The sequence below is a fragment of the Sapajus apella genome, unplaced genomic scaffold, assembly GCF_009761245.1.
Source record: "Sapajus apella isolate SASKATOON/1434 unplaced genomic scaffold, GSC_monkey_1.0 scaffold24, whole genome shotgun sequence".
Taxonomy (NCBI): domain Eukaryota; kingdom Metazoa; phylum Chordata; class Mammalia; order Primates; family Cebidae; genus Sapajus; species Sapajus apella.
Genome location: NW_022436964.1, coordinates 4,355,717 through 4,499,895, shown reverse-complemented (window position 1 = coordinate 4,499,895; position 144,179 = coordinate 4,355,717).

The window sequence follows — 144,179 nt, the reverse complement described above, 5'->3', positions numbered from 1 at the left end:
CTCTGACTAGTATAAGGCTGTTCAAATTCTTTAAGAGTCTTTTTAACCTTTTTATTGAATCTTAATAATTTTCAATCATTGAAAGAATAATTTCTCAAATTTTGTTCTATGCACTTTGTAATAACTACAAATATGACACATTTTTAATTTAATCAGCATGATTAACACTTTTCTATTGCTTTCTTTAATTTATACCAGTCATAGCGAAACTATGGCCAGTGAGCTGACCTCTTGGTTTTGAAAATTCAGTTTATTGGAACATAGTCACGCCTATTTATTTATGTATTGCCTACGACTGCTTTCACTCAACAGCAATACAGTAGTTGTAATAAAGACCAACTGCATAGTCATCAAGCCTTAAATATTTACAATCTAGTCCTTTACAGAAAAAGTTTGCTAATCCATAATCTAGACAACCAACACAATAAATCATGTCTTTATTTATGATTTCCTATTTCTGTTATGTAAACACATTATGCCAATTTCAAATCACTAATATAATATCACTGAAGGCAGAGTTGGGAAGAAATTCATATCAACACAACATTATATACTATTTTCAACATAAAGATACAAATGGCATAAATAACTTCAAGAACGTAGATGAAAGTAAAATTAATGAAATAAAAATTTGTGAATTTTAAAAATGTATTATTGGTTAGGTGCAGTGGCTCATACCTATAATCTCAGCCCTTTTGGAGGTTAAGACAGGCTTGAGCCCAGAAGTTTGTGACCAGCCTGGGCAACATAGTGAAACTCAGTCTGTACAAAAAATACAAAAATTAGCTGGATATAGTGATGTGTGCCTGTAGTCCCTGCTACCTTGGAGGCTGAGGTGGGAGGTCAAAGCTGCAGTGAACTGTGATTGCTCTACTGCACTTCAGCCTGTGTGACAGAGTGAGACGCTGTCACAAACAAAACAAAACAAACAACAACAACACGAACAACAAAACACCTGGGCATGTGGTGGCTCACGCCTGTAATCTCAGCATTTTGGGAGGCTGAAGTAGGTGGATCACCTCAGGTCAGGAGTTAGAGACCAGCCTGGCCAACATGATGAAACCCCCTCTCTGTTAAAAATACAAAAAATTAGCCAGGTGTGGTGGTAGGCACGTGTAATCCCAGCTACTCAGGAAACTGAGGCAGGAGAAGAGCTTGAACCTGGGAGGTAGAGGTTGCAGTGAGCAGAGATCACGCCATTGCACTCCAGCCTGGGCAACAAAGTAAGACTCTGTTAAAAAAAAAAAAAAAAAAAAAAAAAAAAAAAAAAAAAAAACTAATTAAACAAAAAGAATGTATGATTTTTATTTTTAAGACCGTTACTATTATGAGTTTCTACAGTTGAATGTTTAATAAGGGCTGGATCTAACAATCTGATCACAATACTGCTAATAATTTAACAATCAGTTCTCACAAGCTAATGCAAGCTTGTTCCAACAAGCCACTTCTTACGTTCCCATTCCCACTAGTTGGCGCTCATTAGATTTATTTTATTTTATTTTATTCTTTACAACTGAGTCTCACTCTATCACCTGGGCTGCAGTGCAGTGGTGCACTCTCAGCTCACTGCAATCTTCGCCTCCTGGGTTCAAGTGATTCTCGTTCATCAGCCTCCCGAACAGCTGCTATCACAGGTACACACCACCATGCCCAGCTAATTTTTGTATTTTCAGTAGAGGGGGTTTCACCAAGTTGATCAGGCTGGTCTTGATCTCCTGGCCTTAAGTAACCCACCCGCCTCAGCCTTCCAAATTGCTGGGATTACAGGTGTGAGCCACTGCACCCAGATTCATTAGTTTTGATTCTGATCCCTTAGGAGAGACCCATCCGCTAGTCTACTGGTAATGTTGGCTGGCAAGTTAGCTATGAATTAATAGCCTCAAATATTAAGCCTTACATAGAAAGACTTTAAAACTCAAATACCTCAGTATGATTAAATTTTAAAACTAAAAATAATCATAAAAGTTCCTCTTGTAGGAGAAAATCAATTTAGCTAAATCTAAAGAGTGTTTGGGAATTGAGAACACTATTTGAAAAGGAGACACTGGTAAGTTTAAGACAAAAACAACATGTATTTGACCTTCAAAATGCTGCCTTTAATTGCTGCTTACCATATGTACTTCACCAAGTCCAGTCATAAGTGTCTTCCTAGGGTTAGAGTAGACACTATGGGACATGAGTGTGTTATCCCCACCTTCTGCCAAATTGACAAACATTAATGATTTATCAAAGAATTTCTACCTTTAGAGGTTGGCTACAACCTCACCATCTCTCTCAACATGGAGTTCCAAGCAAATCACTAGTAACTGGTTATGATTAAATATGAGATTAAGCCCCAAAGCCATTTTTGAGTTAATATTTTATAGACATATATATACATGTATATATATATGTGTGTATATATATATGTGTGTGTGTGTGTGTGTGTGTGTGTGTGTGTATATATATATATTCTTGTTTTCAATATGCTTCAGTGTACTTCTAGAATAACTTTTAAAATATCTTAAGCTTTTATTTCTATATGTAGAATAGTACTCAAAGTTCCTGGATTTAAACATCAGGCAGGTATAGACTGTAAAAGTGTGTGGCCTGTGCACCTAATATTTTGGAAATGCAAAGTATAATTGAAGCCTGCAAAAGGGAGTATTACTCAAATTTATCGGAGATTTGATTTATGAGGGGTTACATTGAGTCTACCCAAATATTTTTCTGCTGTTTAAACAGCACTGAAACTAAAGAAGATTTGGGCTGACAGAATTGAGGAGCTTTTCCCTGGCTGTATTGTCAGTAATATTCATCAGACAAAATGTGAGAAACCTTTCTACATTATGGCTCGTGATCCAGGAAAATCAAGGGGCAGCACCTTCATTATGAAGTCCCCATAAATGGTCTTCTTTGATCAAAAAAGTGAGCCAGACACTAAAATATTGTCACGGAAGAACTGAAGGCAGGGAGATGCTCAAATCCTCCCAAGTCTGGCATTCAGTCCACCACCTGAAAAGAAGTTATTCAAATACAAAGAAATTACCATGTGAATGGTGTTTCCGCACAATTTCTGCATATGCTGCCTTGCATTTTTATCAAGATGACAAACATAAACCAGCGTGAGAAAGCAGGTGCCTTGTTCCACCATATCTTTTGAACATCAGTATTTCCCAGCAGTTAACTGCATGTGTTAATGGCCAGAGCACAGAAACGTTTTGATTTGGATCCAAACTCTTCACCCAGAAGCAGCTTTTTGTTGTAAATTTTAAGCTTGGAGCTTTTGATCCAGATTCATTAGATGGCAGATCATTTAAATAAGAAGGCAACGAGGCAGATTGAGGGGGAACTTCGTAAGATGTTGAAGTCTCAAAGAATATTTCAGCTCAGAGGGATTTCTTTCTTGGAGCCAAATTCAGATCCCACCTACAGAGTTAAAGCCATTAATTATTAACCACAGTATTACATATTAAAATTACAAGATATCAGGTTGACAGCATATTACAAGGAGCCTTCAGATTGTGATTTCCCATCCTAATGATGATGATAAGATAGGAGTGAATGGCAAATTGCTATTGCTTTCAGTTGAAAACTTGAAAGAGTTGTGCCCTGATCCCTTGTTACGGAGAACTGCTATTCATTCAGCAGCACTCCTCGCAGAAATAAACCCAGGGCCTAGTGCAGTGGCGGCAGAGATGTTAATTCACAAGACAGCAAGCAGAGAGAAGCTGCTAAGTGGCACAGTGGGTTAATGATACACTACAGTGCTTCACCATGGGAGACATATGGGTTGAATTCTGGCATTGTTCACAAGTGAAAATTGGTTTACCAATCTTAGCTTGGTCCCTGGTGGACAGTTGTCCTTGTCCTAGACCTCCTCAGATGTTGTCCTAATTTTCTGCACAGGAGAGGCTCAAGTCTGCAAGAGGAGGAAAGTTACTTGTAAGAGTGAAATTGGCTTAGCAGAGTTAGAAGAGGAAATGGGCCCCATATCCTCCTTCTTTTAATTCGGGTCACTGTCAGTATCTCATTTTCACAAGTATGAAAATCCACTCAGGGCCACAAAAGAAGGGCCATAAACAAGGGCAATTTTCTTTCTGCTGAAACTACAACCCCAAAGAGCTAAGCAGGCTTATCATTAATTTATTAAAAAGAGGATTCTTATTTGAAACAGGCCTTACCCTCCATAGAGAATCTTAGGACAACCAGCTTAAGAGTGGAATAGCTTAGTCAAAAACTTATGCATTTTTAACAATAGTATAAGATATAAAATGATAAGATTCTATGTAATTCTTCTCATTATAATGCACATGTTCTTAATAGCAAGAGAATGTGCAGAATGCTTTTTATAAGGTATTTGTGTATTTTAAAGTACTTTGTTTTTACATTAAATAAAAGCCTTTTCTTTAACAGAAAAACATTCACATATTTACTCACCTATGTGGAAAAAAAAAGTCACTGGTAATAAGCATTTAAAAACTGCACATGAAATAAAATAATGAGAGAAAATGTTTAATAAAAGCTTTATATATAAAGAATTCAAATGAGAAATAAAAGGAAATTACAGAAGCGGATAACACTATCTTATTTTCTAATTCAGAAAATAACAAAGGCTATGGTGATAGAGACCAAAGCATTGAGACATTAATGAAATGAAAGATTTCAAAAAGTAGGAAGAAATATCTATGGCCTGTAAAAAGGAAAGATTTAATAATTAGTAAAAATTAAAGACAAATATTTATAAAAGACTTTTTTAAATGACAAATAAAAAATAAAAAACAAAACGCTGAAATAATTAGTTATTCTGAATCTCAGGCTATTCAGATATTTTCCATCTCTACAATCATCATTATTTTCTGGGATTATTTGATAGATTCTTGCATTAATTCTGCCTTCAGTCAATCATTCCTTCTCACCTCTTTTTTAACTTTTAATTGGTTTTGAGAATGACTAATATTCATTATTAGCTCTTTTCCCATTTAGAAAAAAAAAAACATACAGCTCCTGCCATGATCATTTAATTTTACATAAACACATTCTGTGAGGCTGAAGCGAATCTGATTTTCAATGTAATTAAAATATAAAAACTATTCTTGGAGTTATTTCTAAACAGAACAAACATCAGAAACATCTGAATCATCTAATTTAGAAAAATAGGATTCATCAAATGAATATTCAGCCAACAATTGTTCAATAATGATGTTAACATCACATGTAGGAATGCTGCGTTTTCTAGGATTTGACATTTTCAGCCATCAAGAATTACTCTATTTTGTAAATGGAAATACGACTACTAAAAACAGAATCCGGTAAATAGAATGATGTATTTTGTTTCAAAAGTCAATATTCCAGAGCGATGTGAAAATAATAGCAAAAGCCAGATATTTTGTGGAAAAGTTCTCGGGGTAAATGCTGCAGCTGTAAGCACCACCCACGGGTATTCTTGGGGCAAATGGGAAAAAGGGTAAAAGTATATACTCAGTAGCCAAACACTTGGGCAGAAGAATCAAACAGAAAATGAGAGATTTTTAAACATCCCATTAAAGTAAAAAAAAATGAGAGAAAAGTTCAAATGGAAACTTATTTGTTTAAACAAATAATTTACTTATTTCACAACTCATGATCCCTTAAGATAGCAGATGCATCCAGTTCACATTTCCATTCTTTTGGGAGTCATTCTTATCCTGTCTAAAAATAGCTTCATGAAGCGAATGTTATCCCTTATTTACTTCCATCAAGACTCATTCATTCATGGTCTGTTTGTCCTTAAATTCACATTCCCATTCTTATATCCACAGCTGATTTTCAAATTAGTTTTCAAAATCCTGTTCTTACCTGTGTCTCATTCTCTCTTTAGGTTGCCTCCAATCTCCTGACCTGCTCAAATCTAATTTGTTCCTATTTTCTTTCTATAAAGCTTTCCTTGGTATCTTTAGTCCATAACAATCTCTTCTTCCCCTAACTGTAAATGACTGTCCTCATTAGGAATTATAAAGCAGCCAAAACACTGACTTGGAATTTCCTATTTGATTTTATGTGACTATGAATCTTTCAGGAGGCTTTCTCTAGTTTTCCCAAACAGATTTTAAGATTAAGAAAAATAACTTGTATGTATAAAGTCATTTTTCAATAAATATATGTAAGTATATATGTGTATGTACACATATTCCTCTTCTGACTTTACATATTTATTTTGATATTTCAAAATACCTAGCACAGTGCTTTACTCAGAGGAGTGGCTTAATAAATACATTTGAATGAATGCTTACCATAAAATAATTAACAACTTTTTCTCTGTTAACAGATTATCCTCCCCAATTCTAATAAGATATTTAAAACCTTCACAAAATTTAAATGGAACACAAAGCAGAATCATTTAATTCTTGGCTACTAAGCTGATAATGACAGATTTTGAAAGTAATGAGATGGCCTATTTTGTTTTAAAATAGTCCATTTAATATTTTAAAAATTATGATATGACTCAAGTGCAATTTTGGATTCTTTTAAAATAAATTGTGACAAATTTGAAATTCTTTAAAACACTTTCAGAACTTTCCTATGTAAAGCATTAGATAAGGGCAGTTTTTATTTAATTTTAGGGAAAGTAGCAAGTTCAATTAAAAATATTTATGTGTATAAGAACTTGGACTGACAATTTGGACTAACTATATCTAAAAATATCTAAAACTTAAATTACTACACTGAAACTTTAAGAACTTGTAGCTGTATGTCAATGCTGCTTTCGTCTACCTGCTTTCTTTCGGTGCAAATGATTTTGAATAGAAGGTACCAAGCATGGTGGCTCACATCTATAATCCCAGCACTTTGGGAGGCTGAAGCAGGAGGATTGCTTGAGCCCAGGAGTTTGAGAGCAATCTGGGCAACACAGTGAGACCTCAACTCTTTAAAAAAAAAAAAAGTAACTAAAATCATCTTCATAGGGTTAACAAGAATTCTAGACAGAAATATAGTTATAATTATGCATTAATCAGGCTGTATTTTGACGCAAATTTTTGTAATCAAAAGTCACATTGCTCTAGATACTGACCATTTGCATCACCATTGTTCTTATAAAAGGATTTCTGATTATAGAAACATAAGGTGTTTAAGAATTGCTCAAGCAGATTCTGAATTTCAGAGAAACAGCTGACACCACCCAGTTTGAAGACCCTCACACAAGAATCGAACCAGTATGAAAATACAGTTTCTTCATCTCCCTTTCCCATGACTTCACCCTGCACTTTTCAACCATTCAACAATCTCCACACTTTGGTCCATTCCAAAACCCTTAAAATCCCTAGCCCTAGACTCCTTGGGGAGATGAATATGAGGTTTCCTCCCATATCCTCGTTGATTAAACCTTTCTCTGCTGCCACCCAGTGTCTCGGCGAATTGACTTGTCCTGCACATAGGGCAATGAACCTATTATGGTTATACAACCATAAATAGAGCAATTACCAATAGAAAGGTAACTTTTCTGTAATAAAAGAATAGCACAAATAGCTGAAGGAAGAAACTCAAGAGGAAAATTTATGACCACTAGCAGCACAACATATTTTGGGAGATGTATCCACAAGGACAGCCCTATAGCTGGAGACAGTGGACAACAGATGAAGCCAAAGAGAACATCTAATTCTGTCTATGGGCCAGCACCAGGCCTGGATGGATTTCTTCATTCAAGAATCTATTGTTATTTTTAAAAAAACGAAAACAAAAACAAAACAGCAACAACAACTATGAGACAAGCTATAAAATGTCTGCAAAATAGAAAAAAACATATATTATCTGAAATGATTTTCTAGAGCCAAGGTTACTAGCCAGTGTACTGTGGTACCCCTGGAGGCTGCAGATAGGCCACAGGTGACTGAAATATAATATTCTCATCTCTCAGGGTAACCAGAGAGATCTGGGGTAGCTGGGGCCATGCAGCAGTCCAGTTAGTTTGCCCTGAGACATCATCAAATGTTATCTTTTTTCTACATGTGTAAAGAATGGGTGCCAAAAAAAAAGTTTTAAAAAATGATTTATCATTCTTATTAGTATCTAAGTTGACATGACTTCTATGAAAAAGAAGCAGGAAGTAGATAAGTTTTGAATATCTGCATTTGCTTATATTATCCGAAATGCAAACATAAGGTTTCTGAATCAAGGCAGATTATAACCATAGTAGAAGCTATATCTATCTGTTCCCTACACTTTAATTTCTTTCCCCCTTCTGGAAAGGGAGCCACATGGATAGGTTGGCATGTATATATGTCATATAACAAGTGAAGAGCCCTGTAACTAGGAATCTGAGAGGGTATATACATGCTGTCCAGCTGACATCCTTACCTCCTGAGGGAAGAGGACATAATCTCTCCAATGTAAACAAATTATTGAGTAGAGAAGGGGAAGATTGTTAGGTTCTTACCATTGGCATGCAAAAAAATGTCTCTAGATGAGGGATAAGACAAGTGCTTTCATGTTTCTATCTCCTGAAAACTACCCAAGGATCCTAGTTTTATGCCCCTTGGAATACAAATACACAGACATGTTAAAACAAACGAAGACATCATCCAGTAAAATTTGAAAGGATGAAATAAGACTTCTGTATACACATGAAAACAAAGTTTTTCTGCATTACAAAACCTAAAATAAAAAAAGAAACTTGATCCTAGGCATCAACTGGCACATGCACAAAATTAAGTTATCAAGGCAAACAAGAAATCTCGTAGGCATAAAGGACAAAACAAAGGCTAGAACAAGCTGGCCATTGCTACAGCCAGTGTTTTCAGAGTGGTTACAATGTTTCAAGACTTTTGATATGAAGTACCTGATGTTCGCCTTCAGGAACTTATTTAGATGTGGGATTCAGACAGAAATGACAAGACAGTGAGTAAGTGCTAGGAAGGGGAAAAGTAAATAGGGCAGGAATCTCAGTAAGGGTTTGGAAAATGGTCTGAGATGGCTAATTCTGGAATGATGATTTGGAGTATAAAGACCAGGAAAGAATGTTTCAGCAGGGGATGGAAACAAGGGCATATGTTTTGATGGGAAGGGTTTGTTACTGTGAATGAAGGCAGAGCCCTACGGATAATACAAATTATGGCATACTGCAGGGTAAAGTAAGTTCACCGTGGTTGAGTTGCAGGGTTTAATCAAGACAGTGTCAGCACATGAAGCTGGAGACATATGTGTGGTTAAGATCCTGCAAATGCTTATATGACAGGTCAGACATTTGTATTTTATCCTTATAGCAAGAATTGTTTTGAAGGATTTTAAGCAGAAGAGGGATCTGTGAGAAATTTTCATTTTAGTCCTGTGATTCAAATCCTATGTCTACCATTTGACCTTGGGCCTGATAGATATTTCTTCTAGCTTCCTTATCTATAGAATAGAGATAATAACAATACTTAAAGTTGTTGTAATGATTAAAGGAGAATTATTTGGCAGGTGCATGACACATAGTAAATTTTCTACAAATAGCTATTATTATTAAGGGATTTTAAACAGAAGAATAACAGGATTGGAATTTAGGGAAGTCTTTCTGGCTGCATTGTGGAGGCTGATTCAAAGGTATAAAACTGGAAGTAGTAAGAACAGTTAAGAAGCTGTTACACAAGAATCCAGAAAAGAGAAGATGATCCTTTGAGTTAGTATTAGCAAGGCACACAGAAATAGACATAAGCTATGTTTAGAAGGAAGAATCCATAGACAGAATAATTAAGTGAATATAAGGATTGAGTTATTACACACTATATTTCTCTATAGCATTGAAAATTATAATTCAATAATTAAACATTTTGTGTTTCTGATTGACTGATTTTGTCCTTCCCTATTAGATCCATTAGGTGTCTTTTTTTTTTTTTTTTTTTTTTTTTTAAGACAGGTTCTCATCTGTCACCCAGACTGGAATATAGTGGCACCATAATAACTCACTGCAGCCTTGAACTCCTGGGCTCAAGTGATCCTCCCGTCTCAGCTTCCCAAGTAACTGGGACTACAGAAACACACTACCACTCTTGGCTAATTTTTTTAAAATTATTTTTATAGGGACAAGGGTCTTGCTATCTTGCTCAGGCTGGTCTCAAATTCCTGGCCTCTACCAATACTTTCACCTCAGCCTCCCAAATCACTGGAATTACTTGTGTGCACCCCTGTGCTCAGCATTTTCATCATTGTATTATAGTTTATAAAAGTAATAGACACTTTTTAATATGTTGGGTATTTTGTTTGTGTGGTAAATGATTAATTTGGCTCTGGAAATATAAATGTGAGTGTGATTTTGTAGTGCAAGATAGCAGTCTTTACAGGAGTTGTATATGAAAATTTTCAGCTGTTGGAGTGAGTGTGGTTATCAAGGAGATAATATACAGTGAGAAGACAGTGGGTTGGGCATAGAACCCTGAATAACATGGGCAGGTCAAGGAAGAAAAGCCTTGAAAAGATTCTAAGAAAGAATGTCTTAGAATTGGAAGAAAGACACAGAATTTGTGCTGTCATCCAAAGTGGAAAATGGTGTTTCAAAAGCAGCAACAACACTAAACAGTCTTTCAAGCAATTAAAAAGTAGTAGCAAATGTTGTTAGGAGGTCAAGTATAATAAATAGTAAGATACAGGCTAGACAAGTTCACATAAATTAGCTTGAGGAATATAGGCTGGGATTCAAGTAGTGAAAATAAAATTTAACATTTTAGAACTTACTAAGCTACTAAAAAAAAAAACAGGCAGAAATAGGTAAGTAATGAGAAAGAGAAATAGTGTTGTGCAGATATGTGTGAAATTCCCTAAATGTTGACAGAATAATTAGTAGAGTAAGAATCCTGAAAAGGTCAGGATTGGAGCTGGCATATGCAGAATTATCACTGGGCAGGAGGAGGAATCCTTCTCCCACTGTATGAAGAAGAGGAAAGGATAGGCCAGGTATACTTTCAGGTTCAGGGGCAGAAATTTGAGACTTATTTTCTCCATCCATTAGAAGGTAGGCCAAGAGGGACATGTGGGAATCCTAAGGAATGTGGATATCTATTAAAAAGATATTACAGATAATTGAGAAGTGAAACAGAGCAGCAAAGAAAGACTGCTAGGCAGTAATGAAATTGGAGATCATTATGTCATTTCCCTAAGCATTGCTCAAAAACTCAGGAATAGGGATAAAGAAGACGGACTGTAGGGCTGTTCGGGATTGGTGTGCCTCCAGGCTATTGTGACAAATGGATAATGCATAAATCAAAAAGAGGACATTATAAGGGAAAAAAAGGGTTAATGTTACAGGTATTCATAAGGATCAATTTTAACTCCCAAACTCCAGGGGATATTTGACAATGTCTGAAAATCTTTTTGGTTGTCACAACTTGGGAGGGAGCTACTCATGGAATCTAAGGCGTAAAGACCAGGGATGCTTCTAAACATCTTATAATAAATAAAACAATTCCTCACAACAAAGGATTTTTCTGGGTTAAAAATATCTAAATTGGTTTGGGAATCGAGTAGAGGTAGAAGAGAGTTTACAGGAAGAAATTAGAAAATCAAAGTACAAAATGCCTTGTGTGGTAAAGAACATAATTATATCAAGTGGAGAGAAGAAGGAAGAGAGGGGAAAGGAGAGAGGGAGAGAGAAAGACAGTGAGAGGGAGATGTGAATGAGAGAGAGAAGGTCATGGTCTGAGAGTGGTTTATCATTGTTAGTGTTTCATTACATAACATTTCAGAGTTGGAGCCACCTGGGGTGACAACAAATGTGTGCCCACAGAAATGAATGGCTGTAGCAGAGTGGAGGTAAAAATCACTAGAGATGAGTAATTCAAGGATAATTTACATCACTCAGAATAATGGCTACACTAGGGAGAGTGAGAAGGATATCAGCATAAGTGATAAAATCTTTAATGAGTAAGGTCTTGGAGGAAAGATTGTGACCCAGTGAAACTATTTTTATGTATAAAGTCAACAAAAGTAACGCACAGTTCATCTATAGAAAAAAAAAAAAAAAAGAATGAAAAGAAAATTGCAAAATAAATTTAAAATATTTTCTAAATGAGAAGAAAAATAGTGATTTTTTTTCACTTGGCATTTTTCTATACTTTCTGAAATAAATATTTGTCTATGATAAAAATAAAAATTAGTAAACATGAGGATAAAATACTTTAAAAAGGAAAGACACAGTGAAACATTGGTATATAGTTTCCTCATAGCCCATCAGCTGAAATCTGAATAGTTGCTGCATTTAAAATTATTTTTGATCATGTGAAAAAGTTGGTGTCAACTAGCTTTATCAGAACTGATATCTTAAATAATTTCAAACCTAAAAAGATGAGAATGTAGAAAACAAAATAATACAGGATTCTGAGAAGAAAAGTGTGCCATGTGTCTGAAAGACCAAACATGTTATAAAATTATATTTAATTACCCATCAAAAACTAAGATTTTAATGAAACATTATTATTAGAGAGAAAGGGGGATTACTCACTAGCATAAAATTTGTTGTTTAGATATGAAATGTTATGAGAAATGTATTGTACTTGCATGGCAGAGTTATCTATTTCTAATTATTTGTATCTATTTTCTTGTGGAATTCTAACGATTAATCCCATAGTCTTGAATAAGTAGTTTACAATAAAGCCCTCCACTAATGTCATTTATTTTAACTATATTTGCCAATCATTGCTTTCTCCAAAACTCATCCAGCATAAGGACAATGACTATATGGCTCAAAAATTAAAGGAAAAACTTTCTAATTATAATTATCCACATAACTTTGGTTCTTATCAATGAGTCAGAAGAATGAAGGCTATATGTTCTCTGCCCTCTCTTCATTTCAGCATAAATTCATTAATTCTTTGCACTAAAGATTAGAAGATGCAGAGTGAAGATTCAAGAGTATGCCAGTTTGAGTCCTTTGAAAAATTACTTATATCATGTTAAGATGATTTAGGGAATGATGCTTCTGCATCCCACAGGATTTAGCTTACGTGGCCTTGGCCTACAGTTTTCTGTATATTAGCAATAATCAACAAAGGTGTGTTCTGTAATACTTTCTTTTTATCTAAACACTTTCCCTAAATTATCAATTCCCCAAGCTGTGGCCACATTCTCATAAACCCTACAATGAGCAAGAAGCATGTTTCCTTCACAGAAGAGTGTTCACTAATTCCTGAAAAGTACATGAAAGATATTTGGTAAGCTATTTTCGATATGATGTCAAAAATACACCTACCGTTAGACTAGCCAGGAAAAAGGAATATGTTGACTAAATCACTGAGATCTTCTCCAAGGAACTGGAGCTTATACATATTCAGCCATTGCCTCATTTTACCCTAAAACAAACAATGTATGTTTTGTTCTAAAATAAAAAAGGAACTATAAAGAGGTTCTGCAACTCTTTATACAAGATTATTTTGAATCAGTTATAAATACTAACAGGGATTAAAGGAATTTGTGAAAATTGTTGCAGAGAATATGACCAATAGGTGAAAAAACACAGTTGCTATTTATCTAAATTATTTAAACTCAGCATCTTCAGTGATTGAAAGATGATTCTTTGAAATTTCTGTTTTTAAATGTAGTCCCTGATCACAAATTCCTTAAACTCACAGGAGGTAAATAAACCCCAACATGACACCAAAATCATATTTAGTGCTTAGAATCTTTCTACTCCTTGCTATTTTCTGTGAGGAAAATGTGTTTGCCAAACTTGATCTGGACCAGGCTTATCAATAGAAGAGTGCTGACAACAACACTAAAGAACCCCAAATAATCATCATTCATCATAAAACATTTGTTTCTTAGAATATTAAAAGTCCTTTCTTTCTACTGTTAAAAGTCTTTACTGGATATAATTTTAGATATATCATTAATGCAACCAAAAGTTAATACATTTCTTAGAATCTATTATACATCCAGAAAAGTAAATCCACTTGTGAACAACCTCTCGAAAAAGCATCACACTGATTTCTAGATATTGTTATTTGTAACAGTAAATATGAATTTCCCTTAACTTTTCTTAAGAAGTTCATAAGATGTACATGTTCTTCTTTATAACCCTCACGAAGGCCAGTTTGAAGAGGTAGTGCTATAGTTTGATAAAGTTCTGAAACTGGTAATTGCAACATCTTAGATTCAACAAATACCTCAGCAGTTAAACACTCTAAAAAATATCAGTCTAGTCCTGCCCTCTAACGTACTATCTAGAGTTAATGGAATAACTTCACATCAAATAAAATATTCCTAATTCCAACTTAATCTGCCTCATTTCCTGTGTGTTTATATATGTCACACACTAAAATATCAATTTTTGTTCTCTCAAGGCAATCATTGAAAACCAAAATCTTTATTTAATTTTGCTAATAACTAAAGTGTTACATATAATGGCTAGAGTGTGGAGAGGCGATACGATATTCTCAGTCTCGTAGATAGTGAAGAGGTCCTTCAGGGTGATGTGACAACCACAGAACATTTAGATGTACCTTTTATGAAGCCAACTGGGTATGAGTATTCAATAATATCTTAGGGGATTTATTTGAATGACAATATGATAAAAACAATAGCTCTTTAATGTCCAACACAGCTGGCAATTTGGGATCACTTGCTATCCTTGCATTTACTAAAATTATATAAACACATACTTTATAAGTGGTATATAATTGCTGATTAAGGCTATATTAGCTAAGAAAGGTAGGGTTTTTAATGCATGTCAAGGCAGTGTAGGTTTACATTTTTTAATTTATGTGTTTACTTTTTTTACCATAAGCAAGTGTATTAGCAAAAATTGTTTTGCTGAAATAAATAATTCATTTAGAAGACTTCCTCATCCCTTTCTTTGTAATACTACATGTATTTATATATTTTTTTTGTTCAAAATTTTAAAAGAATGTGTATATTAATTATATAAGTGAAAGTTATTCTGCACTAATTAATGGGATATTACTTCCTATAAAAAGAAGACTAAAAATTAAATATTAAAAATGTGAGATAACGTTTCATATATCCCAAAGCAACAGTAGTATCTATTATAATTAAATATGACTAGACAGACTCAATGCACTAAATTCTGAACCAGAGTGTGTCTGGTCACCTTTGTATTATTTCCTTTGCACATTGCTAGATATATAGTTAGTGTATAATAAATGCTTATTAGAACACGTTAATTATGAATATTTAAAATCAAGCTATGAGCTAAGTAAATGAAAAAACTTGAGCCAATTGCCTCATTATCACACATTGTATTTTAATAGCAGACATATTTTTGAAGAACTCTTGATTATTGTAGGCAATGATTTATCAGGAACATTCTTTTCTCTAAGAGGTAATTAAATGAAAAGCTAGTGTCACTCTGTATAATAGATGTGATCCTAGAATGAAGGAAAGGTATAGAATGAGGGTGAATAGCTTGCAAAATTGGTGCTTATGAAAGTCCCACAAATATTCTGAGACAATGACACTTTAAATTGTAGGAAATTAAGACCTCTGAAATTTTTTTGATCTCTGCTTCAGAGATGGAATAATACATCAGGACTCTAATACCTCAGGATTTCAAAATTGATCTTTCAATTATAATAGGAAAGACAATAAACTTAAAGTATATATAATTATGATTACCCATAATCCAAGTTTAGAAAAGAATAAACTATTTATGGTGTGAAGAAAATTGAGCATATTACTTGCATTGGCAACATAAAATATCAGAAATAGGGTGTTACTTTAAATTATAGCTCTTCCATTATCTTTAATACAAGAAGTTGGTATAATTGTTGAAAGAACTGCCATGGGGCATAAAGTGTTTTTATCCAATTTCAGGCTTACCCTGATAATAAAAAGGGATTATTTAGATGAAAGACATGTTAGAACTTCAAAAATCAATCTGACTTCCATGTATTTGTGAATTTTCTAAAATTCCTCCTAATACTGATTTCTAACTTCATATCATTGTGCTCGCAAAATATTCTTAACATAATTTCAACCTTCTTAAATTTGCTGAGGCTTGTTTTGTGCCCTAATGTGTGATCTAACCTAGAGTTAAGAAACAATTCCATTTACAATAGCTATGAAACAATAAAATGCTTGGGAATAAATTTAACCAAATAAGTGAAAGGCCTCTATGTTGGAAACTATAAAGTATTGATGATGAAAGAAATTGAAGGAGACTCAAACAAATGTCCTGTGTTCATGATCAGAAGAATTAATATTGTTAAAATGTCCATACTACTGAAAGCAATATACAGATTCAATGTAACTGCTATTAAAATTCCAATTTCATTTTTCACAGAAATAAAATAGGCTATTTTATAATTTACATGGAGCCACACAAGAAAACCCAAATATCAATAGCAATCATAAACAAAAAGAGCAAAGCTAGAGATTATCACACTACCTGATTTCAAACTATACTATAGAGCTATAGTAATTAAAACAGCATAGTACTGGCAAAATAGACACATTGACCAATAAAACAGAATACAGAGTCCAGAAATGAACCCATGAATGTTTAGTCAATTGATTTTCAACAAATGAGTCAAGATACATAGTTTGAAAAGATGAGTCTATTCAATAAATAGCAATGGGAAAGCTGAATAACCCTATGCAGAAGAATGAAATTGGACCCTTATCACACAACATATTAACAAGTTGGCTTAAAATGGATTAAAGACTTAAATGTATGACCAGAAACTGTAGAACTATACCACATTGGTCTAGGCAATGAATTTTGGGATTTGATCCCACAAGTATAGGCAACAAAATCAAAAATAGATGAAACTACATCAAACTAAAAAGATTCTGAACAACAAAGCAAACAACAGTGTGCAGAGACAATCTACAGACTGCGAGAAAATTTTTGCAAGCCATACATTCAATAAGGGGTTAAAACATACAAAAAGTTCAAACAACTCAATAGCAAGAAAACAAAACAAAAAACCTCAATTAAAAATTAGGTAAGGGGCAAGATTAGACATTTCTCAAGAAATACATGCAAATGGACAACAGAAATGAAAAACACTCAATATTGCTAATCATAAATGGAATGCAAATTAGAAACAATTAGATATCATACCTGTCAGAATAGGTATTATCAAAAAGATGAAAAATAATATGTTGACAAGGACCTGGAGAAAAGGGAACTCTGTACACTGCTGCTGGGAATGCAAATTAGTACAGCCATTATGGAAAACTATGAAAGTTTCTCAAAAAACTAAAAATGGAATTACTATATGACCCAGCAGTCCCACCTCTAGCTATTTACCCAAAGGGTTTGAAATCAGTTTGTTAAAGAGATGCAAGGTCTCTATGTTCATTGAAACACTCTTCACAATAGCCAAGTTATATAATCAACCTATGTCCCTGAACAGATAAAGGGAGAAAGAAAATGCGGTATGTATACATAAGGGAATAGTACTCAGCCTTAAAAAGAAAGAAATTCTGTTAGTTGCCACAACATGGATGGAATTGGAGAATATTAAGTGAAATAAGCCAGTTGTAGAAAGACAAATATAGCGTATGTTCTCATTTATATGAGGCATTTAGAACAATCAAACCCATAGGAGCAGAGTGTAGAATGTTGGTTGCTGAGGTTGGTGGGTGGGAGGAATAAAGAGATGATGGTCAAAGTGTACAAAATCTCAGTTAAACAGAAGAAATATGGTTTATTTTTAGTTTAACTTCACTGCATAATGAATATAATTAATAATAGAGTATTATAAATTTCAAAATTGCTGAAATTAAATTTCAAATGTTCTCACCACAAATATGTTAAGTAGGTGAGGTGATGAATGTTTTAACTAGATTGATAGTTATTTCATATTGTATTCATAAATCATAACATCACTTGGTACCCCGTAAATTTATACAATTATGCATTGTCATTTATAATAATGAGAGAAAAAAACAAAAACAAAACTTAGTCTAAAAGTAGTTAAGAATAAAGATGCACTCACATATAGACATGGTTTCCCTACTCTTGTGAACCTCCCTCTTCTGATTATTCTCTTTGTAGAAAGACTTATACTTCCATATGGCAGTGGAATTTCTGATGTGTTTATTCATCACCACAGACCACAATTTTCTATTGCTTTTGCAAGTAAAATGCCACAGATTATTTCTGTTGGATGAACCTCTTTGTTATTCCTTCTGAAAAGTTTTGAAGAACACGTCATTTCATCTAAAGACAGAAAAAGAAACATAACATTGAACCTGATTCAACCGTGATAGCTGTTTCTAAGGCAGAATTAAAATAGCATAATTTCAGCAATATTCTTTTTTACACTAATACCATAGTTCATTATTTTATACATTGAGGCACTTTAGAAACTCTCATATGCTTTTAATCTATCACTTACTAGTTGGCAATTACTACTTCATCTTCGCTCTTTATGCTTTTAAGAATTTTAACTCATAAAATAACATTGTTCTTATAATTGTGTAAAAACCATAGGAAAAGAAAAATTCCCTGTCTTTATTGGGCCCAATTGTGAACATTTTTATGTTCATTATGCTTATTATACTGTAACATGTTTTAAAATTAAGATGGATTTGCATGCTGTCTTTGGAAAAAAGAGAAGAAATCAAGAAATCATTCCCATACGACGAAATGGAAAAAGTACATTTAAAGGGGTTTCAAGAAAACTGAGGTCACTGCCCATATTGCAAAAGAAGTTTAAAAAGTGTGTGAACTAAAAGTTGGTATCACCTGGGATTCATACACAGATGGAGTGGAGTGGTCCTGCATTATGCTTGCTTTTTGCAAAGAATCAAGTGACAAAAAAAAAAAAATTTAAAAATCTTATGAGAAGTCTTTATAAACTAAGCCAATGGGTAGTTCAAAAAAAATTGATGGAAGGGAAAAGAAAGCCCAAAAAACAGTAGACAATACCCAGTAAAATAGGTATCTATGTGTAACAAAAACATGACATTAAAGAATACTGAATGCTGAAAATCTTGAAACAGAACATCAGAAACAGTTCTCTCAAAAGCAAGCTGTTTATATGTAAAAGTGGAGTCTTTATAAGGAACATCTAATGAATACTGATTTTCTGCAAAGGCCTCCTTTTCAATGGATAATTTACATACTTTCCTATAGACCAGGAGCATAGTATTAAAAGGTCAAGGCCCGCTTAAAAAAAAAAAAAATCTCATAAATTGAATACATCTTAATTTCATGTTAAGATTATAGTGTTAGAACTGTTAAGAAGGGAAAATTTAATCCATATTATAAACTCATTTTAATATAGTTTTTTAAAAGACTATATTTATTTTAGTATTCTGGAATTTTGCCTTAAAAGCATTGAACTTTTAACCTTCATCCATGTAACAGTCAGCGTTTGTAGATTTCCTCATTGTTGGACATTGAGTTAAGATCTAGAAAATATAAGAAAAAAATGGACATGATCATGTTTTTAGTAATGGCCAGAGACAAAAAAAAGACATTTAAACAAACAGCAAAGAAGCTCTGGAGTTTAATTAAATTCTGTTTGTCTATTTTGGCTTTTGTTGCCAATGCTTTTGGTGTTTTAGTTCTGAAGATCTTGCTTACGCCTATGTCCTGAGTGGTTTTGCCTAGGTTTTCTTCTGGGGATTTTATGGTGTTAGGTCTTATGTTTAAGTCTTTAATCCATCTGGAGTTAATTTTTGTATAAGGTATAAGGAAGGGATCCAGTTTCAGCTTCTTGCACATGGCTAGCCCGTTTTCCCAACACCATTTATTAAATGGGGAATCCTTTCCCTATTGCTTGTTTTTGTTAGGTTTGTCAAAGATCAGATGGTTTTAGATGTGTGGTGATGCCTCTGAGGCCTCTCCTCTGTTTCATTGGTCTGTATCTCTGTTTTGGTACCAGTACCATGCTGTTTTGGTACCAGTACCATGCTGTTTTGAGTACTATAGCCTTGTAGTATAGTTTGAAGTCAGGTAGCATGATGCCTCTGGCTTTGTTCTTTTTGCTTAGGATTGTCGTGGCTATGGGGGCTCTCTTTTGGTTCCATATGAAGTATAAGGTGGTTTTTTCCAGTTCTGTAAAAGAAACAGTCATTAGAGTGAACATCAACCAACAGAATGGGAAAAAATTTTTGCAATCTACACATCTGGCAAAGGGCTTACATACAGAATCTACAAAGAACTAAAACAGATTTACAAGAAAAAAAACAAACAAATAAACCCATTCAAAAGTGGGTGAAGGACATGAACAGGCACTTTTCAAAAGAAGACATATGTTAGGCCACCAAACATCTGAAAAAATGCTCATCACCACTGGTCATTAGAGAAATGCAAATCAAAACCACCCTGAGATACCATCTCACACCAGTTAGAATGGCGATCATTAAAAAATCTGGAGACAACAGATGCTGGAGAGGATGTGGAGAAATGGGAACACTTTTACACTGTTGGTGGAAGTGTAATTAGTTCAACCATTGTGGAGGACAGTGTGGCACTTCCTCAAGGACCTAGAAATAGAAATTCCATTTGACCCAGCAATCTCATTACTGGGTATATATCCAAAGGATTATAAGTCCTTCTATTAAAAAGACACATGCACACCCATGTTCATTATGGCACTGTTTACAATAGCAAAGACGTGGAACCAACCCAAATGCCCATGGATGATAGGCTGGACAAGGAAAATGTGGCACATATACACCATGGAATACTATGCAGCCATAAAAAAGGATGAGTTCATGTCCTTTGAAGAGACATGGATGAAGCTGGAAACCATCCATTCTCAGCAAACCGACACAAGAACAGAAAATCAAACACCACATGTTCTCACTCATAGGTGGGTGTTGAACGATGAGAATACATTGACACAGGGAGGGGAGTATCACACACTGGGGTATGTTGCAGGGGAGTAGGGGAGGGACAGTGGGGGGTAGGGAAGTTGGGGAGGGATAACATGGGGAGAAATGTCAGATATAGGTGATGGGGGGATGGAGAGAGCAAACCACCTTGCCATGTATGTAGCTATGCAACCATCCTGCATGATATGCACATGTACCCCAGAACCTAAAGTACAATATATATATATATATATATATAAACAGTAAAATAGGTAACTATTATAATCAATGTTATGAGTAAAAAATCACAGTCTACTTCATCTAACTTAAAGTTATCAGTGTGTTGCACATTATTTAGGGCTATAAGCCCATTTCTTGTATTTTGAACTTTTTAACAAAATAATTCCTTTAATAAATCCTGTGATTCCAAATAAGAATACTATTAGATAAGTGCATCACCCTTTATTTCTGAAGATGTTATGCTTCAAAGGTAAATAGTTTGAAGTTTGAGAAACATTAAAAATCAAGGAAAAAATCATAAGAGAGTATCTTTGGCCTTTTGTTTCCCCCAATGAAAAAATAATACTATTAATATATTTCAAGGTAGAATGGCACTGAAAAGTATATGTTGGCAGTTTTTCACTTAGAATCAGTTTATAGAATATAGTCTTTACTTTGAGTTTTTTATCCTTATTTGAAATGAAATATAGAAAGGTCCAACAATAATCAGCCAGCTTGCCATAGAGCCTGTAGCATTTCAAGAACCACAAAGGAAAAATGAATCATTCCCATATACCCTCAAACCACAGTTTCATATCGACCAATAATTTTTATAGCACTTGGGATTTGTTCATAGCTCATTGAAATGATTTCAGCATTCAAACCTTCCATCTTCAATTGTTGATACTTCATTATCCCAAAATTATCAGTTAGTCTAGCCAGATCTTGATTCACATTCTACCCCAAAGGATATCTATTTCCACTCACTTTTGCTGGTTTGCATTATTCTTAGTGACTGACCGTTGCATTAACAGGTCCAATTTTCATCTTTACTTCCCTCAATTTAGCCAATAAAGATACTTAGCTAAGGTTGTGAACTTGGCAAAAGAGCACCTCCCTTGTAGAATCTGGATAACATGGGAAGATTTCAAGGATGTGCTAAATTATATACAAAACCATGAAAAGCCATGACTGTTCATCATCTGAGATTCATACAGATGGGAAAATTAAGACAAAATGCAGTAGGGCTGCATTTCAAACTAAATGATTTCAAGCCATGCCAATGTCTGACATCAACGTGAAAATCCTTAAATATAACCACATGATTTCAGCTTTAAACAAGGTCTATCACTTTAATGATCCAAATGAAACCTTTGATTCAAATTCCACAGGGCAATTTAGTGAAAGTCCTACAGTATTTTTTATTTTGGTCTGAAGCCAAAAATTGGGAAGCAGTTAATGATAATCAAAAGTGGATCCTATTAATCCCCTATATTTCAATTAAATTTCAAAATACAGTGTTCTTTAAAATTAGGTTGTCATAGGGAGTCCTCAGTAAAAATGGAAAGCACTGAAAACCAAATTAGTTTGAGTCTTATCCTTCTAATATAGAAAAAAAGAAAACAAATATATATGTAGATACATGAAATTGGTATTACTATTGTACACGGCATCTGGATCCTACATCATATACATCATCTTTAATAGCAATAGTATCTTGGAGTTATATGGTGATGTGCCTCCAGAGAGATAAAAATTCTTCTTCATATTAAATAATACATTATTACTATTAGTAGCAGTCATGTTTATAGATGAAGATTTTAATGCACAAAAATATATAATTTACTCAAGATCACAAGTTCATCAACATTAAAGTCAGGTAAGAAACTAAGTTTGCCGTTTATAATCAAATGTCCTATTCATTTGGTTAAGAGCTCTTAACCTGGAGGCAAGAGTTTCAGGGACCTTTGAATATCTTGGAATTAAATGCAAAATGACATATATGTATGTTTTTCTCCCCTGGGAAGAGGACCAGATTATCCAAAAGGGTCATGACACAAGATAAATATTACCTTATTTGACCCACTTATGTACTAGATTTCTATAAAAAAGGATTATATTCATTTCCATAATAAATTTTAAGTTCAGCCAGTGTTTTCAAATGGTATGCTAGTAGTTGGATTAAATTAATGTAGCTTGTAAATAACTTTGCTTGAAACAGTTTAGATCATGAGGAACTTGAATTCTTAGTTAACTTCCACATGCCTTGACATTTGGTCTTATTGCATCACAGAATTCGCAGAGCAAATGTTATACTTAAACACTTAAATGTATTTGAATTATCATCCTCAATTTATAACTTTCAGCAAATAATGAAAACTTCATGTTTTGCATGAAAATTACTCAAAATGGGAGGCAATATTTTTCCCCACATATGTGTAATATCAAATCAGCTATTTCTTACTCATGAAAATACAACCCAATTATCTTCCTTTTTTATTTTACCTTTTGGAAATTTTAAACACACCACACACACACACACACACACACACACACACACACACACACACACACTAATTCAGAACATAAAATATTCAATATATTTTATCTAATTTTCAGAGTAGAAATGTCACAGTCTATATTTGCATTTATTTTTAATGCTAAAAAATAAAAGTTAAAAGCAGTTTATTGATTTTTTATGTGTACTTACAGGTAATTTGGATTTGGCTCCAGGTTGAGTAAATGTATCATTGCTCCATTAGAAATAAAATGGTGCAGTCTTTATATGAAATCTTCATATCTCTTCAAATGGGATTTTATCAATAGAAAACATTCAAACTGAGTGTTGGCCTGAGTCATTAAAGCAATTCAATAAAACAACCTGTTTGATAATCTCTACACAGAAAATTTTTGATTCATCATGAATATTATATTAAAGCCATGCCATGACATTCAAGACAAGAAAGTCACCAGCACCAAGCTATGCTTGGTTTAAACTATGACCTGCATTTCAGACCTTGCAATCACTTCTCAGACTTGGTACAATCTCAGCACCTCCTAATTTACAAGTCAATAGGTTTGAATCCATAGGATTTCCACAAAGCTTATGTGTCAGAGATATCTAATATGTTTCTTCCTGAGACATGGAAAGTGTTTGGTGACCATAAACAGGATGTTTGCCCAGGTTCTCAGGAGAAAATGGAATAGATACTACCAGAGATAGTAGATACGCACTAGAGCAGATATTCAGCTTACCCACTAAGACACATCAGGAGGTGTGGGTCAAGAGGTTCTTGTCCAGTGGCGCACAGCATATGCTTCTCAGTAGCTAGCTGAAGGGTGAAGTTTTACTCTTGTCCTCAGTCATGACTAATGCAAAATTTCTCAGAGTATTCAGCACCTGCCTACTGGCTTGCAGTTAACAGAGAAAAGGGTCATTTCCCTCCTCCCATAATTGGGTGGATCAATTTTTTCCCTTTGAAGATTTATGAAAATGAAAAAATTACTTTTCTATTATTGAGTGGTAGGGGTAGAGGGTAGTTATCAGCTTAAACAATAAGTTGAAATTCAACATTAAATCAGTCCTTAAGTGTAAAGATGATCAAGACTGGGCTACTTCCTTGAGTCTTATTACCTATGTTACCTATGTTCGTTATGCTCCAAACTTTCCTCTGCTGTGAAAAGAAGAAAAGAATGCAGCCTGCTGTGCAGTTTTAAGAATGTGCCTTATTTCAATTGCTGAAATCTGTTACTGCCTGAATAACACATGAGCCAATGTTTCTTGACTATGAAATCAGTGGCTGAACCATAGATATCAATAGATAGAATAATGATCGCTAATGTTTATGGTCAATGTCAGGAGTAGAGGAGAAACAAAAACAGCACCTATAAATCATAGAATTACCTATTTTTTGATCAAGGGATGCCTCACACAAAACAAGGAGTAAAGGAAACCAGAATGAAGGCATAAAAACCATTTATTCGTGAATCTGACTACAAAGAGGCTACATAAATGCAAGACAAACTTTATCGGTGCATTTTTGACAGCTAGGCTCTCTGTTACAAATTTAAATCAGAGAAGAAAGAAAAAGGTTTCTCTGGATAAAGGCAGTCTTCCTAGAATGAAAGAAAAAATATGTTTGTTTTTGTGCAGGTTGTTTTAGAAAAGCTACACTCTCCTTCAATGTGGGAGTACTCATTTATAAAGCAAGTAGTCCTCAAAAGACCAAATGATGCCAAACCAATCCAAATGAACAGAGATGTGTCTCTTGCCACAGATGACTTCGCCAGGACATCTAGTCTATCAAGGAGAACATGAATAAATTATGCCAGGTATGTTTGAGTGATAAGTCAGATTATTGCATTTCCAGTCCCTAATTTGCCACATAATCTTTCTATTCTATTAAGCAAATCACATACCATTTCTGTCCTTTACTCTCCTTGTTAATAAAATGAAAAAAAAAAATTTCTTTTTAGGAGAAACATTAGATCTGCAAATTAAGTTAGGAACAAATAGAATTTATTATCATTACCATCAATGTTACATTTTCAGTGCTTTAGCTATTTTCTATCTAGATCATTAGCACCTTTGGAATAATATCCTGGAATAAATAACCCTCCTCTGTGCTTCTGTAATGTCTTCGTTCAAGTCTTTTCTTTCACTTGTGACAATATAAGGTACTTCTTATGTATCTATTTCTCTCACTATACTAAATGCTCCCAAAGCTGAATCTACATCATACTTACCCTAAATATCCAGCACTTACTACCTAGCAAATAATAGACTTCCAAAATGTGATATACTGAAACAAATAACTGTATGTATCTTCCTCACATGGCACAATGCTTTGTATGTAGTAGGTATAAGTCACTTTTCTTACTGACTAAACTGGAAATCATTCATCACCCCCAGTTTATCATAGAATTTCTTTTTGCTTTAGATCAGTTTATTGACATATGCAGTATATAGCAGGACAATTTTTTTTTACAGAAAATCAAGCTCTTTGAAAAAAACGAGAAAATTCTTTGCCTATATAACAATTACAATTACAAACAATTAGAAAATATCCCAAATGTCCTGCTAACATATGAAAGAAAGTCAATACCTAGAAGTAGTTCTAACTCATGGGGAACATTTAGATTATAAGAATATAAAAGTTGTAGTGTGAACTCTTTGCTGAGAGTTTGCATCTTTGAATTATGCAAAGGCAATCAATTACAAAATATAACAAGAATCACATTCTGCAGCTCCTTTCTTATCACTCTGATGACCTCACCAAATCACACCCTCACCTTAGTGGTAGAAAACCTGAGAATAAACATAGTAATGCCTGTACAAAGGCTAAATTTCACTTTGGTTGAAAAAAGTAACAAGGAGCAACTTCTGCATAGGGGAAGATAAATAACTTCAGCCCCCCTCTAGCTTTCCACGTGGGACCGGAAACTCCATCCCCATCTAATCCTCCTTGTCTCACCTAAGGTGAACCACTTGTGAAGATCACAGCCCAGGGCATAGGCTCACTGAATGACTGAGACGAAATCATGCAACTATAGAATGTTTTTCCTCACTCACATCTTATCAACATATTACTTAAGGACCTAAGTAACCCACTTCCTTTTGTGTAGTACATCAGGTCAAGCTTTCAACAACAAAAATTATATGGTATACTAAAAGGCAAAAAACCTCCCACAGAACCACACTCAAATATGGTAGGGATGTTATAATTATCCTGACTGACAAGTTTTTCTCCCTATTCTATTAACAGAGAATTTTTGAGGTCTCTAAGTGTACTTGTGAATTTGTGTTTTCTGTCTTCAGTTGACCAGTTTATATTTTGTTTGTTCTTGTATGGAGAAACTGTCTTAGATAGAAACATATTTAGGATCATCATGTTTTCTGTGTTATTTTGACCACATTTCTGGTATTTGATGTCATTTGAAAAAAAATTTCTGTTAATATTTTATGTTCTATATTTTAATTTATATTTTATTAATAATAAATATATAAAATTTAAAACTTATATAAATATATAAATTTTATAATTTTATATATAATTAATTTTTATAATATAATTATAAATATAATATTTATAATTATAAATATAATAAATATATAAAATTTAAAATATATAAAATATAAAAATATAAAACTATAGCTTTATTTTTAGTAATCATCACATAATATATCTTTCGCCATATATTTACTTTTAACGTGCCTACATCTTTATATTTAAAGTGGTTTTCTTTTAGACATCTCATACATGGGTCTTGCATTTTAAACAGTTTGACACGCTCAGACTCTTAATTGTATAGTTAGATAATTTGCATTTAAAGTAATGATTGATATTGTTACATTTAAATCTATACTTTTAAAATTGTTTTATTGTGCCCAGACACCCTATGTTCCTTTTACTCTTCTTTATCTGCTTGCTTTTTTATTTAGTATTTTTTATTATTCCATTTTATTTTTATCCTTGGTGCATTATTTATACCTCTTTCAAGAAGATTGTTGCTAAATGATTTCCAATATACTTCATTCTACAATCCATAGTCTTTTTTCATGTCTAGTAAAAAAATGAAGAGCTAATAATTCCCAATTTATTGACATGATCTTTTGAATTAATGCTGTCATACTTTCATTTTTTCTTATTTTTGTTACTGCAAGTGGAATAATTTTTCCATTATATTAAGTAGCAACAACAATAATAAACAAATTAGCATTTATTAATATTTATTAAGTGCCAGATGCTTTGCTAATTTATATGAATCATACCATTTAATATATGGAACTCTATAAATTAAATACTATTACTATTTCCATTTAATAGCTCAGGGAAGTGAAGCATAAGTAATATAAGTCACTTATTCAAAGTTACATATCTTGGTGGTATTATGAATCAGCCAGTCTAATTCCAGCATTTGCATTCTCAATCAATATTTTACAGTTACTGGCACATGCTAAACTTATTAAATTGTAAAAATTGCTAGTATTTTTTTGTGTGTATGTGACAGACTCATTCTGTGGCCAGACCAGAGTGCAAGGAGTAACTGGTGGTGAGATCTCGACTCACTGCAACCTCTGACTCCCGGGTTCAAGTGATTCTCCAGTCTCAGCCTCCCTAGTAGCTGGGATTACAAGTGCATGCCACCACACCCAGCTAACTTTTTGTATTTTTAGTAGAGATGAGGTTTCACCATGTTGACCTGGATGGTCTGGATCTCCTGACCTCTTGATCCACCCACCTCAGTGTCCTAAAGTGCTGGGATTACAGGTGTGAGCCACTGTGCCCAGCCAAAAATTGCTAGTATTGTTAGTTTGTTTTCTAAGATTCCCTACAGAAAATATTATTTTGTATGCAAAAGGCAACTTGTTCATCTTTTTATATTCATCTCCAAGCTAATATTTTTGTTTCCTATTTTCAGTACCTCCAGAAAAAATAAGAAGAATGGTGAAAATAAACATGTATTTTATTCTTGATTTGATAGGGAATGTTTCTGTTATCTTCAGTTTATTAGGATTTTTAACAGTAAAAAATGAGTATATTTTAAAATGTTTAATAAATATTTTAAATTACTATTTTCTCTGTTTTTAACCTTTTATAATTACATATGGCATTATTATGGTATCCAACAAAAATTTCTAAAGAGAAGAAAAGTTACTAGAGACAAGTAAAACAAAAATTGTCTAACTCAATGGAAAAAGAATTATATTCACCAATAAATATATAGTAGCTCCCCCTTATCCACAGTTTTGTTTTCCATGATTTCAGTTACCCGTGGTTCACCACGGTCTGAAAGTAAGTTAGTACAGTAAACTAAGATATTGTGTGTGAGAGAGAAAGCACATACAAGAGAGAAAAAGAGACCACATTCACTTAGCCTTTAATACAACATATTTGTTCTATTTTAGCAGTTGTAGTTAATCTCTTACTGTGCCTAATTTATAAATTAAACTTTACCATAGGAATGTCCATGTTAGAACAAATCATATTATATATAGGGTTGGCACTAACCACAGCTTCAGGCATCCACTGAGGGTCTTGAAATATATCTTTTCTGGATAAAGAGGGACTACAGTAGTGACAAATGATTTAAACATTCTTTCTAGTAGACATGATATGATAACATTCAATAATTTTTTACTACATGCCTATTATGAACCATAAGACTTCCACAGCTCATAATGACTATCATTTTCCATGTGTCAAGTGCTACAAAGACAGAAATTTCCCAACATTGAAATGATGGCATTATATTGCTGCAACCTGTTTGGATTTGGTATCCAAATCCAAAAAAACCTTGTGAAATGATTACTACAATCAAGCTAATTAACATCTCCATCACCTCACATAGTTACTTTTTCTGTGGTGAGAACATTTAAAATTTACTCTTAGTGATTTTCAAGTATATAATAGTATATTATTATTATTATTATTATTGTTATTATTATTATTGAGATGGAGTCTTGCTCTGTCACTAGACTGGAGTGCAGTGGTGCAAACTTGGCTCCATGCAACCTCTGCTTATTGGGTTCAAGTGATTCTCCTGCCTCAGCCTCCTGAGTAGCTGGGATTACAGGCACATGCCACCATGCCCAACTAATTTTTGTATTTTTAGTAGAGGTAGGGTTTCACTATGGTGGCCAGGATGGTCTTGATATCTTGACCTCATGATCTACCCACCTCAGTCTCCCAAAGTGCTGGGATTACAGGCATGAGCCACCGCACCCAGTCAATATTATATTACTATTAACCTTAGTCGCCATTCTGTACCATAGCTCTCTAGAAATTACCATATCTAACTGAAACCTGGTACCTTTTAACCAGCATCTCCCATTTTGCTTTCACCTCCAATCCCTGACAACCACCATTCTCTTCTCTGCTTCTATGAGGTCAGCATTTTTTGATTCTCCATATAAGTGAGATCACGCAATATTTGTCCTCCTGTGGCTGGCTTATTTCACTCCACATAATGTCCTCCATTTCTTTGTTTTAAATGCAGCCTGTGTATTACCGTACGTCATCTAATCTATTCAAAAGGTTAAATGCCAGATTCTTAGAATACAATTATTTCTATAGGATACCAGAAGTTTTAAGATTAGGGAAACCCAAATACAAGTTCTTACATGTAACAGAATCTACATGATTTTGTCTTCTAAATATCAACCAGCTGATGAACACATTTTATACACAGAAATTCTCTTCATCTATCAATATAAATGGCTTCTTGAAAGGCAATTAATTATACACACACACACACACAAACAGAAATAAGTGTACATATATATGTATTTTTTCTCTCAGTCATTATCACCATATTATGGTTAAAAATGAATAGTATAAACCCAAATACAAAATAGGGCTACACAGATAGATTTCAAAACAAATTTCTGGACAAATTTTCTGGTTATCCTCTAAGGCTGCACTATTGAATATTGTGGCCCCTAGCCGTAACTGTCTATTTAAATCATACTTAAGTGAATTTAGTTAAATAAAACAAGTGACACTTCAGGTTCTCAATAGCACATGTGGCTGGTGGCTACTATCCTGGACAGCACAAATATAGAACAATTACATCAGCACAGAAAGTTCTGTTGGACAGTTCTGCTCTAAAGATCATGGATGGTCCTTCATCACTCAAAAAGAAGAAATTCTACAAAATTCTATAAACTTTCAAATTCTTATTTATACAGCTCTGACCATGAAGCCTCAAGCATTACTAAACATAAAGGGACTTCAGCCATAGGACAGTGGATGTTTCAAAATAACAGATGGAAAGTGTTAAAGAAATAATGTCCTGAGTCATGTCAGAATTGTGACTGCCAAGGAAATATTTAATAATGCTAAAGTAGGAATACTACAATGTCAAAAAGATGGAGGATCAATTTTTTGTTTGCATCTTAAATAGGCAGCAACTCTTTGCGTGAAAAGGGGTTCAAAACTTTACACAATCACCAGTGCAAAGCCAATAGATGTTGAGCAGAAATAATGCAGTCGCCAAAGAGAGCAAGAGCTGGAACATCTCTCAACTACGGCCAGCATCCTGCAGAGCTTATTGGAAAGGAGCAAAATCATGCATGAACATACATTAATTACAACTCATTACTTAAAAGTATGATGTACTTTCAGCAAGTACATAAGTAATACATACATACATGCATGCATTCATACTTATGATTTAGTAATGGAGTCCTAAAGCAAGAAGTGGTCCCAAAGAAGTAGATGATTGGAACAAATACAACATAGGATACAATTTAAAAGTTCAGCAGTTTAAAAGCCATGTGGTTTACAGTTTGTAATTTTTTTTCTTAAGAAGCAAAGTCAGAAAGTTGATATTAAAAAGAAATATATATATCTATTATACTTTTTTATTTTTGGGTAGACATTTGTAGAATTGGATTCTAGTCATTGCAAAAATTTCTTCCTTTTTGCATCCTTACATACTTCTTAAAGAATATCCAGTTGTTACCATCGGAAAAGACTCAATTAAATGGAATCCACCTGTTTATAGGAGTCAACATGCTTGTTTCTAGAGTAGAAAACCTATCCAAAGTTCTTTCTCTCTTTATAAAAGTCTGCTGAGGCTGAGTTCTGTGATTTGCTGACACATGTGTGTGCTATACATTACAGTCATTTAGATTTTCATGTGATGTGTAATGAGATAACTCACTTTTTTCTAGTTGAAATGGGAAGAAGGTCAAACTTTCAGGAAGAGATCAAACATCTACTAAGATTGTTATTTAGGAACAATGAGAATTACTATTATACATAGTCTCTTTATCAAGATGTAAATTATTTAAAAATATGTAGGAGGATGTAACCCTTATTATGCTAAACAAAATGTTGTGATCCCCTTGCTTATTTCTTGCATGTGACTATAACATGATAAAATACAGTAGATAAAAATAAAACAAAATCAAGGACAGAAAACCAAACTCACCTTCATTAGTTGAAAAAATAATTCAAAGCAGTTATTACTATATAATATTTCAGTACATTATTTAGTATGATATGATAATAGAAACACCAGTTTCAATACAATAGTAACTTTAAAATATTAATAGGTTAAGAAATTAAATGTTATATGCATAAATTCCAAAACATCTTAAGATGTTTTATATTTTGTAATTTGTAAATTATAAATTTGTAAAACATTTCATGCACATTCAACGTCCACATGGCTATCAAATAAATCCAAGAATGAAGTATAATATCATTCAATGCCCTTTCAGGAGGTATGATTTAATATCTGCAAATTTTATTCCTTCTTATTCACTACCCTCTATAGCTGTATTCTTGGCACTAAACTATTTCTCCTTCTGAGGTCAGACGGCATGATTTAGAGCATGACTTCCTCCTCATTCCCTACCATAATTAGTCTGCCTTGCTCCAGAAAGTTGCTTGCCAAGGAATATTTTAATTGGGCACTAGTTTTTATAATGAACTAAAAGTCAAGGTTGGTGACCCTGAAGTTTGGTGCTGAAACACCCAGAACTCAATATCATTGGACCTAGATCTGGTTGGAAATTTTAGTTTCTCCTAATGGCTGTTGAATTAAACTTACTTCTTTATGATAAGAAGCATTATCTATTATCTTAGTGTAATTAAAGTTTACATCCAGTGCCCACACAAACCTCCCAGTCATTGTGAAAACCTACACAGTAACCCCAGACTGTTATTAGATTAGGGTTTTATAGGATGTAGTTACCTGCTCTGCTTAGTTTCTTTAAAAAAGCTAATTCACCAAAAGCTCACAAAACTGAATGTGCCTTTATTGAATGAGCATAATTATTAACAGTAGCAGCAACACTATCAAAGCATCTATTCATGTATATTGTACTAAGTGTTAGACACTTAGGATATTTGATATTCAATAATTATAATTTCAAAATTATAGCAAGTTACAATCTAAGAAAATGCACCTATATACTTGTAGTTAAGAAAATGCAAATTTTTATTTGTGTATAATCAGTTATTATACATGGCACTCAGAATCATACTTCTCTCTTAGAAGTCTTCCTGCATTCTGAGGAGAAAATACATAGACTTTGGAGCTAAACTGAACTAAGTTTTAATTATGACTCTACTGCTTAGTAACTGTGTGACTTTGAGGATTTTTCATAACCTCCCTGAGCCGTTTTCCTTATCTGTAAAATAGGAGTATAAAATCCTACCTCATATAGTTTGTAAAGAGATGGCACACCATATATGTGTCATGAATGAAATACACTGTGGCTTCTACTAAACAGTCAACATATGATTGCCCTTGTTTTTAAAAGGAGCAATAAACACACAGAGATACACATACACTCTCTCTCTCTCTCTCACTCTCTCTCTCTCTCTCTCACAGAAATCTTTTTCCAAAAGGTCTATCTGGAAGCACCTCTGAACTCTTCTAAACACATAGCAATATTCTCCTGGCCTTGCCTCTACTGAATGGTACACCCGAAAAAGTGTTTTTAATACATATCTGCTGAGATCTTGCTTGAATCCATATACATATATGTATTCCCACCCCCCTTTTTTTGGTCAAAGAAGATTCTTCAGGTAAGTAATATGTCTTTTAAAATTTTTTTTGGAAGTGATCTTCAAAAATCCTTACATTTCTATGGTTATTTTTCATGCAAAGTGTACGATGTGTAGTAGGTAATAGTATAGTCTTTTAACATTACCCTATCACAGTTACCGAAATCTAGCAGATCTGTTATTTTGTAAAGGATATGAAATACATGTGCAAGCATGCATGCCCACACATATTCATAGATTGAACTTCCCAATGATTCTATCTTTAATTTATAGTGAAGATATTTGTTCCATTTTTCTCATTTCATATTATATACTAAAGAAGGCTTGCATTACAAGGCCTATTTTATTCTTTTAAATGCATTGAAATTACCATTTATATTTCATATGCATTTTTTTAACGTTAGACAAATCCTCCCACCTCAGAACTTAGAACAGGAGAATCCTCTATAATGCATTTGAAATATTATCACTTCACGGAATGAATTTAACCTAAGCACGAAGCTAATTTTTATCTGAACCAGCTCCTTTGCATGGAAAACTGGGACTATAGAATGAGATAAGGAATGTTAGTTCTTTATCGCTCATGTAACAAATCTCTTAATAATACGGAATGGCACATTAGTTATTTCTAGTGACAATATTAGGACGGTAATGAGAAAAGAATAGTATTACATATTCATTCTCCTGACAGGTATTATAATAAGATTGGGAATGGACCAAAAAAATTAATCAATTATACTTAGCCAAAAGGGAAATAGAAATCCTGGAAACAGGAACAAAACAAAAAAACCTACTGTACTGGAACAAGTTCAATTCCTATCCACTTCTGGAGACTCTTATCCAGTGCTTATCAGAATCTACTTAAATTTCTGTTCCTTGCTTTCAGAGTCTTGTCTTGATTGCCCCTTCATTGAAAAATACCTCTGCTAGTTTTCCTTTCTTAACTGCCCCTGAAATACAACCACAGACCCCAGCTTCCTGCTACCTCCTGGACCAACTCTCATATCAACAATCTCAGAATTAAAGTAAAAGAAATGGCCTGCATTGAAATAAAGGATTCTTAGGTGTGGAACAAAGCCCTAGGAAACTTGACAATTTTCACTTTAGATGTTCTTAATTACAACAGAGAAAAAATATTTTTGTGAATTAATTTTCATGAATTTTGTGTTTCTTTCTTTGTAGTGATAATGCCATTATCAAAGAACGCAAATAGCAGCTATAGGCTTATGTTCATTTTTTTATGTTTAAAATTACTGGACTAGTAGCTTGTTTGTGATGGTTTCAGTAACCCTGAGAATATCATATTACCTAAACTAAATAATTGTTTTCTTGAGAACTTTCTGAATTTTACAACATTTTACATATGTGTCTAATGTTTTTAAATAAATACTTTTTATGTTGTTGTACTTTTTTAGCTAGCCTTTGTAAATTAGGAGATAGTAAAAGAATTAGCTGATGATAAAAAATAATTGTGTGAATATAGCCGAGGGCTCTGAGAAATTAAACTTCTTGTGGAAAAAAAAGAATGCACATCACAAAATATAAGAACAAGTTAAAATGTTTTATGGCAAAGTTCAGCTTGAGTTGGTTAGGTCTCTATTTCAGCCTGCAGAAACACATAGCAATGAGAGGAATTTATTTAAAAAATAATTGTCTAGGTTCTGCTGTTCACTTTTATTTTCCACTAAGAATAAGGGTAGCTTTTGTGGTATTCAATGCCTTCAAGTTTCCCGGTGCACTCTGAGGTCTTGATGTACGTAGTGCTGAGTTCATAAGACACAGAGAACCATACACACCAGTGGTTCTCAAGGTGGTGTTCTCAGACCAGTGGCATCAACTTCACCAGAGGATTTGTTAGAAATGCCACTGAATCAGAAACTCTGGAAGCAGAGCCCAACAGTCAGTTTTAAGAACCCTCCAGGTGATTCTGGTACCTGCCAAAATTTGAAAATTGCTGACAGAAACCACTCCCAGACATTCCAAGCAAGGATCAGAAAAAGACAAAATCATTAACTCATACCCGTGTGTGCTGTACGTACTTTTGAGTTCTTGCCTAAATACAAAATACAGCATTATAAAAATGAACATACCATGAGTACTGACCTTTTATATTCTTGAAAGAAATCTGAATTTATCAAAGGAAAAATGTCTTAAAAGTTTGATAATTCAGTAAGTATAATTCCCATGGTTTGATATAAAAATACATAGTATTACTACTAGAAGGGTGCTGCATATAAAAATACACTTAGCTTAATTTTAAAAAAATGTTTGTGAATTGGGATCCTTTTCCATTGGGGTAAAATATAAAGTGATATAATTGAGTTAGAATTAGTTTAAATATATCCACATGAACTCAGAGAGACGAAACAATTAGCTCACTATAATCTCATAAACTTCTTCTATCTATAATCACTTTGTATACAAGATTTAAGGAATAAATGAAGCAACCATCACAACTATGAATTTTATTCCATTTGAAAGAGCCAGTGCTTTCAATGGTAATTGGAACCATATCTTGAAGCTTAATAAAGCAATATGGACCTTGTGGTCAAAGTAAGGAGACTGAGTAATTCACAAATAACAGAGATTTAATTAACTCACAGTTCTGCAGGCTGTACAGGATGCATGATTGGGGAGGCCCCAGGAAACTTACAATCATGGCAGAAGATGAAGAGGAAGCAGGCATGGTCTTCATATGGCAAGAGCAGAAGAGAGAGAGAGTGGAAGGGGAAGTGTTACACACTTTTATACAACCAGATCTCCTGAGAACTCTATCACAAGAACAACAAAAGGGAAGTCAGCGCTGATGGCTCAGTTACCTCCCACCAGCCCCTTCCTTCAACACCTGGGGATCACAATTTGAGGTAAGATTTGGGTGGTGACACAGAACCAAACCATATCAGAATATCAGGGTGGAATGGGCCATTTCTATTTTAAATGGGGTGATTAGCTGAAAGGCTTCACATGAGGGAGGTAAGTGAGCAACTTTTTTTAGTGTAAATGTTTGTGCCCCTCATATTCATATGTCAGATCCTAAACCCCAGTGTGATGATGCTAAGAGGTAGAGCCTTTGGATGAAATTAAATCAGGAGGGGAGAAAACCTCATGAATGGGATTAGTGCCGTTATAAAAGAGGCCCCAGTGAGAGCTCTTGCCCCTTCTGATGTGAGGATGCAGTGAAAAGATGGCCATCTATGAGGAAGCAGGTCCTCACTAGACACCAAATCTGCCAGAGCCTTCATCTCGGACTTCTCAACCTTCAAAACTGTTCGAGATTTCTGTTGTTTTTAAGACCACTCCATGGTATTTTGTTATAGTAGCCAAAATGGACTAAGACATGACCCAAGTGGAGGTAGGGGAAAGGGGAGAGGTCTGGGCTAAATCAGCTAACGCAAAGGCACTGAGACTAGATTGTGCTGGGTATGTTGGAGGAATGGCAAAGAATTCAAGACGTCTATCTAGATGGAGTGAGCAGGTGGGACAGTAGGAAATAAAGTATGCCTTGACACAACCACCTACCTCAAGGCTCCTAAGATACAACTATAGGAAATGATGTGGTTTTGTGGAATTTTGAGGTTCTTGGGAAAGCAAAAATGGATCTGGTTTCTACTCACAGGCAGTCTACTGGTACCCTTATCACAGGGTTCTCCTGAAGCACATGCAAATTCTTTGGATTGAAAAGTACATTTAAGTGGGTTCGACATAATCAGTGCAATGTTGAGCCAGATAGGTTTTAAATTAGTGTAACCCTCACGAACTCCAGAACTCATCTGGTAGGAACTGCAACAGGGATGTTGGATGGATGTATCATTAGTGTCATTATCAGAGCTTTTAAATAAATCTACCCTGAGCTTGCTTAGATTTCTGGAGACATGGGTGAGAAGAAAGTTAGACTAAAATTAAAGGTGTAGTTTCCCAGAGAAAGTTTCATATAAAAGAGGCAGAAAGAGCAACTGTAATTTGTAAGGGAAGTGGAAGGAAACAAATAAGGAATTTCGAAAGAATTTATATTCATAAAACAAAACCAAGCTAATACATAAAAACCAATTAGAGAATTGAGAAATTAAACACATCATTGTTAAAATATAACATTCATTAAATAGGCTGATCAGCATAAGCTAGTAAATGGTGTGTTTTAAATGCTCATCAGTGGTGAGAAAAAAATAAAGCAGGATAAGTGAAACCAGGAGTGCAGGGTGCAAAAGGGAAAGGGGCAGGAGAGAAGATCTGGGCAAAGGCCCCGAGGCAGGAACAAGGTGGGGCTGCCACACAGTAGTAGCAGCTTTGCTCAAAAGTTAAACACCCTCAGATAACCTCTGGCTCTGTTTCACAATTAAGGCCAAAGGGAAGCAGAAGACCTCTGTGGGGCCCCAGGGTCATCAGGGACCCTCTAATTGTGCATTTGTTTGCATCAAGAGGAGGGAACAATAAGTAAGGAGACATGACACAGAGGGCAAGCTATTTGGAAGGAACAGAAGAATATTTGAAAAAACTGATATGAAAGTAAATCAGGTCTATGCATTCTGTCACACTGCATGTTGGCCTGCTGACTCATTCAGTAAGTGTCCTACTGTCTTGTTCTTGAGGAGATCCCAAGCTAACCTTAAAGAAGGACATAAATGTTGGGTCTGCCACTAGAGAGTGTCAGACTCCATCAATGCAGAGCTGAATTCAGCATTTCCCAGATGTGTTCTGGGGGTTGCTTGTCTCATTCTGTGTTTCATGACAAAATGATTCAAAGATTTGTAATGTTAGGAAACCACTGTACTCCCTATCCCTGTCCTGGTAATTCCTAATAACTGGCACATTAAAGGCTTTGAGAAGCCCTCACATAAGAAGACTGTAGGTCTTTGTTTAATCCATCATTTCCCGAATTTACTTGAGTAAAAAAAAAACATTCACTTATATAACACATGTTCATATGTATCAGAGTTAACGATCCATAGAATCTGCTGTGGGGGAACAGCCTCTAGGTCAGCTTTCTAGCATACTAACCTGGGCGATGTGCAAGCATCCTTCATCGCACCAAATTTAAGATCTTTATAAAGTGCTATCCCTGCCTGGAAGAATCTTGAACTGGACCTCATCAAAACAGAGCATAACAGGGTGACCTGTTATCCTCACCTAGTTCTCATCCTTCTTTTTCTTAACAGAGAGAAGAATTATCAGTGATGTCTCCATCAAACTCTCTCTCTCTTTTTCTTTCTCTCCCTCATCAGCATTAAAAATTATCTATTGTCCTTTTCTCTTCTTACTCTCTAATTCTCCTTTATTAAATATTATAAAAAATAAATAATAATGTAACTAAAATAATGTAGGTTATGACATCACCAAGGGGATAGAATACTACAAAAGAAACACATGAAATAAGTGCTATTGCAGATGAGGTCACTGGTAACTGGGTTTTCACAAAACACTAAGGCTTCACAGAAAATGTGAAGGGCAGGTAAAACTAAAATAAATAGAGGATAGGAATGGGCATTCTGGAAAACAAGGATGCTTATATTCTGAGCAAAGAAGCAGACTATTAATAACCAAATCATTTTTTCCTCCTCTGTTAGCAATGATTTTACCTTATGGCTTTAAGTAACCAATTCAATATTTAAAATGCGTATTTTTCCTAAACATATTTATATCTGTCTGTTCTATTATCTATTCCATTAAAGTTTTCTTCTATATTAAATGTTCAAAGAATAGTAGCACTCTCAAATGGAGACATTTGCTTTAGCTAAGGTGATGACAAAACCTAGAGAGGAAAGTTGTCTCTTTCTTCTTCAGGCTTCTGACAACAGGGGGACTGTTTTTATGTTCAAGACATAAAACTGTGAGCAAAAAGTAACAGAATTTTATGATGGAATTTTGAGATTTTGTGTCCTGCTGCTAACTGGCCCTTGACAGTGGCAGGCTCCTTCAGTCTCTTTGGGTTTTGCTTTCCTCATCTGCAAACGGAAGCAATAGTGTCTAAAGTAGGAGTCAGCAAACTGCAACCATTGAGCCACATCCAGCCACTGACCATTTTGTAAATACAATTTTATTAGCACACAGCCACACCCACTTGTTTATGTGTTGTCTGTGACTGGTTTTGTTCTGTAATGGCAGAACTGAAGAGATTTCAGTAGTTGTGACAGAGACTGTGTGGCCTGTAAAGCTTTAAATATTTACTGTGTGGCCCAGTACACAAAATGTTTGCTCAGTATGGTTTCTGCCAACTCTGACATCCTACGATACAGAGAGTATCACCCCACAAGAGACTTCATTGTTGTCACTGGAGTACAGGTGTTAAGAGTCGAGTAAATGGCTTCAGCAAACCACCGCAATTTAAATATTTCATGCACCCTTAGTTGATTGCTTTTGCCACCCACAGAATTTTGACAATGAACCACACACCAAATTGCTGCAACCAGTGCCAAGGAAACACAGTTTGAAAACAAAACTTGCTTTCTGGTCCATGCCTTATGAAAATGTATGATGTGAATTGCTCTCAAATAAGGTGTGCGTTGTACTGTGTCTCCGGCTTGGAGTCCCAGAAACCACAACGTTCCTCAACTCAACCTCCTTCACAGAAGAGGGAGAGCTTGCCTTGCAAACCAGATGAACCAAGTCTGACATTTTATTTATTTTTCTTTCTGGAAATGCTCACTCAAAGGGAAAAGGGTCCCCAAATTTTCTGCAGCTGCTGTCTGGATCATTTTTTAAAAATATACTCAAGGAAGCTGCCTGGGTGGTCATAGAGAATGATTGAGTCAGCCTGAATTTCACATATTGAATGCTTTGAACAGGTCTCAGTGATCAGATTATCACAGGGTCCTGACCATGTCTAGCAACCCTTCCACAAGTGACTCCCTACTATTGCTCAGCATCTGCTACAATACCAAAGGGAATTTCCTGGATGATGCTCTCCCCTTAACATTTAACCCAAGACATTGAAAATCAAGCAACTATTCCAGGTTTAGCATCAGAGAAGAATTCATTTAGAAAAATGTCAAAAACATAAAAACTCAATCACCAAGTGATTATAGACATTAAACCTCAGAGTCTCAAAGAGATTCTAAATTTCACAAGGGTGCAGTTTCTCTTCTTTTATATGTGTTTGAAGGGGAGGTGTGCATGTTCTGTCAAACAGTGATATGACCAAGATACCAATTTTGAATTAATAATTGCACACAAAATGCACAAAATGATTACAGATAAGAAAAGTCAATCATACCAGAATTTTGTAGCAGTACAATAAAAAATGCTACTGGTAGATATTAGGACATGTTTATGAGTTCATTCTGACCAACAGCTGACCCTGTTTATTCTCTTACATCATAGAAGATATTGGACACTAAGGATAGACTCCTACAAGGTTCTGGATAGGGCCATTTCTTCATATATATGCCACATCTCTATCTACTTTCTATGTTGAAATAAGAAGTCTGCAAAACAAGTAAGCATTTTGGTAAGAAAAGTGTGTAAAGTACTATGGTTTGAATGTGTATGCTCCAAAATTCAGGTTGAAACAATCTTGAATGCGAGAATGCGATAGTAATAAGAAGTGGGGCTTTTATGAGGTGATTACATCACCAAGGCTCCTCCCTCATGAATGAAATAAATGCCCTTATAAAGGAGGCTTCACACAGTGTTCAGCTCTCCCTTTGCCCTTCTGATCCTCCTGCCATGTGAAGACATCTAGATTGCTCCATCTATAGGGAACAAGCTTTCATCAGACACCAAACTTGCAGATGCCTTGATTTTGAGCTTCCCAGCCTGTGGAACTCTGAGAAATGAATTTCTGTTGTCTATAAATGACCCAGTCTCGGGCATTTTATAATAGCAGCACAAGCGAACTAAGACAGAAAGTTTGGGGTATTTAGCTGAACAGACTATGCTTCTTGTTCCCATGAGACTGAGCACTTTGTACACCTGTGACCAGGAAGTGAATCCCTCCAATTCTGTCTCAGAGGAAAAGGAGAAGAGAAGGAGCAGGAATGGGAATTTAAGAAAATAAATCCCAAACCACCTCAAACTTCTGTAAGCTCCACTTCCCATAGGAACATCTCCAGAATATGAGGCTTTTCTTGTGTTGAAAAAGAGACGAGGGAAGGTCCTTGGGTTTCCCTGCAAGCATCCCATCCTTTTCCCACTTCCAGTGTAGGTACAGGGAAACTGACATTGAGTAATGCAAATCAATATGCTTGGTACCATGAATACATTATTTCATATAATGCTTATCAAGCTGAAAAGTTGGCATTATTGTATGATGATTATCCCTATTTCATAGATGAGAAGATTTAGAGTCAGACCAGGGAAACTGTCCACAGTAATATATTTAGCAATAGCAAACAACAAAAAAAATTGATTTGTTTAGTTCCAAAACTCTTGCTGGTCACATTCTGTCTCTCTATGAAGAGAAGTCCTCCTTTTTCAGAGCCAAGCTTTCAAGCTCTCAAGATAAAACCATTACCACTCTCTTTTTTTCCGTAGAGGATGAGAGAGCCCTCTGATGTGGACTGAATAGAACCTGATATTCTTTCCAGAACTATCATTGGCACACACCACAAAGCCCCAAAGCTTTGACATGTAAGTTTCTGTAGTCTTGCTTGTCATGCCCTAGAATGATTCAGCAGGATCAAGACCAATTACACAATTTTACCACTTTTCTTTGTGCCCAGTCTAGAAAGATTTCTGGGAAGGGTTGTGATGCATCCCAATGATATGCAGAAATGTGCATGATACTTCTGTAAAGGTGATTGTGCTGCAGGTGTGTTTGTGCAGTGTACATTTGTGAGGCCCTGGTCAACGTAAAGAATAAAGAGAGGTTGCCTCTTTGTTTTCACCCTTAATTCTTCTTATTATGCTGCGGCTAACTATTTGCTGCTCTCAGGTACATTTGTGAGGCCCTGGTCAACATAAAGAATAAAGAGAGGTTGCCTCTTTGTTTTCACCCTTAATTCTTCTTATTATGCTGCGGCTAACTATTTGCTGCTTTCAGGGACACAGCTGTCTCTCCTCTATCATAACATAAAGATAAAGCCTACATAGATCTCAGCAAGGCAGATAGACCGAAGACAGGAAGAATCTGAACTTGCGAAAAGTTCAAATTTTATATGTAGAATTATATATCTTACAATCTTATATAAAAGTTCATATATATACATAATTGCTTCAAAGTATTGCACACTTGCATACACATATGTATTTGCATATATGTGTAGGCAAAGAAAGCATTGGAAGGTAGGCAGCTGAGATTTTGAGATCATTTGAGAGGCTATTTTGATGAAGAGCTAAGAATGATTTATGAAGTTTAGTTCTCCTAAAGTATTTGAAAGTAATTTCTTCTCAATGGTGGGTAAGGAATCCCTGTTTTTATCTTGTTTCACTCATTTTTTTTTTAGAAAATTTTGAATAGAATATACATATAAATAAGATGATGGAGCATTTGTATTTCTGTATCTGACTTATTTCACTTAGAATAATCTCCTCTATGTCCACCCACTTTGTTGCAAATGACTGAATTTCCATTCTTTTTGAGGTTGAATGGTATTCCATTGTACATACAATGCTCACCAGAGGCTTGGGTAGGAAGCGGAAAGAAACAGAGAGTTATTGGTCAAAGGGTGAAAAATAGACAGGAGGAAAAAATTGAAGATCTATTATCCCTCAGGATAACTATAGTCAAGTAGAAATAATGTACAAAAGGCATTTAGTCAAAAGTGGATTATCAAAATTCAGACTTGTGAGAACTTACAGAAACTAAGACATACCTGAGAAAGTATTTGCAAATAACTGCTACTTCACTATTCCAAAATCAGTGTCCAAAAGGCCTCTCTGATTATCCAAATCCAGAGCAAATAAATTTTGAATACATAATACAAGGATATCCTTGTAAAAAGTGGCAGCAGCTGCCCCTGCACAGAGAAATGGAAGGGCTTAGAGGGAGAATTATATGTTTATATACTTTTGTGTCTGTTAAATTTTGAACCAGGTGTTTTCCTTATTAAAAAATGGAAATTAACATTTTGAAATTACTATTCAGTGTTGCTATTTTTATTTAATCCCTCTTTGACAAACCATTTATCTTACATTTATTCTTCTCATGTATTTGCCATGGCTTCCAAAATCTTCAAGAAATCTCATTGCTTAGTTTTTATCTCTGCACCATGCTCACTTCTCCTCACTCATATGTTGCACCAAAACTATTCTTTAGCGCTTTTCATGCTGTTATGCTCCGTGTCTGCATTTGGATTATGGTTCTCCCAGGGAGATTGCAAAGGGAGGTAATATGAGTGTTAGTTCTGGATGACAGCCTAGGTTAGAATTTTAGTTCCTGCCTCTTACTAATTTCATATCCATGGCCATGTCACTAAAAATCTCTAAGTCAGTTACTTTGTTTTGAAAAAAGGATAATAATAGTAGTAATATTTTGTCATGTTGCCAAAATATTAAATAATACATGTAAAATACTTTGCCTAGTACACTGTACACAGTATTCTCTCAGTAAATATTGTTATGCCTTTCGGTCTAGTACACTCTGTAATTCTCTTTTCAAATTCTTACATTTCAATAAATTATGTTGTTAGTCTAAAAATTGGGTCTGACTGAAGCAAGTCACACATGATGCCAATAAACATAGGGGAAAAAAAGCTCAGTATCACTGATCATTAAAGAAATGCAAATCTAAACCACAGTAAGGTATTATCTCACACTAGTCAGGACATCTATTGTTAAAAAGTCAAAGATAACAGATGGTGGAGAGGTTGTGGAAAAAGAGGAACACTTATACATTGTTGGTGGGAGTGTAAATTACTTCAACCATTGTGGAAAGCATTGTGGCATTCCTCAAACTGCCAAAAACAGAACTACCATTTGACCCAGCAATCCTATTACTGATTTTATACCCCCCCAAAATATAAATCATTCTACCATAAAGACACATGCATATGTTCATTGCAGCACTATTCATAATAAGAAAGATGCAGAATCAAATTAATGCCCATAAATGGCAGATTGAACAAAGTAAATATAGTACACATACACTACAGAATACAATGCAGGCTTTAAAAGAACTAGATTATATCCTTTGCAGGAACACAGATGGAGCTGTAGGCCATTATCTTTAGCAATCTAACACAGAAACAGAACAGCAAATACTGCATGTTCCCACTTGTAAGTGGGAACTAAATGATAAGAACACATGGACCCAAAGAGAGGAACAATAGACACTGGGGTCTACTTGAGGGTGAAGGGTGGGAGGAGGGAGAGGACCAGAGAAAATAACTATTGGGTACTAGGCTTACTATGTGGGTGATTAAATAATCTGTACAACAAACCCCTAAGATATAAATTTACTTATTACTTATATAACCAACCTGCATATGTACTCCTGAACTTAAAAATTTTTAAAAATAAAAATTTAAAAAGCAGCATATAGACAGTGATGGGAATTGGAAAACATGGCCAAATGATAGTTGTCATCTAGAGATAACATTTCTTCTACTAATTCTCCCTCAACAAAACAAAAAGGGAAACATGTAAAAACCAGGTAAGAATAGCTGATTCTGCCTGTTTTTCTTGATATGTTGCCAATCAGATTATGGAATCTAGGTTCTGTCAGTTAGATGCTGTGTTCACCCTGAGTTTTCCTCCATGATCTTTGGTTTTGATCTTTGTTTCTTGTGCTCCCAATTACTTAGAAATAATTCCCAGCCATGGCCCAGTTCCATCATTAGCCACTTGTCTGTCTGGCAAGACCTGCTCCAAAGAGGAAGTGAGTGGAAATGCTTTCATGGTTTGAGTCAGTAAGCTTTTACTGAATGTCCAACACATGCTGAGTGGTATTCTCCAGCAGCATGGGGCGCATGCCTATATCCTAGACATAAAAGAAATAATAGATCTGGCTTTATTCCACTGTAGTCTTACATAAAGTCAAAATGAAATATAGAAAAGCAAACTTCATAATATACATGGATGCACTTTGTCTTGTGCAACATTGGTTTGAAACATATAAACTGAGCCAAACTCTTGCTTCCTCCTCTTTCTCCAGTTTCTCAGCAAATGCTTGACCCATCATTTCTGATTGAAATGTTTTTCTGGCAGGAAGATCATCTGGCACACATATTTTGACAATTCTCAAATAAGAAAATAAATAAATAAATGGGTTTGCATTTGTGGAACAGACCGTGGGTGGTCATTCTGAGGTTGGACTCCAGGGCAGGAAACACCCAGCTTCTGCTTTTCAAAGTGCTAAGCAGTCAACTAACTCACTCAGATATATGCTTTTAATCTCCATGGCAGGACAATTCAGCACTGCCAGTTACAGACTGTATTCCAACCAGATCTGGGAATGTACAAAATGGCCATACATAAGGAACAAGAGAGAATTTTAAAATATGTGGACAATGAAGCATAATTGTGCCTCTTGTACCAGTCACAGATCCTGACCCTTATATCCACATTCACTTCATAGACTTGATAGTAATCTTGAATACAATCAAGAAAACGCAAACATTTTACATCCCCTGATAGAAAGCAAAGGAACATCTTGTTCTGCTTGCTGAAACTTGGCTGTTATACCCAACAGTAAAATGTTCACAGGCGGACTGTGTAGGAACAACACCTGAATTCTGGGGGAAATGCATCATTCATCACTTTTTTGCTTTAAATACTCAAATATTTTTTCTATCATCTTGTGCCTTTTTATAGGCTGTTAATGATGGGAGAACCTGATTAAATGCAGGCAGGCTTTCACATTTAGAATGGATAAGAGAAAGGGAATAAATGCTAAACACATGTCATTCACTACCAGCCAGGGCACAGCTTTTTATTATGTTTTATAAACTTTCAGATTGACATTGAGTTGGAAGAGCATTCACGTTTACATAAAGGTGCCTTATTTTTGCACACGATTGCTACTAATAATAAATAGTGAATGGCTGAAATATTTCCTTCACTCCTTGTGGAAAAGATTAACTTTCTTGCCATTTGTTTAACATTTGCTGGAAATTGGGAATTCCAAAGGTCATCATGTACAATTTCCCAACAATTCAAAGCCCAGATGTCTATTAAAGAATGCAGGAGACTTATAGATGAGGACATGTTCTTCCATGGAAGATGCTTTGGGAGTGCCAGGTTTGACATTGTTTTAGCTAGTCACATGGCTGCACAGTTCCCAAATGAACGCCGAGATGCCTGTGGCAGCCAACTCACAGAGGCACTGAAGGATATTTTCAATTTTAAAGAAAAACTCAGCAACAGCTGTCTAACACCACACAAACTATTACTATTAAGTTGTTTGGATCTCACCGTTAAAAACAAATAATAATAGAATGGTCAGGTATTTCTTATGAGTCATGAGAGAAAAAAATTTCTAAGACATTAGGGTGTCAGGAAACCAGAGAGCTATGGAACCTCTAACCTCTCATTTATATGAAGCCCAAATTCAAAAACATGTGCTTATATCTGGTGTCTAACACATTCTATATGCCAGAAAGCATATTATGGAGAGTAGAGAAATCTTAATTTATATAACACTTATTAAAAAATTCAAGAACAGAATCTCAGCTCTCTCTTGTACTCTATGCTGATTGCTATTTCCAACATCCTAAGGACTGCCCCTTGAAAGAATGACCAAACCATTCTCAGCAGGGAGGAACCATGGAATTTGGGCTTTGTGTTATTTGCTGTTTAGCAGAGGCGGGTGTGTAAATAGAAATGAGGTGACATCTATTGCTCTCATTTCATCTTTCTACTCTAATGCAATCTTGAGGAGCTTGCACAGTGCCTTTGAAACAACTTGCTCTAACAAGAATTGTACAAGGACATTGACGACAATAGTATAACAAGGATAATGCTCAGTGCAGCCCCCAGAAGAGTTGAGGATTCTGGCAAGAACTATTAAGCTCTACAGGGAAATGATCTGTTTAAGAAACAAACAATTTGAAGATTAGGAAATGTGTGGAAGTAAACTGGACCCAGGGTATATTAGGTAGATCTGGAATATCAGGACCCATGGCTAAAATATAAAAGACTTTGGCCACAGTCTTTTAAGGAATAGCTGATTGAATTGGGACACTAGAATGTAAACATTGTCAGTTTGTCAAGGAAGCTTAGGTAGGGGGAAAATGCCTGTGGGCAGAGGCAAGCACAATCTTCATGTGGCCATCTTGGAGTCTGTTGAAGGATTAATCTGCCTCTTTTGCCTTACAAGGGCTACTTAATGAGCCACTCATTTCTTTCTAGTTAATTCTACGACATCTTTGGAAAAGAAAAAATAATGTGACTAATCTCAACCTCAATTGTACTCTTGTAATTCTGTCCCAAAAACAAGAGCTGAATAATAACATTCCAGCATCAAGACTGAAAGGGAGAATCAGACCAAACATTGAGCATGTGACATGAATCTCTTTCTCTGGATCCTTCTCTGCTGAATCTCTAAATGTGCTCCAGGCCCTATGACTCCCTTTGCTCCAGGGCCAACTTCTTTCTAGAAATTTCATTCACCCTTCCCTTATGGCTTTTAAGGATACTCATCTACTACCAAAATACATATTTCTCTAACCCAGATCTCTTTCCTAGACTTCAAATTCATATATCCAATCATCTATTAAACTATCTCTGCCTGGATATCCAATATTTATTGGACATATGAAAACAGACTTCTTGATTCTCATATCCAAAACCTGCTCCTCTCCCAGTCACTGTAAATGGTATTGCCACTACTCAGTTGTTCAAACCAAAAGCTTATGATTTCTCTCATTCTTTCATTCTCTAAGGCCATTCCACCCAAAAATTGTTTTGATTCTACTGCTTAAACCTCTCATAATCTCCACTTCTCTCCATGCCATCTGCCATCAGCCATTATCTCTTTCCTAGATCTATAAGCCTTGAAACTCATATCTCTTCCTCCCTTCTGTCCTCCTTCATCCAATTTTCTACACGTAATCTTTAAAACATAATCAATATCAGTTCACCTCTCTATGCAAACCATGTAATGGTTTCCAAATGCATTAGAATGTAACTAGAACTGTGCACCTACAGCTGAGAGGCCTACATAATTTATCTCCATCAACTATCCAAACCCAAGTGTTACCAATCTCCTCTTCACTCTGCCTCAATCTTTTCAATACCATGCTCATATATAAATATTTTTCCTTTCCTTCAAAGACATCAACATGTTCCCACCTCCAGGACTTTTAGTGCCTGTGTTATCTTCCTGAAATACTTTTGCCTCAGTTCATTACATGCCTGGCTTCTTCTGGCCACTTAGGCCTCTTTTTAAATGTTATCTTTTTGTGAGGTCTTTCCTGTCCAACTAATTTCATAAATCCCTGTGTCACTTCCAGTCATCATCACAAAGCAATAATCACTACTTGAATATTTATTTATTTATTTATATACTTGATATATTTATTATCTGTCTTACCCCTACTGAAATATAATCTTCAGAAGTATAATAAATTATCTTCTTGTTCAATATTCTATGACAGAGTATGCTGCCCAGAAAGGAAATTGGAAATGGTACTGTAATTCCAGCTTAAATTTAAACAGTTAGCTGTATTTTGCCAGGTGTGGTGGCTCACACCAGTAACCCCAGCACTTCAGGAGACTGAGATGGGTGGATCACCTGAGGTCGGGAGTTCAAGACCAGCCTGACAAACATGGTGAAACCTGTCTCTACTAAAAATACAAAAAAATTAGCCAGGCATGGTGGTGGGTGCCTGTAGTTCCAGCTACTTGGGAGGCGGAGGCAGGAGAATTGCTTGAACCCAGGAAGCAGTGGTTGCAGTGAGCTAAGATTGTGCCATTGCACTCCTGCGTGGGCAACAGACTGAGACTCTGTCTCAAAAAAAAGACAGAAAGAAAGAGAAAAAGAAAGAAAGAAAAAGAAAAGAAAGAAAGTGAGCTGTATTTTGATACTTAAACTTCTTTGTATATCTGATAAATGAATAACAAAAACATATTCCATTAAAAATATGTATTTTTTAAGTTACAAAACAGTTCCTATACTACATATTTATTAGAAATTTTTTCTAAACCAATTTCACAGGCCTTAATACAATACACAGAACTGGCTGTTATTTTTATCTATATTTTAAAAGATTAACATAATTAACTTAAACACATTTGAGTGGCTTCTATTACGTTCCCCGCCTTAGGGTGGGGGGTATAAATAGCAGTATAGGATTGTGTTACATCCTATACTACACAAGAAACAATACATTGTGTCTTGTGTTTCTTAGACATTTTAAGAATGTTTATTGGGGCCAGGCATGGTGGCTCCCATCTGTAATTCCAGCACTTTTGGAGGCTGAGGCAGGCAAATCATTTGAGGCCAGGAGTTGAAGATCAATCCGACCAACCTGCTGAAACCCCATCACTAAAAATACAAAAAATTAACCAGGCATGGTTGTGCACTCCTGTAATCCCAGGAACTTTGGAGTCAGAGGCAGGAGAATTATGTGAACCTGTGAGGTGGAAGTTGCAGTGAGCCAAGATCACACCACTGCACTCCAGCCTGGGTGACACATCCAGACTCCATCTCAAAAGAAAAAATAAAAGAATGTTTATTGGCATGTTTATTACTCTGCTTGAATAAAATGTTACTCGATTCTTTTTTAATTAAGTTAGGTTAAAATTTTAACATGTCTTTAAAGCTTTTACAATTAATGTATTTCAAGTGTATAACTAAAAAAACTTATGACATTTTTGGTTTGGGGTATGATTTTTTTAAAACCCTGCTTTTTTTGATTCCTAGAATGGTAATAAATGACTTATATCAATATTTAGCTTCAAAAGTGTCAAATTCCCCCTTGCTTTAATTTTACTAGACATTTGCTGCCTAAGTCAGTGATTTTCCAGCCCACTGAAGCCTATTCATTTAAGCATTTTATTTTATAATTTTACTAATTGGTGTATAAAAAATTATGAAATTTATGATTTCCTTCTTTCTTCCCTCAAAGAAAGAACAGGTATTCCTCATTCTTTGAGCTCTCAAAAGTAAGCATTTCCCTAAATACTTCCAATATTTTGCCCAATCCCTTAACTATTTCCTGTGGATTGGAAATGAGTTATCTGTTTAATAAGTGCCAATGTTTCTCAGTTGAATGAGGCTAATCTTTGAAGAGGACTCAGGAATGAGAGATGCGGGCTTTTCTGCCCTCTTTACCACAGAGAAGTGGAAGACAACCAAGATCTAAATTGAGGAGCAGGTATAAATATCACAGCCACTTACCTGGCCAACTTTACCCATAACCTCCAAAATAGCTCTGTCAGTCATATAGGCATCATTTACATGCCCATCTATGTCCATTTTTGCCAATCTCTTAACAGGTTCTGAATTTGGGTAGAGCAGGTGAGTTTTATGGATTGAATGCTGTCAAAACCTGTCATCCAATTTATAGGCCTGATACTTTGAAAAACAGATAAGGAGTGAAATTGGGGGAGACAAAATATTGTTCAATGTTTGAGGTTTGTCCTTAAATGAAGCTCGTATATGAAGCTTTATACCTTAAGCTTTTGCCAGTATGGACCAAGAAAGTTCTTGATCTTGACATTTGCAGCATCTTATATTGTTCCATGCAGTCAGTTATTAAAACGGTGTGGTTTGCTGTTTAAGTGACATGGTTTAAAAGAATAACTTTAGGACTGGTTCCAGCAAACAGTGCGCATGCAGTTTTGACTTCGGTAGATTATTGCAGGTTGTCACTTGTGGTGTTTGTTACTTATAAGCATATATTCAATTACAAAAGTTCATATGATCTTTACATTATAAAAGTAAATGTAATAATAACAATGTAATCATCTTCATTCATCACAGGATTACCTTATCCTGCTTACCACATGTATCAAACATTAGTCTTACAGGCTGGATTCTTTTGAGATTGTGTTTTATACTCTACATTCCACTTTTTAGAAGTCCCTGATTCAGGAAATATTTATTATTTGCTATAGGAAGCTCAAAGACAGTGAAAAGTTGTGACCATATCACTGGGATTACACTCAAGTAAGCACTCTGAAACTGCAAATACACTACCCTTTAAATTAGCACATACTTGATCAAAGTAATAACAGCCTGGGGGGAAGGCAGAGAGAGGATGGTTGTCTGTGATTTGACAGTGGCTAAATAGCCATACCATTATGCACTTGGAATGCTTGACTATTTTCTCTATCCATATTTTTTAAGGATTACTATATTTCCAGCATTGTAATTATCATTGTTTATATAAAAAAATACAAATTCTCTTCTCCCCTAGAGCTCACAGTCTAGTCTAGTCTAAGACAAGAAAATATAATTTTATAAGCACCATAGTAACACAAGAAGATGATGCTTTTGGAATATGTAGAGGAGATATCGATGTACATTATGTGGGAGTGAGGAAATTTGTGCTGATGGAATATACACCTGAGGTAACATCAATATTGGTTGCAAGTTAATAGGCAAAAAAGAGGGAAGGTTGATGTTGGGGATACTGTAAGAAACCACCTGGATCTTCCCTTTGGCACTTATTCCCCAGCTGCTAGAGCACTGCTGACTGAATGCCTTCAGCTGTCAGGGCTCCCTGGCCATTACCTTTGGCAATTTGCATTTGCCCTATTCCCAGGGGTAACCTATTTTCATTGACTCCTCTCCAGAGGAACATAAAGATTAACGCACTCTGCACAACAAGGGACAGCTCTGAAAAACTTTCCTAGCTTCAGAGTTTCCTATGAATTTAATCGTGGTCTTTGTCAAGACTGCATCCTCACCCAACATTTCTGCCTAGTATCTTCCCTTTCCTCCTTTTCCCTTTCTCTCTCTCTCTTGCCCTAAGAGAACTCCTAATAAATTCTATGTACTCTAATATCAGTCTTTAAAACCTGCTTTCTGGAAAACCCAAACTTTATCAGCTGTTACCAAGAGTGGTATGATAGTATAGATGCTAAGATGAGATGCAGCTGCTGAATCACATATCAACTGGCTAGCAAAGACGACTCCATCACTGACGGTAGCTGGAATAACTCCTAGCACAAAATAAGTCTGTAATAGTTAAATTTTTTTACGAGTAGTGAATAAGGAAGAATATGCCAGTTGTTTTAAGTACTGTTGTTTAACAAACTACCCCAAATTTTATGCCTTAAAACAGGGTTTTGTGGTTACCTGGGCTTAGCTGGAGAGTTATAATTTAGGAGCTCCCATACTGCCACTCTCTGGTGCTGACTGCAGCTGCAAACATTTGACAGCTCAATTGAGCTAGATATTAAGGTGGCCCACTCAACTGACTGGCAGTTGATATGCTCTGTTGGCTGGGAGCTCAGTTGGGGCTGTGAAGTGGTCTCTGAGGGAATGTGGTCTCTGCTTGTGGTTTAGGCTTCTTGTTATATGAAGTCCAGGATCAGGGAATGATCTAAGAGCAAATATTCTGAGAAACCCAGGCAGAAGATAAGAAGCTTATTATCGCCTTACATCTAAAGGTATGTAGCAACACTCCCATTGTATTTTATTGGTCAAAAGCAAGTCATAGGACCAATCCAGATTTCCTGAAAAAGGACTACACAGGGTGAGAATACTGAGATATGTGTTTTATTGGAAGACCACTTTGATATCTAGCTACAACACAAGGGGCAATCTATCAAGTATTTGAGAAATCTGGGTGTGAGGGGAAGGGGAATGGATAATAATAACTATAAGAAGAGTGAAATTGGTGGCTGGTGCTAAGCATGATTAATGTTTTGGAAAAAGCTATAAAAAGCAGGGAGTGTTTAATCAGCAATTAAATACTGAGTATAAAAACCAGAAGCCCTGCTTAGTAGCATGTAAAGAGGCTCTCATCTCAGCCAGAGGAATGGGAAATCATATAATATTTTATCCTAAGGACATAAAGCTATAAAAACAAAAAGATACAGGAGTACTGGGACCCCTCATATTCCCATTTATTTTTCTAGTATAGCTAATTTAAAATCTAGATAAACTCTGAAGGAAAACAGTAGACTACTGTAAATCAATGGACTATTGTAAACTCAATACTAACAAAATATAATACTTTTACTAGAACAGATTAACATGGCTTCAGGAACATGGTATGTGGCCATTGAACAAATAAATGCTTCTTTTCCATCTTATCTATAAAGAGATCAGAAACAGTTCATATTCTCTTAGAAGAGAAGAATATACATTTGTGGTCCTATAGGCCCCAGGGCTATATATATTAACTCTCCCATGTACTGAAGTGATCTCGACTGTTTGGGCATCTCAGACAATATGACACTGGTGCCTCTATTGATGTCACTATGCTAATTGGACAAGATGATCAAGAAGTAGCCAATAGGTTGTAGCCATTGTTGAGACACATATGCCTTAGAAGGTGGGAGATTAATTCTATGAAACTTAAGTGGCTCACCACATTAAATAATAAACTATTTAGGGGTCAATTGGTCTGAGACATTCTATGACATACTCTTGAAAGTAAGACTAAATATTGTATCTCACATTACTTTTCATGAAAAAGGAAGCATAATGCCCCGTGGGTTTCATTGGGTTCTAAAGGCAATATATTCAACCCCTGGGTTTACCACTACCTCTGATACATTAGATGGCATGGAAAGCTGCTGAATTTGAGTAGAGACAAGAGTGGAAAAGGGTTATGAAGCATGTCCAGGTTGCAGTTCAGGAGGCCCTGCTGTTTGGGTCATATACTTAAGAAAATGTAACATTGATGATATTTGTGGAAGGAAAAGATGGCATGTGGAATTAAGACAAACCTCAGTAGGAGAAGCACTAATGTACACTCTTTGGAGTTCAGTGCGAGACTTTGCATTGTCAGTGAAAAATCATACATCAATTGAAAAATAGTTTCTGCAATAATACGGGGGTCTAATGAAGATGAAGGATTTGGCAATGGTTATCAAGTGACCATAAGGCCACGACTGCCCGTTATTAGCTGAATTCTAGCATATTTACAAGTAAGAAGATCTAGCAAGCCCAGCAAAAATCCACACAAAGATGAAAGTGGAGGATTGGGTATGGACGGGACTGGAGAGCACAAATAGGTGTCACAAGTATTTTTTATTGAGTAAAATTTAAAAACAAGAAACTATATAATTGAAAGCATACAATACTTTGATATATGTAAGCAACCATAAAATAATCACCACAATCAAGATAATGAACATCTTTATCTGCTCCTTTACAAATCTTTTCTCCCATCTTGCCATCACACTATAACCCATCCCAAGGCAAACACTGATCTGCTTTCTCTCACTATAGATCAGTTTGCCTTTCAAAAATCTTAAGTACATGAAATTATATAGTGTGTACACTTGTTTTGTATGGGTTATTTTATTCAGCACAATTTTTTGATATTTATGTATGTTATAACATGTATAAATGATTTATTTTTATTGCTAAATAGAATTCCTTAGAATGAACATATGTGAATTCTTTATCCATTATTTTCTTGATGGGCACTGGATTATTTCCAGTTTTGGCTATTAAAAAAATAGGCTATGAGCATCCATATACAAATTTTTGTATGGATACAACTTTCGTTTCTCTAAGATGAATATCTAGAAGTGGAAGGATTGGATCCTACAGGAGGTTTATGATGAATTTTTAAAGAAACAGCTAAACTATCTTCCCAAGTGGTTGTACCATTTTAAATTTCCTCTAGCAGTTGTATGAAAATTCTAGTCCTTCATATTCTCACCAAAATTTCCTATGGTATGGTCGCTCTTTTTAATTTTACCTATTCTCATTCATATGTATAGTGGTATCCCATTATGGTTTTAATTTGAATTTTCCTAACGGCTAATGATATTAACCATTTTTTCAAGTGCTTATTTGGCATCCATATGTTTTTGTTGGCAAAGTGTTCATGTCAATCATTCTGCCCATTTTTATTCAGTTATATGTTTTCTTCTATAAAAGTTAAACTTTTATTCTTTATGTTTTAACAGTCTTTATACATTCTGAATACATGTTCTTTATCAGCTATTTGATTTGCACATATTTCCTCTCAGTCTGATGGCTTATCTTTTCATTTTCTTAACAATATCTTTAGGCATTGTTTTATTTATGTGTCAAGCTTTTGTTACTGTATCTGAGAAATCTTTACCGAATCGAAGGATACCAATATTTTCTTCTTTGTTTTTTTCAAGAAGTTTTACAGTGTTAAGTTTACATTTAAATTTTGTCTCTGATCCATTCTAATTTTTGCTTATGATATGGGATTTGGATTGATGTTCATTTTTTGAATATGGAAATCCAAATGTTCTAGAACTATTTATTGAAAAGACTATCATTTCTCCATTAGGTTGCTTTTGCATGTAAATCAAAAATCAGTTGTCCAGATATATTTAGGTCTATTTCTGGACTCTAATCCATTCCATTAATCTATTTGTCTGTCTTTATAGAAATATACACTACTTTGATAACCATTGCTTTATAATAAGTCTTGAAATCAGTCGTTCAAACTGTTTCTTTTTTCAAAGCTATTTTGGCAATTCTAGGTTTTTCAATTTTCATATAAATTTTAGAATCATATTTGCACATTCTACCAAGAAGTCCTGCTGAGACTTTGATTAGAATTATGTTGAGTCTATTTTTAGGAAGAAGTAATATCTTAACAATATTAAGACCTCTGACATATAAACATGGGTATAGATCTCCATTTACTTAGTGCTTCTTTTATTTCTCTAAGCAATGGTTTGTGGTTTTCAGTGTATAGATATGTGATATAACAAAGTGAGGTGTAAACCAAGAACAGAAATATTATCTCATATATAATGTAACAGAGACATAAAATATATAAAACAAAAACTGATAGAACTGAAGGAGAAATAGAAAAATCTATGAATATAGTGACAGACTTCAGTGCCCTTCCCCCAAATTTATAGACCAACTAGACAGAAGGGCAGAAACAATATAGAATAGCTCCGCAACACCATCACCCAACAGGACCTATTCAATACTTATAGACTACTTTAGTGCCAACAGCAGAATATATATACAAACATTATATATATATATATTTAAGTGCCCATGGAATACACATCAAGATAAACCATATCTTAGGCCCCAAAACAAAATCCAAACAAATTTGAGATAAGTGAAATCATGCAGAGTGTGTTCTATAACTACAATGGAATAAAACTACGACTCGGTAACAGAAAGATAACAAGAAAATCTCCAGGCCAGGCATGGTGGCTCACATATAATCCCAATACTTTGGGAGGTCAAGGAAGGGTGATTGATAGAGCCCAGGAGTTCAAAACCACCCTAGACAATATAGTGAGATCTCGTTTCCACACAAACTTTTTAAAAACTTAGCCAAGTGTGGTGGCACCCACCTGTGGTCCCAGCTACTCAGGAGGCTGAAGTGGGAAGATAGCCTGAGCCTGGGAGGTGGAAGTTGCAGTGAGCTGAGATTGTGCTGCTGCACTCCACCCTGGGAGACACAGTGAGACTTTTGTCTCAAAAAAAAGAAAAAAAAAAAATATATATATATATATATATATACACACACACACATATAGAAAAGAAATTTAAAAAAGATTTTTGAGAAAGAAAGTCAGTCAGGTGTGATGCCTTACACATGTAAATCTAGCACTTTGGGAGGCCAAGGTGGGTGGATCACTTGAGCCCAGGAGTTCAAGACCAGTCTGTGCAACCTGGTGAGACCACATATCTACAAAAATATATGAAAATTAGCCATGTGTGATGGTTTGTGCCTGTAGTTCTAGCTACTCAGGAAGCTGAGGTAAAAGGATCACCTTAATCCAGGAAGTTTAGGCTGCAGTAAGTCATGATCATGCCATTGCACTCCAGCCTGAGTGACAGAGTGAGACCCCTTCTCCAAAAATAATAATAATAATAATTAAAAACTAAAAAGAAAAAAGAAAATCTCCAAACATTTAGAAAGCAAGAAAATCTTAAAACCCTTAGAAACAATCTCCCATGCTTCTAAATAATCTATAAGTCACAGAGAAGGTGTCAAGGGAAATTAAAAATATATTGAATGGGTGGAAGTTAAAATATAACATGTCAAAACTTATTGAACCCAACTAAAGCAATGCTAAGAAGAAAATTTATAGCACTAAATGCATGTATCAAAACAGAGGGAAAGTCTTGGATCAATAATCTAAGCATCCACTTCAAAACCTGGAAAAGTAAGAGCAAAGTAAACTTAAAGCAAGGAGAAGGAAGGAAATAATAAAAATAAAAAGAGAAATCAACAATATTAAAAACAGTAAAACAACAGAGAAAATAAGTAAATAAAAGAATTCATTCTTTGAAAAGTAACATGATAATCCTCTGGTGAGACTAATAAAAGAGAGAAGACACAAATATCACTACCAGGAATAAATGAGAAGATATCAGTACAGATCCTACAGATGTAAAAAAGTTAAGGATATACTATGAGAAATTCTGTGAACATAAATTTATAAATAACACAATTTAGATGAACTGGGTCAATTTCTTAAAAAGCACAAATTATAACAAAATTGCCCAATATGCAATAGATCATTTGTATAGGTCTAAAGCTCTTAAGAAAATTAGACTAACTGTAATTTTAAAACTCCCCCCAAAAAAATGCAAGTCCAGATGATTTCCCTGGAGAATGCTATCAAACATTTTTCTTAAAACTTAATTCTATACAATCTCTTATAGAAAATGGAATAGGAGAGAACACTTCCAAACATATTTTTTAAAGCTAAAATTACTCTGATACCAAAAATCAGAGGTAGTACAGAAAAGAAAATATCAATCAATATACCTCATGAATATAGATGCAAATATCCTTAAATATATATTACCACATAGAAGTCAGCAATATTTTTAAAAGAATTCTATATCATGGCTAAGCACCATTTATTCACACATCTTGATTGTGTATGTAGAAAATCCCTAGAAATTGATGAAACCAATAAAAAACCCCAAACACCCCTGGAACTAATAAATGAGTGTAGTGAGGTTTTAGTATACAAGTTTAATACATGAAAATCAACTATATTTCTGTATACCAGAAAGGAAAAATTAGGATTTAAAATCTTTAGAAAGGTACAATTTATAAGACTATCCAAGAGTCAACTACTTAGATAAGTATAAATATTTTTTTAATGATAGAATATATATGAGGAAAAATAAAAAACACTGATGACAGAAATCAAATAAGATCCAAGTAAAAAAAGAGGTATTTTATATTTTTTATAATAAGACAATATTATTAAAATATTAAGCGTGTCTAGCTTCATCTATATATTCATGGCCAACTCCAGGAAAATACCAATTTATTGTGTGGATATTGACAAAATGTTTTTAAACTGGAAACTGGAATGGTAAAGAAACTAGAATAGCTAAGACAATTTTGAAAAAGAAGAATTAAATTGGAAAGAATCAATCTACCCAATTTGAAGAGCTAACACATACAGCTATAGTATTAAAAATTATGTGTGATTGGCAGAGGAATAGACACACAAATCAATGGATTAGAATAAAGAACATTGTAGTAGATGCATACAAATATGTCCAGTAAATGTTTCACAAAGTACAAAAACAACTCAATAGCAAAAAGACACCCTTTTCAACAAACGGTGGTGGAGCAATTGGATATCCACAGGTAGACATAAAAACCTTGATCTAAGCCTCATACCTTATGTTAAAATTAACTCCAAATGTGTGGCAGATTTAAATTTAAAATATAAAAATATGAAACTTTTAGAAAAGTATGGAAGACTGTTTTGAGGATTTTGGTCCAGGGAAAGAATTCTGAGACTTGACACTAAAAAAGTGCCATGTACAAAAGAAAACAAATTAAAAATTGGACTTCATCTAAATTACGAACTGTTGACCTGGGAATAAACTTGTTAAGAAGAAAAGACAAGTGAGAGACTGGAAGGAAACATTTGCAAACCACATATCCAACAAAATAATTGTTATCTAGAATATGTAAAGAATTCTTAAAACACAACAGTCAAACACAAACAACCCAGTAAAAATAAAAAATCTGCAAAAGACATGAAGAAGCATTTGCTGAAGATAATATATGCATAGCAAAAAAGTACATGAAAAGATGATCAGCTTCATTAACCATTAAGGAAGTACAATTTAAAACCACAGTATCATGACAAATCTATCAGAATGGCTTAAAAAATAGTGGCAACACCAAACAGTAGCAAGGATGCTGAGAAACTAGATTACTTAGATATGGGAAAGTAAAATGGTACAGTCACTCTGGAAAATAGTTTGGCAATTTCTACTTGTTTATTTGTTTTAATTGTACTTTAGATTCTGGAGTACGTGTGCAGATCATGCAAGATTGTTGCATAGGTACATTCATGGGAAGGTGGTTTGTTGCCAGCATCCCCTCGTCACTTGTACCTGACATCTCTCCCCACATTATACCTCCCCCACCCTCCTTCCCACTGTCCCTCTGGTAGCTCCCCCCAATGCAATTTCTTAAGAAACTAAAAATACAACCAACATGCCACCCAGCAATTACACTCCGATTCATTGTATCTCAGAGAAATGAAAAGTTATATACATGGATTTTACTATGGATTGAACTGTGTCACCCCAAACTTCCTATGTTGAAATCCTAACCCCCAAAGTGACTATACCTGGATATAGGGTCGTTAGGAGGTGATTAGGTTTAAATGAAGCCATAAGGGTGGCCCTCTAATACAGCACTGTGGCCTTATAAGAGGAGGACGATCTCTCTTACTGTTTCTCTGTCTCTCTTTCTGCCATTTGTGGACACAACAAGAAAGCAGCCATCTGCAAGCCAGGAAGAGAGCCCCAACCAGAACCCACACTAATCTTGGTCTTCCATCCTCCAGAAATTTAAGGAAGTACATTTCTGTCGTATAAGCCACCCAATGTATGGTATTTTGTTACGGCATTTCAAACTGACTATAATACAGATTATTATAGCAGGTTTTTACGTAATAGCCCCAAACTGGAAATAACCAGGATGTCTGTCAATAGGTGAATGGTTAAATAAACTGTGGTACATCTATACCATAGAAAATTTCTGAGCATTTAAGAAAAAACATCCAAATTATTGATACAAGGAACAACTTCACTGAATCCTCAGAGATCCACCCTGTGGTGATTGAGAATGTTCTGTGTTTTCAATGTTTTGATGTCAATATCCTATTGTGATATTGTGCTATAATTTCTCAAGATGTTACTATTAGGGGAAACTGAGTAAAAGCTATATGGATCTTTTGGTATTTCTTTCTTCAACTTCAAGTGAAGCAACAATTATCTCAAAAGTTTATTTTTAAAAATCTATACAACTTATTCAAGATATTATACAAAGAAATACCTCCTTTTTTTTCTACTTTAGCACTCTCTTTCTACCATTTGAGGACACAACAACAAAGATGGTTGTGTCTACTGTACTATGATAATGTCTACTTTTCCTAATTGTTTGATAGGTTTAAAGTGCTTGCAACTTCATTTGAATTAAATTTTAATTTTGTACTTGATGAAGTGATCATTATAAAGTTTACTTGCATAAGAAAACAGCTGAAAAACATTTTTAAACTGTTTTTTTATTTCAACAGATTTTTGGGGAACAGGTCATGTTTGGTTACATGAGTAAGCTCTTTTTTTTTTTCGACAGAGTCTTACTCACTCTGTTGCCCAGGCCGGAGTACGTGCAATCTCAGCTCACTGCCACCTCTGCCTCCTGGGTTCAAGCAATTTTCCTGCCTCAGCTTCCTTAGTACCTGGGATTACAGGCACACACCACCATACCCAGGTAACTTTTGTATTTCTTAGTAGAGACAGAGTTTCACCATATTGGCTACATTGATCTCTAACTACTGGCCTCAAGTAATCTTTCTGCCTCAGCCTCCCAAAGTGCTGAGATTACAGGCATGAGCCACTGTGCCCAGCCTGGTTACATGAATAAGTTCTTTATTGGTAATTGTTGAGATTTTGGTCACCCATCACCCGAGCAGTGTACACTGTACCCAATGTGTAGCCTTTTATTCCTCACCCCCTTCCCGCACTTTCCCCCAAGTCCCCAAAGTCCACTGTATCATTCTTATGCCTTTGCAGCCTCATAGCTTAGCTCCCACTTATGAGTGAGAACATATGATGTTTGGTAGAAAACAGCTGAAAAATTTTTTAAGAAGTAGGATCATAAGATCCATGTTGAACTATCTAGTAATCAAAGTTATGTAAACCTACAAAATATCATAAAATCTACAGACTATTCTTGAAATAGATATATGTACACATTTGTATGAGTGTGTGTTTGTATACATGTTTGGGTGTGCCAACAGGTCTTCATTGTTTAAAGACCAGTTAGACCAAATTTAAGGTCTACTGGAATATACTTTGAGACAAGGGTGAGGCCCTGAATATTAAAAGAAAAACACATTGTTTCCTCTACCCAAAGTGGAGAGTAGACTGAGTGGCTAGACTAATAATCTTGTAGAAAGAGATGTGAGATGTCTAAATGTTATTTGGGGCAATGAATAGATGATTTTCATGAAATGGTGCTTTTGCATGCATTTCTCCATGGTGTGAGGCACATTCTTTGATTCAGTATTATCAAGGTACTAATTGCAGAAGCAGAAGATAATTAAGGGCTCTAGGAAAAGAGGGATGGTATATACCAGCAAGAAAACTTTAACAACCACCAAGACAATTATATGATATATTTGATGTATGATATACCTAACAAGAAGGGAGAAGGAATTTTTGATTCCCAGGGATATTACTGATCACATTTCCAGACTTCTGTCCACAGCTCTGAGTCCCAGCCTTCTTCTATAAAAGCCTAAGAGATAGGAACATTGTATGCACGACATATTACTTAGAAATTCATTCCACTGCAAGACACAGAAAACCTTTAGCAGTGCCAACATATGAAGTGATTGATTCCACATTGCAAGAATTCTGGGAGGACAGCCCAAGGTGGAGGTGGCACTCAAAAAATCTACAAAGACCCCAACTTTTAAGACCCCAACTGTTCTTTCATTTTTCCTATATTACTCCATCTCTGAATTCATGTGTGCATTTTAGTAAGAAAGAAGTAGGGCAAAGGGCTCACACAAAAGTTACACCAATCTTAGAAAATTTTCTGTGTGGTTTTTGTTGTTTTTGTTTTGTTTTTTACTGAATTTGGCCTATAACAGAGAAATATTCTCTACTATGAAATCTTTCTTTTGCAAATGCTCATTGATGAAATGGAAAAAAAAATAATAAGAAAGAGAAAAATGTATTTAAATGCCAAATTAATACAGATTTGGGCTCAGTACAAGTATACAAAACTTAATGATAGAGGCATTTTTTAGACTACACAAAAGTTGCTGGAGGTTTATTGAGGTAGTATGCAAATATCCTTTTGTGTCCCCTTTAGTACTGTAAAACAGTATAGCTTCCTATGTGATCAGGATAATTTTACAAAAATGCATTTTTCTTAAGTGGTTTATCATTATTCTGAATGAAATACAAATATCTCCTGGCTAGTATTTAGAATTCTCAACATTATGTCTCTATCTTACTGTGATAGATTTTTCTCACTACACACCTATATGCATACCTTGTAATAACTCCTGCTTTTTCTTGAGCTATTATACACTTGCTCATGCTATGTCCTCCACATCTGCCTGTCAAAATTATATCCATAGATATCAAAAAAGTGATTGTTTGGGACAAAAGTATGCGTGGTAAGAATTGGCTGGGAAAAGGTATAAGAGAATGTTCTGGAGTGACAGAAATATTCTGTCTTGAAATGAGATTAAATTACCTGAATATTGACATTTTAACCAACTCAATGGCACATGTAAGATCTGTACAAATGTAAATTTCATATATCGCATGCAAATTATATCTCAACATTAAAAAATGTACCAGCATTTGAAGCCCTTTCCCAAAGCCATTAGGTAATAAAGACAGTTCCCATAATCCCCTATGTCCCCTAAATAATGGGGAGTGATTTTCCATCCTTTGCTTTGTTAAAAAGAATATGTGTGTGTGTGCACATACGTGTAGGCACACATAAAATCATACCATATTCTGCATGTTTTATGGTATGTTGATACTCGTCTTATACCCTTGGTTGTACTGTAAGTACTTTTGGTAAGCAACTGGCTTCCTTGCTCTTTTAATCCTTTTATGACATAGCAGAGCATCTTGTGCATTGTAGGTGTTCAGTAACTTTTATTAAATTGTGAATGGGCAACCTGGAGGCAGAACCTTCTCCAGTTACTCTAGGTATGTCCTATGCATTCCTTTGCATCCTATGATAACTTTTAGACTTATAATTGTAACACAGAAGTCATCAACCCAATGTGGGCTTGAGATCTTAGAACCATTAATGATCTTCATGAATATTGCATCATTTCTATTCTGTGCTGTGTTAGGAAGTTCTTGCATTGCTATAAATAAATAACTGAAGCTAGACAATTATTTGTAAATAAAAGAAGTTTAATTGGCTCACAGTTATGCAGGCTGTACAATCATGGCAAAAGCAGGAACAAGAGTGGGAGGAGGTGCCAACAGTTTTAAACAACTGGATCACACAAGAACTCACTATCACAGAAACAGCACCAAGGGAATGGTGCTAAACCATTAATGAGAAATCAACTCCAATATCCAATCACCTTCCACTAGGCCCTACCTCCAATATTGGGATTACAATCTAATATGAAATATGGTAGGGCCACAGATCCAAATCATGCATACACCGTGTTGAAAATTCAACATCCCCTCTTTCAACCAGGATACCTATGCTATATCCAGAGTTAGGAAGTGAAGAAAGATAAAAGCCAAGATGAGATGTTAACTCCTCATGGTTATATTCTGACCAGTTTCCTGCGTTGGCTGAATTTTTGCCTTGTTTTGTGGTTGTTTCTTTATCTCCAGCTGGAATTGAACCAAAAGTGGATATAGGTCTCTTTAAAATTTCCAATTCCTCTCTCTTTCAAAAAATCCTCATATGTACCTGTGCTTGTGTAAGAGGTTTGATTTAGTGCCTGTGGGCAATGAGGAGTTTACTTAATTTCAGAAGCATGATCAACTTGAAATTCAACACTCTTTTGTATTAGTCAAAAATTTTGTCTGTAAACATTTGCTTTATCTTCTTTGCCCCTGTATTCAATTAAGATTTTTTTTTCCATTTTCTTATGCAGAACAATTTAATTTGTTCTAGGGCTTACCCTGGAATCTTGCCAAAATTTTGCCAATTCATAGACTAGATGAAAATTAAAAATTTATACTTTGCAAAGACTTGAATTGACCCTCTTGGAAAAGACTCCATCCTTTTCTGTGGTGTCATTTGGGGAGCATGTCTCTTAAATAAGTAAGAATCAAATACTGAAATGCCTGGATTATTTGATCCATTATTTCTGCCTCAAGAATAAAGATTCCTTTCATTCATAATTAAAACATCTAAATCATTTTAAAAGGTAGAAGATACCAGCCTTTTGGAGTTCCTGTACCATTCTGGCTACTAAGGACATAATCTCTCGTACTTGAGCCTCTACAATGACTGTGTTTTGATATTAGAACAAACACTGCTCCTCCTGCTCTGACATTTTCCAACAAACACCCGGAAGCTGAATGTTTTGTACAATCTCTAAAGCTATCTTGAGAGCTATGCATACTCAATGATATTATAACCTTGTATTTTGATTGCCCCAGTTGCCTCTGTTGGAGCTTATATTTGTAGTGAATTTGCCAGATTTGGTAGAAACAGCAGGTAAGAGAGGGAGGGAGAATTGAATGGGTCTAAAGAGATTTGAGTGTCAAAGTTCAGCATCAATTCTGTCTATAACTGGAGTGATCTGATAGTCTCAGTATACAGTCAAAAATATCTCATTTATCTGGTTTACGAAATGTTGAAGAATATGAAACACAAAGTTTTTCTACTATCAATCCAAATGTGTTAACTTGCTAAAATGCTGATGATGTAGGTTCATAATTCCAATATAATTCAATATAATTTCACATGGAAAATATTTTTTTCTGATTAAGAGAAAAAGATTGTATTTTGTTAAGTTGTAATATAAAGTGACACCTACAAATATGTCTTCACATCATTGTGTGCGTGTGTCGCTGACTGAGCATTGTTTAATGTTTTGCCACATATTGATTATATTCTTACAGTAGTATCTATGAAGATTGGCCATTATTTAATAACATATAATGAATTTTATTATAATTCTATTTGCTTTTTTCTGATGTGCTAACCTCCATACTACCTGACCTGAAGACTTACTATAAAGCTACACTAATTAAGACAATGTGGTATTGGTAAAATAATAGTTGATTTGATCAGTGGAGTAGAATACAGAGCCTGAAATTAACTCGCATAAAAATGGTCAACTGATCTTTTACAAGAATCAAAGGCAACAGAATGGAGCAAAGATAGTCTTTTCAACAAATAGTGTTGGAACAACAGGACATCCACATGACAAAAATGTAAATTTAGACACAGACCTTACACCCTTCACAAAATTTTTCAACATGGATTTGTAGAGCTAAATGCGCAATGCAAAACTATAACACTCCTAAAAAATGACATAGGAGAAAATCTAGATGACCTTGTGTTTTGCAATGGCTTCTGAAATTCAACACCAAAGGAAAGACTTATAAAAAATAATTAATTTGCTACACTTTATTAAAATTAAAAACTTCTTCTCTACAAAAGACACTGTCAAGAGAATGAGAAGACAAGCTACAGGCTAGAAGAACATATTTGTAAAAGACATATCTCATAAACAAAGAACTGTTATCCAAAATATACAAATAACTTAAAATTCAGCTATAAGAGCAGAATGCAATTTAAAAATAGGCCAAAGATCAGAACTGACACCTCACCTTACAAGACAAACAGATGCAAAATAACTGTATAAAAATGTGTTCCACATCATCAAGGAAAAACAAACTAAAGTAACGGTCAGATACCACTACACATTTATTGGAATGACCAGAATCCAGAACAGTGCCAGCATAAAATACTGGAAGGAATGAGGAGCAACACAAACTCTTATTCATTTGCTGCTGGGAATAAAAACTGGTACAGCCACTTTAGACACTATGGTAGTTTCTTACGAAACTAAACATATTCTTATCATATGATCAAGCAATTTTACTCCTTAGTATTTACTCAAAAGTTTTGAAAACTTATGTTCACACAAAAATCTGCATATGGATGTTTATAGCAGCTTTCTTCATAATTGCCAAAACTTGGAAACAACCATAATGACCTATAGTAGGTGAATGGATAAACTATGATACATCTATAGAATGGAATACTATTCAGCCATAAAAGGAAATAAGCTATCAAGTCATGAAAAGACATGGAGAAACTTTAAATGCATATTACTAAGTGAAATAAACCAATCTGAAGTCTACACACTTTATGATTCCAGCCATATGGCATTCTGCAAAGGCAAAGCTAAGGAGATAGTAAAAAGATCACTTGTTGCCAAGGCTAAAGAAGAGGGAAGAGTGAATAGGTGAAGCACAGAGGATTTGTACAGCAGTGAAACTACTATTCTGTATGACACTATAATGTTGGATACATGTCATTGTGTATTTGTCAAAACCTGTAAAAGGTACAACATCAGACATATATAAAAACATATATGTGTGTATATATATATATATATAAACTCCCCTTTATATATATACATATATACATATATTCATATGTGTATATATATAAACTTCCCTTTATATATATACATATATATACATATGTATATATATATGTATATATATATATGCATACATATGTTTTTATATATGTAAGGGGAGTTTATTAAGTATTAGCTCACACAATCACAAGGTCCCACAATAGGGCATCTGCAACCTGAGGAGCAAGGAGAGCCAGTCTAAATCCCAAAACAGAAGATCTTGGAGTCTGGTGTTATATAAACATGTATATATATATATATATATATATATACACACACACACACACACACACACACACACACACACAATACTTAATAAACTCCCCTTTATATATATATACACACACACATATAAACATGTATATATATACGTATTTATATATACATGTTTATATGTGTGTGTGTGTGTATATATATAAAGGGGAGTTTATTATGTATGTGTGTGTATATATATTTATATATACACACACACACATTTGTATATATAGACACACATTTATATATATATATATATCCTATACACACACACATATATATCCTATTAGTTCTGTCCCTCTAGAGAACCCTGATGAATATAGGAAGCCAGTATTTCAAAAATAATTTTTAAAAAGCTCTCCCAACTTATGACACAAATAATTATTTAACTGTGACTATAATAAGGCAGTGATGATAAATTAGATGAAACAGAAGAGTGAGGTTATTGTCAACCTAAATAACAAGGAGAGGGAGTCTCTCTAAAAGAAAAGATGTTTATTGGTAATAGAGTGTTGCAATGGGAATATACGTGCCGTGGTTAACTATATGTGTATTCAGGGAGGTAGAGGAAGACATAAAAAAAAAAAAGGGGATTTTACATAATTGTTTTGAAATAATTATCCTTTCTAATAAGGGTGGCATCCAGTTCCAGGTTGAATAGGCAGTTGCTGGGCAGATGTTCTCGCAAAAGTATTTTTTTGTGTCATGTTGTGTGGCCTTTGTACAAGGTTGTGATTTTTGCAGTTTTTTGTGATAGTTTTTGTTACCAGGGCCAAACATGAGAACCCTTTCTTAAAGGCCTTCCCTGGTTCAATTTATCAGGGTTTTCCTAACATCAGTGACTCCATTTTAATTCTGACAACATTCACAGCAAATATCCCAGACCGAAGGAATAGTCAGTGTGTCAAAGACTTATCTTTTTCTTAAATGATATAATGTGCTTATTAAATTGAGAAGCCAAATATGACTTAAATGGGAGTTAGGGTTCATGAGTGGAGTAGAGGACTCTATCTAGGCCAGGCAAAGATTTTAGGAGATGTTAAAGATTTTCTTCTTTATCTTCAGAGAATAGAAAACCTCCAAAGGATTTTAAACAAGAAGATGAAAGAATTCTTTAAAAAATTTTTCTGGATTGACTCAAGGCAAGATTCTGTGCAGGGAAGCCATTAGAAAATATTGGCCATGCTCCTAAACAACCTTTCTAAAGGTCTGAACTGGGATGATTAAAGTGGAAATTAGGAAATGTGGCATCTACATCTTCTCAGTCATGTGTAGGCGCTAAAAAGATTGATCTTACTGAAGTGGAGAGTAGAATTGTGTTACTAGAGGCTGGCAAGTATAGACAAGAAGGAAAGTGCATGTGGAGAGGTTGATTAATGGGTACAAAATTACAGTCAGATAGGAGGAGCACATTTTATTGTTCTGTTGCACAATAGGATGACTGTAGTGAACGACTTATTGTGTATTTCAAGATAGCTAAAAGAGAGGAATTTGGGCCAAGCACAGTGGCTCACACTTGTAATCCCAGCACTTTGGGGGGACCAAGATGGGTGGATCACCTGAGGTTAGGAGTTTAAGCCATGCCTGGCTAACATGGTGAAACCCTGACTCTACTAAAAATGCAAAAATTAGATGTGCATGGGGGCCGGCACCTGTAATCCCGGCTAGTTGGGAGGCTGAGTCAGAATAATCACCTGAATCCAGGAGGCAGAGGTTGCAGTGAGCTGAAGTCATGCCACTGCACTCCAGCCAGGGTGACAAGAATGAGATTCTGTCTCAGAAAAAAAAAAAAGGGAATTTGAATGTTCCCCAAACAAAGATATGATAAATGTTTGAAGTGATAGATATCTCAGTTACCCTGATTTGATCATTACACATTGTATGCATGTATCAAAATATCACATGTACCCCATAAACATGTATTGTTATTGTGTGTGAATTAAAAATGTTTTAAAAAAAGAAAAATGGTTTCATTCAAGAAGTATTTAGTCTGTAGAACAGAAAAGAAAGCTGGTACTTTATTGTATACAAGGTATAAGGACAGTGAGAAATCACAGTTGATAACACATTCCTATTTGTTCTAATTATATACAGTGATGCTCTCCTTTGAGATTCTAAACAATAAAAGGAAGAAGAGCAGGAAGATGGTGATGCTCAGTGTGAAGTGTAGGCACTTGCACTTGTCAGTCTAAAATTCAAATGAAAGATGTGGGCAGGAAATAAGAAGTTGATAAGCAGATAGCATTGCCAAGGGGAAAAAATATGAAGTTGAAGTAAATCAAGATTAGTTCTAATGTTTGAGGAACTCTTTTATTTAAAGACCATATAGAAATGAAAAGCCAGTAGACCCAGAATGAAAGATGATATTTGTTTTTCTTTGTTTTTTAGACAAGGTATATCTTTTTTCTTTCTTTTTTAGGCAAGGTATATCAAGCTCTATCACCCAGGCTAGAGTGCAGTGGTGAGATCATAGCTCACTGAAGCCTTGACCTTCTGGGCTCAAGTGATCCTCCCACCTCAACCTCCTAAGTAGCTGAAACCACAGGCATGCACCAAACACCCACCTAATTTTTGTATTTTTAGTAGAAATGGGGTCTCACTATGTTGCACAGGCTTGTCTTGAACTCTTGGAATTGAACTCTTGAACTCTTGTCTTGAACTCTTGAACTCAAGCAATCCTTCTGTCCTGGCTTCCCAAAGTGCTGAGATTACAGGTGTGAGTCATTGTGCCCAACCTGAAAGTGCTATTTGTAAGAGGAAAACCTATAGGTGTGATGTCATCTAATGCAAGGATGAGTGTTTTGAGAATAAGGGAGTAATAAATGCTATTCCTCAGAATGAAATTTCATTGTAATGGAAACAGGTTTGTTTAGTATTCTTTTTGAAATGCTAATGTCTGTCTTGGCTTAGACTGATGGTCTAGTTACTGCAGGTGATAGAAAATAAAATACTTGAGAACTGGTGACTTCATATTGCTAAGAGTGCATGGTGCCAAATCTATTCTAGAATAACATTTATCTTTTGAGTGGTATAATTTAGGATGTCTTCATTTAATTCACTGCTAATGTTGTATTAGAAGTTAATATGACTTGTCAGCATATTATTGTACTCACATTGAAAAGAATTCTTTCTGACATTAAGTATTAGCATCTGAAAGTCTGAATGTGTTTGAAATCATGCATAAATACAAGTATTATAGCACTAGTTACTTATATAGGAAATTCTCATCCACTCTCCCATTCAGCAAACATTTCTTAATTGCCTGATATATGCCAGCCATTACTAAATGCTGGGGATGTAAAAAGTTATCTTGAAACACAGTTCTTACAAACCAACACACTCTTGGGGAAAATATGCATGTTCTGTGGAAAGGAAGTGAGTTAGATAAGATAGATCAGGGCTGGATTGTGAAGTGATTTTGCACAAAGCTTAAAATTAGTTCATAGTAAACAAACAATTAATGAGTAAAAGTTCTTCTTTATAGAAAATTTGTTGCTGATAAATCAAGATTCAGTAAAATATAATAATTTTGCTTAAAATAACAAATGAATTAATAGATTTAGGCAGTCACTGGTTACCAATAAATAAAGAGAGATAAACCATTCTTATGTACCTCTTGATGCTGGTTACATGAGATGACCTAAGAAGTTTTCTTGCCTAAATTGTTAAATCTAAAACAGATCACTATTCTAGGTCTAATTATTAATTTATAGGAAATAGAGAACAAATGAATATGTTAAATCATACCATGGGGATGCAACCTGCAAAACCCAGATAAAACAAAAAACCAATTTTCTTCAGCAACAACTACAATAAGAAAGAAAAAGAAAGAAAGAAAGAAAGAGAGAGAGAGAGAAAGAAGGAAAGAAAAAAAGAAAGAAAGAAAGAAAGAAAGAAAGAAAGAAAGAAAGAAAGAAAGAAAGAAAGAAAGAAAGAAAGGAGAGAAGGAAGGAAGGAAGGAAGGAAGGAAGGAAGGAAGGAAAGAAAGAAAAAGAAAGAAAGAAAAAAAAGAAAGAAAGAAGAAAAGAAAGAAAAAAAGAAAAAAGAAAAGGAAAGAAGGAGGGAGGGAGGGAAGAAAGGAAGGAAGGGAGGGAGGGAGGAAGGGAGGAAGGAAGGAGTGATCATTTATAGAGTGGAAAATACTTAAGAGATGTAGAAGCAACTGAAATTTATGGTCCCTATTAGATCCTGATTCAAACTGTAAAATAAAAACATATAAGGCAAAAAGGAGGATTTGAACACTGTTGGATTTGTTGCTACCGAGAAATGATAGTTAATTTTTAAGTGTGATAATGTTTTGCAATTAGGTTTTAAAAATAGAGTTCCTGTCTTATACTATTTAGAGTTAAAATAATGGAATACCTAGGATCTACTTCAATATAATCAGGAATGGAATATAGATGAAATTAAGTTGGTCATCGTAAGGAAAAAAATTACTGTATTTCTTCTTACAAAATACTTCTGGCCACCAAATGTGTGGGGTTTTTTCCTTCCATACCAAGCAATTCTCTAGTTCTCTATGGACCGTAAGAGTGTACTATAGTTTAACTGAATTCAGAAACGATCTGTCTGGAGATCACATCAAACCTCACAGGTTAAAAGCTCAGTCCCACAAGACTGCCCCTACTTCAGATGCTGAACACAAGTCCAGGCTGTCACCTGTGCTTCTGACTGACTACCTATAAATTTGAGGTTCCCATGATCCCCTTCTCATATTATATCATTTGCTAGAACAGCTAACCACACTCAGGAATATAGTTTGCTTACCAAATGACTGGTTTTTTAGAAAAGAATACAACTCAGGTACAGCTCGATGGGAAAGATGCATGGGGCAATGTATGGGGTAAGAGGTGTAACAGCCCAATGGGTTCACCTTGCCTGCTGCCTAGAGAGAGCCAATTTATCAAGACAGGGTATTGCAATAGAGAAACAATATTAGAGATACAAGCAGTGTATCTCTATAGAGTAATAATAGTAATAATAGAGAAACAAGCAGTGCTGTGTGGGAGACCAGAGTTTTATTACTTAAATCAGTCTTCCTCCGCATTTGGGAGTCAGCGTTTTTGAGCATAATTTCGTGGGTAGGGAAAGGCCAGTGAGTCAGGAGTGCTGACTGGTTGGGTCAGAGATGAAATCATAGGGAATTGAAGATGTCTTCTTGCACTGAGTCAGTTCCTGGGTGGCAGCCACAAGATCAGATGAGCCAGTTTCTCAAACTGGATAGTGCCAGCTGATCCATCAAGTGCAGGGTCTGCAAAATATCTAAAGCACTGATCTTAGGAGCAGTTTAGGGAGGGTTAGAATCTTGTAGCCTCCAGCTGCGTGACTCTTAAACCATCATTTCTAATCTTGTGGCTAATTTGTTACTCCTAAAAAGGTAGCTGTCTAGTTCCCCAGCAAGAAGGGGACTTGCCTTGGGAAAGGCTTGCTGTCATCTTTGTTTTAAACTATAAACCATAAACTCAGTTCCTCCCAAGGTTAGTTCAGCCTATGCCCAGGAATGAACAAGGACAGCTTGGAGGTTAAAAGTAAGATGGAGTTTATTAGGTCAGATCTCTTTCACTGTCTCAGTTACAATTTTGCAGTGGCGGTTTCAAGATGTGGAGATTTTATGCCCTATCCAGGTGTGCCACCCTCCCAGCACTTCAACATGTTCACCAACCCAGAAGCTCTCTTAAACGCATTATTTTGTGTTTTTATGGAGGCTTCTGTACATAGGCATAATTCATTAAATCACTGGTAATGACCAAGTCAATCTCCAATCCTTCTCCTGTACCTGGAGGTCAGGGGGTGGGGCTGAAAATGCCAATTCTCTAATCACATGGTTAGTTATCCTGGCAACTAGCCTCCATCCTATAGTTATCTAGGGGTTTTTCCAAAGTTGCTTCATTAACTTAAACTCAAGTGTATTTGAAAGGGGTTTGTTAAGAATGACAAAAATGCTCTATTCTCCTTTATCTCTCTTATCACTTATGAAATTTCAGGAGTTTGGGGAGCTCTATGAGAGGAATGGAGACAAATATCAAATATATATAAATTTTATAAATCACAATATTACAAATATGAATTGTGAACTGTTAAACTGGTTGATGGGTACTTAGGTTTATTTTATTATTTCCATTACTTTTCTATTAGTTTGAATTTTTCGATAACAAACAGTTAAAAAATAAAAGTTCTTAATCACAAGGAAAGTATTAAATAAAAGATGAAAGCAATTTCTGATGCAGAAAATTGAAGCTATTTATGTGGCTATAGCAAAATCTGTGTAAGAAATATGAGGGGTTAAAGCAAAACTTTGATGATGGAGATGCTGATGGGAAAGGCTTCAAGATACTTTCAATTAAAACCACTTGGATGCAGGAGGTGAGAAGACTCTAAGGTTTAAATTTTGAGCAATTTGATAAGAATAATCAAACATGTTGAAAAGAAGCAAATGTCTCAGCACACATAATGAGTTATTTTTATTATGAATAGGTCTGGATTCTGGTAGGCTACTGACAAAGAGCTTTTCAACAGGAAGTTATAGCATAAAACCATAACTGAGGAAAGTCATGAAAGCTAAATGACATTCAGATTGTGTTTTCTTTTCTTTTTTTTTTTTTGAAAAAATTTAAAGAAAGGTCAGCAAGTTGTTTTGGGGAGATGAGCTCAGCTTCACAGAAATCTGCTCCCACCTTGAACACACAAACACGCATGCACATGCACACACACACACACACACACACACACACACACACACACTTACACCTTCCCTTAAACCTGCTGCCATATGAAACAAAACACCATTATATAGGTGCTAGTTGTTTTTTTTTTCCTTCACTTCTCCAAAGTACTAGATTTGTTTATTTTGAGAAGTAGTTCTACAAAACGAGATTTGGTGGACAATTTGGGGAAAGACTGAGTGAGAAAAGATAGAGAGAGTATCAATTTTATTGGACATAACTATAAATAGAAAGGTTTCAAGGAAAATAGAAGAAAGATGGCAATTGCTGGAGGACAAGAAACTTGAAGGTAAGTTTAGATTTATTAAAGGGAATCTTTAATAGATCTAAAAAATCTTTCTTTTTAGATCTATTAAAGGGAATCTTTATAAGACAGAAGTCATCATGTCTTCCTCTATCTCTTCATCAAAACCACAAGCAAAATTTTTCTACTTCAAAATGCTTTGGGTTTAGAGTTATGTCTGATTTGTGTGTGTGTGTGCCAGGTTGTACTAAGACACAGGCTCTAGCGATAGAGCATAGTGACATTAGGATTCCCTTTTACATTTGGACTCCATATTGGGGGCTTTCAGTGGGAATTGTTGGAAGGGGTGGGATATGCATTTGTATAAAGAGTATTTTATGCTGGATTTTAGCCTTCTATTTTTGTCTACTATTTTAATTTTCTATAAAGAAATAAAAATGGTTCTAACAAATTTTGTGCAAACATAAAATATACATAAAAAATTAGCACATAAAATTGTTAACAACAATGATAGGGTATAATACCTTCAGCAGAAACAAGGAAATGCCTTTTGAAGATTCCATGGAGGCATCAGATAGGGTACTAGTATGGACAGACAATTTTGTTTGAGAGAATGTAATCCTGAAAAAAAAGAAAGGTGATACATGTAGTTGGTCATCTTTGCAAAATTAGTGAAATATACCTTTTTGGAGATCAAAATAAAAATAAGATGGTATTTATAAAATTATTGTCAATGCTTGATAGATATTATCATGATCATCATTATCATTGTCGCTGTCACTGTCACCTTTGTCATAAATCATGAAAATCAAATTGAGAGAAGCAAGTAGAAACATGGAAACACCATATGGACAGTAGCAGCTTCCATGGCCAAAGCTTGCTGTGCTACATTAAGATGTTCCAGCATACTGGGTAGGATGTACTGCTTTTTCCCTAGGATTGGCAACTCTAGTTTCTATCTCCTGCAATTGGATGTTTTCGGTTACCTCCACTGGGCTGAGGGATCAGGAAGGCCCTTTTAATGTTGACAGATACAGTATTCTCTTTAAAAAAGAGCAATTTATGGCCATAGGACAAGTAATCTGGCATGCAAGGAGAAATAGAACATCAGCCTGCAAATTTATTGAGTAGGGACAGAGGAAAGCTCAAAGAATGGACAGAGTGTATGTGAGCCTGAATTGGGTCTGGTTAATTCTGAAGCTCAGCCCTCTCACTCATGTGGCATAGTTATTTGAGATTGTACTAGTTTGTTTTCATGCTGTTGACAAAGGCATACCTGAAACTGGGAACAAACACAGATTTAATTGGACTTAGAGTTCCACATAGCTGAGAAGGCTGCAGAATCATGGTGAGAGGCGAAAGGCACTTCTTTCATGGTGTCAGCAAGAGAAAAATGAGGAAGTAGCAAAAGCAGAAACCCCTGATAAACCTATCAGATCTTGTGAGACTTATTTACTATCACAAGAATAGCATGGGAAAGACTGACCTCCTTGAATCAATTACCTCCCCCTGGGTGCCTCACACAACATGTGGGAATTCTGGGAGATACAATTCAAGTTGAGATCTGAGTGGGGACATGCCAAACCATATCATTCTGCCCCTGGCTCCTACAAATCTCATGTATACAAATTTCAAAAAAAAAAATCATGCATTCCCAACAGTTCCCCAAAATCCTAACTTACTTCAACATTAATCCAAAAGTCCGAGACAAAGCAAGTCTCTTCCACGTATGAGCCTATGAAACCAAAAGTAATCTAGTTGCTGCCTAGATACAATGGGGTACAGGTATTGCGTAAATATAGCTATTCCATGTGGGAGAAATTGGACAAAACAAAGGGGTTATAGTCTAAAATCCAGCAGGGCAGTCAAGTTTTAAAGCTCCAAAATGATTTCCTTTGACTCCAGGACTCACATCCAGGTCATGCTGATGCAAGAGGTAGCTTCCCATAGTTGTGGACAGCTCCACTCCTGTGGCTTTGCAGGTTATAGCGTCCCTCCTGGCTGCTTTCACAGGCTGGCATTGAGTGCCTGTGGCTTTTCCAGGCACATAGTGCAAGCTGTGAGTGGATCTACCATTCTGGGGTCTAGAGGACAGTGGCCCTCTTCTCACAGCTCCATCAGGCAATGCCCCAGCAGGGGCTCTGTGTAGGGGCTCTGACCCCACATTTCCCTTCTGCACTGCCCTAGCAGAGGTTCTCCCTGAGCCCTCTGCCCCTGAAGGAAACTTTTGCCTAGGCATCCAGTTTTCATACATCTTCTGAAATCTAGGCAGAGGTTCGGCTCCCAAACCTCAATTCTTGATTTGTGTGCACCCCTAGGCTCAACACCACATGGAAGCTGCCAAGGCTTGGAGCCTGCACCATCCGAAGCCATGGTCTGAGCTCTACGTTGGCCCCTTTCAGCCATGGTTAGAGCAGCTGGGACACGGCACCAAGTACACCTAGCTGTACATGGCATGGGGACCCTGGGCCTAACCCACGAATCCACTTTTTCCTCCTGGGCCTCTGAGCCTTTGATGGGAGGGGCTACCATGAAGGTCTCTGACATGGCCTGAGGACATTTTCCCTATGGTCTGGGGATTAACACTAGGTTCCTTGCTACTTATGCAAATTTCTGCAGCTGGCTTGAATTTCTCCTGAAAAAATGGATTTTTCTTTTCTACTGCATTGTCAGGATTTTCTGAATTTTTATGCTCTGTTTCCCTTTTAAAATGGAATGATTTTAACAGCACCCAAGTCACCTTTTGAATGCTTTACTACTTAGAAATTTCTTCCACTAGATACCCTAAATGATCCCTATCAAGTTCAAAGTTCTGCAGATCTCTAGGGCAGGGGCAAAATGCCACGAGTCTTTTTGCTAAAACATAACAAGGATCACCTTTGCTCCAGTTCCCAATAAGAACTCATCTCCATCTGAGATCACCTCAGCCTGGACCTTATTGTTCATGTCACTATCAGCATATTTGTCAAAGCCATTCAAGAAGTCTTTAGGAGGTTCCATACTTTTCCATATTTTTCTGTCTTCTGAGTTCTCCAAACTGTTCCAACCTCTGCCTGGAACAGAGTCACTTCCACATTTTCATGTATCTTTTCAGCAACACCCTACTGTACTCATACCAGTTTACTTACTGGATTAGTTCATTTTTACACTGCTGATGAAGATACCTGAACCTGGGAACAAACAGGTTTGTTTGGACTTACAGTTCCACCTGGCTGGAAAGGCCTCAGAATCATGGTGGGAAGTGAAAGGCACTTACTTCTTTCATGGCAGCAGCAAGAGAAAAATAAGGATGAAGCAAAAGCAGAAACCCCTGATAAACCCATCAGATCTCACGAGACTTATTCACTATCGTGAGAATCACGAGAAAGATCAGCTCCCATGATTCAATTACCTTTCTTTTGGTTCGTCCCACAACACATGGGAATCTGGGAGATGCAATTTGAGTTGAGATTTGAGTGGGGACACAGGCAAACCATATCCGCAATAGACTCACGTGATAGGAAGAACAGTACTAAAATTGATTTCCTAACTACAGTATGGGAAAGTCAGCACATTTCTACAGGGAAAAGAGGCTGGGCTTCACACTAAATTGTATAAAACACCTAATACAATTGGCACGATAGCTTCTTCTCAGAATAAAATTTTCAGCAGCAATAGATCATATTTTAGCACAAATGGTCTCCAGATTGTGAGCTGCATGGAGGTGGGATCCATGAGTTTTCTTTTGTATCTCCCCAATGTCTTCGATACAGGCAGGACAAATATTTTTAAATTAATGAAGCAGAATGGTGACCTGAAAGGAAGTTATATTAAAACCTTCTTCTAAATATGGCTCTGTCACTAACCAGCCTTTTGACATGAGAAGAGTTATTTTATTTGCAAAATGAGAACATTGGATGATCTTTTCTAAGCTCCTCTTCTTATAATTCTAAGATGAATTAATTTTAAATTAGAAGTAAATAAGGCTGATGTAAACTCACACAGCAACAACAAAGTCAAAACAAAGCATCAAAACCTAGAATACATGTTCCCTGTGAAAATGAGCAGCTATAAATAAAGCGTTGAATCTTCACCCTAAGGCAAAAAAATATGTATCATAAACAATGTATTTTCCCCAGAGGCTACTCCATGGCTTTGCCCAGACCCCCTCTTCTAGCTGATGCACCCATTCCTTAGTTGGCTGGAATGCCTGTGGCTAGCAGCTCACAGCTACTGTCTTCTCTGGGCATTGCTTGTGGATGTAGGAACTGACTCACCCACAGTTGTACTCCCTCACTGGGAGCTGCCCAGGGACCCACACTGGCTGCTATGGAAACAAAGGCCAGAACTTTGCCTCAGCTGAACACAACTCTTATGGGCCATTTCATCCTCACGCTCCCTAGGATGTGTGGATGCCGCAGCAACAGCTACCTTGCAGGTCACCTTTTCCCACTGCTCAGTTCTGCCATTTTTCCTTCCTTATAAGTGTACATCTTGAGAGTTTTCCTTAGTTAACCTTCTGCATGCAATTCTTCATTTCAGCATCTGTCTCCCTGGAACACAATCTAAGACACAATGCAATCCAATGTACCTGTTTATGCACCTAAAACTCTGTATATGTAATTGGACTTCAGGCTGTTTCTTGGATATTTAAATTTTCCTATGTGTGTCATTTTCGTGCCAGCACAGATAATAATTTCAATATAAAGCTTGAACTGTGTCAGATAACACGATACTTTAAATTAGAGCCTTCAGCCTAGGGTTGATGAAAATAAATTTTCAGTCCTTTCCTTTTAAGCCAAGTGTGTGGTCTTGAACCTAGGATAAGCTGGGCTTGAGAACATTGTGACAAATGCTTCCTCTTCAACAACATATTAGACAATTAGAAAGGAGTCTCTGTACATAAGCTTCCCCTAATTCCCATGTGTTATAAAAAAAAAAAAACTGAATAAAACCCTAAATGCCTGGAATTATTCTTTCATTTATGAGCGAAGAGACAAAAGGAAAGTTCTTAAAGGTACATGACAGAGAGGAAGAAACATTCCCGAAGCTTAAAACAAAATTTATTTTGGATCTCAACTTTCTGATAATATAAAGAATGCTTTTACTCATAAAAAAGCTGGAAACACATATAACCATATGGGCTTTAATCATTTATTAGCTCTAATTTTTACTTCTTTTAGAAAACAAAACTTCCTTATGATTAAGGTAAGAGAAGACAGAAAAAATAAAAGGAAATTTTGTATCAATAAAGGGAGAATGTGCAACATTTATAAATGTTTTAAAATATTTTGATATACCTTTGCCTTTTTTTTTTTAAATGGAATCTAACTCTGTCACCTAGGCTAGAGTGCAGTGGTGTGATCTCAGCTCACTGCAACCTCCACCTCCTGGGTTTAAGTGACTCTCCTGCCTCAGCTTCCTGAGTAGCTGGGATTACAGGCATGAATGATCATGCCCAGCTAATTTTGTATTTTTAGTACAGATGGACTTTCATCATGTTAGCCAGGCTGGCCTCAAACTCCTGACCTCAGATGATCTGCCCGTCTTTGCCTCCCAAAGTGCTGGGATTACAGGCGTGAGCCACCACGACTGGCCCTGATATAATATTTTTATGTCTGGATATTTCATAACAGATTGTATTCATCGCAGCTCTCTAGAGGAACAGAACTAATAGGATATATGTATATATGAAAGGAAGTTTATTAAGGAGAATTGACTCACACGATCACAAGGTAAAGTCTCACAATAGGCTGTCTGCAAGTTGTGGAGCAAGGAAGCCAGTGGTGGATCAGTCCGAGTCCCAAAACCTCAAAAGGAGGGAAACCAACAGTGCAGCCTTCAGACTGTGGCCAAAGGCCGGAGAGCCTCTGGCAAACCACTGCTATAATCCAAGAGTCCAAAAGTCGAAGAACTTGGAGTTTGATGTTCAAGGGTAGGAAGCATCCGGCACAGGAGAAACATGAAGACTACAAGACTCAGTGAGTCTGCTCTTCCATGTTCTCCTGCCTGCTTTATTCTAGCTGTGCTGGCAGCTGATTAGATGGTGCCCACCCAGACTGAGGGTGGGTCTGCCTCTCCCAGTTCATTGACTCAAACGTTAATCTCTTTTGGCAACACCCTCACAGACACACCCAGGATCAATACTTTGCATCCTTCAATCCAATCAAGTTGACACTCAATATTAACCGTCACACAAATGGAATAGTATCTAGATGTGATATACTTCCTTGCAATTGTAAGAGACTTTTTGTGTGGGCATGAAGTCAAATGAGAAAGCATTTCTTTTGATTTTGGTTACTATCCTAATTTACTTTCTATTTTGGTCATTTATAACAAAACCAGATCTACTTACTGTTTGGAACTCTTTATTTCTCAATGTTACTGTGAACTTCAAAACTTTTGAAAACTCTAACGACCTCTCTATGGCAATCAGAAAGAGATTTTCCTAAATGCAAGAGGAGGCTAACTTTTTCATAATAACAGGATACATCCATGAGTGAGGAGACCAGTGCCAGAAAACACCAAAGAGCTGCTTAGCTTGAACTCTTCTGATACCCTCTCCAGATGCCTTTCTATTTTCCTCATAAGCAAGGCTGTCTTACCTCTTTCTCTTTTTCCCTTTGGATGCATTACTTTTACATATTAGCTCTATATCTTTCTTTCTTGGAAAGATGTTACTGTAGCTATCCTCTTTTGTGCAGGATTTTGTGCAGCATGGGGCCTTCAGGGAGCATCCCAGGAGGAACAAGGAAGAGGACAGTTGGCACACAGCCAGAATTTCTGTCCAGTTCTACCCCACTTGGGAACCTGACCTTTTAATTGTACCATTTCTTTCTTCTTTAAAATTATTAGTGATGCTTTCCTTTATCTGAACAAGTAGTTTTTTTTTTCACATCATACAGGAGATATGAGTTTTCTTCCTTTATTTCTAATGGTTTGATAATCAAGCTGGCAGATAGTTTAGGGCAATTGATGGCTGCATTCAGCTTCCAACATCAATTAGTACTTCTAGTGCTGAAATCCTATTGGCAGCTCAGCCTATTGAAGATGGAACACGTTTCCAGTGAAATTCTGTGTGTCCTTTGGGATTATTAATAATAGCATGAGGAGAAAATGACTAGGCAAAATAAGCCACATTGTCCAAGCTTGACCAGGTGAAAATTTTGGTTTGTGGTTATTTATTTGGTTATGAAATAAAATAATATACAAATGCATATGAAAATACACTTTCATTAAAAAGTTCCAGAGTACTCTGTCTTGTCTCTACGTAGTAATTTGCACATTCTATGTAGGTTTTTCCCATGTGTTTGTTCCAATCAAGCAAGCCCAGGGCTCAATCCCAAGCCACACAGTTGGTGGTAGAAGGCTGGAGGCTAGTCTGCTATTTTAAGCAATATGTCTGTAGAAATCCTATATTGAACCACTGTTGCTTGAGGATCTCTGTATTTGCTATCTCCTAGCCATACCTCCTGCACAGCATGATGCTAGGGGTGGTCCGCTTTTAACAACCTCACCCTGTTATAAATAACTAAAGGTATTCTGTGAACAAAAAGCTATTAAGCATGACTGCCTTATCTAGACAGTTGAAGATCTGTGAGTGAGACCACTGCTAAAACACTCCCCAAATTCATGGACAGGGTACATTTGTACTCTTACTGATCAAATTCAGGAAGTAAAATGACATTTTTCTGCAAAATATGTCTTACTCTTTATTGTGATTCTAAATTATAGGAGCAGCAGCCGCACTCCAGAGAATTCCAGTGAATTGCACTATTTGTGCACGAAAAGCTTCTTAGAATGAAGGGTTAGTCTTTTCCATCATAAAAACATTTTATGTGATTGGCAAATCAGAAAGTGGTCAATCAGCAGACAGTTTAGAGATGTTTTTCATCTCTAGTAACAGCAGGATGCTAACGGGAGAGTTAAGATGAAAAGGAAAAAAAAAAATACATTGATTTGTTGACAGAGGCCTAGCAGCTGTCACAGTAAAACATGGTTCTCTTGCACTTAATCAATGTCAGTCTCCAACCCAATCGTTCTGTAGCCCAGATGAGAAGCAATCAAGAGGAACACCTTCATAAGCATGAAGCTTGCTAGATGGGATTCAATGAAGTGTGTCTTTAAGCTTAGGCACTCAAAATGTGATGCATGACCCAAAGCTAATCAGAAATGCTTAACCCTTTGAAAGGAGGCAGAAATTACTTGCTTGTTTCTTTTTTTCCCTCTTTTTAATGTAGAAAATACATTTCTCACTTCATCTACAATTTTTAAGACACCTGTGTCTGTTTTGATGCACAATTATTTTCCTTGCTGGATAAGTTGAAGTGTAATAATTCATCATGGCTCCCTTTTAAAGTACAGGGCATGTGTTTTAAACATATCTCATTTCTCAGAAAAACAATGCAGGAACAGTGGCTAATTTCACTACCCATTTTTCCTGGTTTCTTTCTGCATTAATATTTACTACATCAAACAGTGCTTTTATTCTTAGTGCCTCTAGCCCAAGGATAATGGCTTGGGATACTCATGTTTACACAAATCAAGACAAGCTTAAAGACCTCAATCATATTTCCTGTAGAATGAGATTTAATTTCATTTCAGTTTCCTTTTCTGATAGCCAGTGAGGAAGGTGCTCTGGGAAACAATGCTAGTGACAGATTCACTCAAATGAAGTGAAAACCTCAGCAGTGTAGTGGACATGATGGCATTCCTGGGCCACCACACTCCTCTTCACCTCAGAGAAGTCAAGTCATCAGGGCTTATGTTTCTTTCCAGTTCTCATAGAAATAGTACTCCTAGATTGTGGTAGAGGGGTTTGGTTGAGTGTGGGCTATGAACTGTCTGGGGAAAACCAAAATCAGAAAAACCCTGTTTCCTTACTTATTGTGAAATATCAAAGACAGAAGAATGTGTTATCTGTCTTTTCTGTCACTTTTCATTCTAATTGCTCTCAGAAATAATCTGTGGCTTAAGGGCATGAGATTGACGGGTGAGAGACAGTGAGAAACTAAAAAGCCTTGATAGTATGCAATGAGAAAAAAAATATATGCAATAGAGATTGTAAAATATAAAATTCCTATACAGTAGCTCATGCTTGAGATTGCCAGAACAATTTTTAAACAAAAACTAGACAAGAAACTAAAATGGGCTTTGATAAATAAGACAATTGTATATTCATGGGATTATTGCTAGTAACTTTTTTTTTCACAATTTAAATACAACCTGTTTAATAAGTAGATTGTAACCATGAGAGTCATGATGGAGATTTTCTCACTGGTCAGGTAGGCCACTATGACTCAATCTTTTAATTTATGAGAGTTCAATTATTTATCCCAAACTCTAATTCTTATTTGACATATGATATGGTTTGGCTCTGTGTCCACACTGAAATCTCATCTTGTAGCTCCCATAATTCCCACATATTGTGGGAGGGACCCTGTGGGAGATAATTGAATCATGGGGGAATATCTTTCCTGTGCTGTTCTTGTCATAGTGAATAAGTCTCACAAGATCTGGTGGTTTTAAAATGGAAGTTTTCCTGCACAAGCTTTCTCTCTCTTTGCCTGCTACCATCCATGTAAGACATAACTTGCTCCTCCTCGCCTTCCATCATGATTCTGAGACTTCCCCAGCCACATGGAACTCTAATTTCGTTAAACCTCTTTCTTTTGTAAATTGCCCAGTTTCAGGTATGTCTTATCAGCAGTGTGAGAATAGACTAATACAACATGCAAATACTTTTAATATCTTTTCCACATTTGTGGGAGTTTGGTTTCCAATATATAGAAATCACAGTTTATCCTGACTAGTGAGATGAAAACAAAAAAAGACAATAATTTAAAAATTGGGTGGAGGGGCTGAGCGTGGTGATTTATTCCTAAAATTCTAGCATTTTAGGAGGCCAAGGCAGGAGGAGGATCACTTGAGGCCAGATGTTCAAGATCAGCCTGGGGCAACATAGCAAGATCCCCATCTCCATAAAAAAATTTAAAAAGTAGATGGGTGTGGTGGATGCCCCAGGAGTCCTAGTTACTACTGAGGCTGACGAGGGAGAATCACTTGAGTCCAAGAGTTTGAGGTTATAATGAGGTATGATTACACCACTGCACTCCAGCCTGGAAGAGACTGAGCAAGATCCTGTCTCTAATAATAATAATAATAATAATAAATTAACTAATTAAAAATAAAAGTAGGGTGAAGGACCAAACAGATTTTTATGTGTCTTTGCATATGGATATAACTGCATAAAGCAACACAAATCCAGCACCATCACTATAAAAGATATACTCAAGTTTTTCATTGAACAAGAGACAGACCATGGAAATATATCATTTAGTAACTGCTGTAGGACTTTATCCTTAGTTCAGCTAAAAGACATGCTCTTGTCACATGACCATGAAAGATTAGGCTCGCAGACACTTTGAAGGGTGAAAAGGACAGGGTTTATTGGACAGGGTTTTTAAGGGAAAAAAAGAAAATACAGATTCTCAGCAAAGCAAGAGTCCTGCTAGTAGGCTTCCACCTCACAGATTGAAACCCTGGTTACCACCCCAGCACAGAAGAGGCCAGGCTCTTTCCCACTGCAAATGGCATGAACTTCCTAAAGCTTCACCCCAGTGCATACTCCTCCCAGTGCACAGGCCTGTCAGAGGTTCTCTTTATAACTGGCTGTCTCATAATCACTTTTTACAAATTCAAGACATGTAAGAAACCATTGATTTTTTTTTATTGTGAGCTGTCATCATCTTTCCATTTTTTGTTATCATATATAAAATATTATATTAAATATTTTCATAGGGTATTTATGAAGCCTGCCTCTCTAAACCATTTTGACTTCATGAATTCTTAAGTTACTCACAATATCAAGTTCTTCTATAGTAAATATATTTAGGAGCAGAGATATGGAGATTGTGGAGAGAGAATATATTGATAAATCCTTAACACCCTTTTCTCTCAACAAGATTTTGAGCAACTTCCCTCTCAAAATAAATAAATTTAAAGGATTTATCATCTACCAAGTTACATGAGAAAGTACAGTGGAGAACATCTGTACCACCTGCATACTTGTTTAGCATAGTCTTACATTTGCACCTTAATGGGGTGTTAGGGCTTTTATTTCACATATCCTTCTTTCATGCTGGAGTTTTTGTCTCCAAAAGCCTTTGTGGAAAATCTTTATCAGTACTACTCCAATATTTATCATATCTGAAGTATTATCTTATCTTTATTATCAATTTGTCAGGGCCTAGTCTTAAAAGACATTGATTGTTACTGAAACGCTACTATGGAGACTAGGAATTCAACTTGGATAAAGATGGGCTATTTACATTGTCTGGACAAAATTAGATAAGCATTGTTAAGCGCTTTTTTCCTCAATAAGGAGGGCTGTTAGACACCTGAATAATGGCACAACACATTACATCAATGAATGAGATAACCATTTCACATGCAGTTCCTAGTGAGGTGATGGGAAGCTCCAATGGGAGAGGAGCCCCTGGCTTTACATACTGGAGTATACATGTGTTATGTCTGATCATGAAAATTTCAAACATACACAAAAGTAGAGAGAATAGTGAAATGAATGACCCAGATACCTATCCCCTAGATTTCACAATGGTTACTCTTTAGTCATATTTTGCTTTATAGAGCATACACATACATAATTTTTTTTTTCTTAAGTAAAACAGGTATGTTTTGAATGTTGTTTTTGTATTAGTCTGTTGTCATGCTGCTAATAAAGACATACCCAAGGCCAGGTAATTTATAAAGAAAAAGAGATTTAATGGACTCACACTTCCAAATGGCTATGAAGGTCTCACAATTATGGCAGAAGACAAGGAGACGCAAAGTCCGTCTTACATGGCAGCCGGCAAGACTAGAGCTTGTGCAGGGGAACTCCCATTTATAAAACCATCAGATCTCATGAGGCTTATTCACTAACATGAGAACAGCATGGGAAAGACCCACCTCCATGATTCAATTACCTGCCACCAAGTCCTTCCTGCAACATATGGAAATTGGGGGGGGCCTACAATTCAAGATGAGATTTGGGTGTGAACACAGCCAAACCACATCAGTTCTGTACTACAGAAGGTGTCTATTTGAAATCACTGCAACATTGTATCCATTGTGTGTTCATCTAGCTCATTTTCATTAGATTTGTTAAGAATCCTTTTTTTTTTTTTTTTGAAGCAGGGTTTCACTTTTTCACCCAGGCTGGAGTACAGTGGCACAATCTCAGCTCACTGCAACCTCCACTTTCTGATTTCAAGCGATTCTTCTGCCTCAGTCCCCTGACTAACTGGAATTACAGGTGCCTGCCAACACAGCTGGCTAATTTTTGTATTTTTGGTAGAGATGGGGTTTTGCCATATTGACCAGGCCAGTCTCAAACTGCTGATCTCATGATCTGCCCACCTCAGCCTCCAAAGTGCTAGGATTATAGGCATGAGCCACTGCATCCAGCAAGAATCTTAAATGTCATTTTTGTTGTGGTGACAGTCTTTATTTTTCATTTGAGGATATGGTTTTATAATGGTATCACTTGTTCATGGAAAATATGGTTAAAATTGCAAATACTCATTGTCTTAGTCCATTTAGGTTACTATAATGAAAATACCATAGACTGGGTGGCTTATATGCAGCAGAAATTTATTTCTCACAGTGTTGGAGGCTGGGAAGTTTAAGATCAAGGTGTTGGTAGATTGGGTGTCTGATAGGGACCTTTTCCTGATTTATAGGCAGCCATCTTCTCAGTATAACCTCACATGGAGGAAAGGGCAAGGGAGCTTCCTGGGGTCTCTTTTTAAATAACGGCAATCTCATTCATGATGGTGCTACCCCCGTGGCCTAATTATCTCCCAAAGATCCCCAACTCCAAATGCTGTCTCATTGGAGATTAGGGTTTCAACATATAACTTTGAGGGGGACATAAACATTAAGTCCATAACAGGTATGCTGTACAAACTGGAATATCTAGTGCAAGTCCTTAGGTAGATATATTCTTGCTAATATTAACTTTTTAAATTCACAGAACAAAAAGATAAATGCATAAGGTTCAATGAAGGGAAACCAAGACTTGAATCTAGTGTCCCTTTAGCTCTAAGAAGGTTTCCAAAAACAGGAGGAGGACAACTTAGATATACTTGGAAAGTACACAGTAATTTCTTGCCTCCTGGGGACATTGTTCACATTGGGATACATCTGACTAATTATTTATTTACTTTAAATACTGATTAAAACCATTAACACCTATGGAGTTATCAGCTATATTTGCTCCTAACTTGGAGACTAAAGTTATCTTTGTCTTAATCTTTCCTAGGTTGTAGATTACAGCCTCTTTTTCTTCTACTTGATTTGACTTGATTCTTGTCTATGACCAAGGCTGCAAGCTATGGTATTATTCCCACAAGTATTTGCAACATTCTGAATGTTTGCACCCCAGTCTGCTTTCCTTATAACCTTAATCAGTGATCAATAAAATATTTTCTTATATTTTTATTTAAAGAAAACTTTTTCATGTAGTCTGCTCATATGTTGGCTGAGCCCTAAGGTTTCCATATTGATCAATTGATCTTATTGAACCCCTTTGAAAGATGGTGGATATGGGTGTTGGCTAACTGTGTATCTGTTTACACCTCTGAACAGTGGGCTGGCAAGAATTCTGAGCTGAGGTTTCTCCAAAGACAATATTGTTATCATAATTGAGTTAGTTAGGGTTAAAGTAAGGTTAAGCACCTAGTGCACAATGTAACTAACACATGGTAGGTGCTCTATAAATGTCAATGTTTCATTTCCTGCCTATCAGAGACAGAGGGAAAAGGAAGGAGGAAGGGAAAGAGAGAGAGAATCTAATATGTGTTGTACTACAATATTTTTCAGATTTAATATAGAAGAGATTTTGTCCTTTCACAGCTGCCCGCATTTTCTTGTTGAATTTAGCTGTCGAAGTAAGCTGTGCTTACCTATGGTGGGAAGCGTGGGTGACAGCTGCCTTCAGCAGTTTGCTCAGAACTGAATTTAGACATGTGATTGCCATGTCATAGAGGTCCTACAAACTTTCAGTAGGGCTAACACATATTCAGTTTGGGTTACTAAACCCAAATCTTCTATTTGCTGACATCACTAACTGAGATTCTACAATGTAGAAAAGGAAAATCCACATGTCCATTGCAATCAATAAACAGTTTCTGAACATCTGCAATTGACATATCACTAAGCTCTCAGAAGGTTATGAAAATGACTCACATATAGATCATATTTCTTTCCATTCAGCAGACACACACACACATAGTCACATTCTGAAAGGATGGCAGTGTAACCTCTGATTTACAAAGTCTGGTCTGTTCACCTATACATGTTATATTCTCAGATGACATACTAAAGCGTCTCCTACATAATTGTCACATCTATTTGCTCCTCGTTCTCTTTATATTTTCATTTGAGGTAGATGGCTCACAGGTGTTCTCAGTTTACACATTTTTTTGTCCATTTGCATATGAAAGCATGTGGAATGAGTAGTCAGGGAGGGAGAGTGGCATAAAAGGTCCATGGAGCTGGTGAAGAGAGCATGGGCTCCATGCTAATGAGAGAAATTATTAGAAGTCAGGTTTAACAAATCTTTTCCTCAATATGTTATTAAAAAGGAAGATGCACAGGTTTTTAGTTATTTAGTCACCTCTATATGCAAAGAATTTGAAAAGTTAACTCTGTATGTTATTTGATCAATGGAAAGCGATGAATCATCACATTTCAATAATGCTGTATGTATGGGAATGATAAATGAGCAGGTGATTGGTGTTCAGGTAGTGAAAGGAAATGCAAGCGATGCAGATGTTGCTCAGCTCCAATGGTAAGGTGCATTTGTCAGGAACTTCCCACTCAGAGTTTTATTTATTTCCCCTTCCTCTACTTGCCATCTATCTTATCTTTTTGCTTAATTACAGCCCAAACTATTTTTAGGAGGTTAAGGTCAGCATGCAGAAAAATAACTGATAACTTTTTCTCTTGTTTTCTGTGTTTTCTTTTAAGTTTTGTATAAGTATATTCCTATTTTCAATGCTGTTTTATGCTTAGTTCTTATATGAAATTTTTGTTTTATTTGAATGTTAAAATTCTTTACATTTAGCCTTGAATATTGTACAGTCTTGGTTTGTGGTTTAATTTATAATTACTAGGTAACAAAGTTAGAACTCTGAATGGTTTCAGAATAAATATTGGATTTCCAAATCCACTCTTGACAAATGAAAATTCATGGATGTGTTAGTTAACAAAACTAAAGAGAAGAGATTAATGGGAGATGTTTTAGACATGAAAAGGATAAAAATAAGGGTCCAATCAGTGTACATCCTATGTAAAAGATAAAGTATATTTCTGGAATTATTTGGAGGATAATTTTCTCAAAAATTGAGCATATTATGTTTGAAAAAAACATCAAAATTATTTGTGCTGTGTTTTTCCTTCCTTGTTTGATATAGCTCATGGTAGGTGAGGAAAGAAAAATATACTGTATTTTACCATATTTTTTCTAGAGTAAGATTATGAATGTTGTATGAGCAGAAGAGTAATTTTAAATCAATTTAGGCTGCCCTCAGCCTTCTCCCCTACCCCAGAGCTAGTTCTTAAACTATGTAAAACAATTGGCCTGGAGTCCATTAAGAATTTATTATATATAAACTACATACACCCTCTGTTTAGAGTGTGGAAACCTGAGTACAAATGAGAGGATATGGCTTTATTAGTTTACTACGTTTGCTGTGACAAATTAACACAAGCTTGGTGGCTGAAAACAATAGAAATATATTCTCTTACCATTCTACAGGCCACAGTCTGAAATCAAAGCATGTCGGCAGGGTCATGCTCTCTCTGAAGGCTCCAGGGGAGAGTTCCTCTTTGCCTCTTTCAACTTCTGATGGTGTTCCTTGGCTTGAGGATATAATCACTCCAGTCTCAGCCTCTTTCTTCACATGACCTTCTTCTCCTCTCCCTGTGTGTCTCTTAAAAGGACACCTGTCAGTGGATTTAGCTCTTACCTGGGTAATATCACATTCACACACTCCAGGAATTAGAGCATGGACATATCTTTTTGGGTCCACCATTCCAACCTCTATAATAATGGCTTAGGTGGAGCTATATATCAAGGGTGCTAAATAATATTCAGAGTTGAGATTTAATGTTGTAAACTGCATCAAAATTTCCAAAGTGGAAAAGTTGTTTTCCGCTTTGTAGAACCTTCCCCATATTTTAACTTGACCATCTTTTCTCAGCACTATCCCCACTTGACTGTTTCCTCTTACTAAGCCAGCAAAACTTGCCCTGCAGCTAGAACCGTGTCTGCTACATCATATGTATGTGTTGAATAGTTGGTAAATGAATGGATAAATGAACTTTCCCTTTCATAGGTTTTATTAGGGAAGCAATATGTGGTTTTTAAAAGTTTTCCAAAATATGGTTTGGAATTATAATTATAATATTGAAACAATTTTTTTAAGCACCTATTTTCCAAATATTTAGTCACTTCTTCAAGTGTGATATGTCTCACCAAGTAATGGTCACTTTTAGAAATATAAAATCAATGAATCTTTTGGACCAGGAGAGAGGCATGCTAAATCCACATGTAAAGTTTGTACAAAGGGGAAGACCTAACATTTAGAGCATCCTAAATTAGCTAAATGAGGGTACACAAGAGGAGTTTGAGAAAAAGTGGGCATCATTAGGGAAGACCATGAGGAACTTGGTGAGAGTCCTGTTTGTAGAAAGTGAATTGATTCCAGAGATTGGGATGATTTGGTGGATTATATTATTTACTTTACTTTTTATAAAAATAAAAACAACTTTTTTCCCACCTTCTGCTATAAAGATATTATTAAACTATCTTTATATACAGAAACATAAGGAAAAAAAACAATTCTTGTAACTTTACAACTCAGAAATAAATTTCTGTATACTTGCTGTGACTTGAATGTGTGTTCCTCCAAAATTCTCACATTGAGATTTAAACTCCAAGGTGATGGTATCAAGATGCGTGGCCTTTTGGGAAGTGATTGTCATGGGGGCTCCCCTTTTATGAAGGCAGTTGAAGGGAGCACTTTAAGACCATTTTTGCTTTTTGTTCTTCTGTCCTTTGCATCATCTGAGGACACTTAGATAGTGTCATCTACGTGGAACTAACCCTTACCATACTCCAAATCTGCCAATGCCTTAATCTTAGACTTTCCAGGCTTCGGAAGGGAAGCTGCTGTTGCTTATAAATTACTCACTGTTAGATATTTTGTTATAGCAACACAAGCAGACTCAGATAGTATCTAAGGTCAGTTTATAGCTAAAGGCTGTTATTCTGGAGGGAAAGTTGGATTCATAGTGAAGAAGAGAAGTGAGTCCTTCAGCTTCAGAATCAGAGCTAACCATAATTAATAGTGAGTCAAGATGAATCCTGAGGTCAAATGCCAGAGAGATTAGAACAAAGAAAACAGGAACTGTGTTCCAAGATAAGGTAAGACAAGCGGTTTATAAGGTTTGCTTTTGTATAGAGCTGATAGCTTGCCATGACGACAGTCCTGGTAGGACGAGGGAGCTGAGGAGTATGAGATAGCATGATATTTAGGAGAAATTAGTAGCGGAGTAGAAAGGAAATTCACTAATTTGAAGAAATTGTTCAAGCAGTAATTTAATCCTTCCAAAATTAACATGGCAACTAATTATTACAATAGTTTCCACGCCAGAATATTTCTTATTATTTTATTTAATGACTTGTAGCATGATTACTTCTAAAAATGTTTGCAACAAGTTTCAAAGTAAAATTGTTTGGAATTGCACATCGTTGTAATCATATTGTCCTGGTTCTGGCCTTGTTACCTAAGTCACTGTTCCTTATTTGAAGGAAATGGAATTGAACTTTGAGTGGATACTGATGTACACCTAGCGTTAAGAGCCACTACTCTGGGGTGGTTGCACTCCGAGTGGTAGCACGTCTCAGTGTCAGGCGTACGGGTTGATTTGAAGAGCAGGATTGAATCCTGTGAGATGTCATTTGTAGAAACAATCAAGGTCACTGGGGTTAAGCTTTAGTTTGTAGGAACCATAATGAGGAAGCCATTTTGAATATTTGGAATCAGAACCCTGGTCATGGGGGATAGTCAGACAGAACAACCACAGACAGTTGTGATTAGGTACAGTAGCAGCCTTGTGAGTTACCATGAGAGCTTTGGAGGACTAAATTTTCCCCAGACACAGAAGATAATTACAAGCTTAGAGTCTTCTTAGGGCAATTGTGCCTATCCCACTGCCAGGCTAGATTTTCATGGGTGGATGAACTAGCAGGGTCAGGCTTGTCAAGGGTAGAACTTTGGCACTTGCATCTGGGCAGGACAGGGACTGGCAGGAAGAGAAACATCTGAAAGTAAGACTTGTTCAGCTCCTCTTTTTGTTTGGGGGATTAATGAAGATTGCCATGTAATAGCTCAAGAGAGCCTGTCAGTGCCTGAGTCAACTCTCCTTCCCAGAAGAGACTGACTGCTGAATGCATAACAAAAAGGGATGCATTTTCATAAAATTTGAGCCACCCTCTTAATTCCTAAGCCCAGAATACTTAGAATTATCTTCAGCACCAGCTACTTCAATATTGACATCTAGTTAGCTATTTGGTAAAAAAAACTTGCTCACTTTAGTAGACAGTGAAAGAAAGTTTCATTTGGACTACTACTGTATGTTGTATGTGCATTCATCTGTGTTGGGAGCGGGGGTGATGAAGATGTGAGAGATTCCTGGGAAAATAGCAGAATATTCAGTGGATATAAACAGCAAAAAAACCACTGTACCACCACCAGTTAAAATACAAATAGGAGTTTGGTTAAATGAAGCTATCAAAGAATGATTTCATGTCACTTAAGATTAAAGATAATCTAAATCAAGGGTATATAAAAACAATACTAAGATATATCAGCTCATTCGGAGCCAATAGTTTTCGTTTGTTTGTTTTTGATGTTGAAAAGAAGTACTAAAGAGAATTTGGAAATTGAAGAAAGTAAATCTCTATAAAGGTCAGCTTTTAAAGGACAATAGCGGTTTTCAAGTTCAGACTAAGGAGAGTATGATATGGCGTGGTTGTGGGCACTCTGTGCTGATTAGCTATGGTGAAAAGCAAAGGATGACAGGCCTTTAACAGTGATTATTGCTGATGGGTGAAGGAGGATTCCTGGGATTCAGAGCAGGCCAGGTCGCTGACACAGCTTTCGGCTCACTGACTTTCAATCCTCACAGGTCGACTTGGCCTGATCGGTCATCTTCAACTCAGGGTAATAGCAGTAATTTTCGCTTTATTCATTTTTGCCTCTTGGTTGGAAATTCTTTAGCACATCACTTAGTGAAGGCCTTAGCCAGTTGCTGTCAGCTTTTGATGAAAAGAAGACTTTTGATTGTGACCAGCATTTTAAGCTCTCATATCTGCCTTTGACTCAATCAGTTATTTTCTGGGTTATTTTACATATGATTTATATTGGAACAGATGATCCTTCCTTTTTTTCTCTTTCTCTCCTTCCCTTCCCTGCCTTCATTTCTCACACTTTCTTGCTCTTTTTTTATTTTTTCAATTATCTGTCAGGAAATATTTTTACCATATGATATAAATAGGCAAAAATAAATTATGATATTTTGGGAAAATATCAGCTTCCCTTTTCTTATGTGCTAATATTCTAAAGCTGAGTATGTTCTTCCCATGGAAAATCTGAAAAATTAAAGAATACAGTGGCCATAGTGGGTGTGGTTTCTATAAAACATTTTCAATCTTATAGATTTATGTGAGTGACTCTGATCTCACAGGAGCACCCTTTTAACTGATTCACACATTTCTCCAAGCAAATTCCCTCGGCCTTAGCTATAATGGACTCATACCTAAAGTTTTACAGAAAAATGTATCTTAAGGAGAACGTATTTTTTAAAAAAATTTTCAAATGTTGAACATCAACAAAATAATGCAAAAATGCATTCCCTCCATGCTGTTTGTTAGACACCTTCTCTCCGGCCCACTACCTCTGAGTCAGTGGTCTTGGCAACTCTGGTGAAACATGAGTTCTCTTTGCCTCAGCTTGGGCATTCCAGTAGTGTGATGCTGCCTCTGAAATGTCTATTTTGTTCTTATTGCCATTGTTCTAGTTATGGTCCCATCATTGGTTGTAAATACAATTGCAATCCCAATCTCTCCTCTTTATCGTCTCTGCTTTATACTGTCAGTGTAGATTCCTTCTAAATTTTCACTTTGTCCCTTGAAGCAGTTAAATAACTCCTAGTACTGCAAGTCAGGCATGAAAGTTAATTCCCACAAAATGAAATGTGAGATCTCCTCAGGATTCTAAGAGCAACTTGAAATTTTTAAAGCATATTCAAAGAGATAGTTTGGGTGCAACATGCGTATTTTAAGGTGGCATTGGGAATAAACGTAATGGAAATTCCATATACATGTTTGGTTTAACTTCATTTGAATATCTATAAATAGCCTTATTCACCAGATTAAAACTGTTTTAATCATCTGACATAATTTACAGAAAATATTACTTGGCCACCAGAAGAAGCCTATAATTGCTCAGAAAATTAAATATGAATATATTTTAAGAATACATTTTAAATATTATTTAATTATATTTTCAAATGTAATTATAAAAATATAACTCTGGAATTTAGAAAAAAATCAGAAAACTTCAAGTGGTCAAGAATTCAGAATTTCATAAAATGTGAAAAATTTACTTACTGAAAATGTAGTAACATGAATGTAAATGTACATAAATAACCACAGTACAATAATACAAATTAGAAAATTTACATTAATGTAACTATTATTATTTTACAGACTTCATTCAAATTATGTGAATTGTCCCAGGAATATTATTTTTTTTTGACCCAGAATCAAATCCAGGATTACATGTGGATTTGATTATAAGTATCCCTTATGCAAAATTCTCAAAATGCTAATGTTTCATGTTTCATATTCCTGGGATTTGGAAATATTTGCATGTCTGTGCTGAAATATCTTGGAAATGGAACTCAACTCTAAACATGAAATTCATGTATGTTTCAAATATACATAATATACATATATATGTATATATACCCTGAAGATAATTTTATGCAATTTTAGATAATTTTGTGCATGGTAAGAAGCTATAGTTGCAACTCATCACATGAGATCAGGTGTGAATTTTTTCACTTGGAGCATTATGTCAGTGCCCAAAAAATTTTGAATTTTGCAACATTTTTTATTTTTGATTTTTGGATTATGGGTCCTCAATCTGTATTTAGTTGATACATCTCATTAGTCTCCTTGATCAGTTATTGATTTTGGGACTACAACAAATAAGAATTGGTCACAGTCCTCATCTCTCCACCTTTTGCCAGTAAATAAATAAATAAGTAAATAAAAGCAAAACCCAAATCCTGAATTCTTAAGAGGCTGAACTGAGATTCTAGAAGCCACTAGGAAATATATATTACCTACTTCTTGGACTTGCCAAAGCAATAACAAATTTTCTAGAGATTTTACTCTCCATTATGCAAGTCATGAAAAATGGATTTGGGAATCTCCTGAGGCTTGCTGGACAGCTAATTGGAATGCCAGTAGTAAATGAACAGATTTGCTCAAGCATTGTACCATTACCTGCTGTCTTTTTCATTACATCTCTAGCTTGTAGTCCTGCCAGGCAGAGTCAGCGTATAGCATTGGCCCCTCTGCTGAACAATCAGGCAGTGTTTGAGGAAAGTCATCTCCGTATAATTTGCCAGGCCAAATAATGGAGAAAGGATTGTGGGCACGAACAAACAGAATGTAGAGGGAACTAAATCAAATCATCTGTGCAAGGAAAACATTAGAGTTGTTCCCTAAATATCATTATCTTGAAAAATACAAAAAAATTAGAGCATCAGATATTTCAATCCTAAAGTAACTTTTGACACTGCAAATTAGCATCTTGTTCTTAGCTGTAGAACATTAGTGATGGGTATTAAAATATACATTCAGTTAAACACATTTATTGCACCTGTTCATTCTCTATGTAACTGATACTTAAATACAGAAATTAGTAAATCATAACCCTTATTCGAAGGATGTTCATGTCTAGGGTAGGTTGTCTAATAGAAATCTGATGCCAGCCACATTTGTAATTTTAAATTTTCTAATAGCCATGTTGAAAACAGAAAAAACCAGGTGAAGTTTATTTTAATAACTTATTTTATTTTACCTTGCATCTTGAAACATTATTATTTTATCATGTCTTTATGATATGAAACATTATTAATAAGTCATATATTTTGTGTTTACATTTTGAGTCTTCAGAATTTAGAGTGCCTATTATACTGATAGCTGCTTTAAAATTTGGTGTGTATATTACACTGAGAGCACAAATCAATTTAGACTAGCCACATATCAAGTGAACTTGCTCCTTAGGATAAAGACTATACCTTATAACAAAGAGCATTTATATACTAAATACATATGTATTTGTAGTATTTCCACCTTTATTTTATTTCATTTCATTTTATTTTATTTGAGACAAAGTGTTGCTCTGTCACCAGGCTGGAGTGCAGTGGTATGATCTAGGATCACTGCAACCTCCGTCTGCCAGGTTCAAGCAATTCTTCTGTCTCAGCCTCCTGAGCAGCTGGGAATACAGGCACGTGCCACCATGACCAGCTAATTTTTGTATTTTTAGTAGAGACGAGGTTGCACCATGCAGGCTAGGATGATCTCGATTTCTTGACCTCGTGATCTGGCCACCTTGGCCTCCCAAAGTGCTGGGATTACAGGCGTGAGCCACCGCGCCTGGCCTTCACCTTTTAAGTGAATGAATAGAAGCAGAGTCAAAGAAGTAATCACTGAGACATTTGAGCCAAGTCTTGAAGGTATGCTGGATCCACTTGGGAATAAAAAAGAAAAGGGTGGGGAAAAAGCAGGAAAGTATTGCCAGGTAGAAGAATGAAGACACACAAAGGCCTTGAGACCTGAGTTTTATTTCAAAAGAAGCTGTTTTTGCTCTAATCATAAGATATGAATTCATCTCATAATTGAAATAATCTATTAAGTTTTCTCATAGTCTTTTGACCACACAAAATTTTGGAGAAAAACACTACATAAATAAAGTATAGAATTGGCTAATTGTCAAGGTGGTTTGTGCCAGACAGATAATTAATCTGGAGAATATAGGTCAATTTTCTTTGCAGCTTCATATTAACCACATTCTTTCCGTGAAAAACAAAATGTGTGTGTGTGTGTGTGTGTGTGTGTGTGTGTGTGTGTGTGTGTGTGTTGTTTATATTGCCTGAGATTAGTGTAGAAAGAAAGGTTCAGAATTCTGGTGTAATCTGACATTATTAAAATAAATTTTAGCTTTTAAAAAATCGAATGAATATCGGCAGCACACTCAGGTTAATGTTTGAAAGATGCTCCTGGCTTTGAAGTAAATTCAGTACAGAGTGACATTGCTAAAACCTACCAACCGATGCCAGGTCCCTGTGAGGAAGAAAACAGATTGCTCCATCTCAGTGGAAAGAATCGTGTACTCATATGTATGTCAATAACTTTTCCCAGGGACCTCTTTTAAGTCTGGTTCAAATTTACCAAAAACTAATGTATAGTCATTTTCTCCAGTTTAATTTTGTCCTCATTCTGTAGATAAATGATGAGTTTATGTATCTAATGCTATCATTTAGCAACCATTCACACAGCTCCTAAGTAAGGAAACAAATAAGTAATAAAAGAAGAAAAAGCTATTTGAAAAATGCAGGAGTTGAGTATAGCACCATTTTATCTAACAAGCTTCAAATATTCAGACCTTTCTTTTATAAAGAAAGGAGGGTCAGTGAACAATCCTAGAATTGAAAAGCACACCAGCCTCACTGAATTGCTCATTTTCCTCAGGAAATAGCAAGAAAGGTGAAAATGAAGACCGTGTCCAAATGCAAACCCACTCAAATGAAGTGTGAACGCCAATCAATGTTAGCAGTGGTCTGGCAGCCTTGGTTCCAAACAGCAAGTAGAGAGAGCAAGTGCCTCAGTGTCACTGCCAGCCCTGCTCTGTGTGCTTATCTATTCTGGTGGTGGGATGCAGTTGGTGCACACACAGAGCAAAAGGCCTGTCTTGTATCCGTAATGAGAGGCAGATTCTGCACTAATTATTCTGGCAGAGAGCTTGTGCAAAAGTGGTGTACAGCATTTTTGCTGAGGACTGCTTCCTGTTGGTATGCTCCTTTTCCATCTTGTGATCTATGTGTAAGAAACATATAGATTTTTCTTATGGAAGATGAATGGTTAAGTGAACAATGCATATATGAAAAGCAACACTTTTTATTTATACTAGATATACCAGCTTTTATTTTAAAGGCTAAATTCTCTTAACATTTCTTTTTCTGGAAAGATTGACCTAAAGTCTTTGTGCATGCAATTTTTATTAAATTCCATACATGACGTCGTACTTTTTATTTAGCCAAATGAAACAAGAAGCTTACGAGTGGACTTACATTTATAATAGTTAAAGTTGTAAACAAATCCACTCAGATTTAACAAGTTTTTTTCCAATGCTAATCCAGAGCATGACATTTCAGAAAAAGCTCTTGAAAGTCAACAGACATTGCATCATAATATAATACCATTCTATTAACAAAATATTTCAAAGTTCGAAGGGGGCACAATCTTAACAGACATGCTTTTAAGTTCTCATGAAAAGCAGGACATAAATCTATTGTAAAGCCCATGTCAGTCTGGATCAAAAGTAGCTAAACATTTGAATTAAATTTGTAGGGGTAGCACCTTGTACTATTTTACTAAGCTTCAAAGGACGAGCAAAAGAAAATGGTGACAATGGCACAACAAGGACAACACAAAATAAAACAGAAAACCATCTCTCTCATTTTGAATAACCTTCACTAAGTATTATCAGAATTTAAATGTCTTGAATATGATAAAATTTTCCTCTTGTAAAACCCAAAATATGACCAAACAGCTAGCAAATCATAAAAATGGGACTTTTCTTAACTTCAAAAATAATACCACTGTAAGTCAGATATCCAGTAACATTCATGACTCTGGACAGACACATAAAATGAAAATAAAAGAAAAAACGTACCCTCGGTATGAGAAAAAGGTATCATAAAGCTTATGAACTTTTTTTTTCCATAAGAGTTATCATCAAGCAATATAGTTCTTAAAAGTAAGGCAGTAGATTAAAAACAGATGGTAATATATAAAATAAAGAACAAAAAATGAGAGAGAAAATTAACATCCACAATAAATCTTTACCCAAATGTAGGAAAATGCTTTATCCATTCAAGAGCCCCTGAAAGCATCACTACCCATATGTGGCTGACACTATTTGCTGACTGTTATGATAGGCATTACCAGCCCCTATCACATTTGTTACCTTACTCATTTTTCCAGCATTCCTGGCAGTGAGAAGTGACCACATGACACAACCTGATCAAATATGCTGGGAAATTTCTGAAAAAGATTTTTGCATTCCTGATAATAGAGAAATAGCTGTCATCTCTCTCCTCTTCCCCCTCCACCTTTTTTTCTTAATGCCTTAAATGTCACTATGATGTTTGCAGCTGTGATAACATCTTGTGATCTTGCAGTGAAGGTAAACATAGATCCCTGAAACATCATCCTTTATACCTTTGATCTGCTGAATCATTGCCAACTGTCACACACCTCTATATTATAATTTACACAAGAAAAATAAACCTCTATTTATTTAAACCATTGAGATAGGTTTTCTGTTACTTGTAGCCAAAAATATTGACTGATCAACACAATAAAATCATTTTCCGGAAATCATCAGAAAAAGATAAATTAGGTTTCATGTTATTAGAGTTTAGGGGCTAATAAAGAACAACCCTGTTCCTTGAGTTTGGAACCAACTAAGAATCACAGTATTCATACGGAAACCAAAATATTAACATTGTGACAAGTTTTATTTTGCAGGGTATGGTTTTGGGCTAGGTGGAACTGCCTTGCTAATAAGCACCCCATAATTAGATAGATTTGAATAACTGGCCTTGACATGTAAAGCTTACATCGTGAAATAACTCAGATATTGTTTCTTCATAAGAAGGTGAGGACAAAGAAGGAGAGAGGGCTGAGGCATACGTGCTTACTTTCTTCCATCAGATTTACCAGTCAGCAAAAGCAACAGTCTGCGAATACAGCCCAGCCTGTTTCCGCCTTTATGACGTTAATACCAACAGCTTTTCCATTTTAGATTCTCTTGGGTCCACTACTGGTTATTTCAGATTTGTTCTGAAATAAGAAATCTTTGTTCTGAAAGAAAGACCTAACATAGATCAAAATGGTATACAATTACATTCGTTCTAAGACACTGCTGTAACCAAAGACCAATTTATGTTTGGTCATATTGTGTAGGAAAGCCCATTCAAAGGGCTGTATGAAGATTAAAAATCAACATATAGAAAATCCAACAATCTAGAGATATTCCAAATTTTATTAGGTTGGTGCAAAAGTAAGTTTTTTGTCATTGATAATAGTATGAATGCCCTTTTACTATCAAAATCCAAGAAGGATTTAACAAAGATTAAATTCCTTTGCAGTTAAAGTCCTATACTCAAGTAACTTATAACCTGCAATCAAATCATCTTAACCCATGTGAGTTAAAAGCTCAAAGTCCAGAGAAATTAATACCCTCCCAAATGTCATATTTTGTTCAAGCTTAGAAGGGTTCTCAACACTTGGAATCCTTCAGACGCTTTTAGTTTCTGCTGTTTTTTCAGAGCCTCAAAAGCTGCATTACTTTAATGCAAATTTCTCATGAGCTTCAGGTTTAAAACCTTGAAAGCTAATAGGATATATGAGATTTTCACACTACTGCCCTGATGCCTGTGAAATTTGAATGCAATGAGCCTCTACCACTTAAAGCAGTTATAGTGGTTAAAATTATGATACCAGAACTCAGCATCTAAGTGTTGCCAAAGACTGTATAAAGAACTCAGTGTGACCTGAGAAAAGGAAGATAGATGAAAAAAGTCAAGATTTCTGTATTGCAAAAAGTCAAGTCTAGACCAAAGTCTTTCACTTGTGAACTTAAAAAAAAAAAAAAATCTCAATCAGAGATATTTTGGTGCAAAATGTTGAAAATATCTCTCTGCAAGAGTTGGGTTGGGGATATTCTTTTTTTATTGCAAAGTTTAGATGCTTGAATGAATGGCACCCAATCAGGTCTTATTTTGGTTGCATTTTCTTCTCACTCAGAATCTTAAAAACTTTTAAATTCCTATTTCTGCATTGTTTCTTATACTTTTGTGCATCCTTAGAATGAATGAAGTCTGAGTTCTGCCAAGGATAGAACCTTAATCATGTTTCACCTACATTCCTTCATTTAAACCATACTACCCTTGGCAAACACTTATGAGAAGCTGCTCTTGAAATTTTTTGCCTGAGGAGCTTTGTGATGCTCAGAACCTTAGCCATGCACACTGTTTCCCACAGCACGACACGTTGTTCTCTTTCACTGAACACATGTCGGAGTTTGTAACATATTCACTTTTCTGATCTCTTTCCTTCTCTACCTCATGTAAGGCTGACATCCTCTTTTTTTGTTCATTTCTTCTGTTTTTCAGCCACATTATCAGTTGTTTAAACAGGCCCTTCTTGGTTTCATCCTGAGATAAAAGTAGCAAAAGTTACAGGAATGCTCAACAGATCGTTGTCCATCTTCAGCTTTTATAGTTGGTAGCCTAGGGCATACCTTCCTTCCGAACAACATCTACCAGAGGACTAGCTTTACATTGACATGCCTCATCTTTTTGGTACCTTTTTTTTTTCATTCTACATTTTTTAGATACAAGCTCTCAGGACAAAGGTGATAACTTGTGTCTCCACCTAAAACTGATAAATCATTTTGAAATTGACCTAGAACCCATTAGGAATTTTATCTGACTTTCTAGATCACAAATATGCCCAAAACAAATTAACCAAGTTTTCTCTACCTTCAAAAGGTAATTCTCAGTAGTTCTTGCTAAAGTTTAAGTATACAACTTTTTAGAGGAGGTGATCTCAATATTTTCCTGAGTTGTGACTTCTAGTGAGTGAGTGATTTTAGTCTCTCTAAGATCTTGGCTCCCTTCTTTAATTAGAGTTCCTTATATTCCATTGTGTTATCTGATCTGATATTGGCTAAAACATTTCCCCCTTTGGTAATGCCTACTTTGAGAGCATTAGATTCAAATATATCTCTTTTTTTTACCAAATGTGTATCTTTTTGAATATATAAGGAGACAGAAAATCTCGTTCTTCCATTGGTTTATTCAGTCTCTTATTCCACTTATTGTGTGTGTGTTTTTATTTTTTTTTTGCATTTTACTGCTATTTTGATGGTAAGACTGAAATATATTTGTCAAACCATTTTATTTGAGGAATTTAAAATATTTATATTTCTGAGTAAACTTGATTTGTAGAGAACTGTTTCATGGATGTGCCATTTTAAATTGCTTTCCTAGCAATATTTTTCCCTTTTTTTAAAAATATATGTTTTATGGCATTTTAGGTTCTGGAGTACATGTGCAAAACATGAAAGGTTGTTGCATAGCTACATACATGGCAATGTGGTTTGCAGCTTCCATCTCCCCATCACCTATAGCTGTCATTTCTCCCCATGTTATTCCTCCCCAGCCTCTCTACCCCCTGCTGTCCCTGCCCTATTCCCCACCAACAGACCCATGTGTGATGCTCCCCTCCCTGTGTCCATGTGTTCTCATTGTTCAACACCTGCCTATGAGTAAGAACATGTGGTGTCTGATTTTCTGTTATTGTGTTAGTTTATGGAGAATGGTGGTTTCCAGATTCATCCATGTCTCTATGAAGGACATGAACTCATCATTTTTATGGCTGCATAATATTCCATGGTGTATATGTGCCACATTTTCCTTGTCCAGTCTATCATCCACGGGCATTTAGATTGGTTCCAGGTCTTTGCTATTGTAAATGGTGCCGCAATGAACATAAGTGTGCATGTCTTTGTGATAGAACAATTTATAATCATTTGGATATATACCCAGTAATAGGATGGCTGGGTAAAATGGAATTTCTATTTCTAGGTCCTTAAGGAAGTGCCACACTGTCTTACACAATGGGTGAACTAGTTTACACTCCCACCAACAGTGTAAAAGTGTTCCTGTTTCTCCACACCCTCTCCAGCATCTGTTGTCTCCAGATTTTTTGTTGATCACTTTTCTAACTTGTGTGAGATGGTTTGTCAATGTGGTTTTGATTTGCATTTCTCTAATGACCAGTGATGATGAACATTTTTTCATATGTTTCTTGGCCTCATAAATGTCTTCTTTTGAAAAGTGCCTGTTCATATCCTTCACCCAATTTTGAATGGGTTTCATTTTTTTTTCTTGTAAATCTGTTTTAGTTCTTTGTAGATTCTGAATATTATACCTTTGTCAGATGCATAGATTGCAAAAATTTTTTCCCATTCTGTTGGTTGCCAGTTCACTCTAATGATTGTTTCTTTTGCTGTACAGAAGCTCTGGAGTTTAATTAGGTCCGATTTGTCTATTTTGGCTTTTGTTACCAATGCTTTTGGTGTTTTAGTCATGAAGTCCTTGCCTGTGCCTATGTCCTGAATGGTTTTGCCTAGGTTTTCTTCTAGGATTTTTTATGGTGTTAGGTCTTATGTTTAAGTCTTTAATCCATCTGGAGTTCATTTTAGTGTAAGATGTCAGGAAGGAGTCCAGTTTCTACTTTCTGCACACTGCTAGCCAGTTTTCCCAACACCATTTATTAAACAGGGGATCCATTCTTATTGCTTGTTTTTATTAGGTTTGTCAAAGATCAGATGGCTGTGGATGTGTGGCATTGCCTCTAAGGTCTCTGTTCTGTTCCATTGGTTTATATCTCTGTTTTGGTACCAGTACCATGCTGTTTTGATTACTGTAGCCTTATAGTATAGTTTGAAGTCAGGTAGTGTGATGCCTCCAGCTTTGTTCTTTTTGCTTAGGATTGTCTTGGCTATGCAGGCTCTCTTTTGCTTCCATATGAAGTTTAAGGTGGTTTTTTCCAGTTCTGTGAAGAAGGTCATTGATAGCTTGATGGGGATAGCATTGAATCTATAAGTTACTTTGGGCAGTATGGCCATTTTCATGATATTGATTCTTTCTAACCATGAGAATGGAATGTTTCTCTATCTGTTTGTGTCCTCTCATTTCTTTGAGCAGTAGTTTGCAGTTTTGAAGAGGTCCTTTAAATCCTTTGTTAGTGATATTCCTAGGTATTTTATTCTTTTTGTAGCAATTGTGAATGGGAGTTCGGTCATGATTTGGCTCTCTGTTAGTCTGTTATTGGTGTATAGAAATGCTTGTGATTTATGCACGTTGATTTTGTATCCTGAGACTGCTGACGTTGCTTAGCAGTTTAAGGAGATTTTGGGCTGAGATGATAGTGTCTTCTAAATATACAATCATATCATCTACAAATAGAGACAATTTTACTTCCTCCTTTCCTAATTGAATACCCCCCCCCCTTTTTTTTTTCTTGCCTATTTGCTCTGGCTAGAACTTCTTTTTTTCTACTTTTCTTTTCTTTGACCCATGTTAATGGAAGATCCGAAATAAAAACCCCATTCTTTTTCATTTATTAATAAAAGAGTCCTCTAAGTCTAGGCTTCTAGCTCTAGAACTTTGGTCAGAACTTTTGCATTAACAAATCTAAAGCTGAGTGAGGACTATGTTGTATCTTGAAACTGTTGAGGACCTAATCTAGTTCAAAAATTAAATGAAAGCAGAATTTGGGGCATATGATCCAGTATTACTATCCTTTTGTAGCTCCACTAAATATGGCCCAGGATGTGGTGTATCTTGGTGAATGTTCCATTTGATCTTGAGAAGATTGTGTATTAGTGTTGTTAGATGGATTATTATACAAATGCCAATTAGATTAAGTTGACTGATAGTTTTGTTTAGGTCAATTCCATCCTTACTGTTTTTCTGCCTTTTTTATATATTCAGATACTAAATGAAGAATATGGAAATCAGCAATGATCTAGTAGATTACTATATTTCTCTTTGCAATTTTATCAGTCTTTTTGCCTCAGATATTTTGGGTTTCTGTTGCTAGATTCATACACATTAAGCATTACGTCTTCTTGGAGAACTGAGACTTTTATTATTTTGTAATGTCCCCCTTTGCCTCTGATAATTTTCCTTTTTCTGAACTCTGTTTTGTCTGAAATTAATAGTACTCCAGCTGTCTTTTGATTTGTGTCAACATGACATATCTTTTTTCATTACATTACTTCTAAGCTGAATTTTTGTATTTAGGCAGTTTTCTTGTAGACAACATTAACTGGTTTTGCTTTTTCTCTATCCACTCTGGCAATCTTGGTCTTTTAATTGGTGTGTCTAGACCCTTCACATTTAAAGTAATGATCTATATAGCTGCATTAGTTAGTATCCACCAGTTTTTAATTCTTTTCTATTTATTGCACTTGTTCTTCGTTATTTTTACTCCTCTTTTTCTGTCTTTTCTGATTTTTTTTTTTTTTTTTTTTGAGATGTAGTCTCACTCTGTTGCCTAGGCTGGAGTGCAGTGGTACAGTCTTGGCTCACCACAACCTCCGCCTCCTGAGTTCAAGCGATTCTCATGCTGGGATTACAGGTGTGCATCACCATGCCCAGCTAATTTTTGTGTTTTTACTAGAGATGGTGTTTCACCATGCTGTCCAGGCTGGTCTCTAACTCCTGACCTGGTGATCCACCCTCCTCGGGCTCCCAAAGTTCTGAGATTATAGGCATGAGCCACTGCACCCAGCTGCCCAGTTTGTTCTCGAACTCCTGGGTTCAAGTGATTTATCCACCACATCCTCCCAAAGGGCTGGGATTATAGACATGAGCCACCATGCCTGGCCCAAGATTTCTTTTGCTCTTTTGTTTTCTGCAGTTTAAATATGTGCTTTTAAGTCCCCCTTTTAATGATCCTTGGTGTTCTCTGAGATTCCTGGATCTGTGGTGTGGTGCCTTTATTAGTTTTCAAATGTTCTCAGCCACTATTAATTTCAAATATTTCTTCTACATATATCTCTCTTTCTTCTCTTTCTGACATTTACATTGTATGTATGTATACTTTTTGCAATTGTACCATAGCCCTTGGATGTTCCATTCTGGATTGCTTTTTTCCTCCGTTTTCATCCTTTTTTCTCTTTGTTGTTCAGTTTTGGAAATTCTATTGATTTATCTTTAAGCTCACTGATTCTTTCTTCAGCTGTGTTGATCTACCAAGGGCCCAAGAAAGTCATTTAAATTCTTTTTTAATTGTTTTTGATTTTTGCCTTTCTTTTTGATTTTTCCTTGAGTTCCTATATGTATTCCTACATTACTCAGATGACCTGTTATGTTACCTCATTTTTCCATAAGGTCTCTTAATATATTAATTATATTTATTTTTAAATCCTCTGTCTGATAATTCCAAAATACATAATTCTTGTTCTAATGCTTGCTTTGTATCTTCAGATTGTATTTTCTCTTGCCTTTTAGCATACCTTATAATTTTTTGTTGAAAGTCAGACATGATATGTCGGGCAATAGAAACTAAGATAAATCAGCCTTTAGTATGGGGTTTTATGTTAGTATAACTAGGAGTTGAGTGATGTTTAATTTCTGTTGTTGCTGAAGGTAAGAGAGTTTTCAAATTCCTCTAGTTTTAATTTAGTCTCCTATTTTCTTTGCACTTCCCTATAAACTCCTCCTTAAATAGAATACACGTTGAAGCTCTTTTAGCTATGATACACTTATTACACAGAAGACCTGTTGATGTATGTGATAAGTTGCTGGAGAGGAGAAATGCTCTATCATATTATGACTAAATCTCAATCTTTTAGTTGACCTGTGTTCCTGGGCTGTGACTTTTACAAATGTTTCTTGACTTATGCCTCCTATTCTCCCATCTGTCATGTGAAACAGGAAGGCTAGCATTGCATAATTTCTGTCCCAAGTTGGCAGGATAAGGCTCAGGTAGTTTTTTTCTCACACAGTGTAGATGCTCTAAAATATGTTATGCTAGTAAAATATTGGAGGTATAGTTAGGCCAACATATCAGGAGATAGTTGTCATTGCATTCTCACAGTTCCTAAGAGAAGAAGACATGCTACCCCATCATGGGCAATAAGGGGAGATGCTGGGGTCCATCATGGGCTGAAGTAGTGGGAGCAACGATGGGAACAACCCTTATTATGGTTTCTGAGAGAAGAAATGGGTGGGATAAGATAAGCAGGTTTAGGGTTGGCTACCCTGAATAATTTCAGTGGGCTCTGGGGAATAGAGGCTGTCCCTAGTTGTTTCACATCTGGCTTTACGGTGATTAGGACAGATAGATAAAGAGTATAAGACTCTGATAAAGGAGGTAGTTGGGGTGTAGGCTCTGGGTTGGTTGGCTTATATTGAAAAGTACACTCCCAGATGAGTTATTAACTATCTTTAGGAACCAGATAACCCTGGGAGGGCAGTCCCTCCAGGATCAGCAAGGCCCAGAGATGTCACAGCATCATAATACAGAAAGTAAAAGACAAGGTCAATAAAGTAGAACTTTATTATGGAGAACACTTTGGTGTATTTCTCGAGGATTACATTTTCCCTCTGTTGCAGTGGAAATCTTTTTTGACTCTTCACGATGAACAGCGGGTGTGGTTCCTCGAGGTAAAACTTGCAGAAGTGTGAGGGGTCTTCTAAGACCATGGCTCCCAGGATGTTCTCACTCTCATGGCTAGTCCACACTCGGCCTCTAGCAATTTGTCTAAACTGCCATTTCAATGTTCCTACCAGTTTATGGCTCCAGTAGCTTCTGCTCTGCATAAACAAATCTTGGCTGTGACTATTCATCTTGCCTGCTTCTATGGATTTCATAGTGGTGGTCCACCCTGAGACTTCTATTCTCTGACAGATCCAAGAAAACTCATTTTCCTTGTTGTAAAGTTGGGAGTGACAATTTCAAAGCACTTTACATGTTGGAGCTGAAACTAGAAGTATGTTAGCTAAAATTGGAAGTTCAACCACTTAAAACTACAATATCATTAGAGCCTTATAGTGATTAAAGCACTCAGCTCTCTCAAGATTAAGGTTCCTGGTCTCCTACCCCCAATATTGAAGAAAGAAAACATTCCAACTCATTAAAAATTTCAAAAGCTCTTTTTTTTAATAATGAAATATTTCCATTAGCAGCATCTGTTCCTAAGAAGCCCGATGCTGTATCAGAGCAACCATTTGCCTGCCCATGAATAGCCACTGGTCTGAGTATAAAAGTAAGTAACAATTTTAAATATGCCCATAAAGCAGCTAGATAGATATCAATATGTAAACAAAGATATATAGATAGATAGATAGATATTATTTTAAATTTAAATATATTGAATTACTTAAGATGGCCTTTTTTAATGCAAAAGTATATGCAAAATGCTTAAGAGTATGCTCTTAGGCAATAAGAATCTGTTGAAAAATATTAAGTCAAAAAGTAACTTTATCACATTCTGTTTTTAAGAAGGCTGGAACTTTTAGTGATCTAATTTATCTACTTTTGTTGTTGTTGTTGTGTGCTTTTGGTGTCATTCTAAGAATTCATTGATAAATCCAAGGTCATTAAGATTTACCACTATTTTCTTTTAAGAGTTCTGTAGTTATAGCTCTTACATTTGGATCGTTGAGTTAACTTTGAGTTAATTTTTGTATATAATGTGAAGTGAGAGTCCAATTTTATTTTTTTTGCACATGGCTATTCAGTTTTCCAAGCACTGTTTGTTGAAAAAAACTATTATTTCCCCCATCAAATAGTCTTGGCGTGTTTGCTAATAACTAATTGACCACAGACACATGTTTATTTTAGATTCTAGATTCTTTTCTGCTGATCTATTATCTTCATGCCATACAATACTTTCTCAATTGTTGTTTAATTGCAGTAAGTTTTGAAATAATGAAGTATTATTTATTTATTATTATTTGCTATTAGTATCAGAAAGTCCTCCAACTTTGTTCTTTTTCAAGTCTGTTCAGCTATTATGTGTTTCTTGGAATTCTAGATGAATATAGAATCAGATTGTCAGTTTCTACAAAAACTCAGCTGGGATTCTGATAGGGATTGTGTTGAATCTGTAAGTCAACTGGGGAAGTATTGCCAAGTTAACAATACAAATTTCAATCTGTGAATATGAGACTCTTTTTCATTTATTTTGATTCTTTAATATTTTAACACAGTTTCATAGTTTCCAGAGTATAAGTTTTGGTTCTTCTTTTGCTAAATTCATTTCTAAATACTTTATTATTCTTGATGTTACTATAAGTGGAATTTTAAAGGACACTAAAAAAAAAAATAAAAAGACAACCCACAAAATGGGTGAAAATATTTGCAAATCTTATGAAGCACTTTATTTTTGAGACAGAGACTTTCTCTGTCACCCAGGCTGGAGTGCAGTGGTGCAATCTCAGCTAACTGCAACTTCCACCTCATAGGTTCAAGCAATTCTCCTGCCTCAGCCTCTCAAGCAGCTGGGATTACAGGTGCATACCACCATGCCCTATTGATTTTTGTGTTTTTGGTAGAGACAAGGTTTAGCCATGTTGGCCAGGCTGGTCTTGAACTCCTGACCTCAAGTGATCCACCTGCTTTGGCCTCTCAAACTGCTGGGATTACAGCTGTGAGACCCCACACCCAGCCTGATGAGGCACTTCTATCTAAAACATATAGAAACAATTATAACTCAAAAATAAAAATACAGATAACCAAATTTAATATAAGCAAAGGACATAAATAGATATTTCTCCAGAGAAGGTATGTAAATGGCCAATATAGACATAAAAAGTGCTCAACATCATTAGCAATGAGAGAAACAAAAATAAAAACCACAGTGAGATACCACTTCATATCCATTAGAATGACCATCATTTAAAAATCAGAAAATAACCAGTGTTGGTGAAGATGTGGAAAAAAATTGAAACTCTCACACACTAATTTAGGAATGTAACAATGGACAGCCACTTAGGATAACACTCTGGTAGTTCCTCAAAAGGTTGAAAGTAGACTTACCATATGACTCAGGAATTTCACACGTAGGTAAACACCCAAGAGAAATGAAAACATGCCCACACAAAAACTTCTATACAAATATTTAGAAAATGCATTATTTATAATAGTCAAAAGGTGGAGATAATCCTAATGACCGTCCACTGACAAATGTATAAACAAAATGTGTTATATCCTTAAAATAGAATATTATTCCACTTTTTTCATGTTACTTTTTATTATCAATAAAAAAGAAGTACAACACGGCTGAATCTTGAAACATTATGCTAATAAGAGAAAAGCATCATAAAAGACTGTATGTGCTATAATTCCATTTATATGAAAAGTCTAGAGTAGACAAATCTACAAAGACAAGAATTTGATTAGCAGCTATCTAGGTTAGAAGATAGTAGTGGGGAAGTGATAGATAATGGGCTTAGGCATTTTTATGAGGTGATAAAAATGTGCTAAAATTGATTGTCATAATACTTGCAGAGAATTGTCAATATACTAAAAATTATTCAATTGTACATTACAAATCAGTAAATTTTGACATGTGATTGTTAATTACATTTCAGTACAGCTATTACCTTAAAAAAAAAAGAATCAAACTAAAAAAATTAGGCTTCTACTTTCAGCTCCAACACATGAACAGCTTGGAAATCATCACTACCACTCTCACAACAACAATAAACCTGAACAAACTGAAAACCAATGACCTTTCTCAACCATCAGAGAACTTTTATCACAGAGCAAACCACACCCCTAAAATCTTCAGAGACAGGAGTAAACAGAGAATCACAGTCAAAATCAACTTCCTAGGAGCAGAAGTTCCTGAAGGCAGTAACTGATAGGACAAATTAAGTAGTAATTTTGATAAATTGTTGAAGTGTGAGCATAGAATAGCTTGATAGTTAAAAATTCTGGGGATATTTTCCTTTGGAATTTGTAGTTTTCAAACTAGATTACACTCAACCTTTAGCAATTCATCAAAGTTACTAAACAAGTGTTTGTCTTCATCTGTTCAGGCTGCTGTTACAAACTGCCATAAACTGTGGATTATAAACAACAGAAATTTATTTTTCACAGTTCCAGAGGCTAGAGAGTCCAATGTCAAGGTGCTGGCATACTTAGTTTGTGGGCCCACTTTCTGGTTCATAGACAGGCACCTTCTTGCTGAGTCCTCTTACAGCAAAAGTTGCGAGGGAGACTTCTGGAGCATCTTTTATAAGGGCATTAATCCCCTTCATAAAGGCTCTGAATAAAGAGACACATTCAGTCTATATCAGTGTTCGTGTCAGTTACTGCCTCTGGGAGGAGGAGAAAATGATGAGCTGCTAATCAATGGACATGGTTTTAGTTATGCAAGATAAGTAAGTTCTAGAAATCTGCTGCAAAACATCATACCTATAGTTACCAAAACTATATTGTACAATTAGACCTCTCTTAAGGAATAGATCTAATGTTAAGTGCTCTTACCACAATAAAATGAAATTTTAAAAATACATTTATAGGTATGTCTTTCAGGTACATTTCTTATTCATGTCTTTTGTCCTAATTTGATTATTTCATTGTGCTCTTTATGTATCTATACTATTAATCCATATATCATAGGTGTTGTGAATATGTTTCCTAATTGATTAAATGCTTTTATACTTTAAAAAAAATTCTGAGCAGTTCAGTCCTGGGTGGAATCTCCATGCTTTTGTGAGTTTTACCTCCAGGAACCCCACTAGGCCCTCAAAGTGAAAATATGAGGAAAAAATACCCTCCTGTCTTAGGCAGGAGGAATGCAAAAATACGCATTTTGAAATATATTCAGAGGTTCTCCAAAAGAAAGGCTTGTCCTCTGTCAAAAGCTATTAAATACCAGAGCCAACGCCAGCCCTCATGTCTAGAGGTGAAAAAACAAAAAAAGACTAAGAAACCTATTGGAAAGTTACAGCCCAGGGACTAAAACCCAGTAAAAACTGACATAATCATCAGATTATGGAATGTTTTCCTCTTCAAGATCTTACCACCACCACATCAACAGGGCTTCAGTATAAGGATGGTAGATTAAAATCAAGAGATCTTAAAGACATAGGCTCGATTTAAAAATTCTTAGGAACACAAAAAAAGGAAATGAAAGAAAGAAGAAACTGAGGAAACCTAAATCCTATCACATTCATCTATAGCAACATGAAAAACAGGCAAGCTCCTGGATGGTTTAATATAAAGCTTCACATTAAAGGCCTCGTTACTTCAGTTCCTATTATCTGATCCATAATGTCCAGCTTCCAATATAAAATTACAAGGCATAAAAAAGGCAAGAAAATTCAGCCTGAAAAGACAGTGCAAGCATCAAAACCAGGCTCAGCTATATCACAGATTTTGTAACTTTTGGAGAAGGACTCCTTAAAAGCTGTGATAAATATATTAAGGATTCTAATGGAAAGATATGATAACATGGAAAAACGAGAGTAATATAGGTTAAAAAAATTAAAACTCTTAAGAATAAAAAGGAAATGTAAAAAAGCAAAAGCGGCACACATAAGTTTATTGCAGCACTGTTCACAATAGCAAAGATTGGAACCAACCCAAATGCCCATCAATGATAGACTGGATAAAGAAAATGTGGCACATATACATCATGGAATACTATGCAGCCATATGCAGTTCATGTCCTTTGAAGGGACATGGGTGAAGCTGGAAATCATCATTCTCAGCAAACTAACACAGGAACAGAAAACCAAAAACCACATGTTCTCACTCATAAGTGGGAGTTGAACAATGGAAACACATGGACCCAGGGAGGGGAACATCACACACCAGGGCCTTTTGGGGGCTAGGGAGCTAGGGGAGGGATAGCATTAGGAGAAATACCTAATGCGGATGATGGGTGATGGGTGTAGCAAACCACCATAACACATGTATACCTATGTAACAAACCTCCATGTTCTGTGCATGTATCTCAGAGCTTAAAGTATAATAATTTTTAAAAATGCAGCAAAAAGAACAAAAGTAGTATAAGAAAAATGAACACCTATTTCAATATACTGAACACAGTCAAGAAAATAATAAATGATTTTGAAGATATATCAATAGTAACTTTCCAAAGTGAATTTTAAAGTGAAAAAGAATTAAAGGAACAGAATATCCAAAAATGATGGAACAATAGTAAAAAAGCATAACGTGTATTTAATTGGGAAAGAGGAGGAGCGAGAAAGGAAAAAAAAATTAATACAAGTTGAGAATTTTCAAAAATTAATGATATACACCAAACCACAGATCTGAGAAGCTCAGAAAAATCCAATCAGGATAAACAGAAAATGAAAAAAAAAAACCACCCTATACCTAGGAATATCATATTGAAACTTCAGGAAACCAGAGAAAAGGAGAATGTCTTGAAAGAAGTAAGAAGAGGAGGGAATAAGCATTTTACTTATTAAACAGTCAAGGAAAATAATTTCACTTGACTTCTTGTTTAAAAACATGAAAAAAAAAGGAAAAGAGCAGAGTGAAATATTTAGTGTTGAAAGAAAGACAAACACCAACATAGGAATCTATATCTAGTGAAATTATCCTTCAAAAGTAAGAGAGAAATAAAGACTTTCTCAAACAAAAGCTAAGATAATTTATCACTAATACGTCTCCCCCACAAGAAAATATTAAAATCCTGAGGGAGAAGGGAAATGATCTAAAACTTGGATCCATGTAAAGGAAAGAAAAGCAGAAGAAAAGAAATAAATAAAAGTAAAATCGATTCCTTTTTTCTTCTTGTAAATTCATCTAACAGATAATCATTTTTTCAAAGCAAAAATAGCAATAATGTATTGAGTGACCATAGCGTATGGATAAGTGAAATGAAAGACAACATTATAAGGGTAGGGAGGGAGGAACTGGGAATGCTCTTTTACAATGTACCTACACTGCCCCTCACATGTTACTCGCAAGTGAATTTAGATTAGTTTTAAATATACATTGCAAACTCTAGTGCAATCACATAAAAATATTTTAAAAGAAGTAGAACTAATATGCCATGAAGAAGATATAATTGAGGCATATAAAATGCTCAATCAAAACCAGAGAAGGCAGAAAAAAGAGGGAAGATATAAAAGAAACAAGTGAAATGAATGGATAACATTTACAAACATGGTACATATTAATACAACTATATAAACAATCACTTTATGTTTTAATACTGGTCTAAAAATTTCCAATTAAAAGATGGAGTCTAGCAAGTGGATTGGAAACTTCAAGTATATACTGTGTAGAAGAAACCCACTTTAAATATGAAGACACAGACAGATTAAAAGTAAAGGAATATTTTTTAAAAACCATCTTAATTCTAATCAAAGGAAAGCTAGAGTAGCTATATTAATCTCAGACAAAGAAAACCTCAGAGTGAGGAAAATGATGGGGTACACTAAAGGGTATTACATAAATGACAAAGTGGTCAATTCTCCAAAGTTTAACAGTTCTTAATGTGTATGTATATAACAACAGAATGTCAAAATACATGAGGCAAAACCGACAGAACTGCAAGGAGAAACAGATGAATTCACTATGATAGTTGGAGACTTCAATACCTTTCTGTCAGTGACTGACAGGTTTAGAAGTTAGAAAATGAGTAGAGATAGAGTTGACCTGAATATTAGTTTCAATGAACTTGATCTATTCAATATTTATAGGATACTTTATGCAATCACAGAAAAATACAAGTTATTTTTGAACTCACATGGAAATGTTCACAAAGATAGACAACATTCTGGGTTTAATGAGTTTAAAAGAATAGAAATTATACAGATCTTAACAAATTTAAAAGAATGGGTACTATGCAAAGCATGTTATCAGACCACAAAGGAATTAAACTAGAGATCAGTAAAAGTTATCAGGATAATTCAAAAATATTTAGTTATTATATAACATACTTTTCCATAATATATGGATCAAAGAAAAAAAATCTTAAGAGAATTTTTGACATATTTTGAACTAAATAAAAATTAAAATACAATTTATCAAAATGTGTGGGATGCAGCAAAAGCAGGGATTAGAGGAGAATTTATAGTATTCATTGCATATATTTAAAAAGAAGAAAGACCTAAAATCAATAAGCTCCCACAATAGAAAATGAGACAAAAAGAGCAATCTAAACCTAAAACAAGTAATAATACTTATAGCAGTAGTCAATCACTAGAAAAAAATCAATGTAACCAAAATTTGGTGCATTTTTATTTGTTTTGTTCTTGGTTTTGGATCAATCAAATAGATAAAATCCCAGCTAGGCTATCCAAGAAAAAGTAGGACAAGAAATAAATAAACTACTAATATCAGAAATGAAAGAATAGTTATCACTACTGATGATATTAACAGTAAAAAGGTTATAAAGGAATATTATGAACAATACTGTCTATAAATTTGAGTCAGATAAAATGGACTAATTTTTTTGGATAAACAAACTATCAAAACTTAGAAATAGCTCATCTGAATAGGCCTATATCTATAAAAGAAATTGAATCAATAATTAATAACCTATCAATAATGAATGCACAGGCCCAAATGGTTTTACTGATTAGTTCTACCGATTGAAGGAATAAATTATACCAACTTTATACATGCTCTTTCAAACTATAGAAGCAGAGTTAACACTTTTTACTTATTCTATGAGGCCAGAATTAACCTGATAATAAAACCAAAGACATTACAGGAAGAGAAAACCACAGACTAGTATTTCTCATGAACATAGATGCAAAATTTCTAAACAAAATGTTAGCAAATCTAATCCAACAGTCTATAAAATAGTGTATAATTATACCTTATAACCAAGTGGAATTTATTCAAGCTATGCAAGAACTAGTTGAATATTTGAAAATCAGTTAATCTATCACATCAAGACTCAGGCTAAATGAGAAAAATCAGCATGTGAAAAAAATAACTCTAATATTTATATGAAAGGACAAAAGACCTAGAATAGCCAACATAAAACAGAAGAAGACAAAGAGAAGGAGCAAAGTAGGAAGAGACTGAGAATACTCAACTTCAATTCATTCTAAGATACTACAATAATTAAGCCCATGTGATGAGAAAAATAGACAAATACGTCAATGCAACAAAATAGAAAGCCCAGAAAGAGACTTACACATACTAAGTCAACTAATCTTTCTCAAAGGAACAAAACCAATTCAATGGAGAAATCAGTCTTTCCAATAAATGGTATTGGAAAAGTTGTGCATCCATATGTTAAGAAAATGAATCAAGACAAAGACCTTATTCCTTTCATAATAATTAACTCAAAATGGATCATATACCTGAATTTAAACTTCAAAACTATAAAACCTCTAAGAAATAACACTGGAGAAAATCCAGGTGACCTTTGTCTTGGTGAAGAAATTTTAGATGTAACACCAAAACCATGATAGATGATAGAAAAAATGTGTTAAGTTTAACTTTAATAAAATATAAACCTCTGCTCAATGAGAAACACTATTTAAAAATGAAAAGATGAGTCACAGACTGGCAGAAAATATTTGCAAAACACATGTCTGATAAAGAATTTATGACCAAAATATGTAAGAATTCTTAAAACTCAACTCTAAGAAAAGAAGAAATTCAATTAAAAATGGACAGAAGATCTGAACAGATATCTAGCCAAGGAAGATACAGCAAATAAGCACACACAAAAAAAATGCTCAACATTATATGTCACTAGGGAATAAAATATTAAAGCAGCAATGAGATACCACCACACACCTATTAGAATAGCTAGAATTCAAAATACTGACAATATCAAATGCTCGCCAGGAGATAGAACAATAGGAACTCTTATTTATTCCATTGGAAATGCAAAATGGCACAGCCACTCTAGAAGAAAGTTTGAGTCTTACAAACCTAAACATAACCATATCATATAATGCAGCAATTGAAGTTCTAGGTATTTACCAAGTTAAATTCAAAGCAAAAGCATGCCCAGAGATGTTTATCACGGCTTTATTTGTACTCTCCAAAAACTGGAAGCAACCAACATATACTTCAATAGACAAATTAATAGATAAGCATTCGAACATCCATACAATGGAGCATTATTCAGTGCTAATAAGAAATGAGCTACCAAGCCATGAAAAGAGACAAAGTGTCCTTAAATGCATATTGCCAAGAGACAGAAGCCAGTCTGAAAAGGCAGCGTGCTGTATGATTCTAACTATATGACATTATAGGAAAGTCAAAGCTATAGAAGCAGTAAAAAAAAATCAGTCGTTGTTGGGGGCTTAAACTGGGGCTGTAGCATAAGTTAGGAAATAATTGGAAATTACTAGAGCAGTACAACTACTCTGTATAATACTGTAAGGGGTGCTTACCTGACATCATGCATTTGTGAAAACCCAAAGAACCGTAACCACAGGTGTTATAGGTATTTATCTTGCTAAGAATCAACAACATTTTGCTAAATTTTGCTAATAATTTTGCTAAAAATAATAGACTGGAATTATTTTCATGTTTTCTATGGCATTTCACAGGCTAATAGAGACAATATTCTATCATTATGATGAAAGATTCTTGATACGGAACAGTCCCTAAACCATTTGCTTTTGTAGTCAGACCTTTTGAAACAAGGATTTTGATCAGTTCTTCTGATGTTGGGCTTAGTAAAATTAATTGCTGTTGACTACATTGGCAATTTAAGCCTGCTTTTAAACAGTCTTTAGCAATGGTAAGATGATCAGGTACCTGTGATTTCAAGAAAGGAGATTCTGATACAAGTTGTGGAGCCGCAGGTTCATCATTTTAATCTCTATGCCTTTTTGTCATTGCTCACACTCCTGTTGTCAAAACCTGTGATGAACTGGGGAGAAAAGATTTATTGGTGTGTTTTCCTGTCATATAAGACAAGATACACAGGAATGGATGTTTGAAATACTCATTAATAAGGCATGAGTTGTCAGCATTATATAGCAGGGCAGGCTAAATCCATTGTGATTAAGGGCCTTCATCTTGAAGGTAATTTGCACTAAAAGGTAGGCAAACAGCCAAAGATCCATAACCCTACCTGCATTTGAAGGTCTTGGAATAAAGAAAGAAGAGGCACTATTTTGTTTCATGGTATTGGTTTGTAGAAAATCTTAATCTCTCTTGCACACACACTCTCTCTCTGTGTGTGTGAGGGTATGTGTGCATGCGCACGTACACTTGTGCCTGCAAGCAAAGACAAAAGAAAAGGCACAAGCAGAGATCTACTTTCTTCCCTAGTTTTCACTTGAGATGAACTATGTGATTATTCAGTAAAAAAGGGAGTTAAATTCAGCCAATATTTTTGTACTACTGTGAGGAATCCATAGAAATATAAACATGACACATTTTCCTTGATGACATTAATTTCAAAATTTTGCTTAAATGATCAATAAGCAGTGTTAGACTTAGCTGAGTTTAGATTTGGCTGAGTTTAGTCTAACATAGCCGACTCCATAGAAGAGATTTTCTGTGAAACAACAGATTAAATTCATCCATATTTGTGGACAAAATTCTCAATAAGTTAGAATTTCATTCATCTACACACAGAGAAAACCCTATTACAGTAAGGTTTAAGTTTGCTTACAGAACAAGAAGTCCAGAAAGAATAGCTCCTGTGTATGTTAATGTTTGAGAGTTGTTTTTCAAGTAAAATCATTTATCTTATTTCTCAGATATCTTCTAATGCAAATATAAGTCTTTTAAAAATATTTCTCACAGGTTTCTCTATTGACTTCAAATCTATTCCTTATTTGCAGGATCCACATGTATGTTCTCGTAAATCCAAGTTAGCAGAAGGACTGTTTATGTATTTTAGCACAGAATCAAGATACTTTCTTCTCGCTCTGTAACAAAGCTTTCTTTCTAGAGTATCTGATATGGAAAAGCAGGAAAGAATTTTGAGGAACTCCCAAATATTGAAATTTCGTAGGTCACTTGGACAGTGTCGGAATTCTAGTTTTAATTTCTAAAGTTCACTCAGATACTTCAAAATCTCTCACATCTGATTTCTAATTATGGCAATTTCTGAAAGGCAATTCATACCTACCTAGGTGCTTTCAAAGCAAAAGATACCTATGATAAAAACTCTTTGATAATACCAACCAGACAACCTTTAAAATGTTTGTATTCAGATACAAGAATTCAATTCCACAAAAATGAAATGTAAGATTAAAGCCATCTGACCTCACTGTATTTCATATTAACTAAGCCCCAGCTCAGCAAAAGTCAAGAACATAACTAAGCTCACTTCTAATCAAATTTTTTTCTAATCAGCTAATACTTACCCAGTGCTCTAATAAGTTGACAGGCTCCCTTTATATACACTGATAAGTCATATTTATAATGAAAATAAAGTGTTTAATTCTGGGATCTGGGGAAATAAATAGTATAAGTCTTGAGGATGGTTAAAATAATAGGGGCCTGGAAAGTGTGTTATGAGAAAATGAGAAAGCTGCAACTATTGAAAGAGCTAAGAATTTTTAACATGGAGAGAGATAACACTGGGTCAGGGGACAGGGAAGAGATACAGGGTAAATAACTAGATACAAATATTCATGGGACAAACTTTTTTTTTTTTTTTGCAAAGCAAATGATGGTACTCCCTGCTTGAAATCCTCATTGTGTTTCTGATGTATACTATTCCTAATCACATGTGGACCTGTAACCACTCAGGCCACATCTTATACCACTTGCTTTTGTGCCCATTTTTGTCAGATCTGAAATGCTGGACCATTTCTGATGATGATCCCAGAGAGGACTTTGATGACTATGTTCCCTAAAGGAGTATTCCATCTCCCCAGACACTTTTTAGGTACCACCTTTTTTTATTTCCTCCTCTTTCAGTATTATCTTCTTTGTTTGTTGACTCATTTCTTCTTTGCCTTTACATTAGAATGTATGCTCAATGAGGGGAGGGAATCTCTGCTTTTATTTATATTTGCATTATTAGGATCCAGAACAATGTTTGGTACATAGAAGGTGCCCAGTAAATATTTATTGAATTAATCAAGTATATCAGAAGGTAGAATTCATTTCAAGAATGGAAATTAAAAGGTAATACATTTTCTTCCAATATGAGGATGAACAGGATAATAATCCGTGAAGGTAAAAATGCAGTGTTTTCTCATGAAAGTGCTGAAGCCCTAACTGAAGATGACTTACCTATAGTTGCTTTACAAGCAAGTTGGAAATAAGTGGGAAAACTAAACAAATCGATCTCAAACATTCCTTCCACAATATGATTCTATGGTATAAAATAAATGGACTGTGCTATGAGTTCCTTCAGTGGAGGGATTTTATCTTATTCATTTTCATACTCCCAGTGAAATACCTGGCTCAAATATATTAAATGAGAAAGTCATTTTGAAGTTAGTCGATATTTCCAGACTTTTTTATTCTCCATGTAGCCATCAGGGACAGAGAAACCCACCAGTAATTTGAGCAACGAATGAAGAACTGTTAACTATGATGGTTAACCAGAGTAGAATGTGGTTAACAACTGATGAGGTAGAAGGGAATTCTAAGGTGTAACAGAAATAGGAACTCTGGAAGTGGCTCCCTCCCCAAGGGCTGACAGAAAAGTGAGTAAGAAGAAACATAGAGATTTTAAGTGTGAGATTCAAAAACTCCTTGCCCACCTATGCGATGAAACCAGTGGATTTTATCACAAACAGCTACATGTGAAACCCAAAACCAGAAAGCAGCAAGTCTCCTCTTCTCCCTGCAGCCTCACAATCTCCCTGTGTGCTCAACAGTAGGAGAGCCTAATATTGAGCCAGAGGAAAAGAAAAAATGTTGTTTGCTGAGTCCTGCCCCAGTAGCACAAAGTAGAACAAAGAAGTACAAGTTCAGTGCCAAGAAGTAACAAATGGCACACTCCAACTTTTTCTAACAATTTTGAAGGCAGCTTTCAAAGGCACATGTCCTTTAGCCACGTAAAAGTAAATGTGTACATAAGTGAATAGAACAGAGTCAGCAATATAAAAGGTTAGGAAAACTAAGATAAGATAAACTCAGAGCTTTTATGAATATGCAAAATGCATGCTTTCATGGATGGTATCTGTTTTGTACTCATTATCAAAATTAAGTCTCAAAACATTCTTATGAAATAGATGATATCCCACGTTTTATAGATGAAGAATCCCCCTGAAAGTCATGTTGGTTTTAAATTGCAGGGTGAAAAAATGGTTACACACCAAAGTTTATAATTTCCATTATATTGAACTACCTCCTTGGGATGTGTGAAGAGTTGAGATAGGATTAGAAAGAGACACATTCAGAATGGAAAGTGCTGCCTTTGCTCTTTATTTTTTTCTTTTTATTGCTCTGCTATATTTCCTGGGAAAATTTTCTCACCAACATCTCTAGCACAACTATGTATTAAAACGAAACATGGAGACTCAGCGAGTGTAGTAACAACATATCACATATAGGTGAAACTCGCACGCAAACCCCTGCACTCCTCATGGGAGTAGTAGAATCCAGTTTTCTCTTTCAAATGAATAAAAAGACAGAAATCTGTAGCTATAGCTCCATCAGTACTTAAAGCTAAGCTTTCAAACCAACAAATCAACAATTAATATTTAAAGAAGAAATAAAAGCCAGGTCAGCAGCAAGCATCCTTTAGAAGTCATCATAGAGACCATTTTTATTAACACTTTCATTTTGTTGACCCATTTTTATGTACTTTTATTACAGGATACCTTTAGTTATACACTCAAGAGCATCATTTCAGAACTCCTTTAAGAAACAGATAAAAATATCAGGCATCACTGAATATTTTATCAGCGTTCATTAGGAACTAAACAATAACGATAACTCAATCTTGAGTGCAATGAGAAAGCAACTGCTTCTTTGTGCACGGAAAATGCCACACAGGGTTCATTTGAGTAAGAGGGATGTTCATTACTATTGTTGAGACTTAGCCAATTTTGTCATTGCAATGGAAAATTCACATCCAAACCACATGTAGAATTTGCTATTATCATCAGCTTCATTGTATAACAAAGACTTTCCAATAGAATCTTAAACACATATTAGGATCTAGGAGACACTTGGCTAAACCAGTACAAATCTAGTCACTCTGACAATGATGTGACCCTAAAATAAAGATAGAAGTCCTGGGGTAAAAACCCTTCAAAGGAATCTTCTGTTGTTAGGTATTACATACTATGACGGTTCCTTTCAAGTCACTAAAATAAGATAGTACTTCAGTGTATGTAACAGTGGCTGAAATTAGCCTGGCATCTCAAATGAGCCAATAACTTAAAAAGAAGGTGACTTTACAGACTTAAAATGAACATGAAGTTGGCATAAGCATCGTCAAGATATATTTACTTAGCTCCTACAATGCACTGTACCACATGACTGCAGATATAAATAGGAGTACAACTTATTGCCTCAAACAGTCAAAAAATAGTTAACATCTATTTGGTAATACAGTAGAACCCAGCTAGATGTTCACCAATTTCATTTCTTTTCCTGGATGCTACAGTGAGGGGTAGGGGGTTTGAAGAGGGATAACATGGGGAGAAATGCCAGATACAGGTGACGGGGGATGGAGGCAGCAAACCACATTGCCATGTATGTACCTATGCAACAATCCTGCATGTTCTGCACATGTACCCCAGAACCTAAAGCGCAATTATATATATATATATATATATATATATATATATATATATATACACACACACACACACACATAATTTAAAAAAAGAAGCAACTATTATGTGTTACACACGGAAGGTGGAACAAATAAAGGAAGACTATAAGTGAGGCTAAATCAATCACGAAGAAAAAGCAGTCCTTAAGCAGAAACAAAGAGCCCGAAGTTATGGGCAGGATCCATACTATAGCAAAGTTAAGGCAGAAATGCTCACATTTACAAAGAAGTCAAATTGGGTGAAGACTGGTGTACGGATAGTTGGCGTTGGAAAATTAGTAGAGGTCAGATTACATAAAATAGGTGATAAGAAGAAGTTGGCATTCCTATATGCCAGAGGTCCACAATTTTTTTCTGTAAAGGGCCAGATAGCAAATATATTAGGTTTTGCAGGCCATACCATCTCCATTGCAACTATTCAGCTCTGCCATGGTAGGTGAAAGAAAACATAGATATTATATTAAGAAATCACTGTGTCTGTGTCCCAATAACACTGAATGAAGGCTAAAATTTAAATTTCATGTAACTTTTATATATCAGAAGATGACATTATTCTTTTGATTTTTTTTTGAAACCATTAAAAATGTAAAAACCATTATTAGCTGACAGACTATACAAAAGCAGGCAGGGTGTCAGATTTGACCCAAAATTTGTTAAACTCTAATACACGCAATGGAGCATCATGGGAGTTTTCAGAAAATGGAGTAAAAATAAGGGCACTAGTGGTAAATAGTGTTGCACATCTTAACCTGGCCAAGCACACAAATAGGTATTTGCAAAGGGCAACTGGAGAGAAAGAGACCAAGAAGCACATCAATGCCAATGTATATAGGCTTGAATTATTTTTTTAATCAGAAAGGAAGGGACATGATAGATAAGAATAGAGGAGAGCATCAAGATTTACTGAATATTTTAAGAACAGATAATTGAAAGAATAATGGCATCAATAACAAGATTAGAACAACCTACAGGTTAAAGATTAGGCTATGTCACCAATTCCCAACCCAACAAAAATAGATTACTGTATTATAACATTTCAAGTGGCACATATAATTCATTTTTATAATTGTATCTGTGTAGATTTTCCTGTTGTGGTCTCTCATAATTTCTCTCTAAAAGACCATGTGATGGTTAATATTAGGCATCAGCTTAATATTATGAGGGATGCCTAGATGGCTTGTGACACATTGGTTTTAGGTGTGTTTGTGTGGGTGTTGCTAGAGGAGATTGACATTTGAGCTGGTGGACTAGGAGAGGAAGACCACCCACAATGTGGTGGCCACCATCCAATGGACTGCCAGAATGGCTAGAACAGAGCAGGTGGAAGAAAATGGGATAAGTTAGCTCACTGAGTCTTCTGGCTTTATTTCTTCTTCCTGTGCCAGACGCTTCCTTCCTCTCCTCCTGTCTTTGGACAATCAGACTCCAGGTTCTTCAGCCTTTGGACTCAGGTATTTGCACCAGCAGCTTCCTGGGGGCTCTCGGGTCTTTGGTGACAGACTGAAGCCTGCACCGCTGGCTTCCCTGATTTTGAGGCTTTTGTACTTGGACAGAGTTACTACAGCTTGTTTTTCCCCATCTTGCAGATAGTCTATTGTAGGAATTTTTTCTTGTAATCACATGAGCCAATTCTCCCTAATAAACTCATATATATATATATATATATATATACACACACACACACACACACACACATATATATATATATATATATACACACACACACTATTGGTTCTTTCCCACTGGAGAAACCTGACTAATGCAGACCAATAGGCAGAAGAAAACAAAAGCTGATGACAATGAGGCTAATAATTGCCAGGATCTGAGGATTTTCATAAACTACAAATTAGTGGAAAATATTGGGAGGAAATTAGATATTTTACCTATGTTTTCCTTACATGACTCAAAGATAGTAAGAACATGAATTTGTCCTCCCATAAAATGTATGCCTAGGTGGCTCTGAATCCTGTGGCATGGTCCAACTGTGATGATAGATAGATAGATAGATAAATAGATAGATAGACAGACAGATAGACATATAACAGACAGACAATTAGAGGTTGACAGACTTCTTTGTATAGAGCTATATAATAATCTATGTTTTGCACATAATAAAGTCTTTCTTCAACTACTCAACTCTACCATTGTAGCATGAAAAACAGCTGTAGACATTATGTAAACAATGGGCATGACTGTCATCCAATAAAACTTTATTTTACAAAATCAGATGATGTCTTATAGTTTGGTGAACCCTGCTTTATGGCACATCTGTATTTTGTTTTGTTTTGCTCTTTCCAAGTGGCCTGAGCAATCTTTTTTGTCCCCTACCACTCCCCAACTACCATTCATTCATCACTGCCAGTATCACCGTGACCCTCATTGAATTTTACTCATCCTTAAATTTCACTTTACTTTTTACTTTCTCTGGAACACCTTCCCTGGCCTCACTGATAAAATGAGATTACTCACCTTATGCCTATTTCCTTCCCCTTCCATTGAACATGTCCCAAAATAATTTCTCTTTTACCATTTGCTTTTATCTGCTAGACTCAACTCTACGAGGTAAGGCCTGTATCTGTCATCAATGCTCAGCAAAGCTCAGTATGTAATGATGCTCAATAGATACTGGTTGAATATAATTCGATAAAATTGAACTGGGCTGAATTAAGAGAGAAGAGAGAGTCAATTTAAAACTTAATACTTAGGAAAAAGAGAGCAATTTTGCGGAAAGCAAAGGAAGAGTATAATTAAAAATACTTTTACAAAGTGAAGAATAAAGGAAAACAAAAAGTTTCACCAAAAGAATTCTTAAAAGAAAATCTGTATATAACATTCTTTGGAAAAATATCAAATACAAGAATAATAAAAATATTCTCAAACATACTGGAAGAAAACATATATAAAAATAAAATATTATAAGACTTTATCATCAAACTTATTTTACAGTCTCAAATATTACTTAACAATATGTTAATAATCATCTTTCTTAAAAGGAAAAGTTATAAATCTAAACATTTATTGCTATCTAATTTGCTATTTACATGTGAAAGCATTTTTTCCAGAATGTCAGTGTTTAGATATGCCAATTTTCATCTTTCTTGCAAAAATACTATATTTTATACAAACTACAGTTAACTAAGTAGTGAACAAGTGAAATGTAATAATAAACAATTAAAAATGTCAAATTTGTATTGAATCCAGTTAAATGTAGAATAGAACTGAATCTCACTAAATGTGAATTGAATGCAAAGTAATTCTACAAACAGGATATTTGTGACGTGATTATATGGTTATCTAATAGCAGTAATCTGGTCCTCATAGCGAAACTCCTATACATAAAATCTGGGTCTAGAGTGAAAAGTGAAAGTAAAAGTTTCAAAAATGCTTAATTTTACCTGAGGGGAACTCAGGGGATATTTTTGAATTTTCATCTTATTTTAATAACCAGGAACATATAAGGGAAACTTTTTAAAAATTTTAAATAAAACCATCAGAATAATTAAAAACAGTACTAGTAACTGCCAAATCATTTGAAAAAGTAAAAACAAATCAAGTTTGTATGGTAAAATATCAAAAACAAGAAAACATAAAATGATAGAAAACAGATATTGGTTTAGTTGGTGAATGTAAATAGGTTGGCACTCTGTCTTAAAAAGCAATGACGCTCATACTGTATTAAAAACAAGTCCCATAGGCATTTCTCTAAGGAAGATATACAAATAGCCAATAAGCATATGAAAAGATGTTCAACATTCTAAATCATCAGGAAAATGCAAATGAACACCACAGTGAGTTAATACTTCACATCTACTAGGGTGACAATAATAATAATAATAAGGCAGATAGTATAGTGTCAGCAAGGGTGTGTAGAAATTGGAACCCGCATACATTACTACTGGGAGAGTAAAACATGCAACCACTTTGGAAAACAGTCTGGCAATTTCATACAAAAGTTGAACATTGGTTTAGCATTTGACTCAGCAATCCCATTCCTAAGTATATACTCAGGAGAAATGAAAGCACATGTCCACACAAAAACTTGAGCACAAATCATCACAACCTCAGTATTAATCATAGCCAAAAAGTAAAATGACCCAAATGTCCATCAGTTGATGAACAGATAAGCAAGAGGTGGTATATGCTTATAATAAAAAGGGATGGGTGACTACTACATGTCACAACATGAATGAGCCTTGAAAATATTATGTTAAATGGAAGAAACCAAACATGAAATTGTATAATTCCATTTATATAAAATGTCCAAAATGGGAAAATCTGTATAGACAGAAAGTAGGTTAGCTTCATCTAGGGATAGGGATAGGGTGATTGGGGGTAATGACTAAAGGGTACAGAATTTTGCTTTGGGGTGATAAAATTGTTCTAAAATTGTGGTGATGATTTTACAACTCTTTGCCAATACTAAGCGCTATTAAATTCTATACTTAAAATGGGTGAATTGTACGATATACAATTTATATCTCAATAAAGCTGTTACCAAAACATGTAAAATAACTATGAGCTATTTTGAAAAGGTAAATAGAAAAAGATTTAGCAAAGGTCAGCAGGTAAATTAAAGGAATGAGTGGAGATAAGCATATTCATTTCAGATAAAGAGGAATATAAGGGAAAAGGTAATTAAATAAAATAAACAAGGTCATTTTATATTAATAAAATAGGTGCAAACCAGCATAAAGATATAAAAGTTATCAACATTTGTGCTTACTAACATAAGATTAAAATAGATGAGGCAAAAATTAATAGAAATACAAGAAAATATTAATAGAACCATAGTTTCTGTAGAAAAGTACAAGAAAAGTACGGTAAACAATAGAAAAGAATAAGAGCAAAGACATTTGAATAAGTATCACAAGGTAGACTTTTTGAAGCCTCCATCAAATACTTGCACAAATTTAAACCAATAACAGCAAAAAAAAAACTTAATAAAAACTTTACAGCATAAATTATACACACTACATTCTCTAACAGTTAAATAAAATTCAAAATTAGCATTGTTTTAAACAGCAACAAATGTAGTATTTTGAGAATTTAAAATTATTGTGATAAATATTTCCAAAGGCAGTTCTCTTCCAAACTCTGAAAATTATTTCCAAAATCTATACTACTTCCTTTAAAAAGTATTTTCTAATAGTTCCAACCCAATGCAGTCTTTCTCCTTATTATATCTGTTATTGCTTTGTCTAATTCACATGATTATTAATAATATGTGATCTTGCTTTCTTGTTGATTCATGCATGTAAATTCCTGAAAGATAAACATATTGTAATGAATTTCTTTATCACTGTATTTAAATATCTTCCTGAACATAGAAAGTCAGTAAATGTTTATTAATTGATTTCATTGAATAATTGAGAAGAGATTTGGCTGGAAATTACGGAACAAGAATTCTTGACCATTATTGGAAAGGCTTAATGACTCTCAGCATGTCACTTTACCTCCCTGGATTTTAATATCCTCCTTCATTAAATGAATTAGTATGAAAACGTTTCTAAAGTTCCTTCCAGTTCTAAAATGTGTGACTGAACTTATAGGGGAAGAAAAGACATCCTTCAGTACACCCGAAAATTCCCCTCCTTGTGCAGGAACACTGGTTTCTTTGAATGTCAGGGACTGGAACAGATTGCGCATTGTCGAGAAGAGAGTCACCCTCAATTACTCATCAATGGTGGAATTCTTTGTGGTTTACTCTCACTAACCTAGTGTTTCCTTAGTACCACCCACCTAGGTCCAAGGGGATATACATGTGTCTGAGTATGTGTGTACTTTTGCCTCTCTGACGACATTCCAAGACTAATATAAACACCTTTTAAATTACCCATTACTCTGTGTCACTTCTCTCTTCCACCAGAAAGAGGTTAGCCTATATTTACATTTGAATTTCTAATATTCTACCCTTTCCATCACCTTTTTCTTTCTTAATTACTGATTTCATCTTTTCTATATGTGGCCCAAATTTTGAATATTTCTTTAAATTTGTGTATTTTAAAGTTTGTTGTGTATTTTAATGTATTTTGATAAGCATAAGTGTCCTATACTTATCGTTTACTGTTTATTGAATTATATATTTATTATAATTATAATTGAATATAATGAATTATTTATTTAATATGTAGCATAGGTAATATATTCTATTAATTATATTTAACTAATTCTATTGCATAAATAGAAAAAAACTCAAAGAATATATCCCAAGAGATTAACTAGAAATGAGATTATGTGCGATTTTTATATTTGTCTGTTTCTGTTTTTCTACAATTTTATGGATTGCATACACAATAATTATATATGCATTCACCTAGACATACCCCTTAGTTGCCTGAACCAAAATCAAAAACCTTTACACAGCTCTCTATTTTTTTAATTTCACTTTATGAGAAAACATCTCTTGATACATAAAAAGTCCAGATAAATACATATAAATGTACTCTAAAAACAAATATTTTAATATGTAAGTGGTTTTAAGTTACTGACATCAATCATTAAGTTAATAATAACCTTGATCCTGTGAGACAGTCAGAATATGCTCGTTTTCAGCATAGTACACTTGTTAAGTCAGCAAAGTAGAACAGCATACTCGAACAAGATTTTCATTATCATGAGCAAAATAAAAACTCACAGCCAGAAAATTCAATTAGTCAGAATGTATTCTCTAAACATCTATTAGTCAGGCAAGTTTTACTTTTCAGGGCCTTGTATCAAAGCTTTTTTTTAATTATGAAAACCCATAAACAATGCTAATTATTCACATTTACAAATTAAACACCGAAGTCCATTCCCAGATTAAAACAGAATTTAAATTGATGTGCTCTTACCAAGACTTTATGTGATCATTATCCATCCCTTCCCACTACTGCCTAACTTAAATGAGTCCCTCCAATAAAGCCTATTTTACTAGGTGTGCATCCATAAAACATTCACATTTTATTATATAGTAAAGTTAGAATTTATGCTAAATGCTTTACTATTTCCCTAAAGATAAATTCAAGTGAATCAAATATTAAATGATGTAGCAAAGTGTATTATTGTAAAACTAAATTCCTCCAAATGTATTAATAGTCTCTAATGTTGATAAGTAAATGGCTGTGATGTTTTCTTTTTAATCCTTCAGTCTCACTAAGGCTGACAGTAAGCCTAATCCTCTCTCATTTCTGCCAATTCCTATTAAATACAAAGAGAAGTACATTGTGTTTATGAGACTAGGGTTCCATTTCTACTAAGCATATAAAAGCTTCTATTAATCTATCTTAGCAGTTATTGAATTTGCCTTGGAATGTTTCATAAGACAATGATGGACCTTCTTTAACAAGAGGATAGACTCTCACAGCTTGCGTATGTTAATTCCAAAACTTTCTTCAATCAAACTCAAGTGACTAAAGGAAGAAAAATGTGCCAAATACATAGAATATTTCACTCAGATTTAAAATTTACTTCAACTTCAATTTATTTCCACCAAGTCTTCAGTGGTAGGAAGGACGATGGGGAATATTCGTTTTACTGCTTTAACAAATTATCACAAATTTAGCAGCTTAGAGCAACACCCATTTATTAGCTCACACTTTTGTAAGTCAGAAATCCCAGGGAGTTCAACTGGATTCTACACTGAGAGTCTCATAAGGCCATAATCAAGGTGTTATTGGATGGTCCTTATCTGGAGGCTCTGGAAAAAATATTTGCTTATACATTTATTTAAGTAGTTAGCAAATTCAGTTCCTTGAGGAGCTCAGATTGGGTCTCCCTTTTCTAGCTGGCTATTGGTTGTGAGGCCAGTAAGATACTTGCCTGCATTTGTTGGCATGCGGCCTCCTCCATCTTTCAAATTAGCAAGACAGCATCAAATCTCTCTGACTTCTCTGACCAGCTGGAGAAAATTCTCTACTTTTAAAGGGGTTTATGAGATTGGAAGATCTACCTGGGTGAATAATCTCCCTAACTCAAGGTCAACTGTGCCACAGAACATAACATAATCATGGAAGATATATTAATATCTCATTATAATCATAGGTTTTGGGAATAGGCATGTGGAATGTTGGCCGGCATTTTTACAACCCTGCCTGCTGAGGAACTGGGAAAATTGAGATTAGGAGTGTACGCAGGCTCTAGATGTCAGATTCTATATATATGAAACCAGAGCAAAGAACTCTTTCTGGCAGAGAAGGATTCAGGAACATCTCCTAATGTTAATCCCATATTGATATTAGAAAAGGAGCATCAAGTCCTAAGTATTATTTGTAAATGACAATAGCTTGGAATTTTTTTCAAGTAGACAAAGAAAAAAAAAATCAAGAGATCAAAGAAAGAGGAAACACTGCAAAACTGGCTAAAGTCTTGCAGCCAAATGACTCCTGTTAGGGCGCTCTGGGTGGAGTTCAAGATTCAAGGTTGAGGCCGGATGCAGTGGTTCATGCCTGTAATTTCAGCACTTTGGGAGGTCGAGGTGAATGGATCATGAGGTCAAAAGATCGAGACCATCCTGGCCAACATGGTGAAACCCTGTCTCTACTAAAAATAACAAAAATTAGCTGGGCGTGGTGGCTCACACCTGTAGTCCCAGCTACTCGGGAAGCTGAGGCAGGAGAATTGCTTGAATCCAGGAGGTGGAGGTTGCAGTTCAGCCAAGCGACAGAGCAAGACTCTGTCTCAAAAAAAAAAAAAAAAAAAAAAAAGAAAAAAAAAAGTCAAAATTGGGAAAACCGGGGCTCAGAATTAAGTCCAATTCTAAAAACTACGAGATCATGGAGGCACTACACGACTTTGAATCACTACACAACTTTGGTTCAAGTCAGGGATACCATTACAGAGTAATCACGGAACAAGATAAGATACTGGTTACTGAAGGACTCAGAAGGAAGCAAGTCAGCTGGTCTGGCACGAGGATCCCAGGTGTTCACAATCACAGCACAATTAGCATCTAACCTGACTCAGAGCTGAGTTACTAATTCACTAATCCAAGGCTCACAGTACATTCACTTCCCAGGGCGTTGTCTGCTTTCAGATTCTCGGGTACGGCTGGACAAACAGGTAAGTGACCACATCTCCAGACCAGGGGGACAGCTAGACCAGATGTCACAGAACTGTCAATGTAAAGTCTAAATTCCTCTCTTTCCTTCTCTATCCTCACTCTTTCCTCCTGTTCATATTACCAAAAGCCATATGCCCAGCTTTAAAAGACGATGGAAAAAACTCCTTTTTTCTGATTACTGAAGACGCTGAGGCACTCAGGGCAAAACAAAAAAGGTCAGCAGGTCTGTGTGAACCCCAAAGGGGTACTGGGGATGAAGAGCTGCAGGAGAGCAAGGGAGCATACAAAAGGTCTCTCCAGGGTTTTTTATTCATGCCTTTTCTCTCCTTAGAGGTCTTGTGGAGCACAGAGAGACCCAGGAGGCCTGAGACTTGCTGAGAGCCTCTGATTTTGTAGGTGAGCTGTTAAAACATATTTCATCATTTAACAATTACTCTTCAAAAATGGCCCTACTCCAAAATGCTCCTATTATTTTATACTGTCTGATTTGTAAAATATATTACAGCAGGGATGGTGGTGTAAAAATATTAAATTAAATTTGGCCTAAGGCCCTCTCTGAACTTTTGAGTCTTTACTTACGGAACTACAACTGAACTTAGTACCTAGACAAACTGAAACCTAATTTAGGAGTACATTTTTGTGTAACAGATAGGTCTGAGCCAATCAGAAGAAGCTGAGCTTCAGTCAATTACAGGCTGTCAATGGATCAGATATGTGCAAATAAGGCAAAAGCCCAGCTGTAACCAATGGCGCTATTTCTGTAACTTCTCTCTTCTGTATATAAATACTCACGACCCACTTGCACAGCAGAATTCTCTGATTCTCTTCTGGTTCTGACTGCTGCAGGATTCATGAATCATTCTTTGTTCAGATACACTCTGCTGTATCTAAATTGTCTAAAGTTTCTCTTTTCATAGATTTCATTCATTTCCTAGAATTTTGTAAAACAAGATTGTATACCAAATAGCACCATGGCCTCCTACTGCACAGTAAAGAATAGGAATGAAACTTTTACTCTGAGCACCTTTCCTGGGTTTTTGAATTCCTGGTACAAAAAGCCAATAGATCTGCGTCTGGGGTCTGCTGTTGTGGGAAGTTTTTGTTAGTTTGTTTTGCCCTTAAGATATTAAAATAGGTCATGGTTTTTTTCTGGTTAACCATTAGGTATTACAACCTAAACACAATATCCGTGATTGTGTTGATGGAACAGATGTAAGGATTCAGTCAGGGCAGGGATCGGGGTTGAGGGATGGTTTGTCCCTGCAGAGTGCAAGAAAGAAACAGAGACATGTGAGTTGTTTCTAATAGCTTGTGGTAAAGAGAAACCTGTGTCTTGCTCCGAGACTCCAGGGTTTTAAGACAAGCGGTATGTTGCTTCAGGGCATTTATGTTTGAAAAGCTCAGTGGAACAAGAAAAGATAAGGAATACACAAAGATTAATTCTGAAGTTCTTGTTAAAACCAAACACTTTAATCCTAGAAAGAGAGGGTAAGGAAGAAACCCTTCTAATACACTAGCTGAGTTCATTTTCAAATTACCAGAAGCCTGACATGCATGTGGCAGGAAGGAGTGAGGAGGAAGATGTGTTTAAAACAATTCCTTTTTCTCTGAGCTAGTTTGCACTGCATCTACTGTGGCCATTGTGTCTGTCAAACATGAACAGATCTATTTTTTTGGAAATGATCATGACAACAATTTTGAGATTAACTTGATGAATCAAAAGAACTAAATAGAGAAAAAAACTGTTATAGAAATGTGTGAGGGGAGAGGATATTCATTTTCTAGCATTTGTATTTTTTCATGCCATTAGCTGTAAATGCAAAAGCCAGGCAATAAAAATGGGTCATAGATGCCTTCATGAAAACTGAATGAAGGGCACATGCTCAAGACCAATTAATGGCTTCGTGCACATCGTTTTGAACCAGTACATATTTATTGCCAATATTTTATAAATTCGTTATTCTGTCACCATTTCCTCAACTGGAAAGTAAGTTTATAGGTGACAAATGATGTCTACTTTTTATTCTTCACAAACTTATTTACTCAAGAATGGAGAAAGTGAGGAGATAAGTGGGGAAGAAAGGAGAAAGGGAAGGATGGGTGAGAAAAGCAAGGAAGAAACAGGAAGGAAAAAGAAAAGAAAGGACAGATTTGAGACATGTTTTGGGATTCACTGTAGTTTACCAAGGGAAATTAGAAATGCAGATGTCAATTGCTCTTTGGCTATATGCATGCATGTTTTATCCTAGGAGTCTGTTCATGCAAAACAGGAGTCTACAACAAAATCACCTTACAGTAGTCAACTTCCTAAGTAAAAAACTTTGCCTTGCGTCAGTCATTAAATTTGGGAGCAGATTCTGGAAAGATCCCCTGAAGCATCTATGTACAATTAGTAGATAGAAGACTCTCTTACAGAGTGCCCACAGTAAAGCAGTCCACTTTGGACCTTGCAGATTTAATAGCTAAACATGATCTGAGGGAAATTATGCTAAAGAAAAGAATTATTATTTCTGGGTAGTAGCTCAAAGCCAATGACCTCCTAAAACAGAGACTCTAATATATGACCTTGTAATATGCATATTTGATACTTTATTGGAGATGCCCACACAGTACAAACAGCAGGCTTCTGCTATTATCAGGCAGCCATTATAACAAAAGCACAACACATTGGTCTATGGTTCACCAACTGCCAAAGAGGTCCTTTGAGGGAAGAGATACAAAAGGCCACACAAGCTTGCTCCTGTTATCAGAAGTCCAAGAAAAGATAACTCAAGAACTTGGAGTATCCATAATCTGTTGTGCATTTAGTTGGCATATTGCAGATGTCTGCCCCAAATTTAATCTCAGAAACAGGAGAGTTAAGATAAATTAGGGAAGCATAATTATGATGATTACTAAGGAAACATCCAGAATATATTTAGATAATTTTGGAAGTAATAAAATTGATAGATGATCTTTCCAGAACCAACCAGAGGCTTTGTTTAGGTCCACAACTGCAAGCTGGTAGTATGCATATTGTCACTTTCACTTCCTGCACCCATTGTATACACATTGCTGCTTACCCATGGCACTCTCTTCCCCACTATGACAGAAGCAACTTCTAGGTCTTTTTTAAAGAAAGTACTCCTGGAAGCTTCCTCCAGTCATTCTGAGTTGATCTACAATTGAAAAATCTATTAGCCATAATGTGACTAAACCATAATTTCAGAATTCTCCATGGATCTCTCCTAAGCTGCCCACAAACCCCATGTTAAATACAGTCATCTTTGACAGCTCATGGTAGTTTGTAAATTGTATCTTTCAAGCAATTAAGAACTTTTTCTCTAATTCAGGATTATACCCTATTTTATGCCTTAAGTTTTTTCATCTTGATCATGTACTCTCTGGATTTTAATATCTTTATATTAAATTGAGCAGTTCAAGAAATAGACTCAGTTAAGTAATGTGGTTTTCAAGAATGTCAAGTTACTTTGAGTCTGGCTTTAATTGTCTGTTAGGAACAAAATAAAAAGGTTGTTGATTCTCAATTAGGATGTTTCATTCTAAAATGTAGGAGATGTTCTCTGGAATGAAAGTGAGTCATTTAACATTTATGTTTCTCAACTGATATCCACGGAGGGAAAGCATTTACCAATTAATGGAAAGGATCTGTCTAGAGATAAGAAGCATCAAAAATAAATCTGGAGAACTTCATTCTGACTTCAAACCACATAAATGAAAGGCTTGCAAGCATTATCCCTACTGTAGCCAAAGCACAGTGTCCAACTGCGTAATTATGCTTTAAAGCCAAAAATGTGAACCACCAGGACTTTAAACTAAATGCCGCTCCAGCTGTATGATTCACTTCGAAGAAGGAACTGCCTTTATGAAGGTGCTTTATAGTGCCTTTAAAAAGGCAGATTCTATATCCTTTATGCCTTCTTTCTTAATTCTTACCCCAATATTAATACTTCAAATTTAGAAAGACTCATAGAGCTAAAAGGATGAAAATTTTTATTTAAAATTATGTCTAAAAACTGACCAATTTATTTATAGTTTTGAACCATCAGTGGAAGTAATATTGCTGCTAAAACACACACCACTGGAAAATCAGAGTGAAAAGCTCATTGACTTGATAACTTACTCTCATCCCATATCAAGTGGACAACTTTCTTGCTGAGGGACCTTGAAGAAGACACTGTACCTCTAAAGCTCAATTTTAAAAATATTAAAGAAAGTTTGTCTATGTTCCATGGACTCTACTAGACCCTTGATAAAAATATGAATATAAAGCTGCCCCTTGCCATGGACAGCACACAATCTAAAAAGAAGGCAGATACAAAAGGAACCAAGTTCCTAGTACATGCAGAGGACATAGGGACAATTTTCCACAAGTTTCTTTATGTAAATATTATTCATGAACATTCCCACAGCATGTAATGTACCATTCATTTATTTATTGAGTACCTACTACATGCAGATACTATTATACCATACATAGGCTGTAAAATTTAATGAACTTTGATTTTTTTTTTGAAATAGTCATTTTATTACAATATAAAAACCATTTGGTGTATTTTTAAAAATTAATTTATTTTACTTTAGGTGCATACCATATCTGGCATGTCTCCCCATGTTATCCCTCCCAACCCTCCCTACCCCCTGCTGCCTCTCACCTAGCCCCCTCCACTGTCCCCAGTGTGTGACACTCCTCTCCCTGAGTCCACGTGTTCTCGTTGTTCAGCACCCACTTATGGGTGAGAACATACGGTGTTTGGCTTTCTGTTCTTGTGTCAATTTGCTGAGAATGATGGTTTCCAGATTCATCCAAGTCCCTACAAAGGACACGAGCTCATCGTTTTTTATGGCTGCATAGTATTCCATGGTCTCTATGTGCCTCATTTTCTTCGTCCAGTCTATCATTGATGGGTATTTGGGTTGGTTCCAGGTCTTTGCTATTGTGTACAGGGCTGCAATGAACATACGTGTGCATGTGTCTTTATAGTAGAACTATGTATAGTTCTTTGGGTATATAGCCAGTAGTGGAATTGCTGGGTGAAATGGAATTTCTATTTCTAGGTCCTTGAGAAATCACCACACTGTCTTCCACAATGATTGACTAATTTATACTCCCACCAACTATGTAAGAGTGTTCCTATTTCTCTATCCTCTCCAGCATCTGTTGTCTCCAGATTTTTCAATGATCGCCATTCTAACTGGTGTGAGATGGTGTCTCAATGTGGTTTTGATTTGCATTTCTCTAATGACCAGTGATGATGAGCATTTTTTCATGTTTGTTGGCCTCATATATGCCCTCTTTTGAAAAGCGTCTGTTTATATCCTTCACCCACTTTTGAATGGGAGTGTTTGTTTTTCTCTTGTATATCTGTTTTAGTTTTTTGTACATTTTGGATATTAGCCCTTTGTCAGATGGGTAGGTTGCAAAAATTTTTTCCCATTCTGTTGGTTGCCGATGCACTGTAATGATGGTTTCTTTTGCTGTGCAGAAGCTCTGGAGTGTAATTAGATCCCATTTGCCTATCCTGGCTTTTGTTGCCATTGCTTTTGCTGTTTTAGTCATGAAGTCCTTGTCTATGCCTATGTCCCAGATAGTTTTGCCTAGGTTTTCTTCCAGTGTTTTTATGGTGTTAGGTTTTATGTTTAAATCTTTGATCTATCTGGAGTTAATTTTAGTGTAAGTTGACAGGTAGGGGTCCAGTTTCTGCTTTCTGCACATTGCTAGCCAGTTTTCCCAAAACCATTCATTAAACATGGAGTTCTTTCTCCATTGCTTGTATTTACTGGGTTTATCATAGATCAGATGGTTGTAGATGTATGATGTTTGTTCTGGGGTCTCTGTTCTGTTCCATTGGTCTATGTCTTTGTTTTGGTACCAGTATGATGCTGTTTTGATTACTGTAGCCTTGTAGTATAGTTTGAAGTCTGGCAGTGTGATGCCTCCAGCTTTGTTCTTTTTGCTTAGGATTGTCTTGGCTATGCGGGGTCTTTTGTGATTCCATATGAAGTTTAAATTGGTTTTTTCCAGTTCTGTGAAGAAGGTCATTGGTAGATTGATGGGGATAGCGTTGAATCTATAGATTACTTTGGGCAGTATGGCCATTTTCACGATATTGATTCTTCCTAACCATGAGCATGGAATGTTTCTCTGTCTGTGTCCTCTCTGATTTCCTTGAGCAGTGGTTTGTAGTTCTCCTTGAAGAGTTCCTTTACATCCTTTGTGTGTTGTATTCCTAGGTATTTTATTCTCTTTGTAGTAATTGTGAATGGGAGTTCCCTCTTGATTTGGCTCTCTGTTTGTCTGTTATTGGTATATAGGAATGCTTGTGATTTCTGCAGATTGATTTTGTATCCTGAGACTTTGCTGAAGTTACTTATCAGTTTGAGAAGATTTTGGGCTGAGACAATAGGGTCTTCTAGATATACAATCATGTCATCTGCAAATAGAGACAGCTTGACTTCCTCCTTTCCTAATCGAATACCCTTTATTTCATTTTCTTGTTTGATTGCTCTGGCTAGAACTTCCAATACTATGGTGAATAGGAGTGGTGAGAGAGGGCATCCTTGTCTAGTGCCTGATTTCAAAGGGAATGCTTCCAGTTTTTGCCCATTCAGTATGATATTAATAGGCTGTAGGTTTGTCATATATAGCTATTATTATTTTATAATACATTCCATCAATACCTAGTTTATTGAGAGTTTTTAGCATGATGGGCTGTTGAATTTTATCAAAGTCCTTCTTTGCATCTATTGAGATAATCATGTGGTTTTGGCCTTTGGTTCCGTTTATGTGATGGATTACATTTAAGGATTTGCGTATGTTTAACCAGCTTTGCATCCCCAGGATGAAGCCTACCTGGTTGTGATGGATAAGCTTCTTGATGTGCTGTTGCAATCTGTTTGCCAGTATTTTATTGAAGATTTTTGCTTTGATGTTCATCATGGATATTGGCCTGAAGTTTTCCTTTTTAGTTGAGTCTCTGCCTGGTTTTGGTATCAGGATGATGTTGGTCTCATAAAATGAGTTAGGGAGGATTCCCTCCTTTTGTATTGTTTGATACAGTTTCAGAAGGAACAGAACCAGCTTCCTTTTGTACTTCTGGTAGAATTTGGCTATGAACCTGTCTGGACCTGGACTTTTTTTGGTTAGTCGGCTCTTGATTGCTGCCTCTACTTCAGCCCTTGTTATTGGTCTATTCAGGGTTTCAGCTTCCTCCTGGTTTAGTCTTGGTAGAGTACAAGTGTCTAGGAATTTATCCATTTCTTCCTGGTTTACTGGTTTATGTGAATAGAGCTGTTTGTAGTAATCTCTGATGGTAGTTTGTATTTCTGTGGGATCAGTGGTGATATCCCCTTTATCGTTTTTTATTGCATTTATTTGATTCTTCTCCCTTTTCTTTTTTTTATTATTCTGGCTAGTGGTCTATTTTGTTGATGTTTTCAAAAAACCAGGTCCTGGATTTATTGATTTTTTGAAGGGATTTTGTGTGTCTATCTCCTTCAGTCTGCCCTGATCTTAGTTATTTCTCGTCTTCTGCTAGTTTTTGAGTTTTTTTGATCTTGCTCCTCTAGCTCTTTCAATTTTGACAATAGGGTGTCCATCTTAGCTCTTTTCTCTCTTTTCTGGTGAGGATTTATTGCTATAAATTTCCCTCTCAACACTGCTCTAAAGGTGTCCCAGAGATTCTTGTAAGTTGTGTCTTCATTCTGGTCGGTTTCAAAGAACATCTTTATTTCTGCCTTCATTTCATTGTTTATCCAGTCGACACTCAGAAGCAAGTTGTTCAGTTTCCAAGTGGTTGTGTGGGATTGAGTGTGTATCTTGATCCTGTGTTCTAGTCTGTTTGTGCTGTGGTCTGATAGATTGTTATGATTTCTGTTTTTTTGCATTTTCTGAGGAGTGATTTGTTTCCAATGATCTGGTCAATTTTATAGTAAGTGCAATGTGGTGCTGAGAAAAATGAATATTCTGTGGATTTGGGGTGGAGCATTCTGTATATGTCTATTAGGTCTGCTTGCTTCAGCTCTGCATTCAAGCCCTGGATATCCTTGTTAATTTTCTGTCTTGTTGATCTGTCTAATATTGATAGTGGAGTGTTGAAGTCTCCCACTATTATTGTGTGGGAGTCTAAATCTTGAACTTTGATTCTTTACTTCATAAGTAAATTGGACTTCAGAGAAGTTAAACAACTTTTCTAAGATAATAGCATATAAGAAATTGCAGAAATAAGTCTTAATACTGTGTCCAATAGAGAACAGTCTGGTCACTTGTAGATATTCTATGCTGCCTTTATGTGCTCTTAGTAATAATGATGTAGTGGTTGTCTCTAAAGAAATGCACCATGTCCCAAGACCCTGCTAGGTGCTTCATCATGGTGGCCACTTCCAGTAGTCAATTTCTACCCCAATTTCTGCTTTTAATTAGGGAGGCAAAACTTTGTAAGATTATTGAGACTGCACCAGGAAAGTTGACTCCCTATTTTCCAGAGCAAAATTAGCCTTTTGGCCATTTGAAACAGTCTAGCCTTGAGTCACAACAATGGAGACCATAATAAAGGGATACATAGTTGCAGAAGTTATTCTGACCACACCCTTATTCTCTAATCTTCAGAGTCAGAGGAAAATTGGATGGTCACAGCATTTGCTTGCTTTTCTATTTATGTGATATTCCGTTAATGAGAGTTAAGGACATGGTTTTAGCTAATCAAGAAATTAGTGTTTTATATTTCTGTGTATTATATATCATATATAGTATATAAAACACTAATTTTTACATATCTATTATATCTATATATAATACACACACACACACACACACACACACACACACACACCCCCCACCCAAAGACAAAGGCAATTAGGAATTCAGATAAAAGCAAAAGGGGAAAAAACTCATTATTTTTGGAGAAAATGTCACTCGCCAAAGCCAGAATGAGTGGAGATGCTGGTAGCTTAAGGATAAAAAAGTGACATGGGAAATTCAAAATGATGTGATAAAAGCTCCTTAATCAAAACAAAGTTCTTGCTTCCAACACAGATGAGATAGAGAAACCCTTGAGAGGAGGGAGCAGAGGAGAAGTACAATCCAATGCTAGAGAAATGTTTTTGCTTGAGAGTGAATCACTGACTGCAGAAAAATAGTAAAATATGCTGATAGGAAGTAATTTTTATTTATTGCTCAGTGGACATACTTATTTAAGCACCTTCCATGTTCTAGGTTCTATGTCAGTTAGAAATTTAAAGACTAACTTTAGTGGAGGGAAACAATAGGAAAACTTTGTGATTGATGGGTGATAAAGATTTGTCCAGGACACACATCTGAAATCCAGCACCTATTGAGACTGGAAGTAGAAGGAAAAGCTTCTCAGAAGAGGCTTCAGCTAGTCTAAGGCTTGAAGAATGCATAAGAGTTACCAAAGAAAAGAAGAGAAAGAACATGGAGTTAAATATGCTGAAGGCATTTCAGGAGCAATTCAATTAAAAATCAAAAGGAGATCTTAGGTTAGTGGTTTCCAGCCTGTGACATTTTAAGACGAATCTACAGAATCTATAAAATCTACATTTTGTCACATTGAAACAAAATGTGTATGTTCCCCCTACTTACATTGACTCTCATTTGGTAAGAATAAGCCCCTGAAATAATGGCTGTTGTAAAGGATTAGGACGACCACTGGCTGCAGAAGTAAAATTATTTGGCCTTAAATCCTTGCTCTACAACTTCTTCCTGTGTCTTCTGAGGCAATGACCTGACTTCCTTTATTCTCCGTGCAGTCATTGGCAGCAACCTGATAGGTGTATTGAGGTGAAAACACTGATGTGATACATGATTAAATGAGTATAAAGCCCTATTCAAATTCAGTGCATATGAAGTATTGATATTAGAATTATTATTAATGCAAATGGAAGAACATGAAACTTGGAATCTGGTGATATCAAATGTGCGACATTAGGCAAGTTGCTTAGCCATTCTGAAAATCATATTGCTTAGTTATTTAAAAAGGAAAACTCTTTCAAACTTTGTAAGATTTTTTTAGGAATTAAATATGGCAACATCTTAAAAAAACAAAACAAAACAAATAAAAAAAAAGTCTAACACCTAGCACAGACAAGGACCCTACTAAATTTTACTTAAATCTGGGTCTGAAATACCCATATTGCAGAAACAGAAAATTGTATACAAAAATGTGCTTTAATTAATAATAACTAGAAAATAATTGTTTCTCTGTGTTCGGTATCTTAGGCATTTTTACATGTACTTTGTCATTTAGTCCTAAAGATCACCTTTTTATTATTCCTATTAATCAGGCGAAGTACAGTTACTTTTTTTTTTTTTAATCGCATTTTAGGTTTTGGGATACATGTGAAGAACATGCAAGATTGTTGCATAGGTACACACACGGCAGTGTGATTTGCTGCCTTCCTCCCCATTACCTATATCTGGCATTTCTCCCCATGCTATATCTCCCCAACTCCCCATTCCCTGCTGTCCCTCCCCTATTTCCCCCTGACAGACCCCAGTGTGTGATGCTCCCCTCCCTGGGTTCATGTGTTCTCATTGTTCAACACCCACCTGTGAGTGAGAACATGCAGTGTTTGATTTTCCGTTCTTGTGTCAGTTTGCTGAGAATGATGGTTTCCAGGTTCATCCATGTCCCTACAAAGGACACAAACTCATCGTTTTCTATGGCTGCATAGTATTCCATGGTATATATGTGCCACATTTTCCCTGTCCAGTCTATCATCGATGGGTATCTGGGTTGGTTCCAGGTCTTTGCTATTGTAAACAGTGCTGCAATGAACATTCGTGTCCATGTGTCCTTATAATAGAACGATTTGTAATCCTTTGGATATATACCCAGTAATGGGATTGCTGGGTCAAATGGAATTTCTATTTCTAAGTCCTTGAGGAATTGCCACACTGTCTTCCACAATGGTTGAACTAATTTATACTCCCACCAACAGTATAAGTGTTCCTATTTCTCCACATCCTCTCCAGCATCTGTTGTCTCCAGATTTTTTAATGATTGCCATTCTAACTGGTGTGAGATGGTTATCTCAATGTAGCTTTGATTTGCATTTCTCTAATGACCAGTGATGATGAGCACTTTTTCATATGTTTGTTGGCCTCATGTATGCCTTCTTTTGTAAAGTGTCTGTTCATATCCTTCACCCACTTTTGAATGGCCTTGTTTGTTTTTTTCTTGTAAATCTGTTTTAGTTCTTTGTAAATTCTGGATATTAGCCCTTTGTCAGAGGGGTAGATTGAAAAATTTTTTTACCATTCTGTTGGTTGCCAATTCACTCTAATAACTGTTTCTTTTTTGTGCAGAAGCTGTGGAGTTTGATTAGGTCCCATTTGTCTATTTTGGCTTTTGTTTCCAATGCTTTTGGTGTTTTGATCATGAAGTCCTTGCCTATGCCTATGTCCTGAATGGTTTTGCCTAGATTTTCTTCTAGGGTTTTTATGGTGTTAGGTCTTATGTTTAAGTCTTTAATCCATCTGGAGTTAATTTTAGTGTAAGGTATCAGGAAGGGGTCCCATTTCTGCTTTCTGCACATGACTAGCCAGTTTTCCCAACACCATTTATTAAACAGGGAATCCTTTCCCCATTGCTTGTTTGTGTGAGGTTTGTCAAAGATCAGATGGCTGTAGATGTGTGGGGTTGCCTCCAAGGCCTCTGTAAGTACTTAATACTTACAGCATTTTTTTTTTTTTACCATAAGAACATCTTCTTTAGAAGACTTCTAAATGTCCAAAGGTTCTTTGAGTAGTAACAGAAAGGATCTAATGCCTGGCTCTCAAAAGAAGACAGGAGTCCTCATATGAAAGCAGCCCTAGGGAAGCAGCAGCATCATCTGTCAACCAACATTTAAGGTCTGTGTGAATTACCATAATGGTGCCTTTGAAGAGGCACAGAAATCTGTAACCTCTTAGAACTCACTCAGTAGTTCAGAGAAATAAAGCATATAAACAGATTAGTCTTCTTGATGCAGGGTGTATCGAAGGTAGATTGATAGTGCAGTTATTAGTGTTAGATTTAGATTAGTTCAGAGGAGATTAAGGCTGCATCTGGCTAAGATGATAAACGAAACTTCCCAGAAGAGCACAGGGACTGAGCAGTGGTTTGAAGGATGAGTCGGATTCTGACAGTCAGAGATGGATAGAAGGTATTCTAACCTGAGGGTAACACATAGACGAACAATGGAATAGGAAATACACACACACACACACACACACACACACACACACACACACACACACACAGAGAGAGAGAGAGAGAGAGAGAGAGACAGAGAGAGAGACAGAGAGAGAGAGAATGAATATTCTGGGGATGGTGAGCAGGTTCTTTGGACCCAAAAGATCCCAGTGAACCATAGTGAAAATTTGGGTAGGTGGGA